The following is a 144,179-nucleotide window of genomic DNA, read 5'->3' as shown; positions in this document are numbered from 1 at the left end:
GTAGGTTCTGAGGAGCAGGTGAGCAGGATGGGCTGGCCCTGCTCAGTAGCGCTGCAGTCAGCTGAGGACGGGCCCAGGACGTGCAGAGGGTCACCTGAAAGTGCTCTGATAATTACAATACCACTTCGGATGGCAAGGAGGGAAAAGTGGTCATTTTAAGTTATCCTTTTTTCCCCATTTAAAAATTTGAATTCTTTCTTTTTTCTCCCTCTCTTTCTTTCTTTCTTTCTTTCTTTCTTTCTTTCTTTCTTTCTTTCTTTGTTATTATTGTTATAACCCAGTAATTCTCCATCCACTAGAAGAAGGAACCTCTCCTGGGTTCCTTGAAACCGAGTTGTTTTTGCAAAAATTCTTGAAGAGGAAGGTATGCATCAGCCATGACCACAAGGGTATTGACCATGAGCTTAACTAATCAGGAGATGCCAGACGGGTCAATGAGACATTCAAGGCTGGGATCTAATAAATGTTAAGAAATATAAAATAAACAACTTGTGCAGCTACTAACTGCTGATATCTGCTTCTGTACATGTAGCTTGCTTGCTCTGCTAAACTCTTGAGTAATCCCTGTCCTATACAAGCAACCCTCCCCCTGAGCTCGGGGCTGCAGTTCTCCTCTGTGTAGGTTGGCTGCAGTCCCTGTGCAGGTAATAAAGCTCCTAATATTCAAAATTACTTTGTGTCCAAGTGAGGTTGATTCTCCTGGGTTACAACAATTATTATTATTGTTGTTGTTGTTGTTATTATTTTAATCCTCACCAGAGGATATTTTTCCATTGGTTTTTAGATAAAGTGGGAGGGGAGAAGAGGGAGAGAGAGACATTGAGGTGAGAGAAACACACCAATTGGTTGCCTCCCACATGACCTCGGCTGGGCCGGGGATCAAACCTGCAACCGAGGTACGTGCTCTTGACCAGGAATTGAATCCGAGACTCTTCAGTCTGCATGCCAACACTCTAAACACTAAGCCAAACCGGCCAAGTCAATATTTGAATTCTTTTTTTTTATCATCCGAGGACATTTTTTTATTTTTTTCTCAGATAGAACGGGAGTGAGAGAGAGGAAGAGAGAGAGAAAGAAACATCGACATGAAAGGGACACATCCAGTGGCTGCCACCCACAAGACCCAACCAGGGCTGGGGACAAACTGCAATAGAGGTACGTGCCCTTAGCAGGAACCAAACCCAGGTCTCTCTGGACCGCAGGCTGACGCTCTAACCACTGAGCCAAACCAGCCAGGGCAACATCTGAATTCGTTAGCATAAGCATATTTGACTTTTGTAATTATAAAATATGTAAACCATAAAGAATGTTTAAATAAGTTATCCTTTTTAAAAGTAGCTTTAAAAACTCCACACAGACCTCCATAAAACAGTGGCAATTTCTGCAAAAATGAAATACAAGTATACCTGTGTGTGCTGTCAACGTAAGAAACGTTGACCTTGCAGAGTATTTTTGTGAGTTTATTAGAGCTAAACTCACAATAATTGCCGAGAAGCAAGACCTCAGCGGCTTGAGAAAATGCTCCAGAAAAACGGCAGTTCTGTGCCCAGCTTTATACATTACAATCAGAATAAAAGATGTAAATGGGCTGCATGACGCAGATTAGGAAGGCAGGAGAAAGCAAAGCTGGGAGACCTGTGGGATTGGATAAACAATCAAGTGACACAAGTGGGTACAGGCTAGTTAACAGTGGGCAATCACCATGACAACAGTGACAATGAGGGGATTTGTGGTCTCTGCCCTGGTGTCCACAAAAAGGGAAATTACTTTGTTTTTGCAAAGGCATCTTTACCAGGCATGTTATCCTAGATGCAAAAAGACATCAGACAGGCTCAGTTAAGGTGAAGACTGACCTTTGTCAGGGAAGATTCTAGCCTAAGACATGACTACCCTCCATAAACTGCTTTTAGGTAAAGGGTTTTAATTTCAGACCACCCTATGCGGCTCCTGGAGGTCTCTGAGTTTGTAAGGCCACCGCACAGGCCTCCCCAGAGCTTGTCGCGTGTAATACGTGGCGCCTTTTCATCCACAGCGCAGATGTGCCCTTCAGGAGAAACAATGCTCTCCGGATCCCAGCTACACCCCAGAAAACCTCTGTCCCTGTGGGGGTGGTGTGGGTCCGAGGGGCCTGGTGGGAAGCCAGCGGTCACTGCACTTACTCCTGCAAGGTGGGCCGGGCTGCGGCCACAGGCAGCCCACAAAAACAGCCTAGCCCTGGGAAGACGCGGTGGAGAGGGTCCTGAGAGTGGCTTTCCCATGTTAATGCAGAGGCTGTGTAGTTTACAGCCAACTTCAGGGTGAGGTCACGACTCGACTTGCTTTATTCCCACCTTTGCCTGGGGACTCGCTCAGGGAGGTGGGGAATACCCGGCAGAAGCAGTGAGATTGGAGCAAAGCACACTGGGCCTCGGGGACTCCGTGTCCCCGCAGTGGTTGCTTTCTCACAGGCAGTTGGTCACGCGGAGCAGGTAGACCTCCTGTATCACCCAGCGCGTGTGCTCCAGAGCAGGCCATCCGCAGAGCTGGTTAGGCTCCTGGCACCGCCCTGGCATTACCAGACACCTGATTCTGCAACATTCTGCAACATTCTGCAACATTCTGTGAATGGCCACGACCTGAGAGGAGGCACGAGGCACTCAGGGTGAGGAAGGAGGCCAGGACAGTCCACATCCTAACCAACCCCGTGGGCCTCCCACAGCGCAAAGGCTCAACAGTACTTCTTTCCGCCTCTTTTGAGGATTAAATGAGACAACAGATGGAAATACATTTTTTTTCCCAGATGGCAGAGTTCTATGGTTTTATTAACACAAATACAATGTGTACACAATCTGTCTATTCATTTTCTTTGTTGTGCATGGAAATATATTTTTTTAAAGTGTTAGGTGTGAAGACAAGGCCCAGGGGAGTTTTTAATCATAGGCATTATTCAGTTGACTCTGGAAATAATAAATCCTACACTGTCTTCGCAGGGTACAAAAGAAAAGTCCCCTACATTGTGTTTCAGTAGCTACCATTGTTGTGTGTTAGTTGACTGCCTCCCTCCCCCACACGGCCCCTAAGCTTGAAGCTCCATGGCAGTGTCCAGACAGAAGCCCTGTGGGGTCAAGAATGAACCTTACCCAAAGAGAGGTCTGGCCTTTCCCCTTGGCTCCTGCAAGGTATTTCTAAGCCCTTGGAATGTCCTGCCTGATAAGAGTTAATCTGGGGGCCTTGGACCACAGTGGACAATCTAACAATGTGATTTATAGTGGAGGCTTTGGCCACATGCTATTAGCTTGACCTCCAGAAAGGCTGGAGACTAAGGTTCGGCCAAGCAGGTGGTCACTATGGCTACCTGACCCAGCCCCAGTCAAAACGGTGGACACCAAAGCTCAGGTGAGCCTTCTTGCTTGGCAAAACTCCATGTGTACTGTCACACAGCGTTGCCAAGAAAAGCTGGTGCTGTCCATGAGTCCACTGGGAGAGGACAGCCAGACACCTAACTCTCGGAATGTTCTGCGCCATGTCTCTCCCTTGACTGATTCCTGTCCCTGTGATAAACTGTACCCATAAGTATAATAACTCCCAGTGAATTCTGTACGTCCTTCTAGTAACTGACCGAAGCAGAAAGTGGTCTTGGGGATCCCCAAACTTGCGATTGGCATCAGAAATCAGAGCGGTCTTGGGGACTGCTTCCACACTCTACGTTCTTAACCCTGTCTGTGCCGCAGACACCCTGGGCAGTCTGGTGAAGCCTGTGTACCTTTTCTCAGAATAATGTTTTAAATGCATACAATGAAATATAAACTATTCAAAGAAAACCAGTTATGTTGAAATGTAAGTCTCGAAAAAGATACTTCTTTATTAACACATTAAATATCAAGTTCTACCAGCAGACTTGCATCTAGCTTTGAAGTGTCAGGAAAGCCCATCCAAGGACCAGAATACCTTGCGAGGGCAAAGGCAAGGCAGGGTGGAGAGGGCTGCCACAGAGGTGGGGAAAATACTTAAACGTAGAACAAGCCACATGACAGCAAACTACATAGCATTCATGTCCTATTAGAAAAATAAAAGATCTCATTTTTTTCCCATTCAAGGTCACAGGCCCCATGAATTCTGTCTACAGACCATCAAGGGGTTCGGGGGCCCCTGGTTTCTGCCTGTTTCCTCATAGACTTGCTCCTGGGACACCTAATTCCTCGCTGAGATGGGATGCAGCTTCAGAACCCTCAGCACAGCGGCACAGGTCACTACAACCAATGGGTTGATCTTGACAGTCAGGTTGAAACCCATTTTCTGTCGAATGCAGGTACACCAAAAAGAAAGGAGAAAGGTTATACTCTTGAAATAATGACAAGAAACAAGAATCGTGTTTCTCTTGTGCTAATCCCTGTTCTAAGCACTTTATACATGTTAACTCAGAGTTTCCTCCCTCACAACAATCTTATGAGGTTAATACTATTATTAGCCCCATTTTCCATATGAGAAACCTGAGGCACATATGGGTTAAGTCACTTGCCCAAGTCATCCAGTGAGTAAGGGGTAAAGTCAGGATTTGAATTCAGGCAGTTTGGATCCCAAACTCACATAATTGAGTAACCGCTACACTATGTTGATCCTGTCCATGTGCTAGAGGTGTTTCCAGGTATTGATCAGAACAAAAGACAAAGATGAATATGGCTTTACAGTTTTGCATGTTGGATGTTAGTAAAGGTGATGTATAACATCCTAAAGACAATCACCTGAAGGCCTTAGAGAGCTGCTTCTGTCACAAAGTGCCTGGCTCTGGCCATGCTTCTCAGTGTGGCCAATTTCCCTACTTCCCACCTCCCCAGAGTGGCTCCTCTGCAGACCCAGGCTGGCCGGCTTCGGGGCAGGTGGCAGAGCCCCACATAAGCATGTCTAAGACTTGTGGCCAAGGCTGGACCTCCCTCCTCACCCTGTGTGCTCCTGGCTGTGTCTTCCCTAAGCTGGCTGCTGGCCTAACTACGGATCCTACGCACTGTCTCCACTTGCCCAGCCGGACCTGGGAAGTCCCTGGAAGCCAGGCATTCTGTTAACGTCAGGAGTCGAGACCAGGTGCAGAGGAGGCCAGCTCTGTGCGCACACGGACGGTGATAAGTCAAAGCTCCTAGGAAACAAACCAGAATCCGAGCGTATGACTGCCGCCATACCACGTCTCATCTTTGCCAAATAGAGCTGAAGGGAACTTGAAAAGAGCAATATAACCCCAACCTCCGCCCATACCTGCTCTTATAGGTAGCTGCTGTCAGCACAGGAACAAGTGTGTCATCTGAGCTGAACCCAAAGTAACCACCAACGCCCCCTCAAGGCTCCACATCAGTAACAGCTGACGAGGCAGCTGCAGGTGGGTGGCCTTGGCAGAACTCAGGGAGGTGCCACCTTCGCCACCATTTCCACTCGGCCCCGAAGGGCTCCCCCCTCTACCTCTGTGGGTGCAGAGGTGGAAATGGACACTTTCTCAGACTCACTAGACCAGCAGCTCTCAGTATTCACAGTGGCAGTTATCACCCAGAGGGAACCAGGGCCCACTGGGCTCCGTGCCCAACCCTGACGGAGCCAGGTGGGAGAGTCCAGGCAGCCTGGAGGTCCCAGGCTCATCGGCCAGTCCCAGTGATGTCAGCATCAGCCATCGTTCAGAACCAGCTCAGCCGCCTCTCCTCCTCCTGCCAATGAAAAAGGCAAATTTTCAGAAACATCGTTTAAAGATTTCCAAGCACTTTCTCTCTCTTTTTTTTAACTTTAAATAATTTTTATTCTTCAATTATAGTTGATGTACAATAGTATATTAGTTTCAGGTGTATAACCCAAAAATTGGACATTAAATAACTTACTAAGTGATCACTCCAACAAATCTAGAACCCATCTGACACCCTATTAATATTAAAATATTATCAACTATATTCCTTATGCTGCATTTTACATCCCCGTGACTATGCTGTACCTACCAGTTTGCAAGCACTTTCAGAAATTTTGTAAAGCACTTTGCAGTATACAATGTCCTTTCACAGGTAATATTTCATTTACTCTAATCTGAAGTCTGAGAGATGTGAAGGACCGATTGCTCTGACCACTCGGTCGGCAAGGGAGCAGGCTCTGGAAGACAGGTGAAAAGCCACCATCACATAGCAAGGAAAACGGCACAAAGAAATCCAAATCCAGAGCTGAGTGCCAAGTCCTGACTTGTCCCACGCCACCAAGGCAGCGCCCCACAGTGCAGGTACCTCATTGGCAGCCCGGTCATCCTTAAGAGGTTCCTGCTGTATGAGGAAGCAGAGGCAGAATTGGAAAGGGATCCCCAGAGCCCTCACAGCCTCCCCCAGCCTGCTGCTCTGGCACTGGCACGCCCCACCCCTACCCCACCCCCACTCCCACCTTCCCCACAATTACTGCGGAGCAATGGATTAGACCATTAGTCACTCGCCAGCATTTGGTCAGCATTCACCTACCACTGGCAGGCAGGGAGCAGCGAAAATGAGAGGATTAGACAGTCCTGTCTATCCTGGGATTATAATGTATAATTCTCTGCACTTTCCTCCAGCTTCTTGTAGAGAAAGCATTTCACAAATAGGTCAGGCTCAGGGTGAGTCAGACAGAAGCCATTCAGGTCTGCTTAGGATAAGAAAACTAATGTGGAGAGAAATGTTCTAAGTAGTTCACTGCAGTCAGTGCAATTGTTACACGGAATTCTGGCGAGAGCCTTCTCCGGGAAATTTTCACAGAACCTGTCCAGAAAATTCCAGGCATATCTCTCTCTCTCTCTCTCTCTCTCTCTCTCTCTCTCTTTCTCTCTCGTAGGATTTGGCACTGTTTCACCAAAGCTGCTCTGGCACGGTCTCAAAAGATGGCCAGGCCCTGGCCGGTCTGGCTCAGCCTGTGATCCAGAGAGACCCGGGTTCGGTTCCCGCTAAGGGCATGTACCTCGGTTGCAGTTTGTCCCCGGCCCTGGTTGGGTCATGCAGGTAGCAACCATTCGATGTGTCCCTTTCACATCCATGTTTCTCTCTCTCTCTGCCTCCCACTCTATCTGAACAAAAAATGGAAAAATGTCCTCGGGTGAAGATTAAAAAAAAAAAAAAAAAAGATGGCCAGGTCCCAAAAGGTCATCGAGTTCACACATGGTCCTCCTTATTTCTGAAGGGACCTCTGAAATTCCTGCTCCTTTCCTCACCCTCTTCCCTCACTGTGGAGCCTGGTTGTCCTTCCTGGCCCAGGGGGGAAAAGCAATCTAGTAAAATTTAGCATGGTAGGGTGTGCCTGTCACTGTTCCCTGAAGTGATAGGTGCAATTAAACAGGAGAGATCAGTGACAGGTAAAGAGATCGTAACAGTTTATGGACTGGGCTGGACTCCTGTTGTAACTGGGCACTGCACTGATTTTGCTCCTAAGCTGCCTTTCAAACTTTTGCTCTTGGTTTTCCCGGCGCACCCCTGCCACCCCCCAGAATAATATATTGGGAAGACCCCAGAATATCTTGGTCATTTAAAGATACTGGCCAGTGATCCTTATTTTCAGATATTAAAAATGACAGGCCAATCTAAGAGAAAACTTGACTCTTTTAGCCAATTCAAGGTTTATTTTCTCTTCTTCTTCCACCCGCCCACTATTTACACCCATGCCCCACCCAGATACAGAAACCTTCCCTCGGGGAGGTCACAGCCTCTTCCCCTCCTCTGCACATTTCAACTCCTCCTTCCACAGTTACCACCTGCTTCCAGGTCTCCAGGTTTGAGGCAGGGAAGAGAAAGGAGAAGCAAAGAAGAAAAGTGTCCTTTTAATAATGAATGAATTTTCTCTTTCTCTCTGGCCAGATTAGCAAATAAAAAAGCAGGATGCCTCATTAAATATGAATGTCAGATGTACAGTGAATCATTTTCTGGCATAAGAATGTTACATGCCGTATTTGACATCCAGTATTTTTTTTTACATATATATTGAAGGGGGTTTTATTTTTTAAGGTATTCTCAACAGCATTGAGTATTTGTTGAAGGATCCTAGGCCATGCCCGCTGGAGAGCACTTATCAAGTGCTTACCGTGTAAGGCGCGTCCATCCATCCGTTCCACAAATACAACAGTCAAGAAGCACTTTGTGTCTGGAACAAAAAAACAAACCTGAGGCAGGGGAAATTGAACGTTCCTCCAGTCCCATCACTCATCTGCTGCTTTAATATTTCATACGTTATTCCAAACAAATGACTTTTCAGCCCATGTCCCAGTACTTGCAAAGCCAAAGAACTCATCTTAGGACAGCTTGTCTGTTAGAAAGTTCTTTTTTTTTCTTTTTTTCCATTGATTTTTAGAGAGAGTGGAAGGTAGGGAGGGATGAGGGGAGAGAGAGAGAGAGAGAGAGACATGTTGATTGGCTGCCTCCTGCACAACCCAGACTGGGGCCAGGTATCAAACCTGCAACCAAGGTATGTGCCCTTGACTGGGAATCAAACCTGCAGCCCTTCGGTCCACAGGCTGACGCTCTAACCGCTGAGCCACCTTTTGATCTAGTAATTCCATTCCAAGAAAAGAGATCATCTGAAACATGAACAAACAGTTGTGCACAAAGTGTTCATTGCAACATTAATTTGTAATAAAATAAAAAAGCAGGAGGCCTCATTAAATATGAATGTCAGATGTACAGTGAATACTAAAAATGTAGAAAAATGAAAATGCTAAACAATAGGGGAACCATTATTATTTTACAATCATTAAAAAAATTATGAGTAGTTTCCCACTCACAAAAAATAACTTTCCTAGTCTGTTCTGACCAAAAAAAAAAAAAAAGTCTGTGTTCATTGTAATTCCAAACAATCAAAAAGTATTTTTTTAAAAAAAGACAGTTACCCAGATCCCACCATTAAGAGGCAATCATTATCATTATTTCAACAAATTATGTTCCAGACATTTTTCTGGGCAAATGATTTTAGAAAATGGAATCATGATATCAATTTTGTTCAAACTGCTTATTCCACTGTATATCAAGTAAAAGATTTTATATAACAATAAAGACATATTTTTGGATATTATTTCTAATGGCCATATTGTATTCCAGAATATATCTAGCCTATTATTTAGATATCTAATTTCCTACTGATGGACATTTAAGTTTTACCTACATTTTTGCTATTACAATCATCACAAGGGACATACATACTCATGTGCTCACTTGTCTATCTCCTTAGGATACAATCAGAAACTGGACTCTCTGGGTCCAAGAATATGCCTGTTTCAATAGTAACACATACTGTCAAGCTGCCCTCCAGAAAGTCTGAACAGATTCCACCCCTAGTGACACCTTCACCTGATACTATCCATTTTTGTAATCACCACCAATTATCTTTATTGTTTTATTATTTTTTTTTAATTCATTTTAAAGAAGGGGGGGGAGAGAGAGAGAGAGAGAAACATTGATGTGAGAGAGAAACATCAATTGGTTGCCTTCCTGTACATGCCCTGAGCAGGGATGAGGGGGTGACACTTGAACAAATTGAGCCACACTGGCCAGAGCTATCTTTATTATTTTAATTGGTATTCCTTTAATTATGAATGACAATGAACACATTTTCATATATTTATTTCTCATTTGTTTTTCATCTTTTGTGAATTGCTAGTTATATCTTTTGCTCACTTTTTAAAGACCTTGGCCATTTTAAAATTAATTTGAAAATGCATATTAACAATATAACAGTGTACATATGTTGCAAACATATTTCCTAGCTCTTCATTTGTATTTCAACTTTATTCTTCACATTGCAAAGTGGGATTTTTTTTCATTATATGTTTTTGAACCTTTAAAACATTTCTTTAGAGTTTCCCTTTAGTATCATACATTCTGCACTTCTAAACTATAAAAATATTTACCCATATTTTAGTATTTTATGGTTCATTTTTAATATTTAATGTTTTATTTACTTAAAATTTATTTTGGTATAAAAAATGAAGTAAGGGTCCAGCTTTATGGTTTTCCTGTTATTGCTTTTAGAGAGAGAGAAAGAAAGAGGGAGAGAGACAGAAACATCAATGAGGGAAAACATGGATCGACTGTCTCCTGCATGCCACTCATTTGGGATTTTCAACAGCTTGCAGCCTCACACGATACACCTGCAGCCTCACATAATACACCTGTAGCTTCACACAATACACCTGCAGCCTCACACAATACACCTGCAGCCTCACATAACACACCAGTACCTAGATATTGGCACCTTTCCTCCAAACATTCCTAACCACTGCACCCACTTTGATGAACTTTTTTCAGCTGTTAAAAAAATTGCTGGAGTAGTGTCTTAAAAAGTAAATGTTATATATGACCTTACGGAGTGATCGGGTAAGCCCTGCACTGAAGGCAAGGGCAAGGTCTGGACTATCAGGGCCCCCTGGCTCCTGAGGACACTTAGCAGCCCACCATGGGGCTGCACTGACCATTAAAGGACAAACACTTATTAGTCAGTCAGCAGAGGAACTCATTTTTCTTCCCATCTCTGAAGGCTGTCTTAGCTTATTGATTCTTTGCCCTTGGCCCAACTGCAGAAGGTGTAACACCATTGTTAAATCATGACCCTCAGAGCTGCCTGTGTGCCCCTCAAGGATTTGAAGGCCAAGGATTTGGTCATTGCTCTGAGCGGGAAAATGATAAAACATAGTCTTCATCTAAAAAAGTGAAAATTCATATTTATAATTCTATAATATAATTAAAGTTCACCCTATAATTTCAAATTGGCCAGATTAAGGAAAGTACTTTTCAAATGATCTCTGCATCTTTCAGTCATTAAAAGTGATTCAAACTTCTTCACGAACATGTTTATTCTTTCAACAGTTTTTCTTCAGGCATACCCTGCTCTGGCACACTGAGTACTGCCAAACACGGGACTTGGCCAAGATGAGCAGGTGAGGTTCCTAGTGTTGCTGGAGGAATCAGTGGGCCAGATTTCCCAGACACAAGTGGGCATGAGGTTCTTGAGGTACCACTGAAATAAGCATTTTCAGAAGCCCCCAAGGGAGAATAAGAATAAAGTAGAAGACTTTATTTGTGTGGAGTTATAATCTGGGGTTGTAAAGTCCCGGTTCCCTTAACACAGTCCTGGAAGACATGCAACTGTGGATTTAGAAAAGCTAGAAGCAGGGCCAATGTCCAGAGTTTCCTTTCCATGTTGAAACTAAGTCCAGTTCAGCGTGAGGCAAGATTCAGTCATCAGTCCATTGTATGGAGTCCACGTAGCCATAAGCCACATGAGGAAATGCAGAGCCTGGGAGAACCACAAGCTGGTAGTCAGGCACAGGCAGCATGGGAGAGGGCCACGAGGGAGAACCTTCCTTTGTTCCGGAGATTAAATATTCAGGTTTTGCACGCTTGCAGTGGCCAGGCCTATTCTGGCCACTGACTTGCTGCCAGGTGTAACTGACAGGTAAACACCTCCCCAAGTCACTCAGACCTTACTGGGCATGCGTCTAAACTGCCTTTGTTCAGTCCCTTCCCACATGAATCTGTGTGGAAAAGACTTGGAGAATGTTAACTGCAGCCTTCTGACAAAAGCTGCATAAATGGCATGTCTCTATTATTTGGTCTTCCATTTTACTCCTTTCCTGTTAAATAATAACCAAACTATTACAATGGTGTCACTTGGACACAAATAAAAGAAGGCTTCACTCTCGGGACATCCCCACACTTGAGTGAAGGTCCTGAGACAATATCCACCTTATGTTTGCATCCCAGGCATCTTACTTTTCACCCTTGTCCTGCTGAAATTACATATTCTTTTCAACTGTCCATAGCACACATTTATCAAAACACACTTCCTTCTTTAGTATCATAATCAACACTTAAATCCAAGTCTGCTTTGCATTCAACATCTGAAGAGCCTTGGGAATCATTCTTGGCCATCAGCAGCTACGCAAAGCATCCTAAGTGGCATACTGTTTCCCAAAACCAGGACTTGTGACCTTGACCTCTATGATACCTTTAAAGCCGATAGCCTAAATTCGAGGGCCGTGGAAGAATCCGAGGAGTGCTGCCCTTCCTAGGTCCCCTTGACGTTTTTTCTTTTCTTCATGGGATTCCACATTATAGAAATCAGATGATTTCTCATGAAAGTCAAACCAGAAGTTTTGACAAACTGCCCATTCCTCTAACTTCTCTACATTATGAAAATTCTGGAATCTAGTCCGAGAGATTGGCGGTTTCTTCTGCCTCAAGTCCATTGTTTGGTAGATGTGAGCCATCTTCCGAACTTCCCTTCCACTGCTAGGCATCATGTGATCAGGATGAAGACATTAAGTAAAAATAAGAACCTAAATTTAAGTTAAAATTCTGTTCTGTCAGGTGTCATCTAAGCAAATAGCTCACTGAAATGCACGTCTGATAAGCAGATGTGTCAGGTCAAGTTCTCATCTATACAGAAGCCAAGACGCTCATGAGAGAGCTTGTCCTCAGCCTGGCTGGAAAGTTTGTTTTGATAGGATTGAAAGACACAGCCCGGGGGTTAGCAAAGTAGGGCTGAATGCGGCTTCTGTACTGCCCAGCAACCAAGAATGGTCTTTACATTAATAAATGGTTGAACCCTGGTCAGTCTGGCTCAGCGGTTAGAGCGTCGGCCTGCGGTCCAGAGAGACCCGGGTTTGGTTCTCGCTAAGGGCATGTACCTCAGTTGCAGCTTGTCCCCGGCTCTGGTTGGCCGTGCGGGTGGCAGCCACTCGATGTGTCCCTTTCACGTCGATGTTTCTCTCTCTCTCTTCCTCTCTCTCCCTCCCACTCTGTCTGAACAAAAAATGGAAAAATGTCCTCGGGTGAGGATTAAAAAATAATAATAATAATAATAATAATAAATGGTTGAAAAAAGTTAAAGAATGATACTTTAATTACCAAATTTCAACCCCAGGTGGGTCTGACTTCAAAGTCATGTCCCTCGTAGGCTACTTCATCCCCTCTAGGTCATGGGTACATCAACACAGGGTCAGAGAGCCCACGGTCCACGGGCGGTGTGGGAGCCAGGAGCTATGCTATTTCTAGTCAAAGCTCTAATTATATACCACGTCACTTTCCTATTAAAACCTACACTGCCAATTCTGAGATATTTAGGTCGAGTTTTCAGACTTTCTCCTGTGAAAAGTTTTCCTTAGGAAAGTCAGAGTATAGCCAATATCCTTGCACAACTGCAATTGCATGATTCTAAGGAAGTGGATGGGAACTTGGAATTTTAACACCAGAGGGTATCCCCTTCATGTAATAAAGGAACAGACACAACGAGACTCCACAACTTGCTCGGGGTTGAAGAATGTATTTAAAACTCCCTGACTGGCCAAACAAGCAAAAGGAAAAGCCAGGCACGCTGAAATGTACCTGAGCATATCCACTAGAGCAGCATGGGCTCCTGCTCTGAGTCTGACCCCAGAAGAGGCTGCAGCAGGGTAGCCACGTCCAAGCTTCACCCCAAAGGATGATGCTTTGCTCTCTGTCCCCTCCAGCTGGCTGGTGCTGGGCAGCAGCCTGAGTCACACGGAAGTGTCTCAGCTGGTTGGGGCTACCACTTCCTCCTCCCCACAACAGAGGCCCTCCGCCAAGTGAATGTGTCCATAAATGCCTCCACCGACAACTTGCAAGAAACCCTGCACTACACATTGTGGGATGACTCGCCAAAGCTGGAGTGAGCATTCCCTCCTCGGCGCTCGGACAGAGGATGGGGAGACAAGGGCATCCACGTGAAATGCACTAAGTCAGGATGAACACGATGGAGCGAGTCAACAGTGATAGATCTCATCATAACTGCAACTGAAAATAAAACCGGCCCCCACTCCCCGGGTGTCTCATGCTCCAGCTAACTGATGTGACTGCTTTGCAAAGGGAAGTAGGCTCAGGCCACAGAAAGAACACCTTGTCGCCCCAGCAAGGCTTCACAACGGGGGGCAGAGGAGCAATGTCACCACTTGGTTGTGGTGTGAGGATGTACATCTGAAGGGCTTTGACCCATCCCTTTTTCTCCCTAGGCAGGGACCTGAGAGGGGTCAGCAGGCAGCCACAGCATGGGAAGAAACAACAGAAGGATGAAAACTTCTTTCTCCTCCTTTGAGTGCTGAGTAGGTCAGCATATTGGCTCCAGCAACAAGTCTAAATGACATCTGGGTAAATAAAGGGGGCCTAAGCCACTGCAGAAAACATATTTTGAGCTTCCAGAAAAAGAATGAGCAGCTTGAATTTGTTTCTAGCAGTAAACCTATGAGAGAGGAACACCCCCCATGCAACCCTTCCACCCCTGAATGACCCTGGGCTACTGTGGCCTTGGCCAGGTTAAGGGTTCAAAGCAGACCCACTCAACCCTGGATAAATATTAGCTTAACCAGGGAAACTATTAAATTCTCATGTCTGGGCTCACCAGCCAATTAAATCAGAACCTCGAGGGTAAGGCCTGGGCATTGGTTAATTTACAGAAGCTGTCCCTCCACCCCTGGGTGCAGCTGGAATTAAAAGCCACCGGCCCAAAGGCTAGGAGGGAGAGGCCGCAGCCAACTGGAGTGCCCACAGCGGCCACTAGAATGTTCAGACACAAAATATGTATGCGCATCCCTGAGCCCCAGACCCCAACCTACGAAATCGTGTTCCTGGGCCATGGTTGGCTCCATGCTGCTTTCCTCTCCACTCACCCTCGGAGCTGTTCCAACCATTGCTGTGCAGTGTTATGGTGGACATCTGTTTGGACATCTCCATGTTTCTTTGGGGGCAGACCAACCGGGACTACTCATCAAGTTCCCCACCTCCTGGCTAAGGGAGTGGAGATGACTCAAACTAAGCCAATCCAGCCCTCTCTCCCAGAAATCAAACTCTTGGGTGAAGTAACACAGGAGCAGAAAATGACTGGAACTGAGCTATGTAATGTCAGCCCATGAATAACTAAGCGTCTAGAGTTGCCCGGCTGTCTAAGCCCTGAGTGTTCTTGCAAGTCTGAGAACTGTCCAAGGGTCCAACCAGTCCCTCCTTGCTTTAATTAGCCATAATTGGTTTCTATTACTTGTAATCAAAGAACTCTAAGTAACAACTTTATTGACCAGATTAGGTCAGGTTATACCATTGAGCACCTGCTATGTGCCAGGCACCGAGGCAGGTGCTGGAGATAAAGCAATAAATAAAACAAAAAGCCTTGGCCTCATGAAGCGTACTTTCTAGCAGGAGAGAGAGACGATATTCAAAATGTGTAAAGAAAATAGTTTGGTGGATGGTAGAAAGTGGTAAGGAAGAAAAAATTAAACCAGGGGAGGAGTGGGAAGGACTGGATTGAGGGTGCAGCTTTGGGTGTTAACGTTTAACAATTTAAAGTTATTTTCTGCAATAGTTAAAAGTAGAGAGAATAGCACAAAAGAAAGCTGAGGATGCTATAGGGACAATGGCAGGTGCTAGTTGCTGGAGAAAGGAAAGCTTGTCCTAAGAGGGGACCCAAATTGTGGTCATGCTGGAATGCTGGGCTGACAACCCCCCACCCCACCCCCTCCTCCTTCCTGCCTTCCCCCTAACCCCCCAGCCTCAGGTGTCCTGTCTCTTCCAGCCAAGCTGGTCTATTCTGTGTAACATGACATGGGGTTCATTAAAAGACTTCCCCACCCGGGCTCAGAGGTTCAGTGGTTGGAGTGTCAGTTCATGCATCAAAGGGTTCAATTCCTGGTCAAGGGCACATACCTAGTTGCAGGTCCTGGCCCCAGTTGGGGTCGTGCGGGAGGCAACTGATCAATGTGTCTCTATCACCTCTCTCTCTCTCTCTCTCTCTCTCTCCCCCCCCCCTCCATCCCTCCCTTCCGCTCTCTCTAAAACTCAATGGAAAAAATATCCTCAGGTGAGGCTTAACAAAACAAAAAAAGAGAGAGTTTCCTATGAATGTAAGGGCTGAACAAATGAGTTCTTGTCACCCCAAGAAAGTTCAGCAGCCCACATTTAAATCAGCTTTTCAGTCAAACCTTTCACATTCATGGCTAAATAAGCCAGTTGGTTAGGTACTATAACTTAAGCCAGTAGTGGGTTTTCCCACAGTCCCATAAATCAGATGTCTAATTTACCTAAATGAAAGACGGGCAAAGCGTCTTCCGCCAAGGTCTTCTGCCAGATGAACACAGACCAACAGCAGACCTTCAAAACACTGTACTTGCCAGTCTGTCTGTTTAAATGTCTCTAGAAACAATTCAATTTACTCTCCAAGAGAACTGCTTTCTAATTTCTGATCATTTTTAAATGAGGTTATAGTGCATTTCTTGACAAATATAATACTTTATAACAGACATTAAGATAGGAAATTGTAGGAAAAAATGAAGATTTCCTCTTTATCTCATTTATACAATGTCTTTCTCCCTCTTTTAGGAAATAATAGACAAAGATAACCAGGAGGCTCTCTGGGACCTTGTTCTTGAGTCATTTTCACATCCCAGGTTCAAATTCCACTTCTATTAATTTTCTGTTCATTTGTTTTTTGCGAATCCCCATGCGAGGATATTTTTTCCATTGACTTTTAGAAAGAGTGGAAGGGAGGGAGGGAGGGAGGGGGAGAGAGAGAGTCATTGATATGAGAGAGACGCATTGATTGGTTGCCTCCCCTATATACTTCAACCAAGTGGGGGATTGAACCTGCAACCCAAGTATAAGCCCGTGACCAGGAATTAAACATGCCACCCTTTGGTGCACCCACTGAAACGCTAACCACTGAGCACACTGACCAGGGTGCACTTCTATTTTTTTTTTCTTTCTTTTTTTTCTTAATTAATTTTTGTTACAGATGTTTCTCCTTTTTCCCCCACTGATTCCCCCTAATTTTTTTTTGAAGGAAAATATATATATATTTAATTTATTTATTTATTTTTGTTACAGACATTTCTGCTTTTTCCTCCACTGATTCCCCCCTCCACCTGCTTGCCCTGTCCCCAGCTTTGTTGTCCATGTCCATTGTTCATGCATACATGCATATAAGTTCTGTGGTTTATCTCTCCCCCACCAACCCCTCTTCTGGGGATTGTCAGTCTGTACCCCACTTCCACGTCTCTGGGACTAACCCATTCCTCAGACTGTTATGTTCATTATATTCCACAAATAAGTAAGATCATATGATACTTGTCTTTCTCTGTTTGGCTTGTTTCGCTTAGGATAATACTTTCCAGGTCCCTCCATGTCGTCTCAAAAGATAAGAGATCTTTCTTTCTTACAGCTTCATAGTACTCCATTGTGTATATGTGCCACTGCTTTTTTATCCATTCATCTATTGATAGACATTTGGGCTGTTTCTAGATCTTAGCTATTGTAAATAGTGCTGCTATGAACATGGGGGTACATATATTCTTTCTGATTGGTGTTTCAGGCTTCTTAGGGTATATTCCTAGAAGTGGGATCACCGGGTCAAATGGCAGTTCAATTTCTAATTTTTTGAGGTAACACCATATTGTTTTCTATAGTGGCTGCACCAGTCTGCATTCCCACCAGCAGTGTGCTAGAGTCCCCTTTTCTCCATACCCTCGCCAGCACTTGTTGCTTGATGATCTGTTGATGGCGGCCATTCTGACAGGTGTGAGGTGGTACCTCATTGTTGTTTTAATTTGTATCTCTCTGATGATTAGTGATGTTGAGCATTTCTTCATATGTCTCTTAGCCATTTGTATGTCCTGTTTGGAGAGGTGTTTATTTAATTCCTCTGCCCATTTTTTTTTCTTTCTTTCTTTCTTTTTTTTTTAAATCTTTATTGTTGAATGTAGAATGTATTACAGATGTTCCACATTTTTCCCCCATTGACCCCCTCCTCCCCACTCCCACCCCCCTCCCGCCTTTTCCCACACTATTGTCTGTGTCCATTGGTTATGCATATAAGTTTTTTGGTTTGTTTCTTCCCACCCACCCCCCAACCCCTTTCCCTTTGAGGTTTGTCAGTCTAGCAATTAATTTGTACTTCTTAATCCCTTCACCTTTTTCACCCATTCCCCCAACCCCCCTCCCATCTGGCAACCAACAAAATGTTCTCTGTATCTGTGAGAATGCTTCTGTTCTACCTGTTCATTTTGTTTGTAGATTCCATTGTCGATAGATATGTATTCATTGCCATTTGGTTTGTTCATATATTTTATCTTTTTCTTCAAAAAGACCCTTCATCATTTCATATAATAACGGTTTGGTGGTGATGAACTCCTTTAACTTTTTCTTGTCTGGGAAAGTCTTTATATGGCCATTGATTCTAAATGACAGCTTTGCAGGATAGAGTAATTTTGGTTGTAGGTTCTTGCTTTACATCACTCTGAATATTTCTTGCCACTCCCTTCTGGCCTGCAAAGTTTCTTTTGAGAAATCAGCTGACAGCCTTATGGGAACTCCCTTGTAGGTAACTAGCTGCCTTTCTCTTGCTGCTTTTAAGATTCTTTGTCTTGAACCTTTTGCATTTTGATGATGATGTGTCTTGGTGTGGGCCTCTTGGGGTTCATCTTGTTTGGAACTCTCTGTGCTTCCTGGACTTGTATGTCTCTTTCCTTCACCAAGTTAGAAAAGTTTTCTGCCATTATTATTTCAAACAGGTTTTCAATTTCTTGTTCTCACTCTTCTCCTTCCGGCACCCCCAAGATGCGAATGTTGGCACACTTGAAGTTGTCCCAGAGGCTCCTTACACTATCCTCATTTTTTTTTTATTCCTTTTTCTTTTTGCTGTTCTGATTGGGGGTTTTTTGTTTCCTTATATTCCAAATCAATAGTTTGCTTCTTGGATTTATGTACTCTACTATTGAATCTTTGTAAATTATTCTTTATTTCAGTTAAAGCCTCCTTCGTTTCTAACTGTGCATCAATCATTTCTGACTGGTCCTTTTTTATGCTCTTGAGGCCCTCCTTAAGTTCACTGAGCATCCTTATAAGCAGTATTTTGAACTCAACATCTGTTAGGTTGCTTATCTCCATTTCGCTTAGTTCTTTTCTTGGGGTTTTGTTCTATTCTTTCATTTGGGACCTGTTTCTTTGTCTCCTCATTTTGGCTGCCTCCCTGTGTTTGTTTCTGTGTATTACTTAACGAGAGGTATGGGGCTAGCTGAGACCAGATGCTGCTTGTTTGAAAGAATTTAGGAAAAACCTGAAGCAGGATCCAAGACAGGCCAATCCTACGGTTAAGCAAGTGCCAACGGCTTGGGTGGGCCTGAAAGTTGGGTGGGGCGGGGCCTCAGGGAGTCACCAGGGCGGGGCTACCAGTGTGAGCCAGGTTGCTGGAGTCCCAGATATGGAGACTGTCTGCTCCCCCAGGGAAGGGCTCACCAAAGGAACAAAGGCCTCTGACAGCATGTTTGTCCCGGCGAAAGCCCCCTCTCCAGCCCTCGTTCCAGTGCCAAACAGCTCAGTTCTTCCCTGTGTGTCTCTGGTGCCCCTCGAGCTGCCTCCCCTCCAAGCTTAGAGGGAGAGAGTCTGATAAGTCCGTATGCGGGCCCTTTAAGGAGCTGCCTGGGGCTCCAGCTGCGTCAGCTTCCCTGAGCCTCATCAGTTCCTGCTGGTTTTTCCATCCAGAAGTGATGGGGATTCTTTTCCTCTCTGCCCATTTTTTAATTGGGTTCTTTGTCTTCCTTTTGTTGAGTTGTATGAGCACTCTCTATATATTGGAAGTTAACCCCTTATCTGATCTATCATTGGCAATTATGCTCTCCCATACAGTGGCTTGCCTTTCCATTTTGGTGGTTGTTTCTTTTGCTGTGCAGAAGCTTTTGAGTTTGATGTAGTCCCATGTGTTCATTTTCTCCGTTGTTTCTGTTGCCTTAGGTGATGTGTCAGTGAAAATTCTGCTGCATATGATGTCTGAAATTTTGTTGTCTACATTTTATTCTAGGATTTTTATGGATTCATGAGTCACATTTAAGTCTTTTATCCATTTTGAGTTTATTCTTGTGTATGGGGTAAGTTGATATTTGACAAAGGTGGCAATAGCATATAGTGGAGTAAAGACAGCCTCTTTAATAAATGGTGTTGGGAAAGTTAGACAGCTACATGCAAAAAAATGAAACTAGACCATCAACTTACACCCTACACAAGAATAAACACTTCTATTAATTTTTAAGGTGCCTGGTTGTTTGGGGGGAAAAAATTCTATTGTCAGTTCTATAAAAGTGTGGTGAGCTTACAAAGAAGAAATCAGCATCGAATTTGCTAACCATCCATACACAGGGCCACATGCCATTGGCACCTGTCTCCTCTTTAATTAGGGCAGAGCTTCATTTGAAAGCTAATGCTTTGCCAAGTCTTCCTGCTTGGTTCCCTGGCTTTGTCCCTGTGGGCTGGCCAGAGGAGTGGCCCTGGGCCAGCCGGGTTGAGGAAACAATAACTGGAGATTGGGGCGCTGCCCACCCCACTAGGTTTGGTCCAGCTCATGCAGAATTAGGGGGGCTGGGGGGTCGTGCTACTCACTCACCACTCCCCCCGGGAACTTGGTCTGAATGGCCTCTGGTGTGATTATCTGTTGGCAGATTCTGCCCACGTCCCTTCCCTGTGAACACTGGCATCTCTGAAGCTGGCCTTGTCTCCCACCCCATTGTTCCGGTTGGGCTGTGTTACCACATTTCCAGGCCTTAAGAACTTCGTGAAGTAGAAGGGACGAGAAAAGGGGCAGTCAGACAGGACACACTGGTTGTACTGTGCTTACCAGTCCATCCAGTTCCAAGGAGCTCCTGCATCGTGAATAGAAAATCAAAAGCTAAGACACAGCTGGGCCCCCTTGACTACCTTGTCCTAACAACCTAGAGGAAGGCAGTCCCTTAGGAAGGCTCCCAAAACACGGGAACGGCCACTCTAAGGAACAATTTATATTTGCAAGTATTATGTTAAAAACGAAAAAGTCAATGTAGGTTCATTAAAGGTAACAAATGTACTGCTGTGGGGCCGGGCGCTGGTGGTGGTGGAGGTTTGCGTGGGGGGAGCAGGGAGCACAGGCCGACTCTCCCTACTTTCCTATCAGTGTTGCTGTGAACGTGAAACACTCAAAAAAATAAAGTGCATTAAAGACTAAAAAAATTAAAAGGTATGAGGGGAGCTCCCCATTCAAAGTAATTTTTATAGCACAACCATTACTGTACTCCCATCTACTGTGGGGATGAAATGAAATGAAAATATTCTTTATCCTTAGGCTGCAGCTATTTGCATGTGTAATATGAAATATAAGTATTATATTAAAAAAACTGAAAGGCAGAGGCAGAGAGCCGCTATGGAGCCCTGCGGTCGCGGGCTGGCCGGAGCACACTCCCCGGAGCAGGTGTCAGCAGGTGTCACCGAGCACCCAAGTCATGGCTGCGTTCTTCTCATTTGTCATGGACAGCGTTTCCTATCAGTGTGGCATATGTCCACCTTAAACCTTTACTCAAGTGCAGAATTATGGATTCCCCTTGCTTGTAACTGCTGATCCGAGTTCACGAGGTATCTGATGTGGCAGGACAACTGGAAGATTGGTTATGCAACCGTTCTGTTCAGGAACCGGTGGTTGTCATCTCAAATATTGAAAGTGGTGAGGTTCCGGAAAGATGGCAGTTTGGTGATAAGACTGCCAAAGATGACAGAGAAAAAGTCTCAGGGAGCTGTCCAAGAAGCAATCCGCTCGGTGATCAGGCAGGTCACAGCCACAGTGACATTTCTGCCGCTGTTGGAAATCTCTTGTTCACTGGACCTCCTGATTTACACAAAGATTTGGCTGTACCTGAGCAGTGGGAAGAGTCAGGACCGCAGTTCATTACTACTCTGAGCAAGTCTGTCTTGGTTCATTCACTGCTACAATCCACAGAGTAAAGAGCATGGTGGCCTGCGAGATCCCTGTCCGTGACTGAGGAGGAGGTGAGGACAATAACAGAACTCTCAGACATACTGATCCTGAAACCAAGTTAACTATAGTTCATAGGGTTTATTTCATTGGTTAGTTTTTAGGTGAGAAAAACTTAGCATACATTACAGAACTGTGCATAATTGTTCCGTTTTTGTTCCATGGGGCTGACGTAATTTTTTGCACACTGTTTGAGAGGGCACCAGCAGATGACATCAGCGCTGTAATGTCAATCCCTTTGCAGGTGGTAACTGTAGATGGAAAAACTTTTGCTGTAGAGCTAAATGCCTTCTTAAATCACACCTTTTGGTCAAGTTGACTCAGACTATAGGTAGGGAGATACTTAAATGTGAAACACAGCACAAGAAATCTGAATATTCAGAATCTTTGTTTAAGTCCTAAAGTACCTGATAATCCACAAATGACAAAATGTTGTTTATAGGCCCTTTTGTCATTAATTTCATATGTATAGTTTTCATATTGAAAAAAAATCTCCAATTATTTGATTTTAATGTAATAACTTACACCCACTATTACTACGGTTTTAATTTCAGTGCTACAGAACTTTTAAAATGTCTTTTTGTGTTTTATAAAAATCAAACTTGAAATAACAATGATAAATAAACGTAAACGTGTATGTTTAAAAACCTGAAAATCTTAGTAGTTTCCACGAAACATTTGCTGTATCCTGAACTAAGCACTTTAATTATCTCATGGATCTGTGCAAAACAACTCTATCAGCAAAGTGCTATTATTATCCTTATTCCACAGAAGAGAAAACAGGCTTAAGCAGGTTAAAGAAACTGTATCAAGTTACACAGCCAATAAATGACCGGCTGGGAAATTAGCACTAACTGAAGAAAGGAGAAATTAAAGGAAAGAGAAAGCCATCACATATTTTTTGCCTAAAAATAAATAACATAAACATGTAAAATCATTTTTAATTAAAAAAACAAAAACGTACTCTTATTTCTACCAGGTGAACAAGGTATGGCTGAGAAGCTTGGCAGTGAGGAGACAAGAAGTAAATAGAGGAACATAGAAAGTGGGTATCATTTTCTAAGCAAGACACAGCTAGTGGGGGGCAGGTTAAAAGAATTCTGCCAGAAAAAAAAAAAAAATAGAAATTGAGTTTGCAGAAAGAAAGTAAATGGAGAAAAGGAAGGACATAGGGAGAGAGAAAGAAATATGTTAATGGGTGGGACAATATCATTTATATGATTTTCATATTGAAATTCATTGATTTCAACAAAATGATAGTTTATAATGGCATCAAATGTGCAAATATGCTTTTTGATTAGTTAAATTCAATTATATAATTAAATTAAAAACTTTTGGCCCTGGCCAGTGTGGCTCAGTTGGAGCATCGTCGTCCTGAACACTGAAAGGTGTCGAGTTTGATTCCCAGTCATGGCACATGCCTGAGTTTCAGGTTTGATCCTCTGTCAGGGTGCATACAGGAGGCAGCCCATAGACGTTTCTCTCTCACATGGATGTTTCTCTCCCTCTCCCTCCTCTCTCTCTAAAATCAATTTTAAAAACATGTCCTTGGGTGAGGATTTTGAAAAAAAGAGTTTTTAGTTTCTGTTTAGAGTAGATGCTACCGCCTGTCCTCCCGCCCTCCCTTGGAGTTGAAGCTACTGTCCTTCCATCTCCTCAGTTAGTCCCACAGGCCTCTTGTGGGGTGAGCATCTCACTGCTCAGTGCCTACAGATATGTGCTTGGGCTTCATCTGGTGCTTAAATGAAGAAACCGTCACCTGTTCCAATGATACAGGAAACACAAGCTGTGTCTTTCTTACTGAGAGACTGTGCAAGTCTCTTCCTAAGTGTTTTCAGAAGGTGCCTTAGTTTGACTGGATGTTTGCCCGGTGCACTATCTTAGAAGGTAGCTCCCGTGTGCAGATGGACTCGAGAGGCATCTGTCCTTCCATTCCCCACCCAACTGCACCCGAACACTAGAACCATCCAGGACTGTGAGATGAGCCATTCAGAGCAGCCACACCCAAGAGCACCATGACTCAGCTGTTCCCTGTTCTCTTCATTAAAACATTCCATTTAAAGGACGCGTCTTCATTTCAGCAGTGTTATCAAAATTACATTGGTGCCTCAATTATCCTGATTAGGAAATGCCACCAAGGAACTAGGAAAGGAAGAAATGTGGGTTCTTGGCAGTCCTCTGTCTCACGGCCTCTGCATGACCTCGGGCAAGTCATCAGCCTGCGTCTCAGATTTCTCGTCTGCACAGGTAAAGTGGGTCAGATGACCTACAGCTCATGCAGTTACAAAATTCTTTTGCCTTATAGGCTAAAGCTGGAGTTAAAGAGAACTCTAAATCTCAAATCCTGAACAGTGTATGAACCTTGGATATTCTACCCAAGACTGACTACTGATTCTCACGCCTAAGAACACACATACTTGCCCTGGCCAGATGGCTCAGTTGGTCGGAGCATCCTCCCACACACCAAAAGGTTGCAGGTTGGATTCCTGGTCAGGGTATATACCTAAGCTGTGGGTTTGATCCCCAGTCAGGGCATGTACAGGAGGCAACCAATCGATGTTTCTTTTTCTCTCTCTCTCTCCCTTCTTCGCTCTAAAAAAAATTTAAAAATCAATAAAAAACATATTCTCGGGTGAGGAGTTAAAAAGAACAACAGCAACAAAAATATACATACACTTGCTCATGTATACACGTACTCAGCCTCTAGCCCCCATGTCATATGCAGGCTAAGAAACTTGTATCACACATAGAATAAGAAAAACAGTCTCCATTACTGGACTGGACTTCTTGAGAACATCTTAGGACAAACTGATTAATCTATCTGTCCTTTACCTGTAATACGAGTGAATTTCCCCATCTATATAGACTCCTGCTGTAATTATTACAAAACAGCAAAAGCAATAATAGGCTGATGAGCTAATACTTCATTGTGGAGAAGTCACAGAGAAACCCAGAGTAAATTCAGAATGCGTAAACAACCAAATGGTCGACAACTCTGAGGATGCCACATCCAATAACCACCATGTGACTTCATCGATCCTTCTAGTACTGCAGAGCCCCAAGTCCTATCTTGGACCCTACTTTAATTTTTCTTTCACTTACTTTTTATTTCTCTAGTCAAGGGATGAATAATTTGATAAATCAAGAATAGCAATATCTCCTCTAAGGGTTGTCAGGTGGTGGGGTCACTTGCAGTATCAAAGGTGTGTCTATATTTGGTTTCTAGATTAAATCACGAGAGTTATTACAGATGATAATCATTTATAAAAAGGAAGAATAAGAAACAGCTACTACATCGATTTTTTCATATCAGGTCCTAAAAAAGTAAAATGTACAAAAGGAAGATCTGTTCTTTCATGTTTCTCTCGCTCTCGTGCTCTCTCTCAGCCCACTCCCCTCATTGGCTGCGGCAAACCCTTGCTTACAAACGGATGAGCAAGTGTTGCAAGGCCCCTCACAGCCCCACTGACACCAAGTCACTCTTCCACAAACACTGTGTCCCAGCTACACTAAACTCAGCCATTGGTCTCTGGTGGAATGAGGTTCCTTTTTCTTTATGCATCTGACCATGCTCCTCCCTCTGCGGGAAAAGTGCAAGGAAGGCTGCCTCCTTCCAGCAAGGGACTTCCCGCCCACTTTCTTGGGGACATCTGGACACATTCTTTGAAATATTTGCAGCCAGCAATCCCTCCAAACACCAGATCCCTATTATCTCTGGCTAATGGCCCAAAAGTGAGCCCCTTCGGTCAGCTCTTCGCCTACACTGTAACCTCCAAAGAGCTCTGAGCTCCCTTGCCATTGACCAAACTCCTACTACTCCCTTCTCTCTATAGTTTTTACCCAAGTCTTCTAGAACTTCATTCCATGGTAAAGTCTCTCTCATCCACAGTCATGTCATTAATGGGTCCTTTCCTCTACCTCCTCGGGTTAAGTGAATGCTGGCCCCTTCCTACAAGGACACCACTGCCGCTCTGTAGCCTTCCTAAGGAGATGCCACTCATTCACCCTCATCCCAGACTGTACCCAGGAGTTGGGAGAACCCCAATGTCAGTTCCAGATGACAATTCCTCTAACCATTTAGGCTGATGCTAAACCAGCTTTTGGACTCCACTTTGCCAACATCAAATGCCAACCTCTTGTCATTCCTCCTCATTCAGGGAGACTTGGGCACCTTGCTTAATCTTCCTCTCCACCCCAAGCCCTGCAGTTATCCTGAATAGCTTCAAGATCTTAGTTCTCTGATCTTGAAAGAGTGTCTTCTCAATGTCACTTAAGCCACCCTCCCCTGACCATTAGTATTTTAATTCCTCTGCTTTTTTCTTCTCTGTCAATCCCCTCCTGTTCTTACTTCTTCCCTATCAGATCCAGACTCCGTGATATATCACATCAATCACTGCCTTACAAATATTCTCAACTCCACGGCCAAGTTCACTGTCTCCATTGCTCACCTGGCAAAATTCCCCAAATCTGGACTACTCCAGCCCCTCACCCTTATTCCCCCAACCCCACTTCTAAACCCAGGCTTCAAAGAGAACCTACAGAAGCGCCCTTAACCTGGTGGTGGGCCACTACAGTTCATGGCCTCCAACTGCAACCGGGCCTCCAGCACAGTCCAGCAATCCTTCCAGATTTTCTGCCAGTCTCCATGGCAGCCTGTTCAATTTCTTCATTCCTTGAAACTCCCACCCAACCACTTCTCCCCACCCTCTGCCCCTTCCAAAGAATGGTGCACCCTCAGCTTCACAAGAAAAGAGAAGTCATCAGAAGGGAGCTGACCAGGCCTCCTACAAACTCATCTACATCTTCACTATCACTTGCCTCCTCCCTCCAAGCGCAGAAGTGTGTTCTGCTTTATTGGCTCAAAGATTTATTGGTTATTCTTTATCTCAACCCCTCCCTCTCTCTGACTCTTTCCGGACAGCATTTATTTATTTTTTTCTTTATTGATATTAGAGAGAGAGAGACAAAGGGAGAGGGAGAGAGATAGAAACATCAATGAGAGAGAACATCGATTGGCCGCCTCCTGCATGCCCCCCTCTGGGGATTGGGCCCACAACCTGGGTATGTCCCCTGACCAGGAATTGAACTGGTGACCTCTTGGTGTGTGGGTTGATGCTCAACCACTGAGCCACACTGGCCAGGCCTCGCGCTCAGCATTGAAACAGGCTCAATTGGCTCCCAAGTTGTAACAAAAACAGAGCTCTCGCTTCAAAGCCACTCTCTGGCAAGTACCCCTCCTTCTGTGGACAAAAGAGGGGCCGCATACTAAACCTGACAACCTCAGGAGAGACCTGCATGGCAGTTTTACAAACCAGGAGACCTAAAGTAACCACACAGGATGATCTGAAATTAAAACGTCTTTACTATAAGTGAGTCATGGTGGGTGATCATGTCCTAAGCCAGTACCTTCCTTGATGAAGGTCAATCTTCACCTTAACTGAGCCTGTCCTATTTTTTTTTTTAATTTTTACGTTTTTTAAATACCCAAGGTTATTTTTCTATTTACCATCAGATAGAGTGGGAGGGAGAGAGAGAGACAGAGAGAAATATTGACATGATAGAACCACATCGACTGGTTGCCTCCCGCACAACCCAACCAGGGCCCGGGACAAACCACAACCGAGGTACGTGCCCTTGACTGAATCAAACCTGCGACTCACTGGTCTGTGGGCCAACGCTCTAACTGCTTGGCCAAACCGGCCAGGGCAATATCTATTTTTTCAAGACCCCCTCAGGGCACAATCTCCCACCAGAACACAAGACCGCAGAACCCTTCATTGTTATCTTGTTCTCCCACATACCATCTCTATGTACTGTAAATGTTCATTGTTAAATATCCTGTACCCACAAATGTAAAAGAAGTATTATTTGTCTCTTCATTTAGCTCTGTATCCAATCTCAGAGATTTCCCCACTTTGCTTTCTCCCACCTCCCTAATCTACCACCAATGAATTTAATGTAATTCTTCCTACATTTCCTCCTTTGATTCCAATGTATAAAATAAGGTGCAAAACTGTCATTCTCTGAAGCATTTTCTCAATCTGTTGAAATTTTGCTTCCCGAAAATTGTCATCAATTTGGCTCAAATAAACTCATAAAAATTCTCGACAGGTTTGGATGTCTCTTATGTCAAAACGTTCTGGCCAGACTGGATGCAAGGATTATTCATTCTTGCTCTCCATACCCTGGCCACCAAAGTTGAACTTTGTGACGCAAAGACTCCATAAAGGAGCTCTGATCCAAGTTACCCATGACCCCCTTAGTTACTCCAACAGACACTTCTGATGTTGCCCCTCTTGACTGGTCACTCTCTCACCCATAAAATTCTCTCCTCCCTTGGCTTCAGGAACACTCTGGTATCCCTTCCCGAATCTTCTTTCTAGGATATCTTTTGCCTTTCCCTTAAATGTCAGTGCCTTTGTTGGAATCTTCCCATTCTCCCTTGATAAACTCACATACTCTAACTGGATATTTCTGGCATTTAATTTCTTTCTTTCTTTTTTTTTTTTTCTTCACAGCAGCTTTATTTGTAATAGCCCCAAACTGGAAACAACACAAATATTCACTAACAGTTGAGTGGATGGATTGTGGTATATCCATACGATGGAATAAACCCCGACAATACAAATGAACAAACTATTGATATATGTAATAAGATGGATTCATCTCAAAATAGTCATGGTTAATGAAAAAAGCCAAGGTCCCCACTCCCCAGAAAGTATATCACACGAAATTCTAGAAAATGCTTGCTGTTGCTTGTGAATTGTGGGAAGGGGGTTTAGAAAGGACTGGGAGGAGAGGGTTCTAGAGGAGTCCCTTGTGTCACTGTTGGACATGTTCACTGTCTTCATTCCGTTGATGGCTTCTCAGGAATGTACACATGCTGAATCATTTTACACTTTTCATATGTGCAATTTATTTTATGTCAATCATACATCCATAAAAAACATATTTACCTTCCCTCGTGGAAGGTCACATTTGCCAACTATTCTGGTTCTACCATATCCCTCGCCCCACAATGTAGGAGGGTGAATCCTGAAGAGAGCATTGAAGTCCATTTCCACCGCATACATGAGGAATACTGGAGAGTCAAGCCCTATCCCTGGAGCTTCTTACCAAACTAAACATACTTTGCCAATGCTGATGCAGCAATGGCCATACCGTGCACAGCCCAGGGAGGTAAGGAATCCACACACTAACTTCAGAGTACTAACTCCACAGGAGATACAGATGTCTAAAGGTCCTGAGAGTTTCTATACCGTCTCATCCCACACAGATGTTTGTAGATGATCCCTTTAGAACACACATCCTCTCATTTGCCAGTAAACCTCGCTCAATTGTCTTAAGTATTTCTACACAAATTATGATTCACACCTTACCCTGTAGGTCTTCCAGTCGATGATACCTGTCCATGGACTCTGTACAGGTCCAGGAGACAGAAATCCCTCGAAAGTGCTAGGGAGTGTGGGACATTTCTTCAGAAAAAGGGACCCAATTCATGGTGCTTCCAGAAGCACTGCAGGTTTTCGTACCAACTCTGTGCTTCTCAGAATGAACTCGGGCTCAGAGGAAATCTGGACGTCCAGGTCACAGGGTTGCGCACACACAGTTCTCCAGTCCTTTCCAGCAAGCCTTGGCGACCAGTGCACACACTGTGCCAGACTAGACAGGTTTGTCCTCTGCCATCCTGCTGTCCTTGCTCGGGCACAGAGAGTTAGTGCCAACAAAAGGTATTCTTCCCTTCGCTGGCAGAACCCAGAACCCAGTTTTTTCTTAATCCATGTCACACAGGGAACAGACCCCCCAAGAGTCAAGATGGTCACAGCAGGCATGCATCACCATGCAGACCAGAGCAGCACGGGGCAGGCGGCCCCAATGGTGGATGATTTAGAAGCAGGACCAATAACACATGCCTCTTATGTTTACAGTCACTACTGCATGAAGAAGAGAAGTCCTGTCTGGAAATCCCAGCAGCCTGCTGCTCAGATCCCTGTGGCCAGAGCTAGACCATGTCCACTCAGAACCCAGTCATCAGGGTGGAGGAGAGGGAAGTGAGGACCTTCAGTGAGCTCAGAACGCTCATGATTGCCTCCAGAGAATACGAGACCACACTCAGGGGTCTACATTCCCTGAGCATGCTGGATCGACTGACATGCTGTGGGACCCCAGACAGCTGGAGCAGAGGTGGCTTCTGCACAGGCGCTGGCATTGATGTAACTATCAAGAGCCCTGGGCAGTTCAGAAAATGTAATGTATCACATGACGTCTGCCCACCTCCATGGCACTTAGTGGGAATGTCCCCAGGCTGGGTGCACAAAGGTTCACCTGCAGGCTGATGGCTCCCTCAGTACCACAGGTACTCAGAGCGCTCCTCTGCTGTGCGTCCTGAGGTGGAACAAGGATTCAGCACATTTTCTTCATCCATAAGGCCTTTCTCTAGTGTGAACTTTCTGGTGCTAAACAAGTTTAAGAGATGCAGCCAAAGGGCCACCAAAACTGCTGCGATCATGAGGCCTTTCTCCACTGTGAACTTTCCGGTGCCGAACCAGATGGGAGCTCCTGCTGTAGGCTTTCCCACGCTCGCCGCACACACGAGGCTTTTCTCCAGTGTGAACCCTCTGGTGTAGGATGAGGCTAGAGTTGCGACTAAAGAATTTCCCACATTCGCTGCACTCAGAAGGCCTGGCACCTGTGTGCACTCTCTTGTGTTGAACAAGGTGGGAGCTGCTAATATAGGCTTTTCCACACTCACTGCACACGTAGGGCCTTGCTCCGGTGTGAACTCTCTGGTGTAGGATGAGGCTGGAGCTGTGGCTGAAGCATTTCCCACATTCGCTGCATGCATAAGGCTTTGCTCCAGTATGGATTCTCTGGTGCACAGTAAGGTTGGAGCTGTGGCTAAAGGATTTCCCACACTCTACACTCGTCAGGCCTCTCCCCCTTGAGGATTTTCTGGTGCTGCGCGAGTGTGTCTTTGCGGCTGAAGGCCTTCCCACATTCGCTGCTCTCAGACGGCCTCGCTCCAGTGTGAATCGTCTGATGCTGGACAAGTGTGTCTTTGCAGCTAAAGGCTTTTCCACGTTCACCGCACTTGGAAGGCCTCTGTCCGGTGTGGATCCTCAGGTGCTGGACAAGGTGGGCGCGCCTGCTGTAGGCTTCCCCACACTCGCTGCAGTCATAAGACCTTTCCCCAGTGTGGACTCTCCGGTGCTGAACAAGTGTGTCCTTGCGGCTGAAGGCCTTGCCACATTCGCTGCGTGTATAATGCCTTTTTCCCGGTGTGAAATTTCTGGTGCATTTTTAGGTGAGATAGGTGAATGAACGCCTTCCCACATTCCTTACACACGTGTTGTTTCTCCACTGTGAATTTTTCTGTGGGGAGTAAGAGCCGATTTCTCCTTGGACATATTTCCACCTGGTAGGCATCTAAGGGGTCTCACTCCGGCGTGAGTGGTCTGTTTGTCCAGCAGAGTAAAGGTGTTCAGGAAGGCTTTCCCATCATCACCGCAATTGAAAAGCATCAGTACATCAAGGTGCCCCTGCTGTCGCTCGAGGCTGGAGCTGTGGGGAAACACTCGGTGAGCCCAGGCCTCTTGCATGGACTCAACCCCCGTGAGTGGTCTGGTGCTGGAAGAGACCAGAGCTATCCAGCAAGTCCATGCCATCCTCCCTGCAAGGAAAGAGCGTCCCTAACGTGTGGACGGCACAGCTCTTCACAGACGAGGCCCCACCATCGTCCCCACTGACGGGGTTCTCTCCATCGTGTTGCTTCTGGTCCTGGGCACACTTTGCACCGCACAATAATCCTCTCTCACACGGGTCACATGTGTAAGCTTTCTGCGTGGGCTTTGACCTCTGGTGTTCAGCCAGGGGCAAAACGTCTTCCAGGAGTGTGCCACACACCTCACAGGGGTGGGCTTTCTGGATAAACGGACCTGGCTCGGAAGTCCCGACCTGTGACACTTCTGCAGAAGCGCTCTGCTCAGAAGGGGGCGCCTCCTGGTTGGCATCACGCCAGCAATCCAGTGAGGACACAAGTGCAAAGCTCTCCAGCATCACGTCACGGTACAGGCGTCTCTGAGCTTCATCCAGGAGCCCCCACTCCTCCCGGGAGAAGTGCACGAACACGTCCTCGAAGGTCACACAGCCCGCAGCCTGGTGCATCAGCGCCGCGGCCGCCATCGGATCCCGAGAGCAGACCCGGGAGCTCAGCCGGAACCGACACCTGCACTGGGTCGGGTGACCTCGGGCCACTGGGAGAAACGCGCACAAGGCTCGTGGAGCCGCCTCCGGGGCCGATGAGGACAGGGCGCGGGCGCCAAGGCCTCGGGAAGAGCGCAGCCAGGGGGACACCGCGCACGGCCGCCCGTCCCCGTCGGGGATCATGGCTCGTCCTGTCCTTTGCGCGTCCTTCCCGGCTCCACCCCGAAGACCCGCGTGGCCAGCAGACGCCGCCCCGAATCCGCAGCCTCTTAATTTCTTTTTCTACATAAGATGCTAAATTGTTTACTTTGCAATTTTTTTTTAACAAGGAGACTATATAATCTCTGTATTTAATTTTTTGAACTACAGAATTATTTTGACACAAATATAGGTATAAAATACTTTGCTCCTGATGCAATGATTATAACACTTTCACAATGAGATAGTTCTAAACTCAGCGTAGCCACATGTTTTGGACAGTTACTGTGTGTCAAGCATGGGTGTAAGAATTTTATGGACTCTCATTGAGCCTACCCAACAATTCTTGTATTTTTGACCCCAACTTTCAAATGAAGCAACTGAGACTGAGAGAGATTATATAACCCATATAGCCCAGGGCTGAAATGTAATCCTGGTTCTGATGGAAACTAAAGCCCATCCCTTCCCACCCACATCGCTTCTCCTATAGGGGCATTTCCAACCCTGTCCAGTTCAACGATGGGCTTCTTAACAATGCTAACAGAGAATATTTTACTTTTATGGCATGTATACAATATGTAACATTATAATCAACAGCTAAAGCATCAGAGGTTTCTCCTAGAATCAACTTTATAGATGACATCCCTGAAGGAGACTATTCCACATCTTGCCATATACTTTTTAATATTATAAAATTTTATTTATTAAAGTGTACTATATCCAGATTTTGTTTATAAAACTGTCTTGTAAGGGAATGCTATTAACAAGTCAGTTCTCGACTCTCTTTTTCGCTGTTAGAAACAACAGTGATACCAAGCTTTCAAGCTCATTTTCAAACTCTAATCACCATAATGATTCATAAAAAACTTCCAAGATCTTGAATCTTTCTTCAGCGATTGAGCCTATAATGGAATACTGATGAACACGTTAGTAGTCACTGGGAAAGAGTTGTATTTCTCTCATATGTATTCCTGTAATATGCATATTTTTTTCAAGTTGCCAGTTGATCACAGTCCTGGCCTCTGTTGACCTAAAAACCAGCCACAGGCTTCAAAGGAGGCAGCTTTTGGTTTCTCACTTCATAGGAAACATAGCAGTGAGTCCTGTAAATTTAAATAAACAGATTCATATTGTTCCTCGGGAACGTTAGTAGAACCGCTTTTCCTCCGGGGAGGCATTGGAAACCATTTAGAAGTATGCCAAAAGCTTAGTATTCTTCCACTGGTTTGAGAAAGCGAGACAGGCTGAGCCTCCCTTAAACACGAAAACGCTCTTCAGTTACTTTTTAAGCATCTCCTAGAGAAGTTTAAAGTTTCTCTTCAGGCACTCCCCAAAGAGCTCCACTCTGCACTTGTGCCTGTGGATACCACCAGCTCATAGCAGGAACCTGGAAAGCAAAGAAATCTGTTATCAGCCCTGGCTGGTTTGGCTCAGCGGCTTCGGCCCGCGGACCAGAGAGTCCCGGGTTCGGTTCCCACTAAGGGCACGTACCTCAGTTGCAGTTTGTCCCCGGCCCCTGTTGGAGTTCTGTGGGTGGCAACCAGTCGATGTGTCTCTCTTACATGGATGTTTCTCCCCCCGCCCTCCCTCCCACTCTACCTGAAGATAAAAGCAAAAAAATATCCCCTGGTGAGGATAAAAAAAAAATCTGTTATCAGACAAAGTGGGATGTCCTCTTCCCCACTGGGTGCTGGGCACAGAGTCCTTACCACACCTCGAGAAAAAAAACTTTCTGAAACTTGCACGAGAGGATGAGTGATTTTAGTGCGCAGAATTACATCCCTGGGTTTCTGAAGTCCCGTTCCCCTTTGTCTGGTCATAGCAGAAGTGTGGCTGGGGTTTCAGTAAAGCTAAAAGCAAAGCCAGTGTCCAGAGATTCCTTTCCATGTTGGAGATGAGCCCAGTACAGTATCAGGCTAGTTGCAGTCCACTAGTCCACTGTGCGTGGGGTCCACACGGCCCACAGCGTGAATGCAGGACAGCATGCCCCAAGCGACCAGAGTCCCAAGCGCAGTAAGAGCACAAGAGCGAACTCCTTTGTTCAGGGAATGAAATAGCCCAAATCTTCGCACCCTTGCAGTGGCCACACCCGTCCTGGCCAACCACCTCTATCCCAGGTGTGACTGACAGCAAGCATCTTCCCTAGTTCCCCCAACTTTACTGGGCATGAGTCTATCTCCCCTTTGTTAGACCCCTGGGAAGTGTAAGTTGAAGCTTCCTGGCAAAGCTGTCCAAATGACATGCTTTTAATATCTGGCCTTCCCTTTGCTCCTTCCCTATTATTAATAACTAGTTAATTATCAAATCCATTCTGCACTTGGTGCAAAACCCAGCCCTATATTAGCCAGACCCAGTCCAGGGAGCCATGCTTTCCGCCAGTGTGTGCTCCCTTGGCCATCAAGCTCCCTCCCTCCCTCCTTCCCCTCCACCTTGTTTTCAGTAAACCCCTTCTTTTGAATCTATTTCACCCCCTCTCTTGATTTCTGTCTGGAGGTAGGGGTGGGCAAAAACCCCTTCACCTGTGACAAAAGGATTTGAGTAACTAAAGTAAAAGAGTAGGAAAGAAGAGAGGATGAGTAAAAGACATTCATCACCTTTGTCTGCTAGAGCAGATTCTGTCATTTCCAAAGCTCACTTTGAAAAGGAAGAAACTGGGGAAACTTTTTCTTTTTTTGGCAGACATGTGAAAAGGCCCTTGCTCAGCAAAGGCAGAGCACAGAATGGTGAAGCGGAACAGATGCCTTTTCAAAGGGAAATCCCTGCCACAGGCCCGTCCTTCTGGCACTTGGACCGAGGAAGGGCAGCCACCCTCCCGTTAAGGAGGAACAGGCGGCCTGGCGTTTCTTGGCACACTGCACTGGATAAACTAAATCAACAAGCAGCAGCTCTCCACTGAAGCTTTCAACACTTGCTTAAAGAAAACAGTGCGTCCAGGAAGACTCAGAAGACATTTATTTATCTTTCTCCCAAGAGGATACACAAACACTTTTATCACATTCAGTTCCTATGTCAGGCCCTGAGAGGTGCTGAGGATAAAAGGATAAACAAGGTACTCCCTGACCCTAATAGGTCCCAAACTAGCCTAAGAAACAGGCCCGGATAAAGCAGCCCCAAGGCCACAGGAGCAGACCAGCCCCGCGGGTGAGTGCAGTTCTGTGGGAGGTGGGGTGCGGAGCCCTGGAGAGATGAAGAGGAGGAGAGTTCTGGGAAAGCTTCTCAGGAGTGGTCACACTTGAGCTGAGCTTTCTCCCAGTTTACACAGCCAGGAAGCAAATCCCAATCTTTCCAAGTTCATTGTTCTAAGAAGAACTCACAAAGACTTGAAAAGAGCTACATTCTTTAAATACATAACATCCTAATTGGTGGCTGTCCTTCAAAGTCAAACAGGGCCACTGAGTAGCAGACATCAAAGCCACCCATCTGGTGACAGACTAGGACACAGAATGACTTTAAATGAGAATAAGTCCTGGTTTAGCTACATTTTGTTAGCATCCCAATTATCACCATTGCTGGCATGCCTGATTTATTCCCTCATAAAAGTATTTTTCTCTTTGTCGTCCCAAAGCAAGATAAACCTTTTTTCAGTAGTCCTCAATGGGAAATATTAAAGTCATTAATTAAAAGATGCATGTAGCCCAGCTGGTGTGGCTCAGTGGATCGAGCGTCATCCCATGGACTGAGAGGTCCCAGTTCGATCCCCGGTCAGGGCACATGCCTGGGTTTCAGGCTCAATCCCCAGTAGGCGGCATGCAGGAGGCAGCCGATTGATGTTTCTCTCTCACATCGATGTTTCTATCTCTCTCTCCCTTCCTTTCTCTCTAAAAAATCAATAAAAACATATTAAAAAATTTTTAAAAGATGCATGTAAACTTGACCCTGGAAACTATCATTCTGTTTGAATTCAAGAATTAAGCCAGCCAAGTCAAATGTTTCTTAGTAGAACCTACTTCATCTAGGTCCAGAGGCCAACTTTAAGTGCAGTGACTTAAACAAGTGTTCATCCTTCAGAATGGAATTATAACTTACTAGTTTATTCTAGTTTAAGACATTTGACTAAATTTCTATCTTGAGCTTAATTTTCATTCATCCCAGCAATTATGAAGCACCCACTTACATGCTGCCTGACACTGTTTTACGACATATTAGAACATGAGCTTCATGGGGGCGGGGACTTCAGACTGCTGCCCTAATGGCGATAATCCCAGAGCCCACAACACTGCCTGATGGAAAGTACTTAATAAATACTGTTCGTTCACTCGGGTGAATGAAGGAATCAGGCATTGGACCTTGTAGTTGACATAAAGTTACAGAACACAGTGACAGCTACATCATTTCCATATGAAAGGGGTTGATGGGTGGGAGGCTAGGGATAGAAGGAAGGCATGTGCCTTAAAACTGGTTTATAGCAAGCACAATGTTTCTACTTAGATTATGTGTTGATTTGGAGTGATTTGGTGAGAATGTTGGAGATTATGGGAGAGCAACTACATGGATAAATTAATAAAAGAGTAAATGTGCTAGGAATATAGCCTAAAAATCCCGAAACACCAAACCAGAACAAATACATGCATGCCTATGAACATAGCAGTGTTATTTACAGTAGCTAAGATCTGGAAACGGTCCAAGTGCCCATCAGCAGGTGAATGGACAAAAAGCCGTGGTACATTTACACAATGGAATACTATGCAGCTATAAAAAAGAAAGATCTCTTTCCCTCTGAGACAGCATGGAGGGACCTGGTAAGTATGCTAAGCAAAACAAGCCAGTCAGAGAAAGACAAATATGACATGATCTCACTTATATGTGGGATTTAATGAATAAAATAGAACCAGAGGCATGGAAACATGCAACAGACTGACAAATCTCAGAGGGAAGGGGAGTGGGGAGGGCCGGGAAGAGATCAACCAAATAACTTATATGCATATATGCACTGCCCATGGGCACAGACAATAGTGTGGTGAAGGACTGGGGCAGAGCGGGAGCTGGGTGGAGGGGGACAAAGGGAGGGGAGCAGGGACATCTGTAATACTCTCAACAATAAAGATAATTTTTTTAAAAAAAGAGTAACTGTTTGAATAAATATCAAAGTTCTATAATAATGCAGGATCCTTTCCCTCAGAAAGTCACATTTAGTAGGGAACGGACATTCTGACAAACATGATGGAGGCACACACATATAAATGAAGTGTTAGAGAAGTTCCAGAAAATCAACAACGAAATGAGGAAGACAAATGAGGATATGTGAGCTGAGGCCTACTGTTAAGAGTGGGAATTTGCCAATGTGGCCCATTTGCAAAAATATTTAGTGATTTGCCCTGGCCGATTTGGCTCAGTGGTTGGAGCATTGGCCTGAGGACCAGAGAGTCCCAGGTTCTGTTCTTGCTAGGGGCATGTACCAAAAAAAAAAAAAAAATGAGTAATTCCCTCAAACACACAGAAGACCTCCCCAGCTCTGCACAGCCTCTTTGGGTTAGACATGGGAGCACGGATTCTCAACCAGACCTGCCTGGTTCACCGTCCTGGGTCTGCCATTTACTACATGTGTGACCTACCTCCTTATCCCTATAAGTTACAGATAATAATATTTATATCTACCTCACAGGATTAACATGAGAATTAATTGACAATACACATACTTAGAGCAGGGCCTGTCATGCAGAGTAACATCAAATGTTAGTTGCAATTATTTTTGTTTTTAATGAAATAATTATTGTTGTTGTTATGAATAGACTAGCATGCCTAAGGATGAAGTAAGTTACCAATTATGATTTAAAGGCAGTTTTAGTTTCCACCCTAGGCAGTAAGGTCAACTGGGCCCATAACAAATGAAGGCTAATACCGAGAGGCGGCCAATTTTAATCTTGTCCCTAAAACACACAGCATAGCCTTTAATGTAAAGGAAAATCTAATTGAATTATTCACACATATACACTATGAGCTCAGCTAATAGACATTACATAGAAGGGAGGCTCCCAGTAAAAATAAGGAATTATATTAATTTATAACATTCAGCTCAGACTCTATAACTTGCTTTGGTTGGAATTAAGATAATTTGGCATGTCCAGCCAGTGTGGTTCAGTGGTTGAGCGTCAACCCATGCACCAAGAGGTCGCCAGTTCGATTCCTGGTCAGGGCACATGACCAGGTTGTGGGCCCGATCCCCAGTGGGGGCCATGCAGAAGGTGGCCAATCGATGTTCTCTCTCATTGATGTTTCCATCTCTCTCTCTCTCTCCCTTTCTTTCGCTCTAAAATCAATAAAGGGGAAAAAAATTTTGAAAAAAGATAATTTGGCATCTTAGCAACTATCCAAGAGCGAGCTCCTTTTAACATTTTGTCATTGATTCTTTCTGCTTTTAAGACCTTAAAAGCGACTACTAAATATTATAAGTCCTGCACAGAAGCTATTTCTAAACCACTAGATGTAAAAATGTCAAATTATAATTGTAAGTTTAATGACATTAGCATTGAAGATGCCCCATTATAAACTATAAATTTCAGGCTCTGGTCAATTTGGCTCAGCAGTTAGAGTGTCAGTCTGCAGACCAAAGAGTCGCAGGGTCAATTCTGGTCAAGGGCACGTACCTCAGTCGCAGTTCAGTCCCTAGTCCTGGTCGGGGTCTGTGTAGGAAGCAGCCAGTTGATGTCTCTCTCTCTCCCCCCCCCCCTCTTCCTCCCTCCCACTCTATCTGAAGATAAACAGAAGAAAATGTCCTCAGGTGAGGATTAGATATAGATATAGAGACAGAGATAGAAATAGAGATAGAGATTTCAGGAAGTCATTTGCTTATGTTTATACATCAAGTATATTTTTTATTTGTTTATTCATGCAAAGCAACTAGGAAAATTTTGATCTTTATTAGCACAGGTTTCAGCTTCTATGCCCAGAGACTTAGATAAAATACCTCCCTAAAATACTTGTAAGTCTATGAAATTAGTAGGAGCCATTATACCCCAAAGATATGCTTTATTATACCAATTTAAAAGTAAACTAAATTTCAAAAAAACCCAGGTATTCAAAACAATATAACCTCTTTTAAACTCATTGTCCTTGCTCTAGCAGTTTGCTCTGCTTTTTCTATTTCTCAATGACACATTCTATGTTATTATTTTTATTAATTAGTAATATTTCCCTTGTACATGTGAACATCAAAGTTTCTATCTTTATTTATTTATTTATTGAAATATACCATGATTTACCATTTTGGCTCAAACACTAATGTAGAATTGTAAATAATAGTGGTCACATTTTTCATATCACAGAAATAAATTCCATTCATGAATTCTTTATCCAAATTGAGGTCCTATGTCTCCTTCCTCAAGTTTGTGTCAAGGTCACACACTGCTAAAACAAATTGATTTATTATGTATAAGTTAAACTAAAGCTCTAAAAATAACTTTACACCTTTACTTTTCAATCATCATTCAATAAGAACTGAAAACCACTTGGGTTATTTTACCTCTTACTTGGGTGCTAGGACAAATGTCAACTGACTTGGTTTAAAACCAGTGGTTTTCGAATCCCCTGGGGTCTTAGCACAGTAGAGTTAAGACAGGTAAGGATATGGCCTGGTTCTGGGCTCTCCAACCCTCCCTTCAGCCAGAGCAGCTGACAACTCTAGTTTTACCTGTCTTATCTGTATATGTTACCAGGTGTTTATTTTAAAAAGATATCCCCTTGGCTTCCCCCTACTTACAACTTCTGTTTCTAGGAGTTAATATCATGTGCATAGCCCTTCCCTTCTCCATCTAAACAATTCAATCCTAAAACCATTACGTGGACCAGAGCAAGATAGGGGTCTGTGTGGGGGGTTTTAGAATCAAAGATAGGGTTGGGGTGTGTTGTTGGGGGAAGTCTAGGCAGCCTAATGCATGAGTCAGGGCCCAAAGAGGGCAAGGTGTCCACATGGGTTAGTAGCCTGGCATGGTTAGTTGGAGCCCAGGCAAAGTGAGAAGGCATCCTCCCATGTAGGCAGCTTGGCACACAAATGAGGAGGGCATCCACATGGGGGTAAGGCTCAGGGCCTGGTGTCAAAGCTCAAGCAGTTAAGGAGGGTGCTCAGGTATGGTAGTCACCCCACGAAGGGAGCCAGAGACCAAGCAGGGTCAAGTGTCCTTGTACGTGGGTGACCCAGAGTGGAATGTCACAGCATCCCCAGAGAGGTGATCCACTGTTGAATGCTGGGGCCCAAATGAGGTGTGGAGAGTATCCATATGTGAAGGCAGCCCAGAATGAGGTGTTGATAACCAAACAAGATGTGAAGGGCATCCCAGAAGGCCCAGCATGGGGCAGGGTAAGAGGGGGCATCCCACGATAGGATTAGCCTGGTTTGAAGTGTTAGAGCCTAAAGTGTTGTTAGAATTGGAGGTATCTGTATGAAGTCATGGATTTCCGTGTAGATAGATGCAGAAGTTTGAATACAAATGTGTGCATGCATATACCTACATACACATACATGTTCCCTAGATGTGTCTCCTGAAAGGTCCTGGGAGTGGTTACTTTCCCCAAAGCCACAAACATACCTAGTGCCCAGATTCTTGCTTCTAAGTACCACTTGCCCACCAAGAGAAATCAAGAGTCTTTGGAGAAATGGTTAATTCCTAGATTGGAGCAGGAAAACTTCAAGATGAGCCTAGAACATCCTGTTGCAGCAAAGAAGTCGCAAATAAGATGTCAATAGGCCAAAAAGCCAGTTTGCCAAAGGCCAAATTAGGGACAATTTGAGCACCAGAATATAACAACAGTTAATAAAGTATGGTTACCTGGGCCAGCAGCAACAGCATCCCCTGGAAACTTGTTAGAAATACAAACACTTGGGTCCCACCCCAGTCCCACAGAATCAGGAACTCGGGAGACGAGGCCAAGAGTCCAGGTTTTAACGAGCCCTCCAAGGGACTCTCATGCACACTCAAGCTTGAGAAACACTTAACTAGGAAACTCTGAGTCCATAAAAGAAACAAATAAAATAAAAGTTTGGTGAGGAATAGTCTCCAAAGCACCACCTCACAAAATACTTACTATAAAAAGAGTCACCATACAATGAAAAGGTCTGGGACACACCACCTTAATCAAGGGATCAAAGTTAACATACATAATGGTACAAACTGAAATTGAGTATCACCTGATAAAACAGGGTAGGAAAACGTCGTAACTTCTATGATATTCTGCTTCCTTCGCATATAATCTGAATCTAATAATAAGGAAACATCAGGCAAAGCTCTATTGAGGGTCATTCTACAAAAACACTGGTGCATTATCTTTTTAAAATTAAGGAATAAATAGTAGCAGACACAGTAAAAGTACGCAATAAATATTTATGGAATAAAAAGTTTGCTTTAAGTAGCTCTGGAATTTTAAGTCGTTTGAATATTCCTATAAGAAAGCATGGTATCAAAACTTACAAATTTACCCTATTTTGTAATAGGTGGTCTTAAGTCAGAATATTTTATCTTGAGTCATTCTTTCTGACTGTAATTGGACCACAAAGCCAAGTTATATAAAGGCAACTCCCAAAAACAATAAACTATGTCATAGATGTATAGAAGAATATTTCTATTTTCTGAGCATGCCTGCAGTACAACCAAAAGTAGTTTTATCCTGTCTTGAAAGAAAAGGCTGATGTGAACACACTGCTGTTCTACATGACTGGAAATTCACTAATGAATTATCTAATTCATTATGAAATAGTTCTGAATTCTAATTCTGGAGGTAATATTAAGGAACTGTTCTGCATATCAATAACCAAGAGTCCTCATCAGATTCAGAAGAAAACATAAGAGTAAATCTTCATGATCTTGAGTTAGGCAATAATCTTCTTAGATATAACAACAAAAGAAAAAATTGATAAATTGAGACTTCAACAAAATTAAACCTTTGTGCTTCAAACATTGCCATCAAGAAAGTAAAAAGATAATTCACAGAATGGGAGAAAACACTTGTAAACCATGTATTTGATAAGGGTCTTGCATCCAGGTTATATAAATAACTCTTACAACTCAATTATTAAAAACAACCTAATTTAAAAGTGGGCAAAGGATCACAGTAAACATTTCTCCAAAGAAGATATGCAGATAACCAATAAGCACTTGAAAATATCCTCAACATCATCAGCTATTAGGAAAATTTCAGAACCATGAGAAATTTCACATTTCATAATCAAAGACAGTTAAGTGTTAGGAAAGAAGCAGAGACATTTATCCCTCCTACACTGCTGGTGGGAAAGGAAAATGATGCAACCACTTTGGAAAAGACTGGCAGTTCCCCAAAAGGTTAAGCATAGAGATAACATATACCCTGGCAATTCCACTCCTAGGTATATACCCAAGAAAAATAAAAACATGTCCACATAAAAGTTGTACACAAATGTTCATAACATTATTCATAATAGCCAAAAAGTGGAAAGAACCCAAGTACCAACTGATGATTAGAATGTAGAACATCTGCCTGGCCAGTGTGGCTCAGTGGTTGAGTGTCAACCCATGCATCAATAGGTCGCCAGTTCAATTCCCAGTCAGGGCAAATGCCCAGGTTGTGGGCCTGATCCCCAGCGGGGGGCATGCAGGAGCCAGCCAATCCATGTTCTCTCTCATCAATGTTTCTCTCCTCTCTCCCTCTCCTGTCCTCTCTTTCTAAAAATCAATGAAAATATTTTAAAATGTAGGACATCCATACAACAGAATATCGACAATAAAAAGAACTACTCACACATGCTACACAAATGAACTTGAAATACACACTAAGTGAAAGAAGCCAGTAACCAAAAACCACATCATGTATGATTTCATTTGTGAAATGTCCAGATAAGACAAATCTATAGAGACAGAGCTGGTATATTAGTGGTTGCCTAGGGCTCGGGGATTGGGGTGTGACTGCTAATGGGTACAGGGTTTCTTTGGGGGATGATGAAAATGTTCTAGGAACACCAGTGATGGTTTTAGGGAATATACTACAAACCACTGAATTATATACTATATATAGGTGAATTGTATGGTACATGACTAGTATCTCAAGAAGCTGTTAAAAAATAAAGAGCAATGGCCCTGGCCGGTTTGAGTCAGCGGTTAGAGCACTGGCCTGTGGACCAATGAGTCGTGGGTTCGATTCCGGTCAAGGGCACATACCTCAGTTGCAGTTCGTCCCCAGCTGTGGTTGGATCGTGCAGGACACAACTAGTCAATGTGGCTCTATCACATCTATGTTTCTCTCTGACTCTCTCTCTCCCTCCCTCCCCCTCTCCCACTCTATCTGATGATAAGGAGAAAAATATCCTCGGGTGAGGAATAAAACAAACGGCAGTTAAGCATATATTCTCTCTAAACATTAAGCTGACAAGAGCATGCAGGCACAAAATCTGATTAAAGTGGTACTACTTTTTTCTTGATAAACTGTTAAGCGAATACCATCAAAGCTTTACAGCAATCATTTTAATTAGTGTGAATAAATACAATAATGGTTTGAACAAGATAGTATTAGCAATATTATCCCAATTTTCTCTACCATTATATTCTTGATTAAATTGATAAAATTGTCACATCAAGCTATTCTACTGTTGCCAATTTCTATTTGCCAACTACTAAATTTAGAGTGGACACAAAAAGAAATACTATCAGTTATATGGTTTAAATTCTGCTTTCTACTGCTGAAATTTGGTAAATATGTGGCTGTAAAAAAATTTCAAATACAAAATAATTTTTAAGGAATTTATTTTGATTTGATATTGAGAGAGTGCCATTGAAATAACCCCTGTAGAAAAATATCTTTAAAGAGTTTAAAACACCCAACACCAATACTATAAAGCCTGACATAATAATAAATGTTGCAGGAATCTGAAATAATTTACCTTTTAAAGATTTTTAAATTATTATCAATTAACTAAACACAATTTATGTATTTTCATCCTGAATATCACTAGTAACTTTCATTTATCTTATAAAATGTATAGCAATCTAATACATGTGAATATGTAGATAATAACTACTATACTGTTTAAAACTACATGTATTTAAGAATAAAATTACCCTACCCGAAAGAAAGGAGATTGCAACTAAAGTACTACAACCCCTCAAGAATCATAAGGTATACAATATTTTTAAATATGTTTTTATTGATTTTTGGGGGGGGAAGGGGAAAGAGAGAGAAACATAAATGTGAGAAACATCGATTGGCTGCCTCCTGCACGCCCCCTACCAGGGATTGAGCCTACAACCCGGGCATGTGCCCTGACCAGGAATCAAACTGGGACCTCTCATCTCAATCCATGGAACGACACTCAATCCACTAAGCCACACTGGGTGGGCAAGGCATACAATTTAATACTACCTATTTATAAGAATTTCAGCATGAAGATGATAAAGATATATAAACAAATGACTTTATATTAACTATGGTCATTGTATGCACTTTACCCAAAAGCATAAATCCTGTATTCAACTTAATACTTTTCCTTGGCATCTACAGAATCTTGCTTCCTTTACACCAGTGGTTACCAATTTGGATAAAAGACTGGGGGTCCAGTACAATACAAGTAAATTTCATTCAGGAAAAACGGCATGAAAATTTGGCATCAAAGCCCAGCCGGTGTGGCTCAGTGGTTGAAAATCACCAACCCATGCACCAAGAGGTCGCCAGTTTGATTCCCGGTCAGGGCACATGCCCAGGTTGTGGGGCAGGGGGCATGCAGGAGGCGACCAAGCAATGTTCTTTCCCATTAATGCTTCTATCTATCTCTCTCCCCCTCCTCTCTTTATAAAATCAATTTTAAAAAAGAATTTTAAAAATTGGCATCAAAATCATTTCAGGTTTATATAAAACTAAGATTTATAAAATCTTTAAAAATTACAGAAAAGAATCCAGAAGAAAACACATGGATTCTACTTGCATGTAAACTCCATGAAAAGGGGAGAATTTTTGTTCACTGCTTTACCCCAAGGGCCTAGAACAATGCCTGGTACAATGAAGGCACTCACAGCTGTTTGAATGAGCAAAAAATGCATATTTCCATTACCTTAGTAAGAGGGAAGAAATCTTCAAGTCACATATGCTCAGAACAGAAGTTAAGTTGTAAAGCATTTTTTATTGTAAAAAAAAGTCAAGAGGTTGACAATGCAAATGTTACCACAGAACAAATATTTCCCCTTAGTTTCTAACTCTGCTAGGCTCCTATGTACCATAAGTCTCCATTAGCACTTCTCAGGTTTCATGGTCCTTTCCAGATATGTTGATTATATGATCTATTGCTTGGAAACAAAAGTCCATCTGATACGAAAACAAACTTATTGTGCCTTTCTTTCACATTTCCTATAGGGAGACCTACATATCTCAGGTGCTTTCACAATGTAACAGTAAAGTTAGTGCCTTAACCAATCCAAAGAATCCTCCATCACAACTTACTGAATCAAACCTCTCATAACATATGCAATATATCCAGATTTAAAGGTTTAAAAACAAAAGAATTTAGGATTTAAAACAATCTTTAGACTGATTTTTCATATTTGAAAGACTAGTTATTTGCAGCATACAAATGGAGTAGTGCAAAATGCATCAAGTTTTATATGATAAATATACTTTCAACCTAATGGCTGCCTCAAAGCAGAGTGAAAAATTAACACTTCTCAAAAGCAATCTAGTGACTTGGTCAAGTTCACAATTTAGAAAGATCAATTGCTACTCTAGTTCCATACATTGCAAACGATTTCAGAAACAGATTAAACAAAGAATTGTTTTACAAAAATAGAAATATTGTTTGGGACTTTACAAAACTTAATAAAATATAACACTATATTTGTAAATTCAAGATAGTTCCACACTGAAATAGACAATACTTCCACAGAAGTCTAGTCAACCCTTACTGGTCTGTCTTGGCCGTTTTTACATATTATTTCTTCCAAATCTTAGCCTAAATAGATCTGTGCTCTATCATAGGATTTTAATCTATTTAAAGGATTTATAAGATTTTTCATTACAGAAATATTAAAACAAGATGAATTTATACCTATGTCTTACTAAAAACAGAAACCAATGCAATATGAAAATTCTATATTGTATAAATTTCAAACCAAATTCCTAAGAATGACCTATTAATTTAAAATGTATATTTGACGATTATAATTTGGTACCTATAAAACATAAAAATATAACTTTTATGGAAAAGATTTATTCATATAGAATGACCTCTAAATTTAGTTATTTGTAGCTGTCAGATGACAAGTATTTTCTAATTATATCCATTCATAAACACTCATTTTATCACCTCAAAGAGCACCAGTGTATTTTTAAAACAAACTAAAAAGTGAGAAAGTAGGGGTTTGTTTCATGTAACAGTGCTATTATAAGGCACCACTTGGTATATGAAAAAGCCAAAGTATTCCCAAATCATGTATTTTTTTTACTGGTGTCTTAACCATTAGACAGAATGGTTAGAAAAAAGCTTATAATATTATTAACTAATCACATTATACTCCTTTCTCCATCATTCTTTGCTTTTAGTTTTTCCATATAACAGAACATATAATAAACAATGTAGTACATGATCTGTTAAATAAACACCTTTTCCCGATCTTCCAAGAAAATAATCTAAAATTAAACAAGAAAAAGAAACCAAAACTTGATGTGCTATATTTGCAATAGGCTATCCCTGTAGGAGAGTGGGAAGCTGTGGGGATGGGTGGCAGTGTGGGGGTGAGGGGAATGACAACAGGACCTATTTTCTAGAAAATATATTGAGGCACATAGGTTAAAAGTTTCTCAGGCAAATTCATGGCTACAGCAAAATTGAGAGAGAGCTCAGAATTATACATTCTCCCTAAAGCTGACTTCTCAGATAGTCACACCCAATTAAAAACCTCAAAATATGTCCTTAGTCACTGCTGTCATCATCGTCATCATCATCAGATACATCATTTAAAGGAGACTTCAATGACTGACTGTAAGAGTCCGATCTAGTAGGCTGGCATGTGGCCATGTCCCCTGTAGAAAGCAGATCATAGCAGAAGTCACAAATCCGCACAGGCTTAGAGGACTGGCTGGGAAGAAGAAATCTCTTTTCAGAGCAGGGCCCACAGACAACAAAACCACATTTGCGGCAATGGTGACGACGGTTAACAGGTGTGAATTTTGCTTTCTGACAACGCATACATACAGTTGCTTCAGAGTCAGGAACCCAGACAGCAGCATGTTCATTACTGGGCGTCTTCCCACTTTTGGAGAGTAAATCAGTAACACATTTATTTATGTGGTTCATCCATTCCGATTTCTCAGTGGCAGTGGCAGCATAAACTGCAAATGATTTAGTTGGTGTCTTGATAAGCCATCCATTCCTCAAGTCTCCCTCATCTTTGATGGAATCAATAGTGACATTTTCCAGAGGAATAATATGTTGTTTGTTATATTTTTTCTTCTGGATGACAATATTGCCATATACAAGAATATCATTAAATAAGAAAAACTGCCTTGCTTTGGGCTTTTTTCTGCACAATTTAGTCAATACTCCTTCTCCAATAAGAACCCGTCCAGGTATAGTTAAGGGTTGACCAGCTGCTCCAAAACAGTTTTCTACTATATTTATACGTCTAGTATTTGCTTCACTGTTTGCCAAGCGATCCACCATCTTTTGCTAATTACCTTTAAAAAAAAAGAAAAGAAAATTAGCACAGAAAAGTTATAAATTCATGTAACTTAAGAAATTATACAACCTAAATTTAGTCTAACGAATCATTACTTTTACCCAAAAGGCAAACTACTCCAAAATTATTTCCCTCTAAGACAACCACTAAGCATACCAAAAGGGCTAACATCTCCCAATTTTTATAATTAAAAAAACAAACAAAAAAAAAAAACACACGCACACCTATTAACTATCTCCATATAGCACCATACCAGTCAGGCAGTTTATTTATATAAAAGTTCAACTTATAGACCTAAAGGAACAACAATTGGACAATGACTATAATGACTATCATCTGTGCAAAATAATAAACCCAGTTTCATAAAATTTAATCTCAGAGGGAGAGGGCCAAATATTATATAAACTAAGAGAAATGACTGATTTTTCCAGTAAAAAATTGCCACTGAGCTAAGGTCTTAATTCTCTCACATGGATTACCAGAACTATTTCCCAGTAAGTCTCCTTGCCTTTGGACTTGCCCCTAAATCTTCAGGCAATGATCTCTGAAATGCAAATTTAACCATGCTATTACTCAAAATTACTCCCCTTAACCTATAAAATGTAGAATCTTTAGTATGGCATTTAATGTCCTCCATCATCTGGTTCTTGCTTATCTCCCCAGACTCATCCTAGTCAGTTTCACCTCAGACTTTGTTCAAGAATACCCTACTACTTGTAGTACATTTCACCTAAGCATGTCTTCTCTCATATTGTTATATCCTTTACTACTTACTACCCCCCAGCTAACCCTTAGTCATCCTTCAATACTCAGTTGATCTTATCATATCTACTCTAGGAGCCCTTCCTTAAACTCTGTTAGACTCAGCACCTTCCTCTGTGCTCTTTGTGTTCTATGTACCTTCTAGCTATCTCCTCCACTGGCTACAGTGGAACCTAAAAGGCAGAGTCCATATGATATGTCTTTGAAACTGACAGACTCTGGCATAGCAACGGTGCTCAAAAATGTTAACAAGGCCCTGGCCAGTGTTGCTCAGTGGTTAGAGCATTGGCCTGTGGTCCCAAGAGACTCGGATTTGGTTCCCGCTAAGGGTGCGTACCTTGGTTGCAGTCTGTCCCCAGCCCTGGTTGGTCATGCGGGTGGCAGCCACTTGATGTGTGTCTTTCACATCGATGTTTCTCTCTCTCTCTCTGTTCCTCTCTGTCCCTCCCACTCTACCTGAACAAAAAATGAAAAAATGTCCTCGGGTGAGGATAAAAAAATTTTTTTAAATGTTAACAAGAATATTTTGGCAACATGCAAAAAAAAAAACCACAACTGTATTAATCTAATCTTATATCATAGATTTAATCTCTAGCTCTGAAGTGCCAGAGTTGTGCCAGAGTTGTCCCCTATTTCACAACTACTAATCTACTACTACTGTATTACAAACAACTCACATTAAAGAGAAGAGGAACATTTAAAGTTTAAAGACTAACAGCATAGTCTAAGTTCCAGTATTCAGTTCACAAACTGATGATGCTGTAACCCTTCCTGGTCTCCATTATAAAGGAAATAAATTTGATTATTACTAAATTCTGTCTCTCCACGAATCTTGGATCCTTATAAAGTCCTCTTGCCTGCCCTCCGCAGGGTGGGTTGTGCCCTAAAAGTTGTTCCTAAAAATTAACATAATGCACAGCTTCAAACAAATATGCCAGCCAATTAAAGGTCTACTATCGTATGCCCAAGTACATCACAGAAGAGGAAATAAAAACAGCTAAGAAACGTGAAAAAAAGCTCAATCTCATTCATCATCAAAGAAATTATATTAAAATATTAGGACAGCCCTGGCCAGTTTAGCTCAGCAGTTAGAGCGTCGGCCTGCGGACCAGAGTCCCGGGTTCAGTTCCCACTAAGGTCGCATACCTCGGTTACACTTCATTCAAGGCCCCGCTTGGGTTGTGTGGGTGGCAGCCAGTCAATGTCTCTCTCTTACGTCAATGTTTCTCTCTCTCTCTCTTCCTCCCTCTCTCCCTCCCACTCTATCTGATGATAAATGCAAAAAAAAAAAAAGTCCTCAGGTGAGAATAAAAAAAAAGAGCTCCCTCATCCTTTCTTTAAAAAATAAAATGTGAGGATACTTTTATACTTCCTAGGTTAACAAAAATTTTTTAAATTTCTGAAAATGCAAGACTACTGAGGGTACAGGGAAACAGGCACCCTCTTACACTAGAAAATACATATGTATACTCAATGATCTAGGAATTTAATCAAAAGAAATTTCACTCGCCCGGCTGGTGTGGCTCAGTGGATTCAGCGTCACCCCATGGACTGAGAGGTCCAGTTTGATTCCCTGTTAGGGCACATGCCCAGGTTGCAGGCTAGATCCAAAGTAGGGGGCGTGCAGGAGGCAGCCAATCGATGTTTCTCTCTCACATAGATGTTTCTATCTCTCTCCCCTCCTCTCTAAAAAAAAAATCAATAAAAATATATTTTAAAAAGAAATTTCACTCAAGGGCATAAAGATATAGACAAGGATATTTAACATAGTACTGTTTGTTTTTTTCTTTATTGATTTTTAGAGAGAGAGAGGGAGGGAGGGAGACAGAAACATCGATGAGAGAGAACAGCGACTGGCTGCCTCCTGCATGCCCCCCACTGAGGATCGGGCCCACAACGTGGGTACATGCTCTTACCAGGAATCGAACTGGCAACCTCTTGGGTCAATGTTCAGCCACTGAGCCACATTGGCCGGGCAACATAGCACTGTTTTAACAAAAAAAATGGGAAAAGCTCCAAATGTCCATCAAGAGGAACTGGTTGAACAATTTAAGATACTCCCTTAATAATTTATTAGATATCTGTTAAGAATGAGATCTAGCCCTGGCTGGTTTGGCTCAGAGGTTAGAGCGTTGGCCTGCGGTCTTGAGAGACCCGGGTTCGATTCCTGCTAAGGGCATGTACCTCGGTTGTAGTTTGTCCCCGGCCCTGGGTGGTCGTATGGGTGGCAGCCACTTGATGTGTCCCTTTCACATTGATGTTTCTCTCTCTTTTCCTCTCTCTCACTCCCGCTCTATCTGAACAAAAAAATGGAGAAATGTCCTCGGGTGAGGAAAAAAAAAAGAATGAGATCTAAATTTAGTGATATAAGGAAATGCTCAAGATATTTAGGTGGAGAAAGAATTGAGCATCATGATCTCACTTTTGTTTCAAATATTACCAAATCTAAGATGCTCTAGATTTTAAGACACATCCTCATGTTATATGCCACTGAGAAAGAAAAATACTGTCAATTCAAACATGGCATACCCTTAATTACATGGCATCCCAATTTCAGACAAAAAATACAGTAACAATGTTCATTTTTAGACTCAATGAAATATGGTATAAATGCATAATCACAGACATTTACAAATATGTAAGCACACATATAGAAAATAAAATTAGAAAGCCACATAACATATTATCAACAATGGTTATCTCTAGGAAGTACAATCATGGGTAATTTTTCATATTTTACATTATCTTCAAACATTCAGAAAAAAAGTAAATGAACGACACAGGCAAGGTCCCTGCTCTTGAAGGCTTACATTCTCATTGGGGAGGGAAAAAACAAAATAAAATCGAGAACCAAGTAATAATTAATGTGGTGATTTTTTTGTCTTATTTTATTAATCCTCACTCAAGGATATTTTTCCATTAATTTTTAGATAGAGTGGAAGGGAGGGAAGAGGGGAAGAGAGAGAGAGAGAGAGAAAGAAACATCGATGTGACAGAAACACATCAACTGGTTGCCTCCCACATGACCCCAACCAGGGCAAGGATTGAACCTGCAACCCAGGTATGTGTTGTTGACCAGAAATCAAACTCAAGACCCTTCAGTCTGCAGGCTGACGCTCTAACCACTGAACCAAACCAGCCAGGGCTAATGTTGTGATTTTTAAAAGATCAACTGGAGCCTGGCTGGTGTGTCTCAGTGGTTGAGCGTCGACTCATGCACCAAGAGGTCACCGGTTCAATTCCCGGTTAGGGCACATGCCCAGGGTTGTGGGCCCAATCCCCAGTGGGGGGCATACAAGAGGTGGCCAATCGATGTTCTCGCTCATCAATGTTTCTATCTCTTTCTCTTCCCTTCCTCTCTCTAAAATCAATAAAGAAAACAAATTTTTTTTTAAATCAACTGGAAGCTACTCAGATTGGATGGTAGGGGAAGACCTTTATAAAGTGGTATTATTTTAGGTGATAAGGAAGAAATAGGCATGAGGGGTGGGGACAGAAAGAATATTCCAGGCAAAAGGAATAACTGCAAAGGTCCAAAGGCAGAAAAGAGGTTGGCTGACACTTTTAGAGAACTGCAAGTATCTATTTATTCCAATCAATCAACTGCTGATTCTACTCATTTGGACATAGAGTTATTAATCAGCTCATATGCAATGCAAACAGGTTTCCTTTTATGGCTACTACTTAAATTAATACCACCACAACTTTGTGCAGTACTTTTCACATTTATTATCTTCTGATTTTAACTGTCTCAAACTCTTTTGAAGTAGAGAAGTTTTTATTATCTAAGAAGTACCTAATAATATTAATTGAAAAGTGAGCTGAAGGAGGAATTAAGACACAGAGAAATTCAACAATGTAAAAGGAAAACAGCCTGGAATTTACTTACTGGAAACCGAAGCAGCAGTTGAATACTTTGCATTCATTATCATATTTCCTATTCAGGGTAACCTAACTGTAATTATGCTCTATTAGCTCCATTTTACAGATGAGTAAACAGAGACAAAGAAGTTAAATACTCTGCCCAAGGCTGTCACAGAACTGGGGCTCAAATCTGATTCTCTGTGCTGTTACCAGAATATTATGGTAGACTAGTTATTTCTTAAGGCTCCACTGACTCTACGAAGAACTAAGAAAGCTATTGCTAACCTCTGGACCTTCACTGCAAACCATAAAAACACTGAAGAAAGATAAGAGAATACTATCTTGAACAAATAACCTGAAAGAATAGATCATTATGATTTATTAAGCCAGTCATAATGTTTCATTGTTCAAATTTTACAATATATTAAGCCTAAATCTCTGTCCATAAATCTTTCCCCCATTTAAGAATGATGCAACAAAAGAGAAGTTTGGGGCATTACTAATTATATTTTGGCTAGAACAAATAGCTTTCCAAGTTTGACAGTGACCCACATAAATACATCTCACCCTGACCAGGTAACTCAGTTGGTTAGAGGATCATTCCCATATGCCCAGTTGGCAAGTTCAATCCCTGGTCAGGGCATCAACCAATGAATGCACGAATAACTGGAGTAACAATTAATGTTTCTTTCTCTCTTTCGCTTTCTCTCTCTCAAATCAATTAAAAAAGAGAGAGAGAGAGCCCTGGCTGATGTGACTTCCTTGGAGCATCCTTCCATGCCCCAAAGGGTCATAGATTTGTTTCTCAGTCAGGGCACATATCCAGGTTGTTGGTTTGATACCAGGTGGGGACTCATATGGAGAGGCAACCAACTGATGTTTCTCTCTCACATCGATGTCTCTGTCTCTCTCTCTCTCTCTCTCTCTCTAAATCAATAAAAACATATACTAGGGTGAGGATTAAAAAAAAAAAGAAATATATCTCATACTGCAAGGATGCAAGGTTGGGAGCAGTCAGGACAGTGAGGGAGGGAGGGGGTGAATTGGTAGGGGTTATCACATGGCATATCAAAATACCACTTTTAGCTGCATTATTACTCCATAACCCAAGGCAAGGTTCTTTGGTAAACTGGATCAGAGCACTACCCTTTGAACAAGGTCTCTGCCTTACCCCAAAGCCCAAATCCAATTTATTTTTTAAATTTTTTTCCTCTTATTCTCCCAAAGGAAGAGAAGAAAGACCATCAGTGGCAATAGCAACACCAAAAGCCAGCTTCAAGCTCAGGAGAGAATGCTGCACGCACCTTTTCCTCAAGGTTTTGGGTGCTCTACAAGGTCAGAGAAACATCTCTAGGAACAAACTATAGAAATGATTCCTGAAAGTAGTCTTCCCAAATCCAAACTTACCACAGATCACAGAGGTGCCCCAAGCAGTAAGAACTCTTGAAGACTTTTGTGAGAGTGTGAGAATACAAGATTACCAGGCCTAGCCACGTCCTTTGCATATCTTACTCACTGAGGGATAAGAAAGAGGAAGCAGAAGACAACTACAAAATGTGGCCCAATAGGACCTATCTACTTTTCTGAGAAAGGAGTACCAGTAAACATAGGAAGAGCTAGGAAGAAAGGTTCCCCACCTACTGGCAGAGATGACTTCTTTAGGACTGATTCCAAGAAGTAAAATTACTGGGTCAAAAGGCATGAACGTTTAGCTTTTGCTACCTTTTACAAAATTTCCATTCTGAAAGGTAACACCAATTTACCAAGCAGTAGAATGACTATTATCCATCCCATTTTATTTACAGAGAATATTTTTCGTTTAAAATTTCAGCAACAAGAATTTTAAAAATGGTCTCTCATTTTATTCATTTCATTCACTTCTCTTTTATTCATCCTGTTTATTCATTCAACTTTCCAGATGCCAAATACTATGTTTTTCCCCTCAGAGCTTAGAGTCCGGTAGAGGAGAAAGACAGTAAAGTGAGTAAATAAAAATGTGACCCTGAAAAGTTAAGTGCAAAGAAGAAAATCATCCGAGTGCTGAGATACAGGAAATAATTTATTTATTGAGTATAGTAAGTCCTCACCTAACGCCATTAGGTTCTGTGACTTTAAGCAAAACGACATGTATCAAACCAATTTTACCACAGGCTAATAGATATAAACAAAAGTTTAGTTCCTACAGCATCTCATCAACCTTATAATGAAACGTTATTTGAGCACCTGCTGTAGTTCAAAAAGGCATCAATGAGGTGGTTCTATACACTGGGTCTTAAAGGATAAGAAGTCAGCCATTCTCACAAACTAACACTATGGTCCTAAAACAGGAAAGAAAAAAAAATAGTACTTTTAACTTAATTGAGTATTTTATTTCATAGGTACCTAGTAAGGCCAATCACTTTCTAATATGTTAATAACTACAGGGGTTATTAATCTGTATGATTATTTTACACACAAAGGCTATTAACCCACTTATTTCTTTACTTTTCCACATATATTAATCTACAATTTTGTACTCTTGCATAGGTAAGAATTCCTTTTTTCTTTTCAATTATTTGCATTCCAAAATAACTAACTAAATGCTCCAGAATCACCAAGTAGTATGTGTGACCTCAGGTTTTCTAACTTGTAAACAGAATAGCAGCAGCTACGTCAGTGAAAAGATTAAAAGGGATAATGCACATAAATGTTCAGCAAAAGGTCAATAAGTGGTTGCTCTTAACAATGATATTAATAACCTAACCTACAGATATGACACTTTCTTGATTACATTAAATTGTTGTATACTCTGACATCTGCTCTGGGCTGTCTGCTCTCATACATTCCTGTTTTATAATTCTTGTGTCAGTACCATTCATCTGGTAGAACTAGTCTAGACTATCCCCATTACTTAACCTTTCAAAAACGTTTTACTTAATCTTCTCTGTTTATTTGTCCAGATGAAGTCTACTAAGAATAGTGGTTCTCAACCTTAGCTAAACACTAGGACCACAGAGAAGCATTTGCCTTCAGTATACCAGGAAAAACAGTCAACCCAATTTACTATCTGGGTCCAGAATACCCTTTTTATTTTTAATATTCTAAGCCACTTTGTAACTAATCCATAGAAATAAAACTAAAGGGATAGTAAAAAAAAAATAATTAACTTTAAGAGCAATCTAAATATCAAAATTTAAACATAGCAAATTTCTTATTCCATATTTCTCTGGTAGTGAAGGTATGTTTTTCCAAAACAGTAGCATTCTTTGAATACAACTATCTGCTCATAAGCTCTCAAGCATAAATCATTAAAACAATTGACTCTTAAACAGTGGTGTTGGGGCACTGACCCCCTGTGCAGTCGAAAATCAGTGTTTAACTTCTGACTCCCCCAAAGCTTAAGTTGTCACTTAGTATCCGTGGGGGACTGGTTCCAGCCACAGATATGAAAATCTGTGAATGCCCAAGTCCCCAGTATAAAATGTCCTAGAGCAATGCATACAGTTGGCCCTCTGCATCATGGACTCACAACCACAGATGAAAACAACACAGGTATTTATTGGGAAAAAAAATCTGCACATAGGTAGACTTGTGCAATTCAAACCCACATGTTCATCTTTGTCTTTCGAAATATTGTTTCCTCATTAATTCCAAGTTTAAGAAGAAATCATTATCTGAAGACTCACAGTCTGAGATTTCACTTATAACACTTCACCATCATTGGTTTAGGTGTTGCTGTTTTTTGCACTCATCTTCTGACTTGTCTAATAGTTCTGAAATATCTATCTTTCCCAATTTTTTTCTTTCCTATTAAAGATAGAAAATGAAAAATGAAGAAATCTAAAATTTCAAACATGTTAAATGAAAGCTTAAACCAAACAAACAAAAAGACTAACAAGGATATGTCCAAACTGCTTTTATAGCTTCTTGAAAGATGATGCTTTTGGGCTATGCAGTAATTAAACTGAAAGATGGTACAATGACAATTTATTTCATCATTGCATCATCATATAGGCAATTACATCCCTCTTCCATTTCACTAAAATCCCATAATCTTAGATATCCAATGAACCCGTGGTAACTGTAACCTAGAATGAGTTCTATTCTATTCTTTAAAACTAAATTTCCTTTTTATTTTAAAGATCTCTTAGAAATAATTAAAGTTACAAAATATCTATTGCTACAAATAATTAGAACTATAACAAAATTTAGACCACTAGACTCTGATGATAATCAGAAAGAGTTAAGAAATACTGATACTAGATTCCTCCCCCAGATATTCTGATTTTATTGGTCTAGAGTATGTGGAGCATGGTCTGGGCACTGGAATATTTTAAAGCGCCCCAGATAATTCTTATGTGCAGCTAAGGTTTAGAACCATTTTTCAATTACAATAAATAAATGAAAAAATAAACAGATAAAACCCACTCAAAGTCTGTGGGACTCAACTTACACTCATAAATTAATTTGCAATACATTAACATCTATAGTTTTGAGTGTTCCTAGCCAGGTTGATACTGTCTCTTCCTAAGGTTTCTAATCCTTTTGGTGGCCCAGTAGTTCTGTAGGTTTCTTCTCACAAGATTGTTTCATTTCTTAAGTAGGTTCCCCAGGTATTTTATAGTTTTTGTTGCTATCTTGAATCTGTTCTCTTTTCTACATTTTATCTTTTAATTCGTTACTACCATTGATAAGAAACCTTTACATTTCAGGAGGAGGGGAGTTCTCCACATCTAGCCACTTTACAGAACTCCATAAATTCCAACAGTTTTCCAATTGACTTTGTCTTCTTTTCCAACAAATGTATCTGGAAGTCTTAATTCACAGTTAAAAGTAAAAAACCATAGCAAAAGCACGTCACCTCCCAAATCTCATAACTTTCATAAAGCCAGCTTTGTATTCCAATTTTAAAAATCAAACAATTCAAAGTTTCAAGTTATCTCCTTTACAAATATAAACAAGGACTGCATTTGTCCAACTTCCACCCTAGTCTTTTGGTAACATCTTGCTTCTAAAGTAGTATGTTCTTCAGTGGAGCAGCTCACCACTTGATAAAAATGTAACACTAGAAGAGTTAAAAACTTTTTTAAAAAAAGAGAAAGAATACTATTTACAATTGAGAAGAGAGTCCAACTGTCACAAAATACTATGGCCTAGTTCTTCTTACTGAAAACCAATACTACTTATCTCATCCTTGAAGGTGAGTTAAAACAAAAAATCATCTAATTATTTTCTTACATGTACCCATGACATCTGATATCAGTGAGCTTCAGTATTCAACTGTGCATTACAATGAAAATAGCAATGACCTATGAACCAAAAGACCTGGATTCTAATTTTAGCTCAGACCCTGAGTAAGAGATTGCACACAAAAGACAGATGAAGAAGAAAAGGGGGAGGAGGAAGGAAGAAGCAGAGGGGAGGAGGGGGCAGGGAGGAGAGGAGGGAGGGAGCAACAGCAGCAAACCTTGCTTGACTATGAATTTTTTTTTTCTTTATTGATGTTAGAGGGAGAGGAAGGGAGAGAGAGAGAGAGAAACATTAATGAGAGAGAACATCGATTGGCAGATTGGCCGCCTCCTGCATGTCCCCCACTGGGGATTTGGCCCACAACCTGGGCATGTGCCCTGACCTGGAATCGAACCAGTGACCTCTTGGTGCATGGGTCCACACTCAATCACTGAGCCACACCAGCCAGGGACCTATGAATTTTTAACCAAACTTTTGACTGTCTTAGTAAGAATCAGTATTTTAAAAATCTATGTTGCTGTTAAATTGCGACTTTACAAAAAATGTAAAAGGAAAGAGAGAAACAGGAAAGTAGGGGGAAAAAAAGATAAAAACAAACAACAAACTACTTACACATGTGTAAGTATCAGAGCAAACTACACCCTCTCCTAATGCATCTAAGTCATAATGAACAATTATTTTGAGTACCTACTGTATGCAAAGAACAAGATAGTTCTTAATTTCAAAAATTCTATAGTTTAGTAAGCATAATAATAAATTATAGGTAAGACTTTCAATAAAATAATAGAATGATAAAGAAAAAATACTTGAAAGTTCAGCAAATTAAATTTAGAATTTTAGTAAATTTTGCTTATTCCATCAATAAGAAAAGACAAAGTTTTTTCCTGCTCTTTCCACCAGGATTTCTGTCACTGTGGTAAACCAACTACACAATATATATTGGAGAAGTTAACAGTAATAAAGGAAACAGGTTCATTTTTTAGGAGGAAAAAAACAGCTTTTATATTTTAATTTTAAACTCATGTAAAGCTGGATTGAAGAGAACTGAACCATCAAAACTTTGATAGTGAGAAGCGATAATTTTTAAATCTTTCCTAGGCACCAAATATTCCTATTGCTGTAAAGTAGACTCAAACATGCTACAGTCTTAGCCAAGAAAGAAAAAAATGAAGAAAAACTAACAATTATTCAAAACCTATACATATGCTAGACATGTCCACATTTTACTATTTTGTTTAATAACTTCAATTTTGTTAAGTGATCCATTTCACAAAAAAGTAAATTGAGTTATGGGCTATTTTCCCATGGTTTCACAACTAGTTTTTATTTTAAGAATGCATGTTCTTTCCATTATATTTTGCTACCTTCAGAAATAAGTATTCTAGGAATAGTTGACTTATATGGACTTTATCATGTATTTGGGGAAAGCCACTGATAAATAAAAGAAAAAATTTAAAGCATACGGTAATAAGTATAAAATATGCTCAAAAGGAGTCTTCAAATGAGAAGTAAAGCTGTGACTAATTTAGGGTGTCAGTACAGGCAGTTTCAAATAGGTTAGGCTTGACAGAAAAACTCACCATGGTATATAAAGAACAACTAAGTCATAGTTGAGGATTTTAGAAAATTAATTTGAAAATCCAGAACAGCCACATTGGGAGTTACAAATTTGTGATCTTTCTTTAGAAAGGCAGGAGAGAGGTTAAGAATATGCACCTTAAGTTTTAAACAAGTCCTCTCTCTTGTCTTTATCACACAGGCAAAATTAATATTAAACCAATGGTTTCCTGACCAAACTAAATCCAAAATCCTTAACCTCATATTTAATGCCCTTCACAGTCAAGCCCCAGCCTGTCTCAGTCTCTTGTTCCAGTTTTACCTCTTTCTATATGTCCTCTTTGTTACAGTCAAACCAGACTACTAGCTATTCCCCAGAATATGCTCTAGGCTTCCTCCCCTACCTCTGGGCTAGTATGTCCTCCCTCCCCTGCTTTTCTGAAATATTATCAAGTCTTCAAGATGCAGTCAGTTCAGTAGTCTCACAGCCAGATACAGTTTCATCTTTAAGTCCTCACACCATTTTATCTGTACAACTTTATGGCATTTATATTCTATTACGTTTTATAAAGATTTGTGTATCTGCTTATTCCCAACACATCTAAAGGATCCTGAAAACAAGACTATTTCCTACAACTTTGTATTCCCAACAGCACCTACAAAAATTCTTGCATATACATGCCAACAAGGTACACTAAGCTGAATAAGACAAGCTTAAAAGTGGCAGCAGCTTCTCCACCAGACTTTAAAAGACTTTATTTTTTATTTATTTATTTATTTTTTTTTTATCCTCACCCGAGGATATTTTTCCATTTTTTGTACAGATAGAGTGGGAGGGAGAGAGAGGAAGGGAGAGAGAGAGAGAAACATCGACGTGAAGGGACACATCGAGTGGCTGCCACCCACACGACCAACTAGGGCCGGGGACAAACTGCAACCGAAGTACGTGCCCTTAGCGGGAACCGAACCCGGGTCTCTCCGGACCGCAGGCCAACGCTCTAACCGCTGAGCCAAACTGGCCAGGGCTATTTTTGACATATACACTAATTTTCACAGAAAACAGGAACCATACCCCAAACATGAAATGCTTCACTAGACCCACAGATTTTAAATTTACAAGCAAACGTTCTGGCCAATTTAACTATAGTATCTAATTATGAATTCTAAATATTGAGCACAACAGATCTTGTTTTTAAGAAAATCTCAATCTCATAAAATATAAAAATGATTTCTTCTCTCGCCAAAAAGCACAGCTGTTTAGTTAGCAAATAAAAAAATGTGTGCTTATTTTCATCATCAACAAAATTCAGATAAAAAACTGCACCATTTCAAAAAGTATTTGTACAGGGGCAGCTGTACAGTGCTGACAGCTATTAGAAACCATTGTTTAATATTTGAAAAATTAAGCTGGCAAAGCTCAACTAAAATACTATTGTGGAACTGGTTATCCCATCACATTCCTAACAAATTTTCTTTAGTATTTTTTTTTTTATCCTCACCTGAGAACATTTTTCCATTTGTTGTTCAGATAGAGTGGGAGGGAGAGAGAGAAACATCGACGTGAAAGGGACACATCGAGTGGCTGCCACACGCATGACCAACCAGGGCCGGGGACAAACCACAACCGAGTTACGTGCCCTTAGCGGGAACCAAACCCGGGTCTCTCTGGACCTCAAGCTGACGCTCTAACCGCTGAGCCAAACCGGCCAGGGCTCGTTAGTATTTTTTCAGAGTAGTTACAATCTGCTCACTACATTTTTAAGGCTTTATGTTTTGGGTTAGAAAGAAAAGAGAATGAACCAGGCACTGGGAATTAAGACATGTACCACACGGTTTTAATACAAAGCACAATAACAAAGTGGTAAGCAAGCTAAGAAGGAAAGAGTAAAGACATGGCTTGGAGAATATAGCATATGAATACTTGAAAATGGTTGTGAACGATCAGTGGAACTTCAAAAGGCAAAAAATGGTAAGTAAAGGCACAAAGCTCTGCAACTGAAAATGTGCAGCGGTTGTTGCATGTGGGTTTTTTTTTAAGTCACATGCACAGCTGCAGTCGACACTGGAGGGAATTATTTAGTGGAAAAACTGGGGAGAAAAAATAAAATTTAGTTGGTTCCTGAGAGTTCTTTCTGAAGCTTTTGGAAGGAGTGGCCTGATTTGATCTAGATTTTTCTAATGAAAGATAAAGTGAGAAGGGAGAGTCTGAAAACAGAACCCAGTTGAAAAATTATTGCAAAAGTAAAGGGGAAAGTTGATGAGAGTCTGAAGTTTGCAACAGGAGAAGAGTAGGTTAGGTTCAGAATTCCCCTAACTAGATGTGGAAGAATAAAGCTGAAATTAAATCCCCAGGTTTTTCGTCTAAGCAAAATGAAAGCTAGTAAAACCAGCAATAATTTTCAATGATTTTCAAGTAGAAAACATTTATTGGCCACTTACTCTTTACAAAGTAGTATTAAAAGATAGAAACACTCAAAACTAACAACCTTGCCCTGGCCGGTTTGGCTCAGTGGTTAGAGCGTCAGCCCGCAGACCGTGAGTCACTGGTTTGATTCCGGTCAAGGGCCACATACCTCAGTTGCAGTTCATCTTGGGCCTTGGCTGGGTTGTGCGGGAGGCAACCAGTGGATGTGTCTCTCCCACATCAATGTTTTTCTCTCTTTCTCTCCTTCCCTCCCACTCTATCTGATGATAAATAGAAAAATATCCTCGAGTGAGGATTACAACTAAAACAAAAAACTAACAATCTTTGTGAAGAAGAAAAGAAAGCTCTATTCCCAGGTTTATATACCCAAGTATATATAATTCATGTTTTATACATTAGCATGTGTTTCTGTAGGAAAGAGCATTATAGAAGTAACTGATTGATAAAGAAGGAAAAAACAAAACAAGAAAGGGGTTTTGGTATCCATGAAGTATGCTATGGATAGAGGAATATGATTAACTCAAATGTGTGGACTCAAAGTCTAAAGGAGTAGAAGAGAAACAAACCAAAAACAACTTTTTTTTTAATTTATAAAAATAAAAGATGACACATAGGGCCAAAAGGTTTAGTTGGGAGGTAATTCTGATCAGTGGGAAACCTAGGAAGAACTCTTAAATGACTAGAAATTCAAGCTGGGCCTTAAATCAAAAATAGTTGGTCAGGGGATGATGATATGTAAATGAATTCTCCAGAGAGGAAACAGCTGAGCCCAGGCTGGAGGAGGTACAGCCAGGAGAAAGTATAGTGGTAGAATACAAATCTGGTAAGATGGGGAAAAGCCAAACTGCAAAGGTAAGCAGGCATCAGACTGAAGAGTTTAGATTTTCTTATATAGACAACAGAAAAACAAAGGTTTTTAAATAGGAAAATATTAATTAGTACACAAAACCAGTATCTAGGATGGACTGGAGAGACTACTGAAGAAGCAAAATTGAAGAGAGAATAAAAGGTATTATAGCAGTCTCTAAGCAAATGGTGATGAAAGCCTGAGCCACAATAATTGATAGCAGAAATAATTTACTATACATTACCATTATTTTTCAATTTTTCCATGGGTTTTACTGCTTACTGTGACCTTTGGCACAATAAGGTTATTTAGTCTCTGAGACTTGTGAAACATGTGAAAGCATGTTGAAAGTGTTTTATACTGCTCTGTTGTCTCCCCTTCTCTCTTCTCTTGCTTCTCCTCCTACTTTCTAAACTAGGTGTTCCCCCAAAGTTTAGTCCTTGGCCCTCTTCTCTTTTCCATAGCATCAATTAGTTCTGTGGGTAACTACTAAAATCTCTTTCTATCCTAGGGCTCTCTGCTCATCCTGGTATTTTTATTTGTCTGACAAATGTTTGTCTCATGGATACCATGAAGTTATTTCAAGATAAATATGTCCCAAACTGATTTCATCTTCCTCCTGAAACAAAACTAGCATCTGACCAATGGCTGATGCTTAAACCTCTGAAGTCATCTTATACTCACTTTTCATCCACATCTTCAGTTGGTTCCTAAATCCTAAATGCTGTACCACAGCTGTGACTTTTGGGGGGGATGCTACACAGGCACTACCCTTTAACCTCTCAACTTTTAACCATCGAAATTTATCCTGAGAAATAAACGTGGGGGGGGGGGCAGATGGAGAATGTTGTATATAAAAAGTTTCCCTCTGGCATAACTCTAACAGTGAAAAACAGAACCTAAATTTCTAGCCATAGAAAGAAATAGATAAACATAACATGAAAAAGCCAAACATCGTAAAAGAAAACATTTTACCACATAAAATTTTAGAACTTCAACACTGAGGGGAGAAAAGCATTAAAGAAAAACATTTCCAACGTATGACAAAGGGTGAACATTTTTAATAAAGGGTTCCTATAAATCAGTAAGAAAATATCCCAAAAGAAAAATGGGTAAGATACAAATAGCAATTTCAAAAGAACAAATGAAAATGACTACTAAATAGGAAAAGGTTGCCTCTCCAAGAAGTAAAAATTAAAGTGATGTATTATTACTCACCTAAAATGTGGGGGAAATGGGCACTCATAGTCTTAAAAGTACACACTGGAACAACTTTTCTAAATGCCATTTTTGGTAACATAAGCACTTTGGAAAGTTCATACAATTCTATTTCCAAGAATGCAAAAAATAATTAGACCACTGTACAAAGTTGTTCACATAAAATATAATGCTAAAAAAAACAGAAACAATCTAAACGTTCAACAAGAGAAGATGGGTTAAGTAAATTATGGCATATCCATATTATGGATTTCTAGACAGCTTTTGAGAGAACACAAATTAATATTTAAAGTGAAAAAAATGTTAAATAAGGAAATATATTAAATAACGGTTTTTACACAGTACATATAATAGAAAGCTCTTTTGTTTAAGTCTGGAAAGATACACACCAAAAATTTAGTACTGATAATATCTATGTACTAGGGTGAAATATTTTGCTACTGCCTAATTATTTTATAATGAACACATTCTCTCATAAACAAAGAAAGAAAAAAGATTTTTAATTAACAAAATGCAAAGAAGAATGTATAGAAAAATATAAGTGTACTAAGCAAACAGAAAGTTATAGGTACAATTCATAAAACTATAAACAAAAATACAAAAATCATTTTGATTTTCCCCTGACTACTTAGTGTTTAAATGAAACAAATATAAAAACTCACATCATAAAATCTTAATCATTTTGAAGGAAGTAAAGTCACCTGTTAAGAGTCAAGAGTTTCAAGATCGGGGTTAGCAACCTGAATTAGAGTGCAAAAGCAATAGAGAAAATGAGTCAACTTTGGGATGAAAAAAAAAAAGATGAGAAAGCAATCAATACACACGTAGCTAGAAAACAAGTATTTAACAGTCACCAGCACTGTGACTTTTTCGAGGGATGCTAGGCAGGGACAGAAGTAGAAAAAGTAAATGGTGAAATTTACTAGTTGAGAATTAACCAGTTATAAACAGCAAGGGTGAAGGAGAGGAGGACTACCCAGTGCTTAGTGAGTTCACAGTTAGAATGGGAACTACAGAGTTCAGGACTGCAAACAAGGAAGAAAACTAACAACCTGGGAGGGACTGGAGGTGACAACGAAGACTAAAAGCTTGTTCATCAAGTATGACAGAAAACAGAAATACATAGAAAGGCCTTGAATCACTACCATCTCTAGCCACAGAGCTTAAGACTAGAGGTAGTTCGGAATGATGACAAGGTTAAATAACTCGGTCATCCATGCAGGATTTGATGTAGTGTGGAGGTCTGAAATAAATATAACTATTACTTTAACATGTATGCTCTTCACTTTCTCCACTGCAAATACACCTTTTCTAGCATGTATGAAAGGAATACGGCTAGCACTTACCTCTCTCTGCACTTTATTCCATCACAAAATGAAGAAAATAAGGATAGGAAATTGAATTAAATCAATGGTGCTCAACCCCAATTGCACATTAAAATCATGAGTGCAAAAAAAGAAAGGTAAAACTACCTATTACCCAAACCCAGTAATTCTGATTTATTTGTTCTAGGGTGGAGTTTATGCATCAGTATTGTTAAGAAGCTACTCAGGGAATTTTAATGTGCAAACAAGCTTGAGAACTGAACTAAGTATCTCTAAAGGTTACCTCCCTTTTAAATTTTTTAAATTCTTTGCTTCTGAATAATTCACTGTCACTCTGTTAATATACTTTGCTAAATATTATACACCAGGCACTTCCACAAACTTCATAGTAAATCCTCACAACACTGTGAGGCAAGTACTTCTGTGTCTAGTAAAGCTTAGGAAAGTGAAGGGACTTGTTCAAGAGTCACAAGCTAGTAAGCAGCAGAGCTAGAATTCAGGTTTGCTTTTTTTGTTCCAGTTCACCCTAATGCAACTTGCTTTCTCTAGCATTCACAGCAACCACCTAATTGAGCACACCAGTTTGTGGTTTATGGATTCACTGGAGAGAAAGTTATCATGGTTGGGGCAAAGAATTAACCTCAAATTCTACAGTAATTTCATTACAGAATTACAGAATACCTTCACCTACAGGGGTCTTGCAACTTATAAAATAGCACTATGAAAGCATAGCTATGAAGCACATTTTACTCAGTTAAAGCAACATGCACACTGCTATTAAGCACACAGCTGGTGTACAAAGCTGGTTCTCAAAGATAAATTTATCAATAGAAAAGCAATTTTTATACGCTTTCCATTAAGCAAGGCAATATCCTAAGACAATTCTGACAAAATAATAACTGGTAGAAAAATGAGATCTGCTCTATCAAAGAGCTTAAATGTATAAACATGACTCAAAATGTTTTGGAATTAACTCTATTTCCATCCAGTGCAAATAAATTCAACCGTACTTTAAAATTCTGATTATTATCCTTTTGTTGATCCATGGCTTCTTTGTTGATTATATTTCAGTCCATCATCTACTTGGAAACTTCATAAACACTGAAGGTCTTTATCCCCAGGCCAAAATCTGAGTTACCAAGGTAAACTCTCAAAAAATATATATATTAAAAAAGGAATTAGAGAATTTCTATACCCATGGAAATTGAAATTTAGTAAGAAATTCATGAAATATATTTACAAGGAACATGTGTACTCATCCACTCAAACCTTTCCTGAGCATCTGCTATGTTCTCTGCTCAATGGGGTTGGAAAGGCAACACAGACCAGCAAAGCTTGCTGTCAAGGAGGTGCCATGAAAGGTCACTGTAATATTTACTGGGATGCCATGGAATAAGTGAATTATTCTTGGGGAGAGAAAGGGGTTGGGGTTAAGGAGAACAGGGCAGAAAAGGCTTCAAAGAATATATATACTTAAGTGAGTATTTTTAAGAGAAAAATTTTCAGTACAAGAACCCTTGTAAATCAGCTCTCTAGAAAATAAGTATTTACACTGAGAAACTAAATTAAAATCAGAAAGAGCAGTGAGACACAGGAAACAAGGTGGACAGAGACTGTTGCACAGGAACGAGTATTGCATTCTACACAATTGTGCTATAGGAAAAATGAAAAGGCTTCAGAGCCATAAGACCTGAGTTAAATACCAGTTTGGCTGCTAGATTTGTAAAGGTAGTTAAGTCACCTCATTTCTAGATAATTCTTCATCGAAAAAAAACCAGTATTTACTTGATAGTGAAGCAAAACAAAAAGGAAAGTTTGTTATTGTTTTTTAAGAAGTAAGAAGATTAGCAATCAAATCTGAGCATAAACTGTATTTTCAACTATAGATTAAGAAAATAACGTATTCAAGACCCGTTTTAGGGTTTATCATATATGTACTTATGTGTCCTGTCAGTTAATTGAACAGAATTGTAAAGCTAAGATGCCTTTATTAAAAAAACAGCAATTCATATTCATTTACTGGGGTAATTCCAGCTGAATTTATTTTGATGCCCTGGCCAATACACACCAGTTTTATTTTTTGACGCGATTATATGTGCTTTCCAAATAAGTAACTTAATACTATTCACCTCGAGTGCTGTCAGGACCAGAAGAGATTAAAAATAGAAGCCTTCGTTAATACTGAATTAACCTGAGGACCCCATAAGCTACCAGAGTACAGAAAAAGTTAAATGCTCAAAACATGGCAGGCATGCACCTTTAAGGAACCAAAGAGAGGAAAAAACTTCGGAATATCAGGATCACTTCACCCTGTTAAGAGAACAACATATGCCTTTAAGTCTCTCGGTCAGCATTCCTGTCTAAATCTTTCTTTAACGAGCCTCTTCAGTCACGTACTGAAACACAACAGAAGGCACTTAACTTACATCCCCTGTGAATCTAAGAATTACAGGGAAGGGTTCAGTTATCGGCAACCTTAATACAAGTCATCTCCAGCGCACACACGTTATTGGTATCATGTACTAAGAGCACACAAGGGTATTCAAAGCAACATGCACAGCAAACTGTCGTCGGCCTTCAATAAAAATTGTAAAGGGGGGAAATTCATTAGGCAAAGACCCCAAAACTTTTAGATTCCAAGTAAATAATGTGCATGAGCCATCGCTTCTATCAGAGCAAATCCTGCGGTGCCATTTTTTGCCCCAAGTCACTTAAAATATGCTGTTCAAGTTACAACGTCCCTGATGCCCAGACGCTGCAAACTTTTGGACAGAAATGTGTCGGGGCCCTGAGACGCCCTGGCCACGACTGGGACCCCAGTCCTCAAGCCCCACAACTTCTAGCCCGACTCGGGGCCCGCTTAGAGCGTCCGCCCGCCCGCCCGCCCCCCGCCCCAGGGACCCGCGGACCCTCCGGGCAGCTCCCGAGCCCGCCAGCGGCGGCGGCGGCGGCGGCGTCCTGCGGGCTGCGCGGCGGACTCGGGCGCCGCGGGACGGCCCCAGCGCGAGGGGAGCAACCAGGGAGCGGCCCGGGAGCGCCCCGTTTCTCACCGACCCCAACATGGCGTCGGCCGCCGCCGCCGCCCGCGACGACGACACCTCCCCGCGCAAAGGACGGCCCGGGGACCGCGGGGCGAAGCGCCGGAAAGTTTCGCTTCTCCTCTCCCGACCCGCCAGGGGCCGGCGGACAGCCAACCCAGCCTTCACTTACCCGGCCGGGCGCGGCAGCGGCAGCGGCAGCAGCCAAGGTCCGACTCCTCCTCGTCCCGAGAGCCGGACGCGGACTCTGCCCGCTCCCAGCCCCGGTCTCCAGGGTGTGCGGCTAGCGGCCCCACGCAGCCGGCGCGTTCCGGACGCGGCGGGCGAGCGAGCAACGGGCGTAGCCGCTCTCAGGTGACTCCCCCGCCCCCCCCAGTCGAACCCCACTACTGCCGCCTGGGCTGGTCTCTCTTCTGCGCGCGCACGGGCGCGCCACCGCCCACACACCAGGCGCGAGCGCGAGCGCGCGGGCACGAGCACACCCACACCGCACGCTCCCCGCCCTTTCCTGCCGGTTCCCTCGCCCCGCCCGTGGGGCCCCGCGCGACACGCTCGAGGGGGCGGGGCCACCTCGGAGGCCACACCCACCTAGGCCGTCAGGCCTGGGATTGGTTCCTCCGCCCAGTGTGGGCAGCGCGCTCCCGAGCAGTTTTGGTGCACGTGAGCCGGCTTACCTGGCCTGCCTGGCTCTCACAAGCCTCGGAAAAGGGCTGTTGGTCGTCTGTGAAGTTCTTAGGCAGATTGGAAGGGTGGGCCCCCTCTCTCCCACCACCAAACGGCCCTCCCCAGGAACTCAAGAATTTTGGAAGCCGGGAAAGAAAGGCTTTGGATTTAGACACTCAAAGGCGGCCGGGTGGACGTTTGTTTGCTACTCTCGCTTAGCTGGGTGATCCCCCTCGGCACGTCTTCCTTTGCTTTCCCTGAAATTCCTAGGGCCTGAAACCGAGAGGACCGCTGCACCACACAGACCCTCGTATTCTGCACAGCCCACCTCCGCCTTTTTTTTTTTTTTTTTAAGTACTTGGCTTTATCCCCTGCCTTAGATCTCTGGTCCTTCCAAAACTTTTCTCTGATGACGCAAAATCTCATCCAGTACTTCACGTACCTGGAAACTAACGATAGTACGTGAGATTAAACCGGCCCTTTTTCTTTTATACAACGGCAGCTGTTTGCTAAGTACGCTAGTGAGTACGTGGAGAGATGCCGGAGATTTCTGGGATAGACAAGGAACTGGGTGTGGGACGACCAAATACTCCACACAAAGTGCATAGGTGGAAATTAGATTTGGGTAAATTTATCTTCTCCATTGATCTCTTTCAGGGATCTTTTACCTTTGTCTGATTACATTTGAATTAGAGCCACCAGCAACAAAGGTGCACATAACAGCACTCATCGAGAGAACACGAACAGGTCGTGGGTCTGGGATTTTACCCACTCCAGGTCTTCAGCTTCCCATCCTGCCCTACTTCAGTGTCTCAGAAACAAGCTCTTAAAAAAAAAGCAAGCAAGCCCTGGCCAGTTTGGCTCAGCGGTTAGAGCGTCAGCCTGCGGTCCGGAGAGACCCGGGTTCGGTTCCCGCTAAGGGCACGTACCTCGGTTGCAGTTTGTCCCCGGCCCTGGTTGGTCGTGCGGGTGGCAGCCACTCGATGTGTCCCTTCACGTCGATGTTTCTCTCTCTCCCTTCCTCTCTCTCCCTCCCACTCTATCTGTACAAAAAAAATGGAAAAATATCCTCGGGTGAGGATAAAAAAAAAAAAAAAAGTAACAAAACTGGTAAGGATAAACTTTTTTTAAAGGGGGAAACTTATAGGATCATGATCACACAATAATTGTCTCTGTAGACGATTATGGATGACTCTTCACTCACCGTACCCTGCCGCACTTTCATTCATCCTCACAGCCCTCTAGATGGAGAGCAACATCTGCGGGAGGGGGGGGGGGGGGGGATTTGATCATCTTCAAAGTACCTTTAAAATTTGAGATTAGGAATTGCTGTCTCATTCATTATTAAGGTCTAGTATAGAGTATTATCTAGTTTACCCTTAAGTGCATGGACTTAAAAGTTAATGTACTCAAATCTTGGCTTTACCATCAACTACCTGTATCCTTAGGCACATCCAAATATTGCCTTAGTTTCTTCATTTGTAAAATGAGGATAATAAAAGTATCTACCCAACAATGTCATTATAAAGATTAAATGAGTTAATATTTGTAAAGCAAAGTGGTAAGTGCTATGTGTTATATAAAAATTATTATATACAATATATATTATATACAAAAGTTATATACCTAATATGTTAGGTACATTACAAAACATACAGAAAAGATCAGTACTAGTGACTTAAAATTGTGTGTGTGTGTGTGTGTGTGTGTGTGTGTTTCTGCACTTTGCATATTCTGTGCCCTCCCTGGGCTGTGTGGACCCCTATTTGGAGACCACTGATTTGGAGCTGTGCTGCAAATACAAAAGCCACTGGCCACATGTAATTATTTAAATTAGAAATTCAGTTCCTCAGTCACACTGACCACGTTTCAAGTACTTTATAGCCACGTGATTATTGGGCAGTACAGATATAAAATATTTCCATCGTTGTATAAAATTCTATTGTACAACACTGACAAAGCTAAAAAAAAAAAAAAAAGAAAAAACACAAACAAACAAGGGACTTGGGCAGCAGGAGCTACTGTGGTACCATGTTCAAATCAAGCAAGAAGATCTCTCTCTGGGCCTCACATCACCTCTGTAAAATAAAGATGAAAATAGGAAATACTTCATGGATGGCTGAGTGAAGGAAGTGAGAAAAGGTGTGTACATCTCTGGCGGAGTGCCTAAAAAATAGAGGAACTAGCAAATGTTAGTACAATTTGAAGTTTATCAAGGATACTGATTTGGGAAAAGACAAAAAGAGTTTGGGCCCTGGCCGGTTTTGCTCAGCGGTTAGAGCGTCAGCCTGCAGACCAATGAGTCTCGAGTTTGATTCTGGTCAAAGGCACATACCTTGGTTGTGGTTCGTGTGGGAGGCAACAAGTCGATGTGAGAGATACATCTCTCTCACATCAATGTTTCTCACTCTCTCCCTTCGTCCCTTGCTATCTGAAGATAAATAGAAAAATATCCTTGAGTAAGGATTTTTTTTAAAACAGTATTTTACTACAATTTTCCAACAAAATGGAAAAGTCTTGAGGAGTGGATGCCTTTTTCTAATTTGCCCAAAGGTGCCACATAGGGTAGGAACATTTTTTTTTTTAGAAGGAATACTTTATTTTATTTTTAAAATTTTATCGTTATTGTTGAATGTATTACAGATGTTCCTCATTTTCCCCCCATTGACCCCCTCCTCCCCACTCCCGCCCCCCTCCTGCCTTTTCCCACACTATTGTCTGTGTCCATTGGTTATGCATATAAGTTCTTTGGTTTATTTATTCCCACCCCTCAACCCCCTTCCCTTTGAGATTTGTCAGTCTAGCAATGAATTTGTACTTCTTAATCCCTTCACCTTTTTCACCATTCCCCCAACCCCCTCCCATCTGGCAACCAACAAAATGTTCTCTGTATCTATGAGAATGTTTCTGTTCTGTTTGTTCATTTTGTTTGTAGATTCAATTGTCAATAAATATGTATTCATTGCCATTTTGTTTGTTCATATATTTTATCTTTTTCTTCAAAAAGATCCTTCAACATTTCATATAATAATGGTTTGGTGGTGATAAACTCCTTTAACTTTTTCTTGTCTGGAAAACTCTTTATATGGCCATTGATTCTAAATGACAGCTTTGCAGGATAGAGTAATCTTGGTTGTAGGTTCTTGCTTTTCATCACTCTGAATATTTCTTGTCACTCCCTTCTGACCTGCAAAGTTTCTTTTGAGAAACCAGCTGACAGTCTTATGGGAACTCCCTTGTAGGTAACTAACTGCTTTTCTCTTGCTGCTTTTAAAATTCTCTCTTTGTCTTTAACCTTTGGCATTTTGATGGTGCTGTGTCTTGGTGTGGACCTCTTTGGGTTCATCTTGTTTGGGACTCTCTGTGCTTCCTGGACTTGTATGTCTGTTTCCTTCACCAAATTAGGGAAGTTTTCTGTCATTGTTTCAAATAGGTTTTCGATTTCTTGTTCTCTCTCTTCTCCTTCTGGCACACCCAGGATGCGAATGTTGGCACACTTGAAGTTGTCCCAGAGTTTCCTTACACGATCCTCATTTTTTTGGATTCTTTTTTCTTTTTGCTGTTCTGATTGGGTGCTTTTTGTTCCTTATATTCCAAATCGATGGTTTGCTTCTTGGCTTTACTCTACTATTGAATCTGTGTAAATTATTCTTTATTTCAGTTAGTGCCTCCTTCATTTTTGACTGTGCATCCTTCATTTCTGACTGGTCCTTTTTGATGCTCTTGAGGCCCTCACTAAGTTCACTGAGGTTCTCACTAAGTTCATTGAGCATCCTTATAAGCAGTGTTTTGAACTCAGCATCTGTTAGGTTGCTTATCTCCATTTTACTTAATTCTTTTCCTGTAGTTTCATTCTGTTCTTTCATTTGGGACCTGTTTCTTTGTCTCCTCATTTTTGTTGCCTCCCTGTGTTTGTTTCCGTGTATTACTTAACAAGAGGTATGGGGCTAGCTGAGACCAGATGCTGCTTGTTTGAAAGAATTTAGGAAAACCTGAAGCAGGATCCAAGACAGGCCAATCCTATGGTTAAGTAACTGGCAACAGCTTGGGTGGGCCTGAAAGTTGGGTGGGGCAGGGCCTCAGGGAATCACCAGGGTGGGGCAACCAGTGTGAGCCAGGTTGCTGGAGTCCCAGATTTGGCGGCTGTCTGTTGCCCCAAGGAAGGGCTCACCAAAGGAACAAAGGCCTCTGACAGCACATTTGTCCCGGAGAACGCCCCCTCCCCAGACCTCGCTCCAATGCCAAACAGCTCAGTTCTTCCCTGTATGTCTCTGGTGCCCCTCAAGCTGCCTCTCCTCCAAGCTTAGAGGGAGTGAGTCCGATTAAGTCCATGCGCGGGCCCTTTAAGAGGAGCTGCCTGGGGCTCCAGCCACCTCAGCCTCAGTTCCTGCTGGTTTTTCCAGCCAGAAGTTATGGGGATTCTCTTCCTGGCACTGGAACCCCGAGCGGGGTGCCTGATGTGGGACGGGGACCCCTCAGTCCTCAGGAAGGACCTTCCCAGCCAAGGTGTCCTTCTAATTTTTATCCACCACACGTGGGTGTGGGACCAGCCCGACCGTCTCCGCCCCTCCTACCAGTCTGGATGTGGCTGCTGCTTTAATTCCGTAGTTATAGGACTTCCATTCAGCTTGATTTCAGGCGGTTCTGAATGATGGTTGTTCTGTAGTTTAGTTGTAACTTAGATGTGGTTGTGGGAGGACGTGATACAGCGTTTACCTATGCCACCATCTTGACTGGAAGTCCTCAGGTAGGAACATTTTTATTTCACTTAGAAAAAACTGCCAGCTCATACCAGCACAATCCAGCCTCTGCCATCATCCTCTCCACCTGGAAGTGATACCAAGCTCCACCAACGTCCAGTCACATAGACCTTTGGTCATTTTTTAAATATACCACGCTCTTTTCTGCTGTGGGTGCCACTGCCCTGCCCACTTCTCTGCCTGGATAATTACAAACCCACCCCTCCCTGCCCTTCACAGAGCTGTGGCTCCTTGTCATCTTGCAGGCTTCTGTGCCCTGGGAGAGTGTTCCTGTTATTCTCAGTCACATCCCTATTTATTCCCCCACAGTCCTTACAGATCTTCCTGAAGACTGTACACTCCACGTGGGCAGGAGCTTGTTCTCCTTTCTCTCTGGAGGTCCTAATAGGACAAGTGTGTGCCAGCTTGTCAGTGGTCCACACAGCATTATTGCCATCGCTTTCTACATTGTCCTCTGTACTGGGGGAGAAAGCTTTGAACTCTGTCTTCCAGAGGACTTTTCCCAAAAGGTTCTAGGTTAAATTCTGCCAATGGAGACACACATGTGAGATTTTAAAGCAGAAGCAAAGGAGAAATCATTCTTCTCCAGGACAGCTCCAAATAGTCAGCTCAGGTCATGGGCTATTTCCCTCGACTTCTGGGTAAGTATCAGACAAACCTGAAAAAATGAATATTCTATTTTTAAAAGGGTTAGGGAGTGTATTCTTTAAAAGGGCAGTGGAAATGTCTCAGATTAAGAGAGACAAAGAGGCGTGACAACTAAATGAAATACCTGAGCCCAGACTGAATCTTGTACTGGAAGGGGAGAATGCGACAAAGGACGTTATTGACAAAAGTGGAATATGAACAGAAAACTAGATAAACGTGTTATATCAAAGTTAAATTTGCTGTTCTGGTTATATAAAAGAATATCCCTATTCTTGGACTATCTACACCAAAGTATTTAGGTAAAGGACCTTGATGTATATAATTTACTCTCAAATGATTCAGAAAAAATATTTCACATATAACATATAATTTAAATATTATATATAAAAGAAAGAAAACACCTGCATAAATGATGAAGTAAATGGTGTAAAACTTTAGTAGGTAAATCTGAGTAAAGAGTATATGGGTATTCTTGGTACTACTTTTATCCTTGAAAACTGTGTATAAGTTTGAAATTATTTCCAAAAATGTTCAAAATATATTTAATAAAGCACTAAATAAACCATACTGAATAACTCAAAACAAATGAGGTTAATTGTCTTAAATATCTAGTCTCAAAACAGGCCCAGACTAACAACTACATGATTTAAAAAAAAAAAAAAAAAATACATTTTATGCTTTCTTCTCAACAAAAAGTGGTTTTACTTTTCTTGCAGAAGACAAAATGCTCCCTGACCATGGGATAACAACCTATCATACACACAAAGTGTCTTTCTAAATATGTAAATATGGACATTTGTGGCTTTGCTGGCCACCATGCCCTACAAACCAGTTTGGCATAATCACATTTGCTGCAGATCCTGGGCTGCAGGAAGTGGGAACAGATACTATATACCTTATACAAAACTCATGATGTAAAGAGGATAATCCAAGTTATAACCACATCCCCAAATTGCAGAATTGCACATTTTTTGCTTTGAAGCAGGAAGTACCTGAAACTCATGGAAATACAGTTGAGTGCTATTTTACCAGACAGCCTTATAGTCGCCAATTAGATTATTTAGAAAAGTTTCCCACCTAAATGATATAGAAGATTCCCTCTATAATATTGCAAAAGAGATAAACAGGCAGAACACAGAGGATGTTTAGAGCAGTGAAATTATTCTCTGTGATACTATGTACTTATGGATACAGGTCATTCTACATTTGTTAAAACTCATAGAATGTACAACACCACAAGTGAACCAGTTCTATGTAAGCCGTGGATTTTAGATAATACTGACATGTCAGTGTAAGTTCGTTGTAACAAATGTACCACTCTGGAGGGCACGTTGATGGTGCGGAAAGCTGTGCATATATGGGTGCAGGGATATATAGGAATTCTGTACTTTCCACTCAATTTTGCTGAACCTAAAACTTCTCTTTAAAAAATAAAATCTATTCAAAAAGAAAAAAATTATTGCAAATGTCTCTTGGAGAGGGTAGAGAGTTATTTGAAAAGCATTCTGGCAGGCATTTCAATTCATTAGGGTTTTTTTTGGGGGGGGGCGGGGTACGTGCCCCTAGCGGGGACCAAACCCAGGACTCTCTGGTCCTTAGGCCAACGCTCCAGCCGCTGAGCCAAACCGGCCAGGGCTTCAATTCCTTTCTTGATAGATGTATTGTAAACCATATTTCTCAGACTACTGCTCTTTTAACCATCTGTCAAACTATCTTATCTTAGAATTAAAAAATAACATTTAAATTTGAACCAAGAAGCTTATCCATATTTTTAAAATTTTTCTGACAGAAATCTGATCTTGATCTTGGGGGTTTTAACATATAACCCTAGTATACATCAAGAATCTTGTGGATTTTCCCAACAATGGATGCAAATTGATCAGAATTTGCCTCACTCCAAACTAAATTTATATATTTCTAACAAGAACATAATTTATTTGTTATCTTGAAAATTAAAGGAACTAGGTTCACATTCATTATCTCTGTCTTATCCAAAACATAAGCCTTAAAATACATTTCAGGTAGATTAGTGAATTACATGTAAAATATAAACATTTGTATAAAAAAGACATATAAAATGCACAATATTAATTTTTATATTTGATAGTATTTTTCTTCTTCTCTGTAATTTACCACCTTCTATAATAAGTATACAATGTTTTTTTTTAAAGCACAATCATGGGTAAGGTTTTTTTTATTTCATTTTATTTTAGTCAATTTAGAGAGGGAAGAAGGAAGAGAGAGAGAAAGAGAGAGAGAGAGAGGTTGCCTCTCGCACACGCCCCAGCCAAGGACCAAATCCACAACCCAGGTATGTGCCCTGGTCAGGACTCAAACCCATGACCTTCCAGTGCATGGGATAATGCACCAACCAACTGAGCCACACTGACCAGGGCCATGGGTAAGTTTTTCAATGAAGTAAAAATCATATTCAAGTACTCATACACAAAAGGACACAATGACTGCTTTATTCTATAGAGAATTCCTAAATTATTTACACATAACCTTCCCTGCCAGTAGAGGGAAATTATACAACAAATGCCTTACTCCTCAACACTAACTACTGCAAATGACAAATAAAACATAAACCTCAACAAGAGTCATTGAAAAAGGTTATCTTCTATAAAACTAGGTCAAAATAAGCATACAATTTGCAAAGTTAGAACACTGTATTACATTTTTAAATTGCCACATTAAATAAAATTCAATAGAAACTTCAAATCTAAATATTATCAGGAGAATCTGTTTTAAGAAGCAATATATCTTTCTAGAATACTGGTATAGGTAGATCAGTCATATGTAGAGAAGAAATTTAAGTATGATTTAATTAAAATTCATTTTTAAATAAAAGTAAAAACTTTTATAGTTTAGAGCCAGATAGACCTGGGTTCAAATTCTGTTTCTGCAATTTATTAGCTGTATAATTTTCTATAAATGGCTTAATTGTTCTGTGTCTCAATTTTCTTATAGTAAAATTCATAAAAATGAGAAAAATAATCTCTACTCCCTAGGATTATAAAAATAAAGGATAACAGAAGTAAAGCAAGTAAATATAAGTGAATAGTAAATGCCTGGCAAATAGTAGGTGTTCAATAAACAATGGATTTGGTGGTAGTACTAAATTTTGTTACTATTGAAATAATTAATAAAATAGAAAGTTTTACCAGTTATGTGAAAAGGCAGGAAATAGTCAATGAAACCTTGACATGCCTGATTCACAGATTTTTGGCCAATTCTTACAAAGGTCATTTCTCTATATTTGTGCCTCTCTAATGACTCTTTATACACTTTAAGTTGAGATCAATAAGGAATGTTCACAAGCAGGGCAAATCCTATGTAAACAAGCAGTCATTCAGCAGCAACCACCCAATCACACTCCTCTCTGGGTCTCCCTCTGACTCTGTATGGAGCCGCCCCTGACAACCATCTCCAGCCCAGATTTCTACCCAAATTCACCCATGTATTTCCTCACTTCTTGGCTCAAGCTCAGCCACCAGGCCTGGTGGGCTCCAGGACAAGCAGGCATAGCCAGATAGAACAAGGCACCCAGTTCTAGAAGAGAAGCAAGGTGGGTGGATGAAGAGCACCAGAAGAAAAGGTCCAAACTTGCAGAGCATTTGCTTTGCTCCACCTCAACTGGGCCTCAGCACATACAATCACTATTTACTGCATTATGACTCACACCCAAATTTGGAAATGAAATTGGGTGGCTGGCAAGGCAATCAAAGCCCCTAAGAAACGGAACAGAGGATAGAGACCTGGGCTCACAGCCAAAGACCATAGAATTTAATGCAGAGAACTGTTTCTAGAGCTGGGGTCAAAACTCGTAAGGGTTGGAAAAGATGTATCAATCTAGAAAACACTGAATAGCTTTTTGATGGTGACACAAAGTCATGAAGGGCCTCTTCCTGCTATGCAGCACCTTCTTCCCACTTTCTCCAAGGACCAAACTCTTTTCCTATTTGTTTTCCAGATCATCTCCAGTATATCTTCACCTTATTTTTCCTCCTAGCCTCTGTTTTCCTGCAATAAGACTCCTGCTACACATTCTATTTTCCCAGAAATGGAGTGTGATGTACATGGCTAGAAATATAAATATGTGCATCATGTATTTGAAGACTAAAATAATCAATGGAAATATTTCATTTAGGGATAAGTTAGGGTGGAAAGAAAATGTAGTGTGAATTAGTCTCATGTATTTATATATCAATTCACTCATTTACTCAAAAAATATCGCCCTGATCGTTTTGGCTCAGCGATTAGGGCATCAGCCTGCGGTCCAGAGAGACCCAGGTTTGGTTCCCACTAAGGGCACGTACCTCGGTTACAGCTTGTCCCCGGCCCTGGTTGGGTCATGCAGGTGGTGACCACTCAATGTGTCCCTTTCACGTCGATGTTTCTCTCTCGCTCTCTCTTTCTTCCACTCTATCTGAACAAAAAATCGAAAAATGTCCTCGGTTGAGGATAAGTAAATAAATAAATAAATAAAAATTAAAAAATATCTATTGACTGCTATGAGCTATGTATTAGGGGAGATTTTGTTTGTTTGTTTGTTTTTTGGTTTTTGTTTTGAATCCTCATCTATGGATATTTTTTCCATTGATTTTTTTTTAGAGGGAATGGAAGGGAGGGAAGGTGGGAGGGGAGAGAAAGAGAGAGAGAAATATTAATGTGAAAGAAACACATCAATTGGTTGCCTCCCCCATGCACAGGGAGCGAACATGCAACCCAATCCAGGTACATGCCCTTGACCAGGAATCGAACCCGCAATCCTTCCATGTGTGAGCCGACACTGTAAAAACTGAGCAACACCAGCCAGGGCCAGCTAGGTATTTTTACTTTAATTTATCATTATTATTGAAAGTATTACAGATGTCCCTCCCTTTTTCCTCCACTGACACCCTCCTTCCTGCTACTGCCACCCCCCATCGCCTTAACCACACTGTTGCCTGTGTCCATTAGTTATGCATATATGCATGTAAGTTCTTTGGTTTATCTCTTCTTGCCTCCAACCTTTCTTCCTCCTGAGGTTTGTCTGTCTGTTCCCTACTTCCATGACTCTGGATCGATTTTGTTTGTCAACTTACTTTGTTCATTAGATTCCACAAATAAATGAGATCATGTGATACGTGTCTTACTCTGACTGGCTTACTTTGCTTAGCATAATACTCTTCAGGTCCCTCCATGACATCTCAAAGGGTAAGAGATCTTTCTTTTTTTTTTACAGCTGCATAGTATTCCATTGTGTAAATATACCACAGTTTTTTAATCCATTCATCTGCCGATGGACGCTTGGGCTGTTTCCAGATCTTAGCTATTGTAAATAGCACTACTATGAACATAGGGGTGCATATATCCTTTCTGATTGGTGTTTCGGGCTTCTTAGGATATATTCCTAGAAGTGGGATCATTGGGTCAAATGGCAGTTCCATTTTTAATTTTTTCTGGAAACACCATACTGTTTTCCATAGTGGTTGCACTGGTCTGAAATCCCACTAGCAATGTACTAGAGTGCCTTTTTCTCCACATCTCACTAGCACTCATTTGATAATTTGTTGATGGCAGCCATTCTGGCAGGGTTAAGATGATACCTTATAGTTGTTTTAATTTGCATCTCTCTGATGATTAGTAACATTGAGCATTTTTCTACATGTCTCTTGGCCATTTGTATGTCCTTTTTTGGGGAAGTGTCTATTCAGGTCCTCTGCCCATTTTTAAATTGGACTCTTTGTCTTCCTTTTGTTGAGTTGTATAAGTACTTTATATATTTTGGGAATTAACCCCTTATCTGATGTATCATCAGCAAATATGTTCTCCCATTCAATGGGTTCCCTTTTAATTTTCAAAATGGTTTCTTTGCTGTGCAGAAGCTTTTTAGTTTGATATAGTCCCATTTATTAATTTTTTCCTTTGTTTCTTTTGCCATAGGCAATGTGTCAGTGAAAATTTGGCTACATGAAATGTCTGAGATTTTGCTGCTTATATTTTCTTCTAGGATTTTTGTGGTTTCACAACTTACATATAAGTATTTTATTCATTTCAAGTTTATTATTGTGTAAGGTGTAAGTTGGTGGTCTAGTTTCATTTTTTTTCATGTATCTGTTCAATTTTTCCAACACCATTTATTGAATAAACAGTCTTTACTCCATTGTATGCTCTTCCCTCCTTTGTCAAATATGAATTGAGCATAATGTCTTGGGTTGACTTCTGGGTTCTCTGTTCTGTTCCACTGATCTATATGCCTGTTGTTGTGCCAGTACCAGGATGTTTTCATTACAATGGCTTTGTAGTATAGCCTGATATCTGACATTTTGATCCCTACAAATTTTTTCTTCTTTTTCAAGACTCCTGTGGCTATTCAGGATCTTTTTTGGTTCCACATAAACTTTTGGAGTTGGTATTCTTAATCTGTGAAATATACCATTGGTATTTTAATGGGATTGCATTAAATCTATAGATTACTTTGGGTAGTATAGACATTTTAATGATGTTGATTCTTCCAATCCATGAACATGGTATATGCTTCCCCTTTTTTATATCTTCTCTATTTCTTTTTTCAATGTCCTGTAATTTTCTGAGAACAGGCCTTTTACCTCACTGGTTAAGATTTTTCCTAGGGCCCTGGCCAGTTTGGCTCAGCAGTTAGAGCGTCGGCCTGTGGTCCAGAGAGACCCGGGTTTGGTTTCCACTAAGGGCAGGTACCTTGATTGCAGTTTGTCCCTGGCCCTGGTTGGGTCATGTGGGTGGCAAACACTCGATGTGTCACTTTCACATCGATGTTTCTCTCTCTCTCTCTCTCTCTCCCTCCCACTCTATCTGAACAAAAAATGGAAAAATGTCCTTGGGTGAGAATAAAAAAAGAAAAAAAAAAGATTTTCCTAGGTATCTTAATTTATTTGTTGCAATGGTAAATGGGATTGTTCTTTTAGTTTCTCTTTCTGAGTGTTCATTATTGGTGTATAAAAATGCCATCAATTTATGTTAATTTGTATCCTTCTACTATGCCAAATTCATTTATTAAATCTAGTAGTTGTTTGTGTGAGTATTCTATGTACAATATAATGTCATCTGTGAATAATGACACTTTTAATTCCTCCTTTTCAATTTGTTTGCCTTTTATTTTTTCTTCTTCTCTGATTGCCATGGCTAAGACTTCCAGTACTATGTTGAATAAGAGTGGTTGAAGTAGACATCCCTGTCTGGTTCCAGTTCTTAAAAGAAATGCTTTTAATTTTTGGCCATTGAGTATGATGTTGGCTATAAGTTTGTCATACATGGTCTTTATTAGGTTGAGGTATGATCTTTTTATTCCCATTTTGCTGAGAGTTTTTATCAAAAATGGCTGCTGGGCCCTGGCTGGTTTGTCTCAGCAGTTGGAGCATTGGCCCATGGACCACAGAGAAGATAGTATATTCTGCAGCTTTGGGTTGAAATGTTCTATAAATATCAATTAAATCTATCTGATCTAGTGTGTTGTTTAGGGTCTCTATTTTCTTGTTGATTTTTTTTGTCTAGAAGATCTATCCAGTGCTGTCAGTAGGGTGTTAAAGTCCCCTACTTATGATTGTATTGCTGTCTATCACTCCCTTAAAGTCTTCCAGAAGTTTATATATATATATATATATATATATATATATATATATATATGCTCCTGTATTGGCTGCATATATGTTTATCAGGGTTATATCCTGTTGTTGGATCAAACCCTTTAATACTATGTAGTCACCCTGGCTGGTGTGGCTCAGCGGTTAGAGCGCCAACCTATGGACCAGAGAGTCCCGGGTTTGGTTCCCACTGAGGGCACGTACCTATGTTGTAGTTTGTCCCCAGCCCAGTTGGGGCCGTGTGGGTGGTGGCCACTCGATGTGTCTCTCTCACATCAATGTTTCTCTCTCTCTCTTCCTCTCTCTTTCCCTCCCGCTCTATCTAAAGATAAATGCAAAAAGGCCTTGGGTGAGAAGAAATTTTTTTAAAAATACTATGTAGTGACCTTCTTTGTCTCAATATGGCCTTTATTTTGAAGTCTATTTTATCAGATATGAGTATTGTTACCTCAACTTTTTAAAATTTCCATTTGCATAAAAAAATTTTTTCTATCCTTTCACTTTCATTCTGTGTGAGTTTTGTTCTGAGGTGGGTCTCGTATAGAAACCATATATATGGGTCATGTTTTCTTATCTATTCAGCTACCCTATTTTGATTGGAACATTTAATCCACTTACATTAAGGTTATTATTGATAGGTACTTATTTATTGCCATTTTAGTTCATTATACCTATGTTTCTCTCTCTATTTTTTATTATTATTACAGCAGTCCCTTCAACATTGCTTCCAATGCTGGTTCGATAGTAATACATTTCTTTAGCTTTTTCTTCTCTGGGAAGCTCTTTATTTCACCTTCTAATTTGAATGATAGCTTTGCTGAATAGAGTAGTCTTGGTTTCAGATCCTTGTTTTTTATTGCTTTGAATACTTCATGCCATTCCTTTCTGGCCTATAGTGTTTCTGTTGAGAAATCAGCTGACAGCCTTATGGGAGCTCCTTTGTAAGTAACACATTGCTTTTTTCTTACTGCCTTTACTATCTCTCTTTGTCTTTCATTTTTGGCATTTAATTATGATGTGTCTTTGGGTTCTTCTTGCTTGGGACTCTCTGTGCTTCCTGAATTTGTGTGACTTTTTTCTTCACTAAAGTAGGGATGTTTTCTGCCACTATTTTGTCAAACAGGCTCTCTAACCCTTGCTCACTTTTTTCTTCTTTTAATACAGATGTTGTCATGTTTTATATTGTCCCACAGCTCTCTTAAACTGTCCTCCTGTTTTTTATTGTTTTTTTCTTTTTGTTTCTTAGATTGAGTGATTTTTTTCTACCCTGTCTTCTAATTCACTGAGCCAGTCCTCCATTTCCTCTCATCTGCTGTTTATTCATTCCAGTGTATTGTTTATTTCTGCTATGTCATTCTTCATTTCCAATTGGTTGTTTTTCTTTTCTGTTTCTATATCTTTTCTCATGCTGTTGAGCATCCTTATAATCATTACTCTGAACTCTATCTGATAAATTGCTTATCTTCATTTCATTTCGCTCTTTTTCTGGAGAATTCTCTTGATCTTTTATTTGGGGCTTGTTTCTTTGTTTCCCCATTTTTGCTGCCTGTTTGTGCTTATATCTATGTATTAGGTAGATCTGCTATGACTCCCAGTCTAGGTAGGGTGGTCTTATGTAGTAGGTGACCTCTGGGACCCAGAGGCACAGTCTCCCTGATCACCAGACATAGGTGCTCTAATGATGTCTTTGTGTGCTTTGTGTAGGCCCTCCTGTTGTAATGGAGTCTCGTTTGCTATTGGCCCATTCCTGCATAGACTTGATCCTCTGGCTGGCTGACAGTGATGCTCAACCCCCAGCACAGTGTGCAGGCTTCTATGCAGTTGCTTATCACAGGAAGCGCAATTCACCTCAGCAGGGTTTCGAGCCTGCCAAAATCTCCCTGTGTATATCAGTGATCTGCTGCCTGCAACTTCCTCTGCTGGGACTGGATGTGTATGGAAAGGACCAAGCTGAACACCAAGCTCTGCTTATACAAGTCCCAGGCAGAGGGGCAGGAGAGGCAAAGTCTTAAAGCACCCAGAGATCCACTTCTGTCTGCAGGCTGACTATTAGTCTAAGTCACTTAAAGAATCTCAAGTTGGCCCTGGCCGGTTTGGCTCAGCGGTTGGAGCGTCGGCCTGCGGTACAGAGAGACCCGGGTTCGGTTCCCGCTAGGGGCACGTACCTCGGTTGCAGTTTGTTCCTGGCCCTGGTTGGTCGTGCGGGTGGCAGCCACTCGATGTGTCCCTTCACGTCGATGTTTCTCTCTCTCTCTCTCTCTCCCTCCCGCTCTATCTGAACAAAAAATGGAAAAGTGTCCTCGGGTGAGGATTAAAAAAAAAAAAAAAAGAATCTCAAGTTGTAGTCCTCTGCCAAAGAGTGAAGCAATTGCTTACCCCCAAGCTAAAGCTTCTTTGATGGGAAAACTGTGCCTGAGAAAAATGGCTTCTGCAGTGTAGGGTAATGACCCAGCACAGATCCAGGCAGCAGACTTTCCAGCACTCTCCCCAGAGCCATGAACCCCAGAGTCTTAGCACACAGCTAAGAGTCTAAGGTAAGTGGCTGCAAACAAAATTTAGTGCATTGGCCCTTCAAGAGAGTGCCTGTGTTTACAGCCATCTCTCCCTGATGGACAGAACCTCTGGTGCTTTTCACAGCCAGGTGTTATGTGGACTCATTTCCCAGCTCTGTTACTTTGGGCTGGGAAGCCCAGCCTGGAATTTAAGCCCCAGACTTTTCAGGGGGAACTTCCCACAGCTGAGATGTCCCTCTGGAACTTCAGCTGCTGCCTATGGGAGCCCCACCAGCCCTCTTGCACCTCTGCACTTCCTATCAGTCTCAGTGTGGGCTCCTCTTTACATCCTTGGTTATAATGGTTCTCTCTAACTAGTCATCAGGTGGTTATTCAGAATTATTTTTCTATATTTTAGTTGTAATTCCAGTTTGGTCCTGGGAGAAGGTCGGTGTAGCTTCCATTCAATCTGCCAGCATTTTGGAATCCTAGATATTGTTTTAAGAATTGCAGATGGTATGCAGTATATAAGGAACACAAAGACCATGTCTTCGTGGAGCACACGTTGTAGCAAGAGGATAAAAGATACATACTAAACAAGATAATTGTAGACAGTGATGAGTGCAATAAAGGATATAGACATGGTAACTATCATGACATCACTTAGGTCTGTTTATGGATCTACCATAATATTCAGCCATCCCACAACCACTATTGTTCTTCTCTGAGGACAATCATGAGTCTCTTGATCTCATGTCAATTGCTATGCAAATGAATCTTCAAGACAAGTGTCCTAGCCTAAAGTCACCACCAGCCTCTTCCACCATCACAAACACTCAACCAGATTATTGTCTCTAAACTACTCTACAATAAAAGTTATGAAGGTATTAAGAAGTGCAGATTGTTAGTTACAAAATAGTCATGGGAATGTAAAGTATAGCATAAGGAATATAGTGAATAATATTGTAATAACTATGTATGGTATCAAGTGAGTATCAGACTTAACAGGAGAATAACTTAATAAACTATATAAATGTCTAACCACTATGCTATACACCTGAAACTAATATAAAATGATAATGAATATTAACTGTAATTGAAAAAATGTACTGAATCCATCACAGGGTATTTAATAGAAAGTGACCGGCTGTATTAGATAGGTTTATGCAGCCTCTTTAAGGAGATTACAATTGAATTGAAAAAAGAGAGTGGTGACTCTTAGAGTTAGGAAAAAGTGTTTCAGGCTAAGAGAGGAACATGTGTAAAGGCCCTGAGGCAGAAAGAGTTTATAGTGAACTTGGACTAGAAAAAAGATCAGTGTGGCTGGGGGAAGAGCAGCTATAAAGAGCTAAATGAAGTAGGCAGAGGCCAGAAGAGTTCTGGCCTGACCCTGAACTAAAGGGTTAAAAGCAGGAGAATGATACTATTTGATTTACAGTTTTAATAGATTTAACTCAGAATGAAAAGCAAAAATGGAAGTAGGAAGATCTCTCATCAGGCCTTGCTGTAAGTAGCTCAAGAGAAGATAATGATAGCTTGGACCAGGATGGCAGCTTTGGGAAGAAAGAGAAATGGACTGGTCAGATATATTTTGGAGATAGAACAGGTAGGACTTGCTAACTGACTGCAAGACAATGAGAGAATGGAAGAAATTAAAGAACTCCTAGATTTAGGCTTGAGCAGTTGGGGTAATTGTGACCCCTTTTACTGAGCTAAAGATGCCTGGGAAAGGAGCTGTTTTGAGAAAATGGGAGAAGAATAAAGAGTCACTTGACATATTTATTTTGAAAAGCCTATTAGTAATCCCAAGTAGTGATGTCAAGTCTAGAGTAAGGGGAGAAATCAAGAATGAAACCCTAAATTTGGGCATTGTCCACAGAGAGATGGGAATGACAGTAAAGTCAGGAATACTCTCAATAAATTTATTGGAATAAAGCCTTTCAAAACCAAGTAGCTAAAGAATAAATATAATATAATAAAGAAATAGTGCTTTGTGCACAAAGATATTTATTGTAACATTATTTATAATATCAAATAAATGGGGAAACATTAAATGTCTATTTGGGAGCAGTCAAGTACTTTGTCACAATGAAATACAATTCAATAATTTTAAATCTTTACTAAGACCTGGATAGGAAAGATATATGATTATATTATAATGCTAAATGGGGGGAAAAAAACAATACAAACTTTACAAACTTGCCTAAATGGCATGATATACAAATACGTATAAAAGACATGGAAATATATGAAAGGTTAATCAATAGCTTAACACATAAAATTTGTTTCCTGTTCACCCAAATTTCACTGTAGGTCAGGTATAGTAGATAATAAAAGATGGCCACTATCAACAATTTCCCTCCCTATACCATATGCTACTCCCTGCATCAACAGTAAGAGTCTAGCCCAGCAGGTGTGGCTCAGTGGTTGAGCTTCTACCCATGCATCAAGAGATCGCTGGTTCATTTCCTGGTCAGGGCATATGCCCAGGTTGTGGGCCAAAGCCCCAGTGGTGGGCATGCAGGAGGTGGCCAATAGGTGTTCTCTCTCATCGATGTTTTTATCTCTCTCTCCCTCTCCCTTCTTTTCTCTCTAAAATGAATAAAGAAAAAGAAAAAAGAGTCAGAGTCTAATTCTCCTCCTTGATCCTAAACTGGACTTGGTGACTTGCCTTGACCAATAGAATGTGGCAGTAATGATGGTTCACGACATCCAAAGTCATAAGAAGCCTTTCAATTCCTCCTGGATTTCATGGAGCACATGCTCTTGAGATGCTTCCTCTCAGAGCCCAGGACCCATGCAGTGAGAAACCCAAGCCACATAGGTGCTCTGGTTGATAGATCCAGAGTACCCAGTCAATAGCATCAATTCTAGGCAGATGAGTAAGACATTTTGGACATCTAGCTCAGGTGAGTTGTTAGATGACTGCAGCTCCAGCCAACAACTGACTGCAACAATGTAAGAGACCCCCAGAGACAATTGCCCCGCTGAGCCAAATCAGCCCACACAAAACCATAGAGATAATAGTAAATCGTTGTCTGAAGCCAGTAAATACTGGAGTGATGTGACACATAGAAATCAATAATCAGAACATCTGACGACTCTCCAAGGCAACCGACATCCATGTAGTAACTGAGGGAGCCAGGCTTCTTTGCTCTTGTGGCTTCACCATCTCAATATCTGGCCCTCACTATCCCCCTGAAGGGGAAGGGCAAGATGAAAGTTTGCACAGGACTTTTCACTGCTTCATTCTGGAAGGATACACTCATTTTTGCTCACAGCCTATTGGTCAGCACCAGGCAAGCTAAGAAGTATAGTCTCCTGTGAATCCAGGAAGGGAAAAAAAGCATATACTGGTGAAAACTGACAATGTCTACCATGGCCTTATGTTACTTTCACTTTTTAATTGTGAAATACCGGACTCATATAACCCCAGGACTGCTGGCAGCCATCTCAGGACCATGAAGGAAGTCTGCCCTCAGATGCAGCCCATATAGTGGAAGCCAGAACAGAGAGAGGAAGGGAAACAAAACCTTAACTTCACCGAGCCTTATTGATAGCCTGAACCATCTCTGGTCTTTTTAGGTGAAATGATGGATTCCCTTTATTGTTTAAGTTAGTATAATTTGGGTTTTCTGTTGATTTCAACAAAAACTCCTAATTTATAATACCAACACTCTGATCCAGCCACCTTGAGTCACTTTTGGTTCACTAAAATACATTTATTTTTATTTCAAAATATTCTTAAACTGAGCCCAAAATGTATTGAGCATAATCACCATAAAAGGCACTGTCTGGGCCTTTGTTGTCATGGCTGAAGAGCAAAATTACCGTCTGCAGCATCTAGGAAAGCTTTTAAGAATACTACAGCTGTTGAGGATACCACTCCTTAAGTGTTAACGTATAGATATAGGTCATTTCAGGGCATCTGCCTGGATCAATGACCACGGGCAGCTCTTGGAGGTCCAAGCTTCTTTCAACGCTATCAGCTGAACAAACAGGTTTGGCGCCACTAAGAAACCTTGGCACAGGGTCAAGACACCCATCTGAGGCCTGACAACTCCTGTATGGAAAGCATGTGGATAGAAACCTGGTGTTGAGTCAAAGTTACGCTTCTCACTTCCTGATGTGGTCATATGAATGGGGAAGTGTGTGTCCCTCCGCGTGCATGCAACACAGCTCCAACCAGTGTGGCTAAGTCAACTGGAAAGGGTTTCACACTAATATAAGGGAAAATGGAGAAACATTTTCAGCAAGGGGAGCTAGATTCTCCCCTCCCTTCGTATTATAATTCTCTCCTTCTCTCACCATATTTAAACCACTAGAGAAGCCTCCAAGAAACATGATACAGTATAACAACATTTAAAAGTTGCCAAGGGAGACCTTCCTGAAACAGTGTAGTGAATGAAACACTTGATCTTTCCAGTCATACCAATTCATCTTTTCTTTGGTCAGTATACATTTTTTTTTTTCCTTCTCTCCTTCAGCACCTCTTGGTGTTGACAAAACCTGAGTTAGGTATTCAAAAGACTTCAGTAGCAATGATGGATAAAGTAGATCTATTTAACATAAAAAGAATTTATTGAAGGGCTGGCAATTTGGCAAGATGGGCACACAATTTGGTAAGCCCTTCAAATGCAAGGCCATCTTGATATACACTTTTACTTATTGCAAATCTCAGAAGAGCATTTATATTAGCTTATTTGTAATTTCAGATGTAAGTTGAAGCACTAGTGTCAAAGTTAGTTTTATAAATCTCCACGAAATAGTAAAGAAAACTATATTTGCCTTTTTTTTATGCCATTTTGATCTCACAGAAAAATAAATGTAGGCAAAGGTTAACATATAACTATCACCTGTATACACTGAATGAAAGAATGCAATTATAGAACAGTGGTAGACAATATAAAGTCAGCAAATGACTCATAAGTACAAGCCCTGAAATAGCTCAGCTTTGCATATGTGCGATAGATCTGCCAACGACTAACCAGTGTAATAGAACAATGAATCACTTGGGACTAGATGTATTTAAAAGTTCCAGTAAAGTACACCTACATGTATAGTAACAGAAATGACACTGACTTTCAACAAGCATGGCTATCAGCATGCCGGGAAACAGGCAAGAAGGTCACCTACTGGTAAATTCCATAGCACCAGCTCCCCTTACTTTATCCTCCCCTTGCCTGTCTGAGGAGCATAGGTGTTCAGTGGTTAAGCCCAGGGTCCATGCCTCTGGCTGAGGTAGGTCTCTCTGGTTCTCCTTTCTTCTCTTCTGCTGCTGAAGTCTCTGCCGTCTTTCAAGCTAATACCACCCTTTTTCTCTCTGGCTTCTCTTCTCCCTTCCCAGGCTAGAAATAGAAGTTTGCTTGCTTTACCTGGTCTCTGCTCCTACCTCACATAAGCATGTGTCCTCTCCATGCCAAGACTTCACTGTGGATCAGTTCAGGTAAGCAGGCAGGGAAAGAATAGCAAGTGTGGGGAAGTCTCGGGGCTCAAGAAATCTTACTAGGTTCTCACCTTCTGGGTCCCGGCTATGAGACAGGTTAGTGAGCCAGGACAAGTGGAATAGGAAAACTGAGACAGATGGTTAAACCATAATTTGCAGCAATCTAAAAAATCTAGATGCCAAGCAGTTTGCAGCCATCTAGTGAATACTATCTTCCCTAAACCAGGGACACTTAAGAGTAAATGGTTTGCACTTCTCCTCCCCAACCAGAGAGTAAATAGCTCAAATCACCCTACCCAGGGAGACAGATAGCAGAAATCCAAATAGTACCGTTTGCCAACCACACCGAAGGACAGATGAAATTAAGAGAAATTAAGAAAATAAACCTCATTTTGCTACATCAGCATAAAGCGGATGGATAGTCTATTGAGATCCTCCCCTAAATCTTTCCCTAAACACTCAGCCTTTTAACCCTCAAAACGAAGGCTCAGGGCACACCCTCCCTCCCAGGAGCACTCCCGTGCCTTCCCTGCCTCTTCTTTCCCCACAGGCACGTGTCTCCTGAACTATAAGGGACCTCACAGGGCTTGCAACTAGGGCAGCAATGAGCAGTGGCAGTTTATCCCAGGCAAATCCCTGAACCTGTCCCCAAGGCCCCCTTTTCTCTGAGTTCTTAGTGAGCCTAAGCAGACCAGCCTGGACTCATTTCCCCAGCCCTGTCTTCTTTCATGTCCCCAGGTTTAATAAACGTCCTCTAAAATTCACCTGGACTCGTGAAATTTTTCCTGCACAAAGTCAAGAACCCACACACAACTGCTGGCCCGAGGCAGACCTGCTCAGGGGCAGGCCCCCTTTCCAGTAACAGCTAAAACCCTAACTCCCAGGAGTCCCTGGGCCTCTGCATACTCTGAGTTCTCGGTACTAGATTGTACCATGAGCATGGAGCTGACCTCTCCCTGACACTTGCTTGACCACCTGTGTGACCCTGGGCCTACCACTGAACCCCTTTGGCCTCAGTTTCCTCACCCATAAGCTTGTAGTGAGGTTTCTGGAAGATAGTCCACTTAGCACAGCTCCTGATACATAGTAAGAATTAACATTAGGACTCTGGCCAATATCTGTAGCTATAGTTCAGCACCTAAGAGGTAATGCCTGGCATGGTGGGGGCCTCCTGGAGTTCGCTCCGTCACTGCAGCCAGTGTCCACTCTGATTGCTCAGCACCTGTGCCATCCTGGTTGCTAAACATGTTTAATCTGAATGCTGGTTTTACTATGTGTACTGAAAGCAAAGTTAGAGGAAAGTGTACCACTGGGTCGTGGAAGCACAGGAGAGACGAGACAAGGATCACAAGCAGAAGCACGGGGAAATGGGAGGGCGTAGGATGGCAAGGTGTCCTTTGTTTGTAACACGATAGGCAAACGGGATCTTAATGGCGTTCAACATAATAGACGAGTGTAAGGAAGGTGGTTGTGGTAGTTTTCTGTGGTGCCATAACAATGCCACAAACTGGGCTTAAAAACAAAAGAAGTATATTTTGTTACAGTTCAGGTGGCCAGAAGTCTGAACTCCCTCTGAAGGTGTTGGCAGGGCCGTGTTCCCTCTGAAAATTCTAGGAGAGCTTCCCTCCTTCCCTCTTCCAATGTCTGGTGGCTCCAGGTGTTCATGGGCTTTGGCAGCATAACTCCAGTCTCCACCTCCCTCTTCACATGGCCTTGCCCCTGTGGGTCTTTGTGCCTCAATTTCCCTTTCTCTTTCAAGAACATCTGTCATTGGATTTAGGGGTCATCCTAAGTCCAAGATGGTCTCATCTTGAGATCTTGAATGTAATTACATTTGCAAAAACTTTTTTCAAAATAAAGTCACATTCACAGGTTCTGGGGATTAAGACTTGAAACATCTTTGGGGGGAACCCCTATTTCATACTATCAACTAAATACAATTATATACAAAAGCAGAGGCCTTTGCACATAGAGGGTACTTAATAAATACTGTGGCTGACATATGTCTTCACTGTGCTTGATGATTTTTCAGAAGGCTAATTCTACTACATTGAAGAGTATAATGTAAGAGCCTTAGTTTTCACCCAGAATGTTCCTCAACACCCTTCGCTGCTCCGGCTCCAGGGGAGAATTTGTCTTGTTCAGCTTCCAGAGGCTGCTTGCATGCCTTGGCTCACGGCCTCACCTCACTCCCATCTCTACTTACATCATCACATACATCTTCCTTCTCTGAATCCGGCCTGCCCATCTCCCTTTTCTAAGGACCCTCCTGATTACATTGGGCCCACCCAGATAATCCAAGATAATCTTCCCTTATCAAGGTCCTTAATTTAATCACATCGGTAAAGTCTCTTTTGCTGTGTTCGATAACATAATCCGGTTCCAGGGATTAGCTTGTGGACATCTTTGGGGGCTGTTATTCTGTTGACCACAGTTGGAAGTGAGTTTTATTGTAAGAGCAGTAGGACTCAGTGGAGGGTGTTCAGCAGGAAGTGAAACCAGCAGAATGAGGATGACAAAGCAGAGGAAACATCATATTGGACAGCAGAGACCGAGGGTTAGCCCTGGCCAGAGGATTTAAAAGTTAACATGGAAGTCCCCTATGCAATATTTTGAAACTTATGGAATGTGTAGGGCAACTGGTATATAAGATATTTTTTTCATAGTCTGTGTTAGGTCTTTCTCAAGTAAACCTTTGAGGTTTTTATGCAGCCCTGAGTCCAAGTACATTTTTGGTTATTATTATTATAGGTAAAAACTTGGAAAAAGTTGACAAAGGATGACTGTTCAAGATTCTATGCCCACAATGTCTGTATGCCTGGGGGAATGTCACTTTAGCAGGTACAGGTCTACAACACCTTACCAAAGCATTGCCCAAAAGAGAAAGATACTAGAACCAATTTAAGAAAAAAGAAATGGGCGATCAGCAATAGGAAGAAATGTCATAAAACTATCAGAAATCTGCCTTGGCCAGTTTGACTCAGCAGTTAGAGCTCTGGTCTGTGGACCAAAGGGTCTCAGGTTTGATTCCTGGTCAAGGCCTGTACCTGGTTCGCAAGTTTGATCTCTGGCCCTGGTCAGGGTTGTGTGGGAGGCAACCAATCGATGTATCTCTCCATCACATCAATGTTTCTCTCTCTCTTCTTGGGTGAGGATTTTTTTTTAACTATCAGAAATCTAAGAATGTTGATCTGTGGGAAAGCTCTATTCACAACAATAAGTAGAGAGAATGCACAGAATTGTTTACATGTTATGTAAGGCATAATAAATTAATAAAGCTTTGAATACAGGCTTTAAGTGTTCTCTGAAGCTTGTGGAGTTTATTCAATCATTCTTGCATTTCTGACAACAGCTTCCTGTCTCTGACCCTGCACGGAGTTGCTCAGACCTACCTAGAATGGCCTCCAGCAGCCCCTTTGGGTTGCCTCTCCTTCTCCTGTCTTTACTGGGTTTCTAATCCCATTCCACCCTGTTTCAGCTCTCTTCACCTACCTCATTGTTACCTCGTTTACACGACCTGTTAGAATAAGATTACTGAGTTCACTGGCTGCCACACCCAGTCCGGGAGTCTTGGCTCCCCCTTCAGAGCTGTGGTTAAGAACCTCAGACTCCCTGCTAGGCCACTCAGGGTCAAACAAGCCAGGCCAGCTCAGCAGGCTTCACCTCCAAGTAGTGGGGCAGAGAGCTGGGATGATAATTCTTCTCCAGAAACACATTGCCTGAAAAAGTTACAAGTTATTTACCAATCAGCAAAACGACTGTACTCAGAAAATTTTCACAGCAACACAAATCTTACTGCTGACACTGAATGTTGGGATCCAAAAAAGATGTTACCCAATGACACCTAAATAAGGAAAAACATGCAAAAAAAAAAAACCATATACTTCAGGAGACTGGTAGACAACTCGGTTCTGATGTATAATTATCCATTGCATCAAACGATTCAGTGCAGGTGGGGAGGAGGGCAGAATAACATGACGAATTGAAAACACAGATTCTGAACCCAGATTTTCTGGGCTCAAACCTCATTTCTGCCACTTATTGACTGCTGCTTTTGGATGTGTGACCTAACAGCTCTTTCTGTTTATGAGTATGTCTGCTCCAGCAGACAATAGCAGTACCCACCTGATTGAATTGTTTTGGACAGTGTCTGAGATGCAGCAGGCACTCAATGTGTATTAGCTGCTAATATTTTCTTGGAATATTTCCAACTACATCACTGATATTGGAAGCTGCTTAGATAGCCCATCTGGCTTTGTAAGCAAGAGGCACCAATGAACGAGAACCTCATAGAGCAATGAAATTGTGTCTGTTAATGCAAAGCCCCACAAAAGCATCTTGGTGGTTGCTGGGTAGGAGGTTGAAGCATGTTGTGTCTGGTGTGTGGTTTGTTGGTGAGGCAAAATGCTAACGAGATCACAGCTGTCAAGTTAAATATATCAATCATTCTGTTCTATCACCCCAAACTAACGGCTTTGTTTCTCCAACCATCTCGCAGGCATATGCCATTGGCCCTAAGGACACCTGGTCATCATTACTGGCTATACTGACTAAGGACACTATTATTAGGGTAATTGCCATAGCTCCATGGGAAACCTATGATGGGCCATTAGGATCCCCTCCTGAATTAATAAGAATGTATTTTACCACCATCGACAGAATTGGATAAAGGTAATTCAAAGCATACCGAGAAGAGAAGAATTCCTATGAGGACATACCAATACACAACTTCAAATTGTGTGGAAGTACACTTCCAAACAAAATATTCCATAAATGAGACAGAACTAGGCCTGCTTATATAATCTTGGATAAGTCACTTTCACTTCACCAATCGGAGTTTCAGTTTTCTTATCAGCAAAGTGCGGAGGGGGCAGATAGAGACCTAGATCAGCCTTATTAGAAGACCAAATCCTTTCTTACCCCAAATCTCACATGACACCCTACTCCAAACACTATCTCAGAGGATCTGTAATGAGGAATGTCTCATTCACTATGGCCCCAGGGCATCAGCAGCAGCTCACCTGGTTCTGACAGGTTCCTCCTCAAGGCTCACACAGCCCTGCCTCCCCTTAGCCCTTCTCTATGCCCTTGGGTCCAGATGTCATGTCCATTTACACTATTCCAATTTACAGACTTCAAATACATATATGAATATGAATATTTATGCATAAGCTTGGAGGCAGAGAGAGAAGAGCCCCTAAGGGTTCCAGTCAGTTCTTCTGGGTTCTATATCTTTTTTTTTAGTACATGTCCCTAGCGGGAACCGAACCCAGGACTCTCTGGACCATAGGCCGACGCTCCAACCACTAAACCAAACCGGCCAGGGCTGTGTTCTAAATCCTGATACAACCTGGGTGACGGTCTCTGATGCCATTTACTGCTCTTTCTAGGTTAATCTCACCATATTCCTTCTCAGGCACCTCCTTCTCTTTAGAACATGGTATAGTGGTTCTTCTACCATGGCTGCACCATTTTACATTCCCATCAGCAATGTACAAGGGTTCCAATCTCTTCACACCCACACCAACAATTGTTTTCTTCTAGTTTTTAATAATAGCCATCTTAATGAATATAAAATGCCAACAGATGTTTTTAAAATCAGTGGGTGGGCTTGCCAACACAAGCTGCCTTTCAGGCTATTTGGTACTACAATCAGGGGGCATCCTGGTACCCACCCTCCCACACCCGGTATCCACCATCTGTTTCTGGTACTATCCACTCTCCTAGGCCACAAATCCCAATGACCTCAGGACACTGGGTTACACCCTCCCAAGCTCCTCTTGCTCCTGAAAGTGCAGGCTCAGTCTGTCCCACACATTAGTCTTCAATCACCTCCCTGATACCTTGAGAAAACACAATAATCTGTATTTACACTAACTTTTTAAAAATAAAACATTAATATCAGCTTTATTGAGGTATACTTTATACACCCTAAAATTTCCCCTTTTCAAATAACATATTTTTAAAAACAACTTTCTGGTTCCTATGGGTGATGAAGACAGTTGCCCTAAATGCATGGTCACTTTTTAGAAGAGGAATATTTTGTGATAGAGCAATAATATACGTCCCTCAGCTGGACATTTTTTACAGGCACGGCCAGCTGTTTTGATAAGGCTTTTTTGATTGATTAAAACTAAGGCTCAAGTCCTTAGGAAAAGAGCATTTGTGATCAAGATCTTTGTGAACAGAAACTAGGAAGCAACAGGAACCAAAGCCACTTTTTCCTGCTTTTCCTTGGGCTATCCTACCTCTGTCTCTCAGTTTCTCGTATCATTGCTTTTCTGAGTACATCTGTTCCTCTCAAATTCAACTTGTTTTAACTGTTCATGACCCCAACTTATCTTTCCTTGTTCTAGACATGCTTTTCTTTCCTCTCACAATTAACAGCTTCCTTCTCTGAGAGGGAAATTCTGACTGGCCCGGCTTATCTTTCCCCACGGGGACATGGTAAGTGCTGACCAGCCAATGTAATGCTGTCCTAGGATCAGATGCCTGGCCCATTTTACTTTGACATGACGGGATTGAGGTCTCATAACAAACACAGCTTTCAGGGTGATGTGAAGAGGTCCCGATGGCAACTATGCACGCAGTGGGGTGAGTTATAGGAGAAGAAGCCTAAGCTTAGGAAACATGAATTCATCATTCATAACAAGCAGTAATAAAGCCTTTTGCTCCAGAGCAGACTTGACCTTTATTATACTAAACTGTAAGGATGCCTGCCCTTTGCTCTGCAGGGAGATCGATCTATCTTTCAAGGTTGACCCAGAATAACGGGAAGTCAGTATCTCTTCTCCAAGCAGAAACTCAAAAAATCCACAGAGAGCCTGGCCAGTGTGGCTCAGTGATTGAGCATCAACCCATGAACCAAGAGGTCCCCAGTTTGATTCCTGGTCAGGGCACATGCCCAGGTTGTGGACCCCATCTCCAGTGGGGGACATGCAGGAGGCAGCCAATCAATGTTCTCTCTCGTCCATGTTCCTATCTCTCTCCCTCTCACTTTCTCTCTCTCTAAAAATCAATAAAGAAAAAAAATTTTTTTTTAATTTATAAAGAATTATCTTTATAATTCAACAGTAGTTACCGGCAAATTCCTCTTTCTCACCTTTTTATATAAAATACTATGAAGGTCATAGGATTTTGATTGTGTATTTCATTGTGATCTGATAATGTTCATGAAGGTGTATGTGAATGTGGATATTCTAAATTCTTTTTTTTTCTTTAAGGGAGAGATGAAGGGAGAATGAGAGAGAGAAACACCAAATTGTTGTTATTTATGCATTTATTGGTTGATTCTTGTATGTGCCCTGATCAGGGATCAAACCTGCAACCTCGGCATATGGGGATGATGCTCTAACCAACTGAGCTACCTGGCCAGGGAAATATTCTAAATTCTTTTCTGCGTGGTGATTGTAATGAATCACTGTAGCAATGCTTAAATGCAAAGGTAAGATACCTGTTGTCATTTTATTCTTTTAAGAGTTGTAGAAATAGACCAGTCTTTGCCTGGACCCTTGTAGGCTCCACTTAGTAAGTGTTGACCAGCCCCACTGAGAGAGTACAAATAGGCGTCCACCTGGTTGAACCTGACCACACAGAGTGGCAGGGAAAGAAACACCAGTCATAGAGATTTAGCACAGGGGGTTACAAACTTAAATGCCTACATTGGCCAGGCAGGTAGGTAAATGAGTGAGGTGACGAGTTGTAATAACTGGAGTAGTGGGGACACCATGCTCAGTCTGAAGTTGGCAGCCACGACTCCGCTCCAATGAATTACTTCCATATGAGAATGAGGGTCCCAAGTTGCTTGATTTTCCCCCCAAAGAACTTGGAAATGGGATCTTTATGGGATATCACCTTCTCTTTAAATGTTGGCAAATAGTTCTAATTTACAATACTATAAGTACCCAGGAAATAATCCAAAGCAGTAGTGGTTCAAACTGAAGGAGCCTCATGAAGATGGGGCCAGCTCTCATAGACACTTAATCTCCTCCTCTCAGAGGGCAGCCAACACTTTGGTTGACCATAGTCTTAATGAGTAAACCCCTTCGGCTAAGAGAACAAAAATGTGACTGGAGCTCTGCTATAATTGCATTCCCGTCCACTTGCCCTGCTCTTACTTATTCTTCCCCGGGAAAGAAAAAATAGCTTCTCAGAAATTTAGAAGAAGTATTGTGCCTGTCTGGATCAGCTCACTCCTCTCCTCCTATGAGATCTGTCTACCTATAAAGAACAAAAGCTTTGCTCTACTCCTCAATGTCTAAGCTATACATTTTACGGCAGCCAGTTCACCTGGAAGGAGGGGCCAGGATGAGGGACAGAGTCCTGTGGGCTGTAAGCACTACTAGCGACTGTGTCAGTCCCCAAGTCATTCATCAACTTTTCTCAGTAATAAAGCTGACATGTTATTCTCCATCCTACTGACTCTTGAGTTTATTTCTCAATTGTTTCTAAATTGGGGCAGGGATAAAGGTGTGGCATTTGTGTATCCCTTCCAACTCAAATAGGCATTATTCTTCTTCTCACTTTATAGGTGAGAAATAGGTAATTGATTGAGACCTATCTGGTCCCGCACTCTCTGCTCCTAGCAACCACCAGTGTTATTTTATCCTGTTTATCAGCCATTCCTCCTTCTTCTGGCATCAGTAGCTTTATTTTTTTACTTGGAATTTTTTCTGCACATTTGATAGGGGTGTGGTTGACTCACCCCTGCCTCCAGGGGTAGGATAGCAACAGAGCCACCTGAATACTGTGATTGGTTCAAAAATAAACACATGATACACGCTTGACAAACTAGAGTCAGTTAAACTTAACCTGATACAATATTAAGGGAGAGAAGTATTCTATTTCCAGTGAAGTCACCAAAAGGAAGGGCTATAAGCCTGGCGTGCTGACAGCCACTTTGCCACCATAATGAGAGTGTAGAGAGCCTAGAGAGAGAAAGGGAAGGTAAACGTTTGTGTCAGTTATCAACTGATTGCCTCTCCGCTCTAAACATACCCTTTATTGTCTGCTCTGCAAAGATTCAGCGGGCCCTCAAACATTTTTTCTCCATTAGCAGGCATGATGTTACACTGTCAGTAGAGAGCACTGGAAAAACATGGCACACGAAAAGGGTTTTGCTACCTGGTTCCAGCGTGTTCCCAGGGAATTCGGGCCACTTCTCCAGTGCCTGACTCTTACAACATCCGTGGCTTCTCTAGCACCTGACTCCTTCGGTGCCAGCAGCACCTAGCGGCCAGCAGCTTACCCTGGCACCTCCCTCAGGTCAGTGTTCTCATGAACAGCTTTCCCCAGCATCCTAGAGGCTGAATTCCCAGCATGTTCTAGGGCGGAGGTTTTCGGCAAGCTCCACTGGAATGGTGTGACAGTGACTTGTCTGTCAATCAGGAAGACACAGCTGTGCCCTCTCCAACAAGGTCTGGATCTCGACCCAGGGGGTATAGGAGTACCTGGCTCTTTATGTCTGCTATTCCTGCATCCTTTAGAACTCTTTTTACATCCTGCTAGCCAATCTCTTCTTACTCCAATCCTCTGTTACAGTTAGTAATTCTTTAGGCTATACTTTGATCTAATGTTCAAATGATCGTGTGGTTCTCTCTTTCTGATGGGACTCTGAATGACACAGATGGCAAGTGAGACCAGGCATTGACTGGGCCAGAAGCCACCTCTTCCTTTGGGCTTTTCAGTTACATAAGTCAATACTATTTTTTCTTTACTCGAGCCATTTTGAGTTGGGTTTCTGCCTCTGACAGAATCTCAGTTACGTAAACCACAAAAGGAGAAAGAACAATTAAAGGAACAATAACAGTTTACCCATAAAAATGTCATTTTCTTAGGAGGCAGTATGAGAAGTATTTATATTTTCATTGTGTGAAAAAAAAAAAATTTGAATGTTATAGTCAATTTGTATTGTAGAACCATAATATAATTTGTCATCTGACACCAAATTAGAACCAACAGTTGAGAGACAAATCTCAGTTCATGAAAGCAAGAGAAGAACTTTCCAGCAATTAAGTGGAAGGAACTGCCTTGTCCATGGTGAGGGCTCTGTCCCTGGTGGTGTTGGGGGACAAGGAGTGACAATACACTCAGGTAAGCTATGGAAGGGAATATTGCATTGGGTGGGAAATGAAACTAAATGACCTATTAAGTTCCCCCCAAATCCATAATTCTACTATTAGGTTTGTGGAAACCCCTTAGCCCAAATCCTATTAGACAGTCCCAGTTAAGAGAAAACCAGACAAGGGCTACATTGTGCATCATGTGAATCACTCGGGATTGGAACTTTGGGTACTGTCAGATGTTATGTAAAGAAAATGGATTAAGTCACCAGATAGGGGTGTTTAAATAGACTTCCTTGCCCTGCCAAGATCAGTGTATTGCATAAAAAACAGGAAAGCAATTACTGTATATAAAAGCAATTACAGTAAATAAAATCATTCTGAAAATAAGCATATTTAAACCCTTGATTTTAATTTGGCTCAAGTGTATTTACCTGATTCAGAATTAGGTTACTTAAATGAGTAGGTAAATAAACAGTGCTCCAAGATCCCAGCCTTCACCCAAGATATGGAACATTAAGCTGGAAGGCAGCCAACATGGATTCTGTTCCTGCTTTTTATAGTGACCTTGGGACAAGGGGGTAGGGTGGAGGGGAAAAAGAAAAAGAACTTGATTTTGCTGAGCTTTGGCTTATCCCAGGATAAGAATCAAGAAAACAATAGTCATACCTACATCACAGAGTTTGTGAAAGTTAAATAGGAAATGCCTACAAAAATAGAAAACAATGTATTCATTAAGGACATAATAGGTATTTTGAGTCAGAATTTTTTAATGCAAAGGTTTTGGGGCATAAATTATACTGAAAGCTGCATTATTTAGCCAATTATTTCCCAACACCCTCTGAGTTAGTATAACTTTTAAAGATCCAATAAAAAATGAGCTAGTTCTAACATACAGCATAAGTTGGTTTAACATGCATATACCAAAAAAACATAGCAAGTGAAACTAAAACCTATAGAAAATCAGAAATACTGTATTTAAAGGTCTAATATACTCAGGAAGTCAGAGGCAACTTTACCTCTGACTATATATAGAGTAGTCCTCAAGGCCAAACATTTCAGCAAATCAGATCATTTCCCTTTCACTATCAATAATTTTTTCCTTTTCTGTAAGAGGAAGATATCCAACCACAGCTCCACCACAGTTTTTGTGGAGCAAAACTTGCTTTCAAGTTCAATTACTTGCTTTGTCCTTGTATTGCTGTTGTCCTCTTTATATTTTCTATGCAGACCGCATCCTGAAGGGGAAATCATTTTTAAGTCTAATTCTTACAGACATTTTGTGATTGCTTTTTACTCCTTACACAGAGAGTGAGGGAAGGCAGGAATGGATTAGGAGCCAAGAAGGGTAGGGACTGCCCCAGGATGAAGCCTTTGGAGTCTGGCTTCCCGGGTCATTTAAAATCAGTTTCTAGAGAAGATAGATCCATTCTTGTTCAGTTCATTCCAAAGCCTCATGTGTGATTTGGGGATCATTATCCGCAGCCCAGACCAACACAGAAGAGCCTCAACACTCTGGCGGAAGGAAAGGGGCTTGGAAAGCACATTTGCAGACGTTCCCCTGAAGCCTGGTGCAGTGAAAGGGGCACCAGAGAAAGCATCGGAGGTCACTTGCAGATGCTTTATTATAGGAAATGCTTTGGAGATGAGAGAGTAGAGTGGAGTGATTAGGAAGTAAGTAGAACTCACCTCCAGGCATGGGTGTGTGCCCCCAGCAAGACCCAGTGTGAAGGCTTGGGCTCTGGAACCTGGAGTAAAAAAAAAAAAAAAAAAAAAAAGTGGACCCTGGCCGGTTTGGCTCAGCGGTTAGAGCGTCCGCCTGCGGTCCGGAGAGACCCGGGTTCGGTTCCCGCTAAGGGCATGTACCTCGGTTGCAGTTTGTCCCCGGTCCTGGTTGGTCGTGCGGGTGGCAGCCACTCGATGTGTCCCTTTCACATCGATGTTTCCCTCTCTCTCTCTTCCTCTCTCTCCCTCCCACTCTATCTGTACAAAAAATGGAAAAATGTCCTCGGGTGAGGATAAAAAAAAAAAAGGTGGAACATTCAAGAGGTGGGTCTCCAGAGACCATTGCTAGAGGTGCTCTCCTCTCTGTTTAGAACAGTGAACCCCTTGCTGAACCATGGAAATGTTGGCCAGTCAGGGGCAACGAGGGAGCTGGTGTGGGGAGTGCAGCCATTTCTGTTGGCTAGCTGGAAACCCAGGAAAGTGGTGGCTGGTGGGAGTCCATAAGAACACACCCTGGGACGGAAGCCAGCCTTCAAGGAAACAAATCTCTCTGTTTTTGTGCCCCAACAGCACTGGAAATGTGGCATTGACATATGAAGAAAGACCTCAATTGTACTAAAGACATTGAGGTCTCCATGTTGGAAGATGGATCTAACTGAAATCTACCATTTCTAGTGTGGAATAACTGGGCCCGAATTAAAAAAAAACATAGTCCAGCATGCATTCCTAAACTGGGTCCGAGCATGCTAACTGCACTTCACAGAGAAGCCTGCACTGAACTACTTGCCTCTGCACTGAACTGCCTGCCCACACTGTATTCCTGCTCTCTGAACCAGCCCTCATAAAGGAGTTCCTAAAATCATATTTTAACCAACAGGACTGATGCTTTCTCCATCCATCAGAGTTGCCCAGCTGTAGCTGCCATCAACATCTTCACCAACCAATCAGAGCAGCTCCATTCTGATCAATCAAGAAAGTGCCTTTTCAACCAATCAACTGCATGTATTTGGAGTCCTCAGACCAATCAGGGACCAGAGGCAGGGACTTCTGTCCCTATAGACAGCTTCCCTCTGGCTCTGCAGCATACTTTCCCTTTCCACCCAAGACAGAAGACTGCATTTCCCCAGCTGCGCTGAAACTCCCAAGATGTCTCCCTGGAGCAGAGCAGAGTAGAGCAGCACAGTGCAAAGCAGATGGGCTTGGAGCAGAGCAGAGCTTGTAGCTGGAGAGGCGCCGGCCCAGGGCTGCCTCACAGCCGTGCTGTATCACAATTGAGCTCTTTTGCACTGAATAGTTTCCTTCTTCACCACACCCCAAATTGGGGGATACCGTGAGCACTGAATTGGCACCAACAACCACTGGTTGGCACTGGGGAGGCAAGACATCATTAACACTGGCCAGCTTTAATATGCTTGAAACATGACGAATTAAGACTGGGTGTAAGCTCTAAAGGACAATGACACTTTGTTATTCTCATAGTTCATGGTTCTAGGGAAGGGCTTGCTGGGAAATGAGGAACTAGGATTTAGGGATTCTATCCCACCTTTGCCACAGCTGTAAGCTTAATTTTTCCTGTCCCAGAAAAGGGCAGGACCAGGTCCCAAGTACTAATGGGCCCTGTGTCTGCCACACCGAGATCCTGATACCAGCAGAAAGTATAATAACACCTGAACAGATGAGTCAGAGGTTGCAGGAGTGGGGCAGGGCCAAAATCAGGCCTCTGACTTGTTGCCACAGCCCCCAAAGAAAGGTTTTCCTGTTCCGATTGTCACATCACAAGTGAAAAGTTTTCCTCTTAGTGTTCTAAGGTTAAAGGCAACCACCACTCAGGTTTTTCCACATTTAGTCTAAATTTGGTCCAAACAAGAAATGGTGGAAATAAGGCCAAAAATTGTATAATTCTCCTAGGAGAATTTCTATAAATTTCTTTGTGTTTTAATAACTCAATATGTTACTATGTAAACAATCATGCTAGGAAAAATACAGATGGCACACATGTTTATCATGTTAAGATGGTCTCAGAAAATTGACTACGTCATAGATTAGTTATTTTTCTTTTGCTTCTATTCTAACAAGTGAAGCGTCTTTACCAAAATAGAAAAATAGGAAGCCACATTACAGGATTTATCTTTAGTCAAACAGGTTTCAACAGCTTTTAATTTTATGGAGTCATGTAAAACACTCTACAGAATTTCCCATACTCAGAAAACTTTATATATAAGTATATGTATAGATGATTTTAAAAGAAAAAGAGAAAAAAAGGAAGAAACACCAGTATAGTAGACTACATTACAAAATGACACTGGCAAGATTATTTAATGATATATGAGATTTAATACTAACTTTTAAAAATCAGGTCATAAAACTCTATATACAGTATAATTTCTATTTTCTTTTCTTTTCTTTTCTTTTTTTACAGCTGAGTAGCATTCCATTGTGTAAATGATGTATCACAGGTTTTGTAGGCACTCATCTACCGATGGGCGCTTGGGCTGTTTTCAGATCTTAGCTATTATAAGTAAGGCTACAATGAACATAGGGGTGCATATATTCTTTCGAATTAGTGTTTCAGGTTTCTTCAGATATATTCCCAGAAGTGAGATCACTGGGTCAAAAGATAGTTCCATTTTTAATTTTTTGCGGAAACTCCATGCTGCTTTTCACAGCGGCTACATCACTCTGCATTTCCACCAACAGTGCACTAGGGTTCCCTTTTCTTCACACCCTTGCCAGCACTTGTGTGTGTTGATTTATTGATGATAGACATTCTGACAGGCATGGAGTGATATCTCATTGTGATTTTAATTTGTATCTCTTTGATGATTAGTGATGTTGAGCATTTTTTCATATGTCTATTGGCCATCTGTATGTCCTCTTTGGAGAAGTGGCTATTCAGGTTCTTTGCCCATTTTTTAAATTGGGTTTTTGTCTTCCTGGTGCTGGGTTGTATAAATTCTTTATGTATTAGGGAAATTAACCCCTTATCGATGTGTTATTGGCAAATATGTTCTCCCATACAGGGGGTACCCTTTTCATTTTGTTGGTTTCTTTGCTGTGCAAAATCTTTTGAGTTTGATGTAGTCCCATCTGTTTATTTTTTTCTTTGTTTCCCTTGCCTGAGGAGATATATTGGGAAAAATATTGCTACAAGAGATGTCTGAGATTTTACTGCCTATATTTTCTTCTAGAATTTTTATGGCTTTGAGTCTTACATTTAAGTCTTTTATCCATTTTAAGTTCATTCTTGTATATGGTGAAAGAAGGTAGTCTAGTTTTTTTTTTTTTTACACATCTGTCCAATTTTGCCAACACCATTTATTGAAGAGACTGTCTTTACTCCATTATATGTTCTTACATTTTCTGTCAAATATTAATTGATCATATGTTTTCTGGGTTTTCTATTCTGTTCCATTGATCTATATGCCTGTTCTTGTGCCAGTACCAGGCTGTTTTGATGGCAGCAGTCTCGTAGAATAGTTGGATATCAGTTAGTGTGATATCTCCAACTTTGTTCTTTCTCAAGATTACTGAGGCTATTCAGAATCATTTTTTATTTCATATATATGTTTGGAATATTTGTTCTAGATATGTGAAATATGCCATTGATATTTTAATAGGAATTGCATTGAATCTATGGATTGCTTTGGGTAGTATGGACATTTTAATGATGTTAATTCTTACAATCCATGAACAGAGTATATGCTTCCACTTGTTTGTATCTTTTTAAATTTTTTCTTCAATATGCCATAATTTTCCAAGTACAGATCTTTTACCTTTATGATTAAATTTATTCCTAGGTACCTTATTTTGTTGTTATTGCAATATTCAATGGGATTGTTTTCTTAATTTCTCTTTCTGATAGTTCATCATTGGTGAATAAAAATGCCATTAATTTCTGAATATTAATTTTGTGTGCTGCTTCTTTGCTGAATTCATTTATTAGATCTAGTCATTTTTTGGTGGAATCTTTAGGGTTTTCTATATATAGTATCATGGCATCTGTGAATAATGACAGTTTCACTTCCTCCTTTCCGATTTGGATGCCTTTTATTTTTTCTTCTTGTCTGATTGCTGTGGCTAAGACTTCCAGTGCTATGTTGAATAAAAGTGATAAAAATGGACATCACTGTCTTGTTCCTGATCTTAAGGGAAACACTTTTAGTTTTTCAATATGATGTTGGCTGTGAATTTGTCATACATAGACTCTATTATGTTGAAGTATAATCCCTCTATTCCTACTTTGCTGAGAGTTTTTATCAAAAATAAATGGATGTTGGGTTTTATCAAATGCTTTTTCTGCACCTATTTATATAATCATGAGATTTTTATCCTTCATTTTGTTTATGTGATGTATCACATTTATTGATTTGCAAATATTATACTAAGCGTGCATCCCTGGAATAAATCCCACTTGATCATGGTGTGTGATCTTTGTAATGTATTGCTGAATTCTATTTGCTAATATTTTGTTCACTGCTTCTTCCTGATTTAATTTTGGAGGAATGTATGTTTCTAGGAATTTATCCATTTGTCCAGGCTGCCCAATCTGTTGACATATAGTTGTTTATAGTATTTTCTTACCATCCTTTGTATTTCTGCGGTGTCAGTTGTGACTTCTTCTCTTTCATTTCTGATTTTATTTATTTGGGTCCTCTCTCTTTTGTTCTTGATGCATCTGTTTAGAGGGTTTTCAATCTTGATCTTTTCAAAGAACCAGTTCTAGGTTTCATTGCTTTTGCATTGCTCTTTTTGTCTCTATGTCATTTATTTCTGCTCTGATCTTTATCATTTCCTTCCTTCTACTTGTGCTGGGCTTTGTTGTTCTTTTTCTAGTAAGGTTAGATGTTTATTTGAGACTTTTGTTGCTTCTGGGGGTAGGCCTATAATGCTATGACCTTCCCTGTCAGGACTGCTTTCACTGTGTCCAATAGATTTTGGGTTGTTGTGTGTTCATTTTTGTTTGTTTCCAGGTAATTTTTAATCTCTTACTTAATCTCATTGTTAATCCATTCATTGTGCAATAACATGCTATTTAACCTCCATGTGTTTGAATGTTTTTAGGTTTTTTTATTGTAGTTGACTTTTAGTTTCATACCATTTTGATCAGAGAAGATGCTTGATATTATTTCAATCTTCTTGAATTTATTAAGATGCATTTTGTGTCTTAACATGTGGCCCATCTTTGAGAATGTTCTATGTGTACTTGAGAAGAATGTATATTCTGCTGCTTTGAAATGAAATGGTATCTAAATGTCAATTAAATCCATCCAATTTAGTGTGTCATTTAAGATCACTGTTGCCGCCCTGGCCAGTTTGGCTCAGCGGTTAGAGCGTCCGCCTGCGGTCCGGAGAGGCCCAGGTTCGGTTCCCGCTAAGGGCACGTACCTCGGTTGCAGTTTGTCCCCGGCCCCGGTTGGTCGTGCGGGTGGCAGCCACTCGATGTGTCCCTTTCACATCGATGTTTCCCTCTCTCTCTCTCTTCCTCTCTCTCCCTCCTACTCTATCTGTACAAAAAATGGAAAAATGTCCTCGGATGAGGATTTAAAAAAAAAAAAAAAAGATCACTGTTGCCTTGTTGATTTTTTGTATGATTGATGTCAGTCCATTGACGTCAGTGGGATGTTGAAATCCCCTATTATGACTTTATTGCTGTCTATCTTTCCCTCAATGTCCACCAAGCTTTTCTTTATATATTTAGGTGTTTCTATGTTGGGTGTATATATGTAATACAAGGGTCATATTCTCTTGTTGGATCGATTCTTTCATGATCCTTTTGAGGATCTGTAATGACCCTCGTCTCTTGTTATGGCCTTTGTTTTGAAGTCTATTTTGTGTGATATAAATATTGCTACCCCAGCATGTTGTTTGTTTATTTCCATTTACATGTTTTCCATCCCTTCACTTTCATTTTGTGTGTATCTTTTGTTCTGAGGTGGATCTCTTATAGACTGCATATATATGGGCCATGTTTTCTTATCCATTCAACCACCCTAGCTCTTTTGATTGGATTATTTGGTCCATTTATATTTAAGGTTATTATTGATAGGTACTTTTGATAGGTACTTAATTATTACCATTTTTTTTCCCTTTACTGATTTTAGAGAGAGAGAGGAATGGAGAAAGAGAGAGAGATAGAAACATCAATGAGAGAGAACATCGAGTGGCTGCCTTCCTGCATGCCTCCCCCCCCCCCCACTGGGGATTGGGCCCACAACCTGGGCATGTGCCCTGACTGGGAATCGAACCGGTGACCTGTTGGTACAGGGGTCAATGCTCAACCACTGAGCCATACTGGCTGGACCCATTTTATTCTTGATAACCTCTGTTTACTCTCTACATTTATTCTTTCTCAATTTTTTTCTTTTTTTTTTTTTTTCTTAATCCTCACCCGATTTGTTCAGATAGAGTAGGAGGGAGGGAGGGAGAGAGAGAGAGAGAGAGAGAGAGAGAGAGAGGGAAAGAAACATTGACATGAAAGGGAAACATCGAGTGGTTGTCACCCACACAACCCAACCAGGGCCGGGGACAAACTGCAACCAAGATACATGCCCTTAGTGGGAACTGAACCCGGGTCTCCGTGGACCGCAGGCCAGCGCTCTAACCACTGAGCCAAACCAGCCAAACTATTCTTTCTTATTCTTAATGCAGGCCCTTTAACATTTCTTGTAATGCTGGTTGGGTAGTAATCAACTTCTTTAGCTTTGTTTTTGCCTGGGAAGCTCTTTATTTATTTCATGTTCAATTTTAAATGATAGCCTTCTGAATAGAATAGTCTTGGTTGTAGGTCCTTGCTCTAAAAGCTTAATTTTAAACTCAGGAGACAAAAATATAGGCAGAATATGGCTTCTACAATATTAATTTAATGGCTGTATAGTATTTTACATCCTCTATTTAGGTGGCTTTCAACTTTTTTTTTTTTTTAACGAATATGCCCTTGCCAATAACGGAACTACTTTCAAGTTTTCAAATTGAGGTGTCTTATTTTAATATTTTGTTATTCGTTCTTAGTTTTATTTTGTGTGTAGTCAAGGAGTGTGGCCTACACAATTCTCCCTTTGGAAACTTGATGCCTAGTCCATCATATATATTTTTTTTTTATTTCCCATAAATGCCTGAAAAGAAGGAACAGTCTCTTTAAGTTCATGATATGCTTTTAAAAGAGGTAACATAGTCCTGACCAGGTGGCTCAGTTGTTTGGAGTGTCATCCCATATACCAAGAGGTTGTGGATTTGAGTCTTAGGGCATATAGGTTGCAGGTTTGATCTCTGGTTGGGACGCATATCGAAGGCAACCAATTGATGTTTCTCTCTCACATCAATGTTTCTCTTTCTGTCTCTCTCTTTCCCTTTCTTGCTCTTTAAAAATTAATACAACACGGAGGCAGCCAGTCGATGTGTCTCTCTCACATCGATGTTTCTCTCTCTTTCTTCCTCTCTCTCCTTCTCACTCTATCTGAAGATAAATGCAGAAAGTGTCCTCAGGTGAGAATATAAATAAATAAATAAATAAATAAATAAATAAATAAATAAATAAAAATTAATAAAACACATATCCACAGGTAAGGATTTTTTAAAAGTTGGGGGGGCCCTGGCCGGTTTGCCTCAGCGGTTAGAGCGTCGGCCTGCGGTCCTGAGAGATCCGGGTTCGGTTCCCGCTAAGGGCATGTACCTCAGTTGCAGTTTGTCCCCGGCCCTGGTTGGTTGTGCGGGTGGCAGCCACTCGATGTGTTCCTTTCACATCGATGCTTCTCTCTCTCTGTTCCTCTCTCTCCCTCCCACTCTACCTGAACAAAAAAATGGAAAAATGTCCTCGGGTGAGGATAAAAAAATAAATAAATAAAAAATAAAAGTTGGGGGGAACATATCCAGCTGGAGATAAAAATGGACAAATGAGTTTTTCATGAACCCAGGGGTTCTCGAACCTGTAGAAGTTATGTGTCCTTCCCTCCCTGTGAGGACTCATTAGGTGGGATTTCATCAGCATCACTATTGATGAGCTCCCAGGGTCCCAGCTGAGCCACTGGAGGTCTCCTCCATCTCCAAGTGTGCAAATCTCTGTTTCCACTTCAGCGACTGCAATAACAATAGTAATAGCAGAACCAGCTCTTTCCTGTAGTTCTCCTCATAAGAAATTCTCAAAATGAGACTTGCCTGGTTTTGCTCATTGGAGACTCAGATAATGAGCCTACTGTGGCAGTTTTTGAAAAAGCCTGTATAGACTGGGGGCTGAGAGAAGATGATAAAAGTAAAAAGTCACAGATGATAAGGTAAAAAGTCATGATACAATTTAATTTGGATTAGATAGTTTCAATACTAATGCAAGATATTTACAAAAATTTTTTAACAAGACATATTTAACAAGTATTTAAGATATTTACATAATGAATTCAGTCACCACTACTAGCTGGTGGTTTTGAGGTACAGTTTTCACATCCAGAAAATGGGAAGAATAATGCTGACCTCATGGCATTAGGAGACCTAATGAGCAACATGTACTCAGTAATATTAATTTTCTCTTTCATCATCTATTGTTTCTTGATCTGTTAACTAAGAACTTCTTTTCAATTCATATATATATATTTTGGTAACTTAGATTGCTTATAAACACACAGCTGATTCAGATCTGCACATGTAGAATCTCTAGTCAGGGACTGGCCCCAGACATTGAGGGGTGGTGTTGCTGCTGGCTGAAAATCAGAGCTTCTCTGCCTGACCTCCTGCAAGGCCCAGTAACTTCTTCTAAGTCCTGGCTGCAGCACCCCTCCCTAGCATTCTCCACCCTCTGACGCCCTCCCATCCCAAGACTCTGTGTCCAGTGCCCACAGAAACCAAATTTTTACACCCTCTAAATAAGGAGCACTTTCATCTTGATTTAACTAATTATTAGCAATTAAAATATCTGTAAATTGGGCCAAGTATCAATGACTCAAAAAAAAATTGCTAAAATCTGCTGCACTTATAAAAATTATTTGTAAGCTAAACTTAGAAACTTAAGAAGGAGCTAGGTTTTAGGAGTGTTACTATAATAAACAAAATATTCATTTTAAATTTAAAAGGTGAAATAGACTTTTTGTAGACATACAAGAAACACTTACATTGACTGTAAGGTAGGGGTAGACATGAATTACACAGAATTTGGAAGGAAAGTAGGAGGGATTTAGGAGTACTCAGCCCCATGGGATATACCTGTTTGGGCCCAGAGGCTGAGACAGTCTTGGTGAAATGACCGTCCAATGAGCCCTGCCTGCCCTAACACTGCACCCTGGAGCTCAAGGGTTACCACCCTTAGATTGTCACTTTGTTAAGAAAATGAGACATCTGGGAAAGATGGCGGCGTAGGTAAACATGGTACTCACCTCTTCCCACAACCACATCAAAATTACAACCAAACTACAGAAAAACCATCATTCAGAACTGCCTGAAATCAAGCTGAATGAAGTCTTACAACTAGGGAATTAAAGACACTACATCAAGACTGGTAGGAGGGGAAGAGGCATGGAGCAGAACAGGCCAGTCCCACACCCGTGTGTAGAGGATAAAAATCAGGTGGGATATATCAGCTGCAGAGGTGTGCCCTGAGGAGCGATGGGTCCCAGCCCCACACCAGGGCCCCTCGGCCCAGGGTTCCAGTGCTGGGAATAGAAGTGCCCATAACTTCTGGCTGTAAAAACCAGAGGGGCTGAAAAAACAGAGACCTCTGGAGTCCCAGACAGTTCCTCTTAAAGGGCCTGCACACAGACAAGCGTGGACTCACTCCCTCTGAGCTCCAGCATGGGGGCAGCAGCTTTAAAGACATCAGATACATACAGGGAGGAACTGAATTGTCCAGCATCAGGGTGAGAACTGAGGGGATGGCTTTCTCCCAGACAATTTCTGGCAGAGGCCATTGTTCCTTTGATGAGCCCTCCCCCAACAAAGCCGGCAGGGGAACGCCATATCTGACATTCCATCAACCTGGCTCACACTATTTGCCCTACCTTGGTGATTCCCTGAGGGACTGCCCACCCAACTTTCAGACCCACCCAAGCTATTTCCAGTGGCTTTTCCACACGAATGGCCTGTCTTGGCTCGTGCTTCATATTTTCCTAACATCTCTCAAACAAGCAGTATCTGGCCTCAGGGAGCCATGTGCCTCTCCATAAGTGGCCCCAGACCTGCACTAGCAGCAGCTGGCTTGGTTCACAGCTTGGCCTCTCCAGGCCACAAACCAAGCCCAGCACAAGTAGTAGCCACCTGTAAATCGCTTTGTAGCGCATGCTGGGTGTCCCCAGGGAGAACACGAACAGGGACTAACCTCGACCTGAACCTCCTGGGAGGCCCCAGAATTAGCGCATCCAGTGGACAGCTTCAGAGCACATTGAGGCACCACCACTCAAACATTTCCACAAGCAACACACTTGAGGGGCAGACTCAGTGGGCACAAGAGCCCTGCTGAATTAAGCCCTGCTCTGTGGGTGGGTCTCTACACAGCTGATCCTCCACAGTGGTCGGAGATCAGTGGTTAGTTAGTGGTCATAGCCAGTCCTTGCAGCGAATCAGCCTTGGAATAAACCCTTCCCATTGATGTGCCAACAACAATCAAGGCTCAATTACAAGAGGAAGGTGTACACAGCCCACAGGGGGGGGGTGCACCTCGAATGTCCAGCTTGGGTGATCAGTGAGGCTGTGCCTCTGGATCTACAGGACACCCACTACTTGAGACCACTCTACCAAGCCTGGGAAATGTAGCAGTTCTACCTAATACATAGAAACAAACACAATATGAGGAGACAAAGAAATATGTCCCAAATGAAGGAACAGAACAAAACTCCAGAAAAGAACTAAACAAAATAAAGACAAGCAATCTACTAGATTCAGAGTTCAAAACACTGGTTATAAGAATGCTCAATGAAGGATACACTAACTGAAATAAAGAATAATTTACAGGGAATCAACAGTAGAGTAGATGAAGCTGAGAATCAAATCAGTGATTTGGAATATAAGGAAGCAAAAATACCCAATCAGAACAGCCATAAGGAAAAAGAGTCCAAAATAATAAGAATAGTGCAAGGAGCCTCTGGGACAACTTTAAGCATACCAACATTCACATCATGGAGGTGCCAAAAGGAGAAGAGAGAGAACAATAAATTGAAAATCTATTTGAAAAAATAATGACAGAAAACTCCCCTAACTTGGTGAAGGAAATAGACATATAAGTCCAGGAAGCACAGAGAGTACCGAGCAAGATAAACCCAAAGAGGCCCACACAGAGATACATCATAATTAAAATGCAAAAGTTTTAAAACAAAGGAAGAATATTAAAAGTGGCAAGAAAAACACGTTAGTTACCTACAAGGGAGCTCCCACACAACTGTCAGCCAATTTTTCAACAGAAACTTTGCAGGTCAGAAGGGATTGGCAAGAAATATTCAAAGTGATGAAAAGCAAGGACCTACAACCAAGATTATGCTACCCAGCAAAACTATCATTTAGAATCTAAGGGCAGATAAAGAACTTCCCAGACAAGAACATGCTAAAGAAGTTCATCACTACCAAACCATGAAATGTTAAAGGGTCTTCTTTAAGAAAAAGAAAAAGAAAGCATGAAAATGTGAATGAAATGACAATAAATACATATCAAACAACAACTGAATCTAAAAAAATAAAATAAAAAACAAACAAGCAGAACAGAAGCAGACTCATGAAGAATGTTTTGAAGGTTGCCAGATGGGAGGGGTTTTGGGAGGATGGATGAAAAAGACAAAAGGATTAAGAAGTGCAAATGTGTTGTTGTGGGGATATAAAGTACAACACAGGTAATATGGTCAATAATTTTCTAATAACTATGTATGGTATCAGACAGATATGAGATTTACTGGGATGATCACTTAGTAAGTTATGTAAGTCTAATCACTGGGGTGTACAGTGTGTAAATATAATAGTGTAAAATTTTAAAAATTATAAAGTTTTAAAAAAAACTTACCAAAAAAAGAGAGAGAGAGAGAGAGAAATGAGGCCACTGGGCAGAGGAAGTGGCCTGCAGTAGGAATCCTGACCCTGATCCCCGTTAGGATGACCTGGGTCCCACCCAACTCTGACATACTTTCTTCTCTGGTAACAATCTTTCAATCTGGCTCCATCCTAAATCTCTGTATTTGTTAAGCCATCTGACTTTCTCCTCATCCATCCCCTGAAGTATATTATGCAAGAGGGAAAGAAGTCTCCACAATCATGGCTCGACCTCAGACATTTGTAGTCCACAGTTTTCTTTTTTCTTCCCCCAAGACTGTCTAATTGGATGGTGTTTGCCACCTGTTAGGTGCAAACAAAATTAGGAGAGGATTCATAAAAGATGTGCAAAAGTAAGTTGACCAGAAGGAAGTGAAGGAGGAAGAGGAACAAAAGTATTTCTATAAGGTCTAAAGAAGGACTTGAGAAATAGAAGACAAAAGAAAATAACCTAGGCTAATTAAGCGAGGGAAGAACAATGGGTGGACTCTTTGAAGGGAAGGTGTGTGGCAATAACACTAGCTAACTTCTAGTGAACACTTACTATGTGTTAATAATTATTTTAAAGACATTGCATATATCATCTCATTTAAACCTCCCAAAGACCCCAAAAGATAGACATCTTATTATCCCAACTTTGCTGATGAGGAAACTGAAGCATAGATGAAGTCAACTGTTCAAGTTCCTGCAGCTAGTGGTGGGGTCAGAATGCAAGTTCACCAAAGCCAGCTAGAACACAAGTGGCATCTGTTTCACACTTCCCAGTTGGCTATATCAGGGATAAGGAAAGCTAGTCAGTGAGAAGCATAGGGTGGGTACCATGGTTATGAATTTAGAGTGAATTCAGTAAACTCAACATATGTTTTTTATAATTCAGATTCTTAGGAACAAATGTACTCATGAAATCGCAGATCAGCAGAGAAAATGGATTTATTTTGGATATGATTTCTACATGTGAGGTGGGATACAGGAGATTTTATTATTTATTTTTAAAAGATTCATGAGTTATTAAGTAACCCAAGCAAAAGATGCTGGCCAGTTTGGTGTCTGGCCTGGAGATGATTAGTATGGAATCAAATTACGTCAAAAGGGGATTTGGTTAATCACACGCCAGATCATTTCATTTAGAGACAGCGGAAGACACACAGGTTTGATTCAAAATCTAAGTGCAATGTGAGGTTGGTAACTCCAGTCCAGATGTGAATGAGAAAGGTGTAAATGTGAAAGATGACCAACATCAACTGTTTACAGTTAAGAGCATGACATAATAAGAAGTTGGGCATATAAAAGAAAGGGGAGGAGAAACAAATAAGTTATTTTCATTTGTCTAAATCAGCGATTTTCAACCTTTATCATCTCATGGCACACATAAACTAATTACTAAACTTCTGTGGCACAGCAAAAAATATATTATAATTTTTCCTGACTTGACCCAAAAAAATAGGTATACATAATAACTTTGATTCATTGGCACTGGATGGCTATTGTATTGGCAGTTGTCATTTTCTTTTTTGACAATCTAAGGGAAAAGAGGTCAGTGTCCCTGACTAAATAGTCAGGTATTGCATGTTTTAAAAATTCTTCTGGCACACTGGTTGAAAATCACTGGTGTAAATGAATGCAGGGAAGAGTTTTTTGGGGGAGAGAAAGAGTATATAAATGAATGGGAGGTTTTTTAAAAGAGCTTCCAGAAGAAAATAAAGATAAAGCGCTGCTTATGGTGAGTGTTTGGAGAATGGAGTAGATGACTTTCATAATATTAAACAATGAACAAGAGTGGTAGCGAGAAATATTTAGTGGGAGAAGATCCACTTGAGAGGACCAGGATTCAACTTTGTCTCAAGACTGCAGAAGAGAAAAGGCAGGAAGGAGACCACCCAAAGGAATTAATAATGGAAGGTGAGGTAGGGTATGAATAAGAGGTTCATTATAGAATTCTCAAGTCTCCAAGAAAAGAGACAGGAAAACATGAGATAAAAGCAGGACAGGATAAGTCAAACTCAAGAAGAGTAAAGAAATCCAGAGCCATGAACTAAAGAACAAAGTAAAGACAGCCCTGGCCGGTTTGGCTCAGTGGTTGGAGCATCGGCCTGTGGACCAGAGAGTCCCAGGTTTGGTTCCCGCTAGGGGCATGTACCAAAAAACAAAAAGTACACACAGTCACACAGACATTAACATTTGGAAAATTCTAGAGAGGGAACTTTGAGAGGGGAGAATTCCCATGTGATACAGAGAGGGCCAATGCCTGTGTGCAGAGACAGCTAAAGGGTTCTTCCCACAGTGGGTTATTTGGGAAAGGGGGGCACTTTGGAGAGAACTAGATGTGAACTGAAATATTTAACAGGCAGCACCTCCTACACCAATCAGAAGAAACACTCACTGAGGTGCAGGGTACTGGAGTCCTCATGCTGTGCCAGGACTTGAGAGGTGGGAAAGGCCGTCTAGGGCAGGACTTGGAAGGGCCTGAGGTAAGGAAAACCCTCATGGGGGCAGATATTTATTTATCCAACCAGTAAGAAAGTACAGTAAAGCCCCCAATAATGTGATAAGTGGCCCCACTATTGTGAAGTTAATTAAGAATAATATTTCAATTTGTCTGGGCTTTCACAAAACCACATAAAATTATTCTGAGCCCAACTGACCCCACACGGAACTAAGCAAGCACAAATGATCTCCAGGCAATGAGCGACTCCCCTTGCCCACCCCCAGCATGGGGACTCTGGCCCACTTGGGAGAGAAGCAGCCATTGCTATTGTGGCACATCCCAGTTCACCTTAGAAAGGGTTTCACTGGGTTTGAGGGAGTGAGCGTCTAGCACCACCAGACAGTAACTTCCCAGAAAATTCCTACTTCCACCCACAATTAGTGTGCTAAAGCTCTAAGGATTGAGAGGATGATTGAAGATATAAATTGTGGAGGAAAAATACTGTATGAAATATGAAAAGTAAGATTATTGACAACTCCTCCCTGCCTTTTTCTCCTAAATATAGTTTATACTGAATATATACTTCTACGTACAGTGATACTAAAAGAGAATCCAAAGGAATCTTTAGAAAAGTGATTCAACTGAAAAAAACCTATAGCTGATTTATGAAGCCAAAGAAGGTTTGTTGACCCCGAGAAAGAGAGATACCTGCCAAAAAGGGCTTCTTGTGGTGAACAGGGCCCAAATTCATAATCAGAGTCTAGCCTCCATGATTTCCAAAGGCCTCTCACTCACCCTTCATATCAGGGGAAGCCTCAGACCGAGCCGTCAAGCCTCCCGCACTGTGTTCCTGCCCTTGAGCTCAACTTGACACAGGAATTCCAGGAAACCTCTGTCAAGGTAGGCTGAGACCTACCCTGTCCAACAGGAACTGCACGGTGTTATCTTCGTTTGCATCTTTACCAACCAACCAAAGAGGCTTTATAACAACCTATCAGCACATGTGATCCTGACCAATTAGGAAAGTGCTATTTGAACTAATCAAAGAGCACATCTGAATTCCTCATTTGTATAAAAATGAACTAATCAAGGACCAGGGCAAGCACTTTCTCTATATAAGAAAGTCCTTTTTCTGGGAAGCATATTTTCGTTTCCACCAGAGGCTGTGTTTCTAGAGCTTGCAAACTGTTTTATCTGAATAAAGTTTTTCCTTTTACGGCACCCCAGATTGGGAACTCCTGTTGGCACTGGCTTGGTGGCAGCAAACTTTTGTTGACAGGTTACTATGTGAGAATATAGGGTCAAAATTTCCACTGTACACATCACATCAAAAAGGGAAATTCCATAGGAGCTGCCCCTACAGACCCATCCTGGTGAGTTTACAAAGTTTGGGAAACCACCCATGGAGTAGGAGTGTATTGAGGGTGGTAATAAATGGAGCTGGGGCAGAGGGGAGCAGAATCCAGCCACGCAATGGACAATGGAAGAATCTGCAACTTTTGCACAACACGGGGCCAGTAAAGGTTTTGATCTTTTCCTAGAGTGGGCAAGGGGCAGCCAACCTCATGGGAACTGTCCCAGCGGGAACCTCACAGTGCTCCAGAAGCCCCACAGTGCCTGTGGCTGCTGCCTGCATCCCTGAGTCTCTCCCCTGGCTCCTGCTGCCCCTACTGTCTGCTGCTAACTTCTTCTGGACCTCGCCACTTTGGTTTATGAGCAGCCTCTAAAGCTTCAGGGTGGCTACTTACTGCCACCTGTCAGTGGCTCACAGCTTCTTCTTACCCTGCTGGCCCCACCCACTAAGGAAGACGTGCTTGGCTCCTCTCCCCCGACTAGGCATGCACACGGGAATGGCTTGCAGGCCAGTGGCCTGGCTGGAGTGGCTGCGTTTAGCTCAGGTGGAATCAGGAGGGTGAGACACACAGCAAGACCACTCGTGTCTGAGGGCCTGCCTCGGAGCACCCTTGCACCCTGGAGGGACAGTCTCTTCTCAAGACCTTTACACCCAGAATAACTCCCCACTGGGAAAGCTCACTAACACAAGAGGAAGAAACCCCCCTCTCCCACTGTTGGGGTGGGTGCTTCTCGGGTCACAGCACTTGCCAGGCTGTCTTGTACTTGCTTCTTTGCTCATTCGTGTCGCTCCCTAGAGTGTAAGCCCCTTGTTGGTCTGCTAGGGCAGCCATAACAAAGTACCACAGACAGGGTGGCTTAAACAACACGCATTTACTTTCTCACAACTCTGGAAGCTGGAAGTCTGAAATCAACATGTTGGCAGGGATGGGTTCCTCTGAGACCTCTCTCTTTGGCTTATGGGTGGTTGTCTTCCTCAGGTGAATTCACAGTCTCCCCTCTGTGCAGTGTCTGCATCCTAATCTCTTCTTTTATGGACAGAAGTAATATTGGATTAGGGCTCAACCGTATGACTTCATTTTAGGTAATCACCTAGATTATCTCTTTAAAAATTTCTTTCTCCAAATACACATTCTGAGGTACTGGGTATTAGGACTTCAACATGTGAATTTATAGGGAATGTGATCTCTCAAGGACTAAATCATGTGCTAGGAGTCAATTTATACCCAGAATTCAGGACTGTACCTGGCATGAGATGGGCATCAATTTTTTTGATGGAAGGGTGAAAGAACGAACATGTATGAAGGTGTGGTTCAGAGTCAGCAGTTTAAACCAAGGTGTGGAAACGGAGTGAACATGTGAAGGAATACAGAGAATAACATGACCAGGGCAAAAGCTTCATTTTGTTGAGCTGTGGGAAATGAAAATGAAGGTCAGGTCCTATTCTTGACACCCTGGGTGTTCAGCTAAAGCACTTGGAATTTACCCTATAAGCAACAGTTTCCCTGAGAGGTATGAGCAGAGGAAGAACTTGAGAAAAATAACATTTGAATGTTAGTGAAAAATCTGGCATCAGAGAGCTTCTACCTAAAAGTAGGAAATTTTTATTAAGAATTCCAGAAAATGATGAATTATGCAGGGGGAAAAAAACTGCCTCGTTCTGGTCAAAGGCTGATTTTTCTAATGATGTAATGACATTAGGTAACAGGACCATTGAGACCTCATTTAAAAATTGACCAGGTCAGTTTCTGGAAAGGTGAGTCACCACCCTTGTTTAGAGCTTTTAAAGGGTTAGGGTTGCCCGGCCGATGTGGCTCAGTGGTTGAGCGTTGACCCATGCACCAAGAAGTCACTGGTTCTATTCCCAGTCAGGGCACATGCCCAGTTTATGGGCCAAATTCCCAGTGGGGAGCATGCAGAAGGCGTTCTCTCTCATCGATGTTTCTATCTCTCCCTTCCTCTCTCTCTAAAATCAATGAATAAAATAAATAAATACATACATACATAAAAGGTTGGGGTCATTCCACCCGACCTCTGTGAGATCCCGGCAAGTGACTCTCTCTCCTGTTGTTCTGATTTTCCTTTTGCCCTGCTCACACTACCACTGATATGTTTGTCAAGGAATCTCCTATGGTGACTGACAAGAGCCCCTACAGCTAGGTAAGCAGAAAGCTTTCTATGCTCAAGTAACTGGACCGGTAGGGGTACAACTGGCCTGAGGGATGCCTGGAACCAGGAAATCCAGTCCTTCTTATCTCTCTTGTGTTGATTTCATTCTTTCAGGCCAACTGGCTCGTTGTACAAGACTTACATCCTGAATAGCTATATCCTTAATTTCCTTACCAAAACCAACTAGAAAATTCTAGGAAATAGATTCCTTACCAAAACCAACTAGAAAATTCTAGGAAAACACTGATTGAGTCATCCACCCCTGCCCCAAGAGATGCTTGTGGTGACCTGGAAAGAGGAAACTCCTTCCTCAAAAATGGGGATGCTAATCTAGGCTGATAAAATAATGAATGTCTGTTTTGGGTCCTCAAAGAAAGTGTTTTTCTTTCCAAGCATTTTGAGGCTGTGTTTGATCCTGGTGACCTGATAGCCCAAATTTTTCTGGATGGACTCAATTTCATTTAATGTCATTTTTCCTCGATAAAGACTAAAGTGTATTACTAAATATGATTTATTTTTGCACAGCTTTGTACAACTTCATGTGAGTAAATGAACAAATATGAGTTACTTGTCAAATCTTGGAGCCTTGGTTTAGAAAACCTGATGTGTTATCTCTCTACCCTAGAGCATACTAGAGAGATTAGCATAATTCTCCTAATCTTCCTTCTGCTATTGCTTGATCTATTTCATTTGTCTATTGACTCACTTGCGTGGTATCCTTGTGACCTTGGATTCTACTTCCAGGTCATCCAGGTGTGGGGTGTTGTTGACCTACCAACAGTTGGAGAAGGATGTATTCCCTTAACAATTGAGAGATCATGTTTTCCACCTTAGCCCTTTTTGCTAGCTGCATCACTGGTTTGTGCCACCATATCATTAGTTAATCTTTAAACTTTTACTAACTTTCTTGTATTCTCTCCAACATATCATCCCTGACAAAAGCAGGCTGAACTCATCATGAAAAGGTGAAAATTCCTAGGCTAGCCCTGGCCAGTTTGCTCAGCTGTTAGAGCGTCGGCCTGCAGTCCGGAGAGACCCGGGTTCAGTTCCCACTAGGGACACGTACCTCGTTTGCAGTTTGTCCTTCGCCCTGGTTGGGTTGTGCAGGTGGCAACCACTTAATGTGTCCCTTTCACGTCGATGTTTTTTTTTCTCTCTCTCTCTCTCCCTCCCACTCTATCTGAACAAAAAATGGAAAAATGTCCTTGACATACAAATGGCTAAGAGACATATGAAGAAATGCTCACCATCACTAATCATCAGAGATGCAAATTAAAACAACAATGAGGTATCATCTCACACCTGTCAGAATGGCCGCCATCAACAAATCATCAAACAACAAGTGCTGGCGAGGGTGTGGAGAAAAGGGGACTCTAATACACTGCTGGTGGGAATGCAGACTGGTGCAGCCACTATGGAAAACAATATGGTGTTACCTCAAAAAATTAAAAATTGAACTTCCACTTGACCCAGTGATCCCACTTCTAGGAATATACCCTAAGAAGCCTGAAACACCAATCAGAAAGAATATATGTACCCCCATGTTTGTAACAGCACTATTTACAATAGCTAAGATCTGGAAACAGCCCAAATGTCCATCAGTAGACGAATGGATAAAAAAGGAGTGGTACATATACACAATAGAGTACTATGCAGCTATAAGAAAGAAAGATCTCTTATCCTTTGAGACTACATGGAGGGACCTGGAAAGTGTTATCCTAAGCGAAACAAGCCAAACAGAGAAAGACAAGTATCATATGATCTCACTTATTTGTGGAATATAATGAACATAACAGTCTGAGGAATGGCACAGTCCCAGAGACGTAGAAGTGGGGTACAGACTAACAATCCCCAGAAGAGGGGGTGGTGGGGAAAAGATAAACCACAGAACTTATATGCATGTATGCATGAACAATGGACATGGACAACAAAGCTGGGGACAGGGCGGGGAGGGGGGAATTAGTGGGGGGGAAAGGAGAAACATCTGTAACAAAAATAAATTAATTAATAAAAAAAAAATCTTTACCTAAACCAAGGTCACCAAAAAAAAAAAGAAGAAAGAAAGAAAGAAAAATGTCCTCGAATGAGTTAAAAAAAGAAAAGAAAAAGAAAATTCCTAGGATAGCTAAGCCTGCCGCAGGAAGGAACATAAAAGACCACCACTAAGAAACCAGTTTGCTACAGAAAAACCCAAGATGGCACCTGAAACCCCTTCTCAAGGGACCTTTTATTTTCATCATCATCCCAGGATATTTTTCCACTGATTTTTAGAGAAAGTGGAAGGGACGGAGGGGGAGAGAGAGAACCTTTCATGCGAGAGACAGAATGACTGGCTGCCTCCCACAGGATGCCCACAGGGGCCAGGGTGAACCTGCAGCCTAGGAACCTGCAACTTAGTGTGTGTGCCTTTGACGGGAATCCGAGGCCCTTAGGTGCCTGGGCGGACACTCTAAACCTGAGCCGTGTTTATCTTGAATGTTATAATTAATAAAATAAAATACCCCCTGAAGGTGTTGGAGGAGACCTGGCTGCAGGTGGGGTCGGCAGGGAAGGGTGTCAAGTGAGAGGGCTCTGAGGATGGACCCCGGGAAGAGCGACCCCTAAGGGCCAGGCGGAGACACGGAGCAGGAGAGGCAGGGCCAGCAGCCAGGCCGAGGCCCAGGTGTCCGCGGTCCCTCCCACGCCGGCTGCCCGCTCCCCCCGGCCTGGGCGGCCTGCACGGAGCACCGGGCGCCAGCGGAGTCCTCCCGCACCCCGGCCGACGCCCCCGCCCCGCCCCGCGCTTTCCCACGGGAGGCCGAGGGGGCGCGACTCCAGATGCCCCGCGCTCGGGCAAAGCAGGGCGTGTCCGGCCGGCCCTCCGCGCGCGTCCCTGGCCGCAGCCCCACCGCGGCCTCGGCGGCTGCAGCCCTGCGCCTGGCAGCCTGGCCACCCCGAGGGGCTCGCGGTTCTGCAGCTGGCCCAGGCCTCGCCTTCAGGTGCTAAGAGAGCCTAGTGATTGGCCTGCCTTCCCTCATTACTGGAGGCCCTGCTCTCTTCCAAGTACCCACTGCCCTCTGTGCTCACTGCCGTGTTGCTGCCTGGGGGGGCCTTTGTAGCCACCCTGGTTCTGGGCCTTCAAGTGTCTAACTTTTGGACTTTTCCATCCCGCAGCAGCGGCCTGAAAAAGCAGTGAGTTGTGCCACCACACAGACACTCCTGGTCTCCGGTCGGTGGATGGAGCCAGCTTGGCCCCCTGCTCCACCATGCCCCCCATTTGGCTGCTTTTCCCGGCCTCCATGGCAGAGCCAGAAGCAACAAGTCCTCTGCCTTCGAAAGTTCTGGAAAGAGGCTGGCCAAGGCTACCAAACCTTAATAGGAAACCTGTGAGCTGAGCAGCAGTCAGTCCAGCTCCACTTATCTAACTGCCCAGACACCCCAAAACTCAGCCTTGTCACTGCTTTGCTTTGGCTTCTAAGGCCTCTGTGACAAGATTAACTCAGTCATTAACTACAAAATGTAGATTAGTATGAAATACCGTAGCCTCCGCCCTGGCCGGCTTGCTCAGCCCACGGACCAGAGTTGCGGGTTCCATCCAGATCAAGGGCACGTACCTTGGTAGCAGTTTGGTCCCCGGCCCTGGTTGGGGTCCTATGAAGGCAACCAATTGATGGGTCTCTTTCACATCTGTCTCTTCCCACCCCCCACACACTGTAACTGAAGAAAAATGAAAAAATATCCTCCAGTGAGGATTTTTTAAAAAAATACCAGAGCCTCAACCATGAAAATTAAGTCTTTTGGGGAATTGTACAAAGAATAGTTAGGTTCAGATGAGGACAGAGAGGGTTCTAGCATGGGAAGCAGCCCTGGGCAGGTCTGTGTAGGGCAGCAAGGTGGGGCACCCCAAAGTGAAGGCCCAAGGTCTTAGTAAATGGCCAGGATGAAGGAAGGCATGAAATATGAAAGAAAAGGAAACTATCATTTTATTGAGCATCGAGACAGGCATTGTGCTGATGTAAAGATACATACAAAGATTAACTTCTGGGGATGGGGGCTTTAAAAATTACTGAGATGTGAACTGGCATCTTTTGTTACTCCTTTCCCTTGAAGATAAAACCATTCCGTGCAGAGTTAAAGACGACTTGAAAGAAGTGGGCGTCAGCAGCAAAAAAACCCTCTGCCAGGCCTCAAACCCTCTGCCCATGCAGCTCATTTCCTCACCAAAAGCCCTCTGATAGGATCTCAGCCTCAAACAAGGCACAGGGCGTAGGACTGGCCCTGCTGATGCCGCAGGTTCTGAGGTACCCTGGGGCACTGCTGGAGCTGCGCCCAGAACCAGGAATGACTCCAGGCCACTGCCCTTCAGACTCCCACAGGCCACTCAGCCACCACCTCTTGAAGTATGAGGAACATGTCTCTATCACTATCCAAACTTATTTCTAAAGGAATTCTGCCAGTAACTACTTACTGTGAAACAGAGCCACGCTGGCTATTTCCAAGACATGAGCCGTTTTTTCTGTGCCCACTGAAAAGGATGCAGGTCCCCTGAAGCCCTAACAGAAAATCTGCAGGTCTCGGGGCCAGCCCTGGTGAATGGCTAACCTCTTAAATCCCCCTGCAGGCCCAGAAGGCCCCTGGACAGCCCTTGGTGTACGAGTCTGCAAAGCTGGCTGGCTGGTGGGGTATTGTGCTGGTAAATTCTGCCCTCAAATAACCACATGGTACTAACACAGCGATTTTCAACCTTTTTATGCAGTACACCAAAACACACATTTTTTGCCAATCTGACAAAAATATAGGTAGATATAATTTTGATTCATGCATACCAGATGGCTATTGTTGTGTTGGCTGTTGTCATTTTTTTATCTCACAATCTAAGGGAAAAGAGGTTAGTGTCCCTGACTAAATAGGTATTGCATGCTTTAAAAAATTCTTGTGGCACACCAGCTGAAAATCACTGTACTAACAGATGCAAAGCTAGTTGGTTTTACTGGCAGGGAGGGTAGATTTAACTAAGTGATTTGGATTATCACCAATATTGTTTCTCTGTTGTACAAATTTTTTTTTTCTACTTGCTTTTCTAAAATTATTTTCTCCCTCTGACTTCGACAAATATAAAGGTAAGGTGATTACACAGGGGGGAAATTGGGGAAAAATCATGGGAGATATGCTTCAAAACCACAAACTTGAGGAAAGGGGAAGTGTGGGAGAAACAGTGTTTCTGTTACAGTTGAAATGCACAGCAAAGTGCTATAGAAGTAAATCATGACATCAGGAATTCTCTGCCCAGCTTCTGGTGGTTGATACATTTTAATTCTTATGTGTAACATTAACAGTTTCAGTATATATTAATTATCTGCCATCTGATCTATTTATTTTAATGTGGTTTTTTTTTTTATCCTCACCTGAGGACATTTTTCCTTTTTTTTTTTTGGTTCAGATAGAGTGGGAGGGAGAGAGAGGAAAAGAGAGAGAGAGAGAGAGAAACATCAACATGAAAGGGATACATCGAGTGGCTACCACCTGCACGACCAACCAGGGCTGGGGACAAACTGCAACCAAGGCACACGCCCTTAGGGGAACCGAACCTGGGTCTCTCTGGACCACAGGCCGACGCTCTAATCGCTGAGCCAAATGGGCCAGAGCTTAATATGGTTTGTTTAAATTATTGATTCCAGAAAGAGGAAAGGCAAGGGAGAAAGAGATAGAAACATCAATGAGAGAGAAACACTGATGGGCTGCTTCCTGCATGCCCCCTCTGGGGATTGAGCCCACAACCCAAACATGTGTCCTGACCTGGAATCAAACTGGTGGCCTCCTGGTACATGGGACAATGCTCAACCACTGAGCCACACTGGCCGGGCTTGCCTATTTATTTTAAATATAGCTTCTGAACTAATGGATTTTATGTGTTGTGTGTGTATGTATTCATAATCTTAAGTGAAGAGAAAAATCAGTACTCATTTTTAGAAGCTTATTTTCTAAAGTTGAAAAACATAAAATATTTCTTCTTTTAGTTACTTGATAACCTGAATTCTTTAAAGATGTAAAAGTCCAAGATTCAAACCTTAATGTCAGTAAGATTCAACAGATAAAATCTAGTGACCTGGTTTTCTCTGAAAGTGACAGAGTATGTATATAAATAGATTAAAATAGCAAACACACATGTAGCATTCATTAAATGCCAGGAACTCTTCTAAGCACTTTACAGGTATTAACTCATTTTATCTTCGTGACTATTCTAGGAAGTACCCCATTTGAGGAATGAAAAAATTGAGGCCCAGAGAAATAAATAACTTGCACTAGAAAGTACAGGGGCCAACATGTAAATCCAAACTGCCTGAATCTAGAGGCCCTCCCCTTACCACACAAAAGTCTCTCAAGGTGCTGGCTTTAGTTGAGTCCCTGTTGGGATATGAGGCTCATGAATTAAGGAGCCCCTGGAGACAAGAATAACAAAGGTTTAGAGAAGTCAAGTAACTTGCCTCACACTGTGCAGCTGGTATGTGGCTGGACAGGTTTCAAAGTTATTGTGTAACATCAAGAACATATTAAACTGCTTTAGGGTATTTGTTAATAAAGTTCTTAGGAAAAAAATGACCAACTAGCCCAGCTGGTGTGGCTCAGTGGTTGAGCGTCAGCCCATGCATCAAGCGGTCACTGGTTCTATTCCCGGTCAGGGCACATGCCCAGTTGTGGGCCAAATCCCCAGTGGGGGGCATGCAGGAGGCGGCCAATCAGTGTTCTCTGTCATTGATGTTTCTATCTCTCTCCCTCTCTCTCTCTAAAATCAATAAAGAAAAAAATTTTAAAAAAAGACCAATTATGTGAAAGTGCATTTTTAAAGTAAACCATCATACAAATAAATATAAGGTGGTAGCATTAGCACCATGTGGTTATCTGAAGGCAGACTTCACCAGCACAGCACCCCACCAGCCATCCAGCCTTGCAGACACACACACCACCAAGGGCTGTCATGGGGGCTTCTGGGCCTGCAGGGGGATTAGATTTTAGAATCTAATAGGTAATTAAGATTATGCACGTGGAAATTTACAAGTTTGATTAATATTGTTGAAATGCTATATGGCTCCATAACTGATTTGTTGTTGTTTGTTTGCTCTCTGTGCCTTCCCCTAGAATATAAGCTCCATGAGAAGAGCCATATGTTCACCTTTTTCCTTGCTATAGAATAGTCCCTGCTACACTATAGCAGGTGCTCAATAAATGAACATTGGATGGATGGATGGATGGATGGATGGATGGATGGATGGATGGATGGATGGATAGATAGATTTACCAGCCTCGTTGAGGCTGTGAGCTTAGATAAATTCTCTGAGAAGAAGACTGTGGACAACGAAGAGAAAGGAAGAATCTTGACGAATTGTGTCATTCAGAGGATGAGAATAGAAAGAGGAGACTGAAAGCAATCAGTGGGATGGAAGGCAAATCTAGAAAGTGGAGGATCATGAAAGTCAAGAGCAGGGAGAAGTTTGGATGTGGTGAACAACATTAGGAAACAATGCTGAAAAATTTTAAAGGATGAGAATTGTGAAGACTGTTGCATTTGGTCTTTGGGGCTGGAAAAAAGGTTGCTGTAGAACAGAAATTGGGGTGGAGTCCTATTTGCACAAGAATTAAGGAGTAATTAAGACAGTAGCAGGAAGCTTCACCGTGAATGGACGGAAAGAGAGATGACAGTGCTGGGCATTGTTTGCAGAACGCAAAGATCACTGTAAATTCAGTTAAGTGTTGTGTTGTCACTTTGTCAGTGTGGCAAGTGGGGGCTCCCTCTCACTCTTCCTTTGTTCTAAGAAAACAAGGGGCCTTGAATTTCACCTGTGCTCCAAAGATGCTTCTGAGAGCTCAGGCTTTAGAATCAGATCCCAGTTCAAATCCCAGTTCTTCCTATTACTTGCTGTATGACTCAGGATACATTATTTCATTTCCTAAGTATTCTCCTTGGTAAAGTGGGGATTCAGTTGGTCACTGAATATTATCAAGCTCCTATTATGTACCAGACATTGTTCTAATGGGGTATTTAGCATACCAGTGCAATAGATCTCTGTGCAATTCCAAAAGCATAAAGCCAACCAGAGGTCCTCCTCTCTACTGTTCCCACTAAATGCAACTAAAAACCCTAGACAATGTAGATAAGACATGAGAAGGTAGACAAACTAGGGACATTGGCATCCAAGGCACAACCTGGTCATGAGTTCCCTTGGTTTTCTTTTAGCTTCATATACCCCAGACTTCAAATTGAAGAAGCTGACAACCTAGAAATGCCAACAGAAGCAAAAAAAAAAAAAAAAAAAAATTTCCTAACAGAAGTCTATTCTCTCTAGCCAAAAGAGCAGCCTAACAAGACTGAAATTTTTTAGACAGTAACCACTTACTTCAGCTGAAAACCACAGAAAAAAACAGTGGTCCCATTCCCACCCAGCCAGCAAAAGGGAAGTGGAAGCCTAGACTTCCTGTCTCACTAGGCTATATCAAAGGGCCCCATCTGCAAAGCATCCCCCCACACACACACACCCACTGAGGTGGTATCAGAGAAGGCCATGAGAGCTGGACTTCTTCCTAACCTGACAATAACAAGGCTGCTACCTCCTTGGTGTTGGCAGAGACCACATGGGGAGTCTGAACTTGACCGACTGCCCAGAAGTAGTGAGGCCACCTTCCTGTGCTGTTAGAACTGGGCCACATGGGCAACAGTAACAACACACTCCTATCCTTCCCAGCCAGGGAGGTATTAGTGGATCCAGAATTCCCACCCCTGTCCCGAAGTAAGTAGGCGTCTCTTTCCACTCCAGTGTCACCAGAGGCCAACTGGACTGCTCGGCCCACCTGGCGGCACTCCTCCCTCCCCCACCGGGCTGGCACCAGAGGAGCGAGTTAAAACAGAGGGTTAAGTAAGATCCGGAGCCTCACAACATAATGTTCAAAACATCCAGGTTTCAGTTGAAAATCACTTATCATGCCAAGAATCAGGAAAATCTCAACTTGGAAGAAAAAAGATCATCAATGCCAACACTAAAATGACAGAGATGTTAAAATTGTCCGACAGAGATTCTAAAGCAGCCACCTTAAAGATGTTTCAACAAGCGACTACGAACATGTTTGAAATATGAAAAACCTGAAATTCTCAGCAAAGAAATAGAAAGTCTCAGCACAGAACTACAAGACATAAAGAAGAAGCAAATGGAAATTTCAGAACTGAAAAATATAATAACTGATGTTTAAAACTCAGTAGGTAGTTTCAACAAAGGCTACACCTGACTCACTCGCTTGTAGGCACTCACGCTGGGCTCAGGGGGCACCAGAGACACACAAGGAGAAACCGAGTTGTGTGGTTTCTGGACCAGGGCAGGAGGGACAGTGTCATTGTCCCTGCGCTGAGCCCTCTTCCCACACAGCTGGCAGGTGGATGCGATCTTTCCTATGTTGAAACCTACCCCACAGGCCAAATCTGAATCTGCATTAGCCGGTGAACTCACCCCACCCTGATGACTCCTTGTGACCACGCCCCACCTAACTCAAGGCTCCTGTTTCAGGGAGCTGGCCTTGGTTAAATGTCAACCTTGCTTAAAACTCTCAGAGGTTCCCAGGCCCCAGGAAGGCAGCAGCTCCGGTGCCAAATCTGAATCTGCGTTAACCTGGTGAACACCACTTGCCCTACCCTAGTGACTCCCGTATGCCCTGCTTTACCCACTCACATACCTTCCGAGGCTCTTTGAGTGGCTGAGACTTATGAGCAGCCAGCAGGAGATGTCAGGCCTTGGGGTACTGTGTGTCTTTTGCTGAGTGACCGCAGGCCTGACACTGGTGGCAGACAGCCTTGGTTTACAGCAAGGCCTCTCCCACATGCCTCCGCCCAGCATAGACAGCTACGAAATGCATCATTTTATAGCTCCTACCAGATCCCAGTTCAAATCCCAGTTCTTCCTATTACTTGCTGTATGACTCAGGATACATTATTTCATTTCCTAAATATTCTCTAAGTAGCCATTGGCTAATTACCAGCAGCAGCTGACCTTGGCCTGCACCAGAGCCCACACAAGAGACCCCAGAACAAACACATCCAGTGACCAGCTTCAGAACATAACAGTGCACCACCCGATTAGCTCCACAAACAGCACACCCAAAGGGTGGTCTCAGAAGGCACCATAGCCCACTGGGGCATATCCAGCCCCGTAGAGTCAGCCCCTGCACAGCGGCCTATAAGCTATAGTTATGACCAGTCCTCCCTCACAGCCAGTCAGCCTGAAGGTCAACTCTATCCACTGATATGCCAAAAGCAATCAAGGCTCAACTACAAAAGGAGGGTACAAACAACGTAAACAAAGGACACTCCTGGAGCACCCAACTCAGGTGGTCAGAGACTGCATTACTGCACAGGACACCTACTACATAAGGCCACCCAGCCAAGACTGGGAGGTGTAGCAGATCTACCTAATACATGTAAACAAATACAGAGAGGCAGCCAAATGAGGAGACAAAGAACCATGTCCAAAATAAAAGAACAGGACAAAACTCCAGAAAAAGAACTATCCGAAAAGGAGGCAAGCAATTTACCAGACACAGAGTTCTGGTTATAAGGATGCTCAAGGAACTTAGGAGAAAAATAGATGAACCCAGTCAGAAACAAAGCCTACAGTGGTTTCTGGCTTTCAGAGTGCCCCAATTTTCAGGCTGACTAAAACATGGGCATTATTATTTTTGTCAAAAAGATAAAAGTAGTCTGGCTGGTGTGGCTCAGTGGTTGAGCTTCGACCCATGCAGCAGGAGGTCACCAGTTCAATTTCTAGTCTGGACACATGCCCAGGTTGTGGGCCTGATCCCCATTGGGGGGCATGCAGGAGGCAGCCGATCGATGTTCTTTCTCATCAATGTTTCTATCTCTCTCTCCCTTCCTCTCTCTCTAAAATCAATAAAGAAAAAAAATTTTTTTTTAAAGACAAAAGTACCTTTGAAAAATTAGAACATGTAATGAATAAAGAGGATGACTACAAAAGACTCAGAGACTATATAAATAGCTTAAAGAAGACACCTTGCATTCCCTACTTAGGTATCTATTTATCAGAATTAATATACATTGATTCAGCATACCTGTCAATTGACAGCATCCCAGAAAATGAACAAAGATCAAATTTGATAAATCACATTCTTCAAATAACATCTGATTTACAGCAGTTCTTTGAATATGACACCCCCATGTTGCATCATGTCCAAACGTATATGAACTCTGTTCAGTATATAGAACTACAAAAGTTTGTGGAAGATGATCATTACAAGACTTCATAAAGGCAGAACCAGACAAGCACACAGCGTTCTGCTGCTTCTAGGAGAGATTTCGTAGGTCCTGAAGTAGGAGCATCTCCACAAAGTACAAGAAAAAGTGTGGCAGCTGAAGAGCCTTGCTACCACGGATACCACCATCCCCTGGAACCTGATTCCACATGGACACTGTGAATGCCACAGCTTGGGTTATAATTTCATTCATAAAATGAACACTGCAAAGTTTAAGAGTGTAATGTTCCCAAATGCAGGGCCTAGACATCTGTTAGATGACAGCATCATGGAGCCTCACGCACCATCCCAAGGCCAAGCAGCAAGTTCTACTCTTTCTAGTGGAACATCAATGGTAGCAGTGATGGTTCTGAACTAAGTGAAGAGAACTTGTGGTCTACTTTTTTGTTTATTTATTTTATCCTCCCCCGAGGACACTTTTGCATGTATCTTCACATAGAGCAGGAGGGAGAAGAGAGGAAGGAAGAGAAACATAGATGTGAGAGAGACACATTGACTGGCTCCCACCCACACAACCCCAGCTGCGGCCAGGGACAAACTGCAACCGAGGTACGTGCCCTTAGTGGGGAACTGAACCCAGGACTCTCCTGTCTGTGGGCCAACGCTCTAACCGCTGAGCAAAACTGGCCAGGGCCCTCGTGGTGTACTTTAGAAAATAGAATATACCATTCTTTCAGCCCAGTGATACAAATAGCACAAAATGGCTATCAAAGCCACCTGAAGGCCAGCAGTTATACAGAATCAGATTTGGCATTACCTTTATATCCAGAAACTGTTACTATTCAAGGTGTTCTCAGGAGAAAAACTTTGTTTAAAAAAGGCAAAAAGCCTACAGTAGCATCTTGGACAAAATATTTGGGCAACTTTATGTGGGAAAGGATTAATAAGTACAAATTGGTAGTTATAAAATAGTCACAGGAATATAAAGTACAGTATAAGGAATATAGTTCAATAATATAATAACTATGTATGGTGCCAAGTGGGTACTAAATTTATTGGGGGGGGATCACTTGGTAAATTATAACTATCTCTAACAACTATGCTGTACACTTGAAACTAATATAAAATGATATTGTTAACTATATTTGAAAAGTAAAATAATAAATGTAATTTAATGACTGATAATTATTATAATAAAATTTTGAGCTCACAAAAATAGAAACCAAAGACAAAGAAAAAAATCTTAATATCAGAGAGAAACAACACCTTACATTTAAAAGAAAACAAACTGAATGATAGTGGATTTCCCTATCAGAAACTGTGGAGGCCAGAAGAAAGTAGCACAATTTTCAAGTGCTGAAATAAAGTAACTGTCAACTTAGAATTCAACATCAGTGAAAATACCCTTCAAGAATAAATGGAGCCCTGGACGGTTTGGCTCAGCAATTGGAGCATTGGCCTGCGGACCAGAGAGTCCCGGGTTCAGTTCCCACTAGGGCCACGTACCGCGACACCCCCCCCAAAAAAAAAAGTATAAATGGAAAAGCAAGACATTATTCGCTGAAGAAAAACTAAGAGCATTTGTCATCAGCAGACTTATCTTGAGAGAATGAATAAAGTTCTCTAAACAGAAAGGAAATGGAAAAGGAAGGAATCTTGGACTATCAGGAAGTAAAAAAGAACAGAAAGAGTAAAGATCATGGCCCTGGCTGATTTGGCTCAGCGGTTAGAGCATTGGCCTGCAGACCAATGAGTTGCAGGTTCAATTCTGGTCAAAGGCACGTACCTCAGTTGAGGTTTGTCCCGGTTCTAGTCGGGTCTTGCAGGAGGCAACCAGTTGATGTGGCTCTATCACATCTGTTTCTCTCTGTCCCCCCCCCCCCCCAATCTGATAATAAGTAGAAAAATATCCTCAGATGAGGAATTTAAAAAGGAAAAAAAGAGTAAAGATCATGAGTAAATACAATACAGTCATGCATCATTTAATGAACACATGTTCTGTGAAATGCGTCATTAGGCATTTTTGTCGCGCAAACATCAGAGTGCACTTACACAAACCTAGGTGGGATAGCCTACTACACACCTAGGCTATGTGGCATAGCCCATTGCTCCTAGGCTACAAACCTGTACATCATGTTACTGTACTGAATACTATAGGGAATTGTAATATCCTATTTGTATATCTAAAAATATGTAAGCATAAAAAGGTACGATAAAAATACAGTAAAAAGTTTTTTTTAAAAAAAGGGGGCACTTACCATGAATGGAGCTTACAGGACTGGAAGTTGTTCTGGGTGAGTCATTGAAAGGTGAGTTCTCAGACATTCCTATACACTACTGTAGACTTTATAAACACTGTGCACTTAGGCTATACTAAATTTGTGAAAAAGTATTTTTCTTCATAATAAGTTAACCTTAGCTTATTGTAATTTTTTATTTTATAAACTTTTAAATATTCTTTTCAACTCTTTTATAATAATACTTAGCTTAAAACACAAACATTTGGCTCATTTGGCTCAGCAGTTAGAGCATCGGCCCACAGACCAGAGAGTCATGGGTTCGATTCTAGCCAAGAGCACGGACCTTGGTTGCTGTTCAGTCCCTGGCCCCGGTCAGGATTATGTAGGAGGCAACCAATTAATGCCTCTCTCTCTCTCTCTCTCTCTCTCCTCTCTCTCTCTCTCTCTCTCTCTCTCCCCCTCCCTCCCACTCTGTCTAAAAATAAATGGAAAAATATCCTTGGGTGAGAATTAAACACACACACACACACAGTATACAGCTGACAAAAATATTTTCTTTATATCCTTACTCTATCAGCTTTTCTCTATTTTTAATTTTTTTTTCTTTCTTTACTTTTTGAACTTTTTTGTGTGAAAAACTAAGACACAGACATACACATTGGCCTAAGTCTACACAGGGTCAGGCCCAGCAATATCACTGTCTCCACATCTTGTCCCACTGGAAGGTCTTCAGGGCCAACAGCATGCAAGAGGCTGTCAGCTCCTACGACAGAGCCTTCTTCTGGGACGCCTCCTGCAGGAACTGCCTGATGCCCAGCGTGTGGAGCTGTCACTATTTTTAGAAATATGCCCATGGTGGCTGCTTGGAGTGTTTCTTTTGTTTCATCATAAATTTGCTTGTAAACAGATACTGCAACATAAACATTCTTCTCTACTAATGAAAAGCCTTTTGGTGTCGGGATTCATATTTTCAAACGTTTTTAAGGAGCTTGTTAAGGTCTGTGAAAGCTTCCGCTAAACCCTTCACTGTGAATTTTCTTGGAGGTTCTTCTCTTTTCTTCTGCAGTTTCCTTTTCTCTTGCCTCTCCTTCAGCTGTGTTCCTGTTCCTGCTCCAACAACTCCCCATTAGTCAATTCCTCATTAATGACCTCTAGGAGCTCCTCAATGTCATCCTCAGCCTTGATGATATTTGCAACCACCTCTACCTTGGTAAATCCTTTGAGGTCATGGATTGACCTCTGAAGTGTCTTCTTCCAGATGCACTCATAGACTCTTTGATGTGACATTACCTCAAGCCCAAGCGAGGTTCTTGATGCAATCACAGATGTTGTAATCTTTCCAGAATTGCATCAGTGTCTTCTCAGTGTCTTCCTCAGTTGCAGCAATAGTGTGGGCAGAGGGCCTCCTCAGTTGCAGGCATTAAAAACTGCTATAATTCCTTGACCCACTGATGGGTCAAAGAAGTGGTAGTTGGAGGGGAAACATCACTTTGACATTGGGATGAAGATCACCAATAAAAGGAGGATGTCTGGGAGCACTGTCAATTACAAGCAAAATACTGCCCTGGCTGGTGTGGCTAAGTGGCTGGTGCATTGTCCCATACACCAAAAGGCAGTGGGTTTGATTCCTGCTCAGGGCACATACCCAGGTTGCAGGTTAATCTCTGGTCCAGGAGTGTACGGGAAGCAACCGGTTGATGTTTCTCTCACATCAATTTTTAAAAAGTGAAAAAAATATATAAAATATTGAAAGGTATGTCATTCTCCAAACAGTACTTCTCCATTTTGCTAGCATAGCAATTCAGGAGGGCATCTTGGAAGAGCTGGGTCATCCATCACTTATTGCTCCTGTAGTACACTGGCAGTGTGTGCTTAAGGATATACTTGAAGGCCCTGAGGTTCTCACTATGCCAGATGACAAAGGGTTTCAATTTGTAGCCTGCAACATTGCCTTCAAACAAGACTATTATTCTGTCCGTAACAGCCTTGAACCTGACATCGACTTGGCCTGCTCATAGATGCAAGTCCTTTCAGGCATCTGTTTCAGAATAAAAAGTTTTCATCCATATTGAATATTTTCTCTGGCAAGTAATTTTCCTCCACAATCAGCCTATCTAGTTTCCCAAAATTTTTCAGCTGCCTTAACATCAGCATGCATAGACTCACCACTCACTTTCACATTATGCAAAGAATAATTATTGAATTTAAATCACCCAGAGCCAGCAGTAAACTTAAAATCATAGCTGGGTCCAGCCTTTTATTTCAACATCGTGAACAAACTTTTTGGCCATGATCATCACGGTACTGAAAGGGATACCTTTGTGTGTGTGGTCTTCAATCCAGGTCCTTAGAGGTTTCTCCGTGCCTCATATAGGCCCTTCTCAAATTTTGTGTCGTGTTACCTTCAATGAAGCAAATCCTTTGACAGCTTCCATCACTTTGTTCTTATTCTTCAAGATTGTAGCTACGGTGGAATGGGATGTGCCTGACTGGCAAACAATAATCATCACTGATTTTCACCTTCATAGTCCTTAATCACTCTTAATTTCATTTCCACATCAATTATTCAGTGTGGCCTCTTACTGGCAACATTAGCAGTGGGTTTTGTATGCTTGGGGATCGTGATGAACAAAACAACACAAGATTACATCAAGCACAAGAGAAAATAATGCAATCCAGAGATTTGGTAAACACAAGATCTATGAGGCTGCTGCCAGGGTAACACAACATACTGTTTCACAGCAAACTTTGTTTTTATTTTTTTTTATAATGTGAAAACAGGTTTATTTGTACACACACTAATGAAGAAAAGCAGTCTTCTGTTAAATGGAGATTAAGATTCTTAAGTAGCTGATTTGGGGACCTACTGCAATGGGAAGACTTGCTTTGTTGCTCTCAGATGTTATGTCTCTTTACCTGGCACTTGAGCAGGCTTTTAAATGGGTCTTCCTCCGGGACCCGCTTTTCTAACCCCTTATGATATACAAGCTGGTGTTCCAGGGAGCTTGTGTTCCTCTTCTGTTTATCCAGGTACTTTCCCATGAAATGTAAGAGATCAGTTTCCTCCTTAGCAGAAGCCATGATCTTCAGGTTTAGCAGGAGGTTGGTTAACTGTTCTCCAACTCCAGAGCAGACTCTAGAGCTTGTACTCCATTTCCCCAGTTATCTATGTCAGGCCTCTTTATCAATTGAATGCAGACTTGACTCACGTTTTCTTAGATATTTTAGGAATTACTTTGCATGTTCCCTCTTCACCTCAGCTTGATCTTCAAAGAATGTGGCAAAAAGAGATGCTCCCCTGTCTTTGTTATAATAACAGGCCATAGACAAATAAACATCACTGATGTGTAGCTCATAAGACGCCACGTGATTAATAGCAATCCTACAATCTTCAGAGAGGAGGTGGTGGCCCTGGGATGCCATCTCAGCATTAAAGAAACCAGGCATAAACAGAAAAACTGTGTTTTTAATCAGTAGAAAGAGCATACTCTAAAATAACAATAGAAAGTATAGTATAGTAAATACATAAACCAGTAACATAGTCATTTATTATCATTATCAAGTATTATGTACTATACTTAATTGTATGTGCTATATTTTTAGACAACTAGCAGCACAGATTTACACCAGCATCACCATAAACATGAGTAAATATACTGCACTGACATTATGATGACTATGACATCACTAGATGACAGAAATTTTTCAGCTCTGTTGTATATGCAGTCTGTCATTGACTGAAACATCATTATGAGGTGCATGCCTGTACATTTTCTTTTCTAAATTGTGTTTGATGGTTGAAGCAAAAATTATAACACTGATTGGTTCTGATGTGGTTCTAAATGTGTATAGAGGAACTACTTAGGAAATTATATTATAAACAGAGGGCAAAAGAATGTAACGGGAGGTGAGGTTTCTACACTTGAACTGATAAAATCTTGACACCATTAGACTATAATAAGTTATGAATATATAAAGTAATACCTGGAGCAACCACTAATAAAAGTTATAAGGAGATACACTCAAAAGCCATAGGATAATCTATAGAATAATATAATTATAAAATAAAAATAAAAACACTATAGGTAAAAAACAGAATTCCAAAAAATGTTCAAATAATCCACAAAAAGCAAAAAATAAAACAGAAAATTAAAAATGGCAGATTTAAGTCCTAACATCAATAATTATACCCTGGCCAGTTTGACTCAGCGGTCAGAGCATCGGCCCACAGACCAGTAGAGGCCTGGGTTCAGTTCCCGCCAAGGGCATGGCCTCAGTTGCAGTTTGTCCCCGGCCCCTGTTGGGGTTGTGTGGGTGGCAACCACTTGATGTGTTTCTCTCACATCGATGTTTCTCTCTCTCTTCTCTCTCTTCCTCCCTCACTCCCTCCTGCTCTATCTCAAGATAAATGCAAATGTCCTCAGGTGAGGATAAAAAATAATAATAATAATTACATTAATTGTAAATGATCTAAATACACAAATTGAAAGATGAAATTGGCAGAATGGATTAGAAAATATGGTCCAATGAATGCTGACTGCAAGAAACTAACTTAAATATTTAACTATAGAGGTAGATTGAAAACAAAAGAATAGAAAAAGACGGATCATGCAAACATTAATCAAAAGAAAGCAGGAGTGGCTATAATAATAATAAAATATACTTCAAAACAAAGAAATTTACCAGAGATAGAGAGGGACATTACATAATAATAAAAGGATTAATTCACCAAGCAGACATAGTGATCTTAAATATTATGGAGGTATCAAACAACAGAGCTACTAAATACATATGTGAAGCAAATGCTGATAGAATTAAAAGGAGAAATAGACAAATCCACAATTAGAGTTGAAAAATTTAACACCTCAATTGACAGAACAACTAGACATGGAAACAGTAAGGATATACAGAACATCATCAAGCAACAGAATTTAATCAAGATTTATAGAACATTTCACCCAACAATGGCAAAATGCATATATATTTTTTTAAATATGTTTTTATTGACTTTTTTTTTTTTAGGGAGAGATAGAAGCATCGATGTGAAAAACAACAGGCTGCCTCCTACACATCCCCTACTGGGGATCGAGCCTGTAACCCAGGCATGTGCCTTGACCGGGAATCGAACCAGGGCCTCTCAGTCCATGGGATGATGCTCAATCCACTGAGCCACACCAGCTGGGCAAAATGCATATTCTTTTCAACTGCCCATGGAACATATGCTAAGACAGGGTTATAGCTAAATTTCACAATAAAACCTCCACTAATAATACCTATTGACATCTTTAACATTTAGATATAAATGTAGGGTTTTATTGGAATACTTTATCAAAAGCAAAGATTTTTGATTTAAAAAAGAATCTAAATTCTCTTTCCTAACTGAATACTATTTACATTCTATTTCTATAGGCAATTGCTTTTTTTTTTTTTTTTTTTGTATCCTCACCCAAGGACATTTTTCCATTTTTGTTTAGATAGAGTGGGAGGGAGGGAGGGAGAGAGAGAAATATTGACATGAAAGGGACACATCGAGTGGCTGCCTCCCTCACGACCCCGACCAGAGCCAGGGACGAATCACAACCTAGGTACGTGTCCTTGACCAGAATCAAACCCAAGACTCATTGGTCCATGGGCCATCGCTTAACTGCTGAGCCAAACCAGCCAGGGCTATAGGCAATTTCTTACATTAACTAAAGCACATGTACAGTAGCTATTATATAAAAGTTTGTCATTTACCTTCTCTGGGTACATAAACATTAACACATACCGTTGTCACACAGCAGCAAGATGATACTTGAGCCTTTTACACAGCAAGGAAGGATATACACACATAAACTTCATTCCTTCAAGCTCTCAATCCCTCAATTGGCCAGACTGTTGTGGTTATGAGTGACAGAAATTTAATTTAAGCTTGCTTAAGCAAAAGGGAGGAATTTACTGGAAGGCTCATAAAACCAAACTGTTGGCAGGACAAGGAATGCCAGTGGAAATCAGGAACAAATGGAACTGGAAATTAGATGTCTTTAGGACATTCTTTTTCTCTTTTCCTTATTTCTGATTCATTTCTAACTATGAATTTCATTTCTCACGTCTCCATGTGGCTGGAAACATAGCCACCAGTGGCTCTTGGGACCCACATGTATCTTGCCCTCTGTATCTCTTTCCCCAGCTCCACCTCAAATGATTCCAGGAATGAAAGACATGCTGGGTTCACAGAACAGCAGGTGGCAGATGTCAACTTCTGTCATGCTGTTCCATCAAATACCCCTTCAAACTCTTATCCTCCTGGTGAACACCTACTTTGTTTTCAAGTTTTCATGTAAGCACCAGTTCCTCTAAGAATCTTTTTCTCAAATAATTATCAAATATTCCTTCCTCAAATAATTTAACTCTCCTTTCTTTGGATCTCTAAATGCACTCTATGTACCTCTATTATGAATCTGATGATGCTTTATTTTGCTTATTTACAGCTCTCTCTACTAGACTGTGGCATCATAGACGTCTCTGCATCCCCAGCCCATAACAGAGCAGCCAGTTTGTTGAATGACCGCTGACTTTTTTAAAAACAAAACTCACTGGGCAACTCATTCCAGGTGCAGACAATGAGTTGGAACCACCAAATGTATTCATTAATGTGCATGAAGTGGTGACTACAACTGCAGAAGAAATTGCTGTTTACCCAGGGTCACATTTAACATTTAACTACATTCTCTACTCCCTACTGTGGTTTCCTTGATTCCGGGTAGATAAAACACCAAAAAAAAAAATGTCACATCAGCCTAAATAGTGATTTAAGTCACTACCAAATATCTAATGCATTATATACCAGAAATGTCACTGGGGAAAAAATTTCCATCAAGATTAAATTTTTGTTTTAATCTAGAGAGAGAGAAAAGGACCCTTCTTTTTCTCTTGAACAAAGAGGAGAAAAGATGAAGAGCCAAATGACTTTTTTTTCCCCAAATGACTTTTAATAGTAGGAGAAAATTTACCAAAGACAATAACTGCCCTTTGCCCCAGATAGCAAGGTCTCCATGGCCTGGGCACTCTGAGCACCTGCAGAACCGAGCAGAAGCCCCTCCGCAGCCTGAACTGCTCTGTGAATAGGACAGGAGAGACCTTTCAGTACAGCAGTCATCCTTCAGAACCACATCTGTCCGTTTCCTTTTCCCTCCTGCTCCAGCCTCTTAAATGTATTTTCTAGGGACATTCTGTGAGCCAGACAAGTGCAGCTGCACTGGGGAATAGTGACAGCATCCCCTCTAATAGAAGTAAAATACTCATCTACTTTTGACCTGCAGTTTCTCACCAGATGCAGCTGGGTGGGTCCTCCAGAGTCCATACAACCTGAGACACACACTGGTTTCATTTTGCCTCTGATATTCAGGCAACACAATATACATTTCATCTATTGCTCATCCATTCTCTCTGACACACACACACACGAGAAAGTTGGAGAGAATAAGAACTAGCTCCCCTAAAGCTAGTTTAAGACGTGAACTGAGCAGCTGTGTGGGACCTCAGTCCACAGTGGACATTAAACATCAACAAAACTCAGAAATACATTTCCATTGACTTGGGTCCCACAGGAAATTCCTCACACAACCAGAAAATGTGAGTTGGTCCCACTTCCACAGAAGACAGTGCCTTGAGTAGGGAAAGCAGTTGTCACCAGCACCAGCTCCATCCACACTAAATTAATCTTAAAATTTTGTTTAATCAGCACTTCTCAACTTGTGGGTTGCCACCTCTTTGGAGTCGAATGACCCCTTCACAGGGGTCGCCTAAAAAAATCGGAAAACACATTTTCGGTGGTCTGAGGAACTGAGACACCCTCCTCTATGTCTCCAGGAGGGTCCGCCCACATACATCATGAGGAACTGGATTAAAGGGTCGAGGCATTAGGGAGGTTGAGAACCACTGGTTTAAATGAATATTTTAAAAGTTTAGACGGACCTAAATTGCCACCTCTCTTATTTATCGTGGTTCACATCTGAACTAACCCCTATGAAAACCCTGTTTTATTTTGTACCTGTCCAAAACTGAGAGAGAGAAAGATAACAGACAAGATGATTTAGAACCGTGCTTGGAAGCATGCTAACTTGCAGTGTAGCTTACAGGTGTCTAGTTTAACCTCTTCTTCCCTTCTGCCATTTTTTCGCTGTTTGAAAAGAGGAAAAGAGAAGGAAGAAAAAAAAAAAAAAAAAAAGGAAACCAAGAAGAAAAATGCCTTTTCTTCCCTTATTTGAGTAAAAGACAGTTAAAAGAGAAAGCAGAGGGGATCGACTAAAATTTGATTGAGGTTCAGAATACCCCACTTTAGCCACAGTAATTTAAAAAAACAAACAGATGTAAAAAATGATCAAGTGGAGAGTGACTATGCACTTCTCATAGTTCATTTTTAACAAAGGGAGTTACGACAGCATCTCCTTTAGAAGTCACTTGCTCTAATTTATTTCAATGCCCTTCGGATCCACGCGGATGGAAGCTAGGTGCTGAAGGCCACTGAGCTTCGGTTTAAGTGAGGCGCCATCTGGGCGTCCACGCTTCGCATCCTGCTTCAAATGTGTTCCGTGTGGATCTAAATGTAAGAAATAAAACCTCAAAGATACTGAAACATGACATAACCATGTCATGGACAAATATAACCATGAAGTGGACAAATATAAATAAATCAAAGGATAAATAACTGATATTTATATACATGAAAAGATGTTCAAATTCATCCATAAGATAAAGACAAATGGAATTATACTGAGGAGAGATAGTAAATAAATCTGTGTTTCATGCCTCTGGAAATCCTCATAATTATTGGCACAGGTTTTTACACAGGCTCTTCATAGAACATTATGTGGGGTGTGGCCTAACCAACTGTATTTGGTTATTAAAGGAAAAGATGACTTCAGAAGACTGGAGGCCTTGGGTACATTTGGTTTATCACTGACAAATAAGAGATAACACCGTCCCACTAAGTTAAAATAATGTTCTATACAATAAAAATTATTACTTTTTTAATGTGATCTTTTAAACATTGTATTACTAAGCTAAAATAAAGACTAAATAACTATAGAATATACAAAATTAGTATATTTGGGGTGTTAACGTTATGTTAACAATATACAGAATATACAAAATTAGTACTAATTTTGTATATTCTATATATTCCAAGAAAAAAAAAATGGGAAGGACACAGACCAAAATGTTAATAGTGGTTACCTCTTACCTGCTAAATTATGGTCTTAAAAATATTTTTCCTTTACAATTTGGTTTTTATTTTTTCCCCAATATGTCTGCAACAAGCAAGTGTAAAATACTTTAATGTTTTAAAAATGATTTCTCAGGAAACAGGGTATATTATCATTCCTCCAAATCAAGAGTCACACAGATCTACTTCTAACAGCCACATGAAATAGCTTATACGAAAAGGGTAGAGGAGGTTATCTTTATGTTAACTGAGAACTTATCTCAACTTATCAGACAACTCAGAAGATTAACATAGGATAAAACTACTGCAACAACAAAAATACAGTGAAATAGCTTTCTCAAATCATTAATGTTGCGTTCCTAAAGAATCTTTGTAGCACCCATAAAAGATCTATTTAAAAGCTTTTGAACTTGCTTTCTGGGAAATTCAATCTGTAGGCATGTGTTTAAACACACAGGATATTACTATATAACTAAGCAGCTGTGAAGATTAATTACAATTAAAAATAAAAGAGAAAACACAGTACAGCAAGGCAGGACTGTTTAATGAGGAAAGGGTGACTCAAAGGAAAACAGTATTTGTACTAGAAAAATGCAAATATCCATGTGTATATATACACAAATTATGTTACAGAACATATTTTGTGGTGTTTCGAGTTATTTTCCGATTTCATGCCATTCTTAAAATCCAAACATATTCATGTGTCTATGATTCATCTTCCCAGCCTCACTTTTCCTTCCTCACACCCTGCTTTTCAATCATATTTGACAACCTAGTGTTTTCTTTTTCTTGGGATAAAATGGACATATAGCACCAAGTTTAAGGTGTACGGCATGTCTTGACTTGCATATATTGTACACTGATTAACATAACGCTAATACCCGTCAGTTCATACTGCTCCATCTCTGACACGCGTCCAGTTCATCCCTCCCGCGTCAGCCTCACTCATTTCCTGACAGCCCACAGCCCCACCTTACACTGCAGAATGTTCAGTCCACAAAGATTTATGTGGCAGCACTGGGATCTACCTGGGAATACAAAGACTAAAACACTGTTTTGCATATAAACAATAGTTGAAATACTATTTGGAGAGAAAACATGGCTGTACTTTAATACAGAATGAGTTATATACTTAATCATTTATTATGCCAAATACTATTCCTTTTGTTTTTTGGGTTTTTTTTTAACACAGTCTTTTATCTAGTACATATAGATTTGATGAGAAAATTTATGTCCATTTAAGTGTCCTAATTTTTAAGAAATATTTCCAAGAAATATATGTTCATTATAGGAAAATACAGGCAGAGTAGTGTCCAAGTTGTTTAACGTATTCTCACAGTCACTCCCCCAACTCCTCTCCCCTTCTCCCAACTTACTTCTGATAGCCTTCCCAATTCTGGGAGCATGTGGATGTGCTCAGTCCTCCTTACAGGTACAAACGGTAAGATGCTTTGTTTTCAGTAACTGTCTACATAATGTTTACAACTCTGTAGATCTTTCTGGACAAGGTAATCCCTTAGATGAGTATCTGCAGAGATATCCTACTTATGAGCTAAAACAAATCCAAGGGCACCTAGAGATTTGCTGAAACAGGCAAAATATTAACTCCCAAGTCTTTTAACTTAATTCAAAATGTTTCACTAGACCAGGGAATGTGGCCACTTCTTATTCACAAACTTTCTTAAGAACTCTGAACATTATTACATTCTTTTTACTTACGTTAGAGCCAAAACTTAAGTCTTGACACTGGCTTTCCATTCTGCCTTTGCTTGTACTGCTCCCTCAGCCAGTACCTCCCCATACCTACATTGCACCCCCCAAACCCTGACTCCTACCCAATCTTATTGACACTTCTCACATGCCATCTCCTTTGGGAAACCTTTGTCCTCCAAAGTGGTGCTAGGTTCCTCCTGAATATGCCACCCAATGACTAGTACTTAATATCTATTTCCTTTATTTCTAATTTTTAGTTCGAATTTATGTTGTAACCATACTTTTTAAAACCAAATTTGTACCTAAAATTTATATAGTATATTTTTCTGGAAAAAGTTGTGCCCTTGAACTTTTAAACTTGGTTATTTATTTTACAATCTCAAGAATGGGTAAAAAAAAAAAAA

General features: G+C 41.6%; 2 protein-coding genes and 3 pseudogenes across 8 annotated transcripts; 2 read left to right on the top strand and 3 right to left on the bottom strand.

Moving 5' to 3' along the window:
• The first annotated feature begins 10,871 nt into the window (after positions 1 to 10,871).
• LOC118631445 lies at positions 10,872 to 21,778 on the top strand (annotated as a pseudogene).
• Positions 21,779 to 30,069: 8,291 nt separating this feature from the next.
• Positions 30,070 to 32,157, bottom strand: LOC118631443 (zinc finger protein 772-like). Its single transcript, XM_036263833.1, has 3 exons — positions 31,466 to 32,157; positions 30,858 to 31,060; positions 30,070 to 30,703 (listed from the first exon to the last, which is right to left on the bottom strand). The coding sequence occupies exons 1-3, from the start codon at positions 32,155 to 32,157 to the stop codon at positions 30,228 to 30,230; spliced, it is 1,371 nt and encodes a 456-aa protein (XP_036119726.1). The 3' UTR covers positions 30,070 to 30,227.
• A 12,802-nt stretch (positions 32,158 to 44,959) lies between these two features.
• PLEKHF2 (pleckstrin homology and FYVE domain containing 2) lies at positions 44,960 to 143,542 on the bottom strand. Of its 7 annotated transcripts, XM_036263955.1 has the most exons (7): positions 67,277 to 67,846; positions 64,357 to 64,395; positions 63,695 to 63,802; positions 57,103 to 57,212; positions 56,006 to 56,204; positions 54,642 to 54,736; positions 44,960 to 47,790 (listed from the first exon to the last, which is right to left on the bottom strand). In XM_036263955.1, exon 7 carries the CDS (start codon positions 47,774 to 47,776, stop codon positions 47,027 to 47,029), a length of 750 nt encoding a protein of 249 aa, XP_036119848.1. In that variant the 5' UTR covers positions 47,777 to 47,790; positions 54,642 to 54,736; positions 56,006 to 56,204; positions 57,103 to 57,212; positions 63,695 to 63,802; positions 64,357 to 64,395; positions 67,277 to 67,846; the 3' UTR covers positions 44,960 to 47,026. The 7 variants fall into 7 exon arrangements, with proteins under 7 accessions (XP_036119848.1, XP_036119849.1, XP_036119850.1 ...); XM_036263956.1 differs by lacking the exons at positions 57,103 to 57,212; positions 63,695 to 63,802; positions 64,357 to 64,395 and adding an exon at positions 68,230 to 68,323 and having other exon boundaries at positions 67,277 to 67,329; XM_036263957.1 differs by lacking the exons at positions 54,642 to 54,736; positions 57,103 to 57,212 and having other exon boundaries at positions 56,084 to 56,204.
• LOC118631939 lies at positions 53,614 to 53,808 on the bottom strand (annotated as a pseudogene).
• LOC118631442 lies at positions 128,072 to 131,578 on the top strand (annotated as a pseudogene).
• Positions 143,543 to 144,179: the final 637 nt, after the last annotated feature.

This window comes from Molossus molossus, unplaced genomic scaffold, assembly GCF_014108415.1.
Source record: "Molossus molossus isolate mMolMol1 unplaced genomic scaffold, mMolMol1.p scaffold_m16_p_16, whole genome shotgun sequence".
Classification (NCBI taxonomy): domain Eukaryota; kingdom Metazoa; phylum Chordata; class Mammalia; order Chiroptera; family Molossidae; genus Molossus; species Molossus molossus.
Note: the sequence above shows the minus strand (reverse complement) of the source record. Positions and strands in the feature narration are given on the sequence as shown.

Bases quoted from the DNA above. Each gene is read 5' to 3' on its own strand.
- PLEKHF2 (XM_036263959.1), bottom strand. From the start codon at position 47,776: ATGGTGGATCGCTTGGCAAACAGTGAAGCAAATACTAGACGTATAAAT.
- LOC118631443 (XM_036263833.1), bottom strand. From the start codon at position 32,157: ATGATCCCCGACGGGGACGGGCGGCCGTGCGCGGTGTCCCCCTGGCTG. The intron at 31,061-31,465 runs GTTAGGGACGCT...AAAATGCACCAG, and splicing joins AAGAGCTGTGCCGTCCACAC to AAATTTCACACCGGGAAAAA. The intron at 30,704-30,857 runs GTGAACGTGGAA...CAAGGGGGAGAG, and splicing joins ACAGAGGCCTTCCAAGTGCG to GCCTGACGAGTGTAGAGTGT.